General features: G+C 35.7%; 4 protein-coding genes and 3 pseudogenes across 8 annotated transcripts; all 7 read right to left on the reverse strand.

The window, feature by feature from the left end:
• Window positions 1–4558: 4558 nt before the first annotated feature.
• On the reverse strand, window positions 4559–11832 carry LOC146939654 (protein PTST, chloroplastic-like). 5 transcript variants are annotated; one of them, XM_085753222.1, is made up of 9 exons: window positions 11771–11832; window positions 9140–9180; window positions 8723–9032; window positions 7447–7536; window positions 6424–6492; window positions 6190–6295; window positions 5926–6014; window positions 4931–5043; window positions 4559–4840 (listed from the first exon to the last, which is right to left on the reverse strand). In XM_085753222.1, exons 2-9 carry the CDS (start codon window positions 9160–9162, stop codon window positions 4738–4740), a joined length of 903 nt encoding a protein of 300 aa, XP_085609348.1. In that variant the 5' UTR covers window positions 9163–9180; window positions 11771–11832; the 3' UTR covers window positions 4559–4737. The 5 variants fall into 5 exon arrangements, with proteins under 5 accessions (XP_085609348.1, XP_085609345.1, XP_085609346.1 ...); XM_085753219.1 differs by having other exon boundaries at window positions 7447–7539; XM_085753220.1 differs by having other exon boundaries at window positions 7447–7539; window positions 9140–9177; window positions 11770–11832.
• A 10455-nt stretch (window positions 11833–22287) lies between these two features.
• LOC146939655 (albumin-1 pseudogene) lies at window positions 22288–22644 on the reverse strand (annotated as a pseudogene).
• Window positions 22645–25592: 2948 nt separating this feature from the next.
• On the reverse strand, window positions 25593–114797 carry LOC146939656 (albumin-1 pseudogene; annotated as a pseudogene).
• Window positions 25722–26286, reverse strand: LOC146939657 (albumin-1 E-like). Its single transcript, XM_085749801.1, has 2 exons — window positions 26235–26286; window positions 25722–26101 (listed from the first exon to the last, which is right to left on the reverse strand). The coding sequence occupies exons 1-2, from the start codon at window positions 26284–26286 to the stop codon at window positions 25722–25724; spliced, it is 432 nt and encodes a 143-aa protein (XP_085605927.1).
• LOC146939658 (cliotide T4-like) lies at window positions 89709–90906 on the reverse strand. The gene is made up of 2 exons (XM_085753228.1): window positions 90806–90906; window positions 89709–90208 (listed from the first exon to the last, which is right to left on the reverse strand). The coding sequence occupies exons 1-2, from the start codon at window positions 90858–90860 to the stop codon at window positions 89853–89855; spliced, it is 411 nt and encodes a 136-aa protein (XP_085609354.1). The 5' UTR covers window positions 90861–90906; the 3' UTR covers window positions 89709–89852.
• Window positions 95407–96170, reverse strand: LOC146939659 (albumin-1 pseudogene; annotated as a pseudogene).
• Window positions 114798–117718: 2921 nt separating the features above from the next.
• LOC146939660 (albumin-1-like) lies at window positions 117719–118554 on the reverse strand. The gene is made up of 2 exons (XM_085753229.1): window positions 118390–118554; window positions 117719–118255 (listed from the first exon to the last, which is right to left on the reverse strand). The coding sequence occupies exons 1-2, from the start codon at window positions 118439–118441 to the stop codon at window positions 117903–117905; spliced, it is 405 nt and encodes a 134-aa protein (XP_085609355.1). The 5' UTR covers window positions 118442–118554; the 3' UTR covers window positions 117719–117902.
• Window positions 118555–121896: the final 3342 nt, after the last annotated feature.

The following is a 121896-nucleotide window of genomic DNA, read 5'->3' on the forward strand; positions in this document are numbered from 1 at the left end:
AAAGAAAAACAGACACACTAAATCACAGTAGAAAAACACAAAATATGATTAAGCCTCCAAACTTGGTAATCAAAATCGAATGTAACATGTTTCGATTTTAACAACTAAAAGGACTGAAGTTTGACCCTTTCACAGAGTGTCTGAATGTTTTCCTCTTTGTTCTGAAAAATAAGACGATTTCGCTCTTTCCAAATAACCCAAACAACAGTTATCTAGATGATATTAAGATAATACCGAACTTTAGTCGAAAATCCCCATGATCCCTCAAATTGGAAAAGATGATCCATTAAATTGCCATGAATAGCTGTAGAGAAACTGAGCCAACTACCCGTAAGCTGCCAAATTCTACCATAAAAATCACATTTAACAGATAAATGGTCCTTGTCCTAATTCGATCCACAGTTCGCCGAACAACCTTCCTCGCCTACTGCTAGGACCCTCCTTTTAAATAAATTGTCTTTAGTAGGAATACAATTCAATCCCAATCTCCAAGCAAAAATTGATACTTTGAGAGGAACCACCTTAAGCCAAGGAACATGCAAATTGTGAGGAGTTGAATTATGAAGACCCTCTGTTAGTTTGTTGTAAGCGTTACTAACCGTGCAACAATGAGATGAGTGTAAATGCCAAATCCATATATCCTCAGAAGCTATCTGCAAAACAACGGAAGTAAGCCGCTCCACACACTCTCCCACCAACTCTTCTTCCACATCAAATAACCTCCTCCGCCACTTCCAAGCTTCGCCATTCACTCCCCACCCCAAACTAAACATCTCTGCCACCGCCGCCAGCTTATTTTTAGCTAGCTCGAACAACCTATGGAACCTACCCTCCAGTGACCCACCATCAAACTAAGGGTCTTTCCAAAACAACGTAGAAGACCCATCCCCCACCTTTCGACTAATGTTGTCGGTTAAACAACCACCATATAGCATACCAACACCCTCTCTAACACTATTGACGGTCTTCCACCACACCGACCAACGACTTCCACCAGAACACAACCACCCCCTAGCCTCCCCATATCGGGCACACAACACCCTATACCATAAACTTCCTTTTTCCTCCAACATCCTCCAACACCATTTATCAATCAAAGCTAAATTAAACTCCTTTAACCTCCTAACCCCCAAATCGCCTTGTTCTTTTTTTCAAACAAATAATATCTAATTTAATCCAGGATATTTTTCTAAAATCCTCCCTCCCACCCCAAAAAAATGCGTTAAAAATAGAGTCAAGAGAAGAAATGATACCTGAGGGAGCCTTGAAGAAGGAAAGAAAGTAGACCAGCAAGGCAGACATGACAGACTTAAGGAGAATCAAACGACCCCCTTCGATAGATTATTACTCTTCCAACCAGATAACCGTTTTCGAACCCAATCAATCAACGAATACCAAAAATTCAATTTCCGAGGATCTCCCTCAATAGGTAACCCCAAATATAAGAAAGGAAGTCGACCATGCTTGCAGTTTGTAACCGTTGCTGCCTCATGCAACCAAGAATCAGAGGTATTAACCCTAAACAACCTACTCTTATGGAACTTAACTTTGAGGCCAAAAATAACTTCAAACAAAATCAACACTGATTTCACAGCTCGAATGTTTGCCCAACTTTTAGTCCCCACCAAAAGAGTATCATCAGCAAACTGAAGATGAGATATGTTAATGTTATTATGCGGCCTTATCTCGTATCTTTGAAACAACCCCTTATCCACCAACACCTTCATCATAACATTTAACCCTTCTGCCGCTATCAATAAAAGAAAAGGAGATAATGGGTCACCTTGACGAGACCTTTTTCCATCTTGAATTTATCTGTAGGGCTTCCATTCACGAGAACATATATAGATACTGAAGAGATACATTCTAGCATCCACCTCCTCCATTTGCTTGCAAAATTCATTTTATCCATCACATCAATTAAATAACGCCAGTCCACTGAATCATAAGTTTTTTCAAAATCAACTTTGAACAATAATAAGTCTTTACTTCTGCTAAGTGCATCATCAACCATCTCATTCGCGATCAAAATACCATCAAGAATCTGGCGCCCCTTCAAAGAAGCTGACTGTTATTATGAAGTTACAGTTCCTATAACTTGTCTCAAACGGTTAGCTAGAACCTTAGAAAGAATTTTATAAACACTATTAACCAGAGATATGGGCCGAAAATCAGCTAAACATTGAAGACTCTTGACTTCCGGAATCAAAACAATAAAAGTACTATTTATTCCTCCAGTCAATTTACCGTACCAGTGAAACTCATCAAAAAACGCTTCAAATCACCTTTTACCACTTCCCAAAAATCCTTGTAAAATCCAAGATTAATACCATCCGGCCCTGAACCGCCTTCTTGATCTCTTCCTCAGTAAAAGGGGTTGTCAACACCGAACCCCCTCCTCGGAGATTGAATCAAACGACAAATCTTCCACACCAGGCCGGTTATGCACAATAAACTTAAAGTGATTTTGAAAATGGTCAAACACCCCTCCTCTCACACCTGCCACTCCCTCCACTTGCACCCCATCCACCTTAATAGAGATGATAGTATTTGCCCTCTTCCGTGCGGACATAATGCGTGAAAGAATTTAGAGTTAGCATCTCCCGCCCTTAACCAATTTAATCGGCACTTTTGCCACTACAACTAGAATGTAATTTGGAAAACGAAAGGATTTGAGCTGAAAGGGTATGTAACTCCTCCACCTCTTCTTCCTCTAAAGCGTGCTCTTCCACCTTCAAATCTAAACAAGAAATTCAATCTTTCACCAAGGAAATTCTGCCTTCAAGATTCTTATTATTAGTTTGGTGCCACAATTTCAAACACCTTTTTAACAACTTCAACTTTTCCTTCACGACAAAACCACCTCAACCTTCAACCTGGAAAGATTGCCATTTTTCTTTCACAAAATCCTTATACCTAGGTAGCTCCGTCCAACATTTCAACATCCAGATTGGTTTAGGACCCCAATTTACTTCATTAATAGTCAACATAAGCGGGCAATGGTCAGACACTGATCGAGCAAGCGCAACTTGAACACAGTTAGGCCAACAAGCGCCCCAAACCTCCTACAACAAATAACAATCCAAGCGACTCATTGATGCACCATCCCCCTGTACCAAGTTTAACTTCTACTAGAAAGAGAAATCAGAGAGACAATTACCATTATTGAATTGATTAAAACTAGAAAAATCCTCCACCCTGCTAGGATCTACCGTGCTCCGTCTCTCATCAGCTGAGCGAATGGCATTAAAATCACCACTAACACACCACGCCAAACCCCTATCGTTATTAATTAACATGGTTAGCTTGTCCCACAAATTTTGTCTCCGACCACTATCACAAGAAGCGCAAACATTGCAAACTCAACATTATACTTAAGAAACCACCCTTTAATAATCAAAACATTTTTCAAATTCAACGAGCTCCACACATCCACCTCATTAGTGTTCCATAGAGAAAGGATGCCACCCGATGCACCAACAGAAGGCCTATAAGAAAAACCAACCTTATCTGACCCCCACAAGGACCGGCCCACTAAATCGTCCACCAACTCTAACTTTGTTTCTTGAATACACACCACCAACAAACCTGTTTCCCTAACCAACTTCTGAACCTCCCTCCGTTTTTCCCATCCTCCTACCCCCCCCCCCCCCCCCCCAACCACATTATAAGAGATTATCTTCATTTTGACCCCCCTTCTCCCACCTCACTACCGAGCCAAACAAATATCAAGCCACCGCCCCCTCCCATTCGCCCTTCCCCTCACCCCCCTCGTCCACCTTTCCACCTTTGCTCCTTGCTAGCACGCTGAACATATTAGAACATACCCCCTCCATCTTAACCCCAATCATCTTCCCCACCCCCACAAACATCCTCTTGTTGTTTACCATTAAGAACCATCCAACTCTTCCAATCTTCATTAGAACCTGAATTTCTCGAGCCTACTGACAAAGACACACCTTCCTTCCTCTCCAAAGAAGACCTCGACTCTCCCACCGGTCTTTTTTTCTTTTTCAAATGCTTAAAAGATTGAATTAATGCCTTCCTATCTGGGTCCGACAACCTTGCAATACGTTTCAAATCCAACGACGACGGATCATGTCTTACCTCTAGCTTTAGGTCGACGGCCCCCCACCTTTGGCTTGGATGGGTGCGCCCCCTCCTTACTACACTGCGATGTTTCAGCACCAACAACACCAGCAATACCTTTAACTTTAAGCGTCTCGTGACTCCAAGAGACAAATCTTATAACATTGTAGGATACATATATGAGAAACATCTTAAAGTATCAATGTGTATATGTTGAGTATCCAATAAGTATTTGATAATATATATATATATATATATATATATATATATATATATATATATATATATATATATATGTGTGTGTGTGTGTGTGTGTGTGTGTGTGTGTGTGTGTGAGTGTGTGTGTGTGTGTGTGTGTGTGTGTGTATTTTAAAATTCCGATACTTCGTTAGTACGTATCCGCAAGTATCCGTGGAGTATCGATATTCGATACATGTACGTCTCCATGCTTGGAGTATATGGGCTTCATAGTTGTGTATTCTATATTTTGAAAGTTGAAGAAGAGTTATTTTCAATACAATGTTTCTCTATTCTTTCTATTTTTAATTCATTAAGAAGCCATTTTTTAGCACCACCCTTACAAGGAAGATTTGTGATTAAACAACATACATGTAAATGTTGCTAAGATTACTTAAACATACAGAACACTCACTCAACAATTAACAAATTATTTTTCGTTAACCCTTCACCAGTAACAGGTAACTCTGTTGATAGGTGCCATTCACCATCTACTAAGAATTTGATTTCATACCTACATAATAATTTTTAGTGTTTGAGTTAGAAGAAAACTTCAGGTTACAAGATCAATTTGAAAGCTTCAGTGATTTGATAAAAATTGTACCTTCCTGGCCTAAGCATCAATGTTGTTGAGAACCTTTTGTATGAACCTGTATATTCTGGTGAAAGATGCTCTCCTTGACTCCAACCATCAAAGCTGCCCATAACTTGCACACTCTGATGGAAACAAAGGTTCAAACAAGCAATGTAGACATAAGCAGACACATTGATTTTCTAAAACAAATATGTCGAAATATTAACCGTTGACTTTCTCATCAACTGTTAAAACTATTTACTTATCATAACACATAATTATAAAAAAACTTTGCAAGAGAATTTAGGGTAGGTTTAGATTGACTTATTTGAACTTATCAACTAACATAAATACTTGAGACTATTTGAGAGTTTATAGAAGCAACTTACGACATGTCCATAAGTTGTTTTCAGCATATTTCCATAAGTTTCTCAGGATAGCTTAAGAAAACAACTTATAGCTTATATGAAACCAATTTGACTTTACTTTATCTTTTGGTATAGAAATAACATATACATAAACACTTATATGGTAAATGCTTAATTCAACTGTTCATCAGAACAGGGCATTAATCTATATCCTAAACATTTGAAGCAAATGCTTAGTGCTGAAATCAAATTTGTACAGGTCAACATGTACTTATTTCGTATCGGCTAACACAAGCAAGGACGTCATGTTGTTTGATGGGATGAATATTTTTGGAGCAATCATAACTCACGTTTAGATTAGCTTGATAATAAGAGCAAAAGAAACTTGTGTGTTCCCTTAAAAAAAAAAAAAAACATTTTTGAGGGGTGAATGTGGGAGAAGGAACATAGAAAAAGAGAACTTTCAATGAAAAAAGTTAGTTGCATCAGGTATGTTCATAAATCATAACATTATCCTTAGAAAGCTATGAGTATATACTAATGTTTTGAGAGCACGATACAAATAGTCATTAATGCAAGCAAAACATAGTCCCCATGGCACAAAGTTTCAACCCATATTCTCGATATTTGGAAGTATATTCATGCATATATATTTACCTCAGCCATGCCGACCCAAAATACGGCTACCTCCTTTGATTGTGCCGCATCAACACCCTTTATTTGCTCATTCAATTGTTTGTGTACAGCTATGAAGGCGACAACAACGGAGTTGCATCAATAAGGATACAAAAGAGGAAGAAATTGACGTAATGTAAGTATTATTAGTTTTATTTCATAATAAAGTACAGTTGACCATAAGTACACATGCAAACCATATAGAAGTGGTGGATTTATTTGGGTAAATAAATAACATTATAGTACCTTTTAATCTAGTAACAAGGTGAGTATGAATGTACTTTCCGTTGATCTTCCTTGAACCTTCTGGAATACCAGATTTAGCTATTTCTTCTGCTAGTCTGGCCAAAGCCTGCCTCCAAAGAGATAACATTATAGCACAGAATCAATGCATTTAATCTGTCAACTAGTATCAAACGAAGAAATGCGGGCAACATGAAAAATAGCCTCAAAATTGAGAAGGTAGCAAGAGATTTTAACCTGAACTTCGAGCTCTAAGACAGCAAGTTCACTTTTAAACTTTACCAACGCATCTTCCTTTATATACAACTGCAGAGTAAAAGAGGCAAGTTTAAGATATGGTCTCAAATTACTAGAAGAATATTTCCCTTATTAAATGTTTCAGCATATAACCATATATCAGCATGACGTAGAGATACTATAAAATGAAGAATATCAAACCACTAAGGCTGTTCCCAATCCGTCCAGCAGTTTTCTTATCTCCATTATATGGAAGCTACTCTATCTGTCACGGTGATAGTTTTAGGAATAAAAAGTCATATAACATCAGCACCTAACCTGTATATAAACGAACTTCATAAATTTATAATTATGAATATTATATTTGGGCTAGTCCGCTCTCAACACCAAAAGGCAAAAGCTAGCTCAAAGGGCGAGGATTGACTAAACCAACTACTTTAGCTATATATCTAGCCAAAGTGAGAGTTCTAACAGGCACCTCTCTCGTGCTTAAGGCTTGACATCTGCAGGGTGAAGTTTGCAGACCTAGAAATTTGTGGATGGTTAAACATCAGTTGTAGGATCAGCAATCAACAACTATGGCCAATAGAACTTGATCCAACTCACATTTCATTCAAATTGGATGTTTTCATTGAATGCCAAGCTATCCACTCATATGACGTTTTCCTGTTAATCAATTTAAATTTAGCAGCACTATGCCCAAAATAATTATCCCATTTTCCTGTTAATCCATTTAAATTTAGCAGCACTATGCCCAAAATAATTATCCCATTTTATCGGGATCATACTTAGTAAGATGCTACATCCAGATTGCATTGTAAAAAAATCCAACCAAGGGTCTAGTATCTTTAATTTTTCTCGAATAAGATTCACATATTTAACGTTCAAGATTGTGATCCAACTGTGATTATTTAGGATATAGCATAAACTACCAAAACAAAACCCATTGCTATGAAAAATAAAACTGTACCTAGATTTCAAATTAATGCTAATGCAAAAGATCTCAGGAATACACACACACACCTGTCTTTTGAGGAACCGATTTTGCTGGTTGGCTTCACTAAGCTTCTTAGTGAGTTTTGCTCTTTCAGTATCAGCAAGCAGTGCCTTTATCTGCTATATACAATTTGAAAATGAAGATCTAAGTAAGATAAATTGATTGAAGTTGCATACACTCAAAAAAGGTATATACAGCAAGTGTCAGCCAAAAAAAAATCAAAACGCGAGATACTTTTGGCCTAATAAAGTAATCTCAACGTACTGCAATAAGCATCAAAGCTTTAGAACCTCATAACTTACAGGATATTGATCGCATACAAACTATCCTTTGTTATGAACTCTGAGCCACAGATTCAAGAAGCTCTCTTCCCCATTTGCCAAAAAAGGTAAGTTTGTATGCGGTGTATATCTTGTAAGTTATGAGAACTAAGGGAAGTAAAAAGGAGCATAAAAATACACAGAACAATAGCAGTCAGTTCAAAGTAACGGCACAAAAAAGGGTGTTCAGTTTTTGGAACTTGGCTAAACCATCCCTTCTGGTTGATTTTTCTTATTGGAAATTATATATAAATATTCTGAATATAAATAATTGTGTAAAGAGCAATGTAGCCAGGATCAAGGATCTAGTGCTGGCTCGTAGGATCTTACGACTCTACATCCCACGGCACCTCAACCGTGCTTCGACCTCACTCCGGTTCGTTTTTGCTCTGTTTTCCATTGTTTCCACTGTTTTTCGCTGTTTTTCCTCTGTTTCCTCTGTTTTTTTGCTCGTTTGCTCTTTTTTTTTATGTTGTTTTACTTGGTTCCTCTGTTTTTCCTCTATATTCTCTGTTTATATCTCGCAACTCTATCAACAACCTACCGATCCTACTTACAAACCGAGTTACGTTCCTTCACCGGCCAACCAATCCTATGTAGGATCTAGATCCTGACTACATTGGTAAAGAGTACAAGCACTAATCTCAATATCTAGACAAACTCTAACTAATTGGCATGATTAATGGGTTTAATAAAAAAAAAATTAATAACATATTTACAAGAGAAATTAATAACCTCAAAGACAACAAAAATGTGGAGGATAGAAACAATTCCCATCTTACAAAGGAGACTGAATTATTGATAAGAAAATAAAACCTAGACAAAAGTAGAGTAAGAAGAAAAGTGGGGAAGAACGGTGTTTAACACTGTACTATATATTTTTTCAGTTCACATTCTAAAATTTCAAAACAATGGCTCCATCTGTTTACCAAATAGAGAGAAATAGTATGATTAGTAAAATCAAGTAAATGTAAAGGTATACCTGTTCACTGGTATGTGGTTGTGACAAGATCTCGTCTTCTGAGTCTATAGATGGATCAATATCGTTGTTAGGATTATCTCTGGATTGTAATGATGCATATTCTTCTAAACCAGTTTGCATAGATTGCGTTCTACAGAAAAACGGCCTTCTTCGATACACGGCAGTAAGAGTTTGATAGGAAGAGGCTAATCTTTGGAGGTCCCGTCTAGAATTCAGGGACGCGACATTACATGGAAGTTTCTGAGAATTTTCCCTTCCTATTGTTCTCAAAATGGTAGAAAAGAATATCCCCTGAGCTTCTAGATGACACCTATTTAAATTATTGAAGAATCATGACCAAGAATTTACCCAAAAAAAATTCAAACTTTCAAGCCTTCAATGTTTACGTGCACTGTTATACATCTAGTGTAAGCTTACCTTGCAATACTTATTTCCATCATGAAGAGGTTTTACTTCCCCTGTTAAAGAGAATAGAAAAGGAACCTTAGCTCCAAAACAAGCAAATATGTTCAAATATACTGCAAGTTAAACGCTAGACAACCAAAATGTAAGAACTTAGGATAACCGACTCACGGAAAAAATATTACATATATTCTAAACAAGGTGGTTGAAATTTACTGGCCAGATATTGATAGTTACAACAACCTCCGAAAGTTAGAATAAAGAATGACTTAAACATAACAAGTTTTAGCTTCCATATCGTAAGGATAACGTTTATAACACAGTTCACAAATATCTTATAAGATAATGGGATACCATGTTCCTAAAGTTATATCTTGTGTAGTTACGAAGTATGTGAATCAAAATAAACCATTTGTGCCCCCTTAAAGAGTACCAGTGTTGAATATTACCAAGGAAACTGACCTAAAATTTACATTAACTAGGTTGCTATTGTCCTCGTCTGAAAACACGAGTCTAGGTCACTGTCTCTGTTCAGGGTGAGTGACGTTTTTAATTGGAAGATCACCTAGAATTTTGGAAATTGTGTAAAGTCTACTTTTCCCTCTATGCCATTTATCCTTTTATAAGCGTCCCTTCCCTAGGGTTTTGGCCTAACCCTAATTTGGGTGCAAGGTCCCCACCGGGTATTCCCTCATGATTAGAAATGATTAGGTGCAGTAAGAATGGCAGACACATGTCACTCCATGCGTGAAGATAATCTATTACCGATAGCTCCCTATCTCGCATGACCGAGTAGTGACTTGTCTACAAGCAATCCCAGAATTGTGGATGGTCGCTCTTACTTAGACAATCCCCCTTCATGTCCAGTTTAATGGTTATAGGGAGTGGTCAGTTCCCCAAGTATATGCTTACTTGCCCATTCTATGTCAGGGTGTTTTTAGAGACAACTCACCTCCTCCTACAGATTTGAGCTCATTCCCGCAGATCAAATACTTGGTACCGTACAATTGTGACAGGATTTATCCTCATCATCAAGTGGCTCAATTTGACATCTATCAAATATCAGCAGTGTTCCTATCCATTAAATTTCCTTCCAATTCTAGTATACGCCAATTCTCCAGACAAGATCCAGTGATTCACACATAAACTGACATGGCTTACTCTAAATAAATTGGTCATCTTTGTTGGTTTCTATAGCAGTATGAAGCATCTTAAAAACAAAAATGAACAACAATACCACTCGAACTATCAACCGGACATAATGAAAAGAAGAAATTTCTAACTCCAATTAAAAGAGAGATATGAAAATGATTCATGTTTTTCTTTCTTTCTCTGATCACGTAGCCTAATGGCTAGAATTTCAACCCTTAAGGTGAATAAGTAGGGAATCCCAAGTTTGAACCCCGGCCCTGCATATTGCAATGTCCCTACTAACTGAGTTATGCTTTCTTTTATCTCACTCATATTGGTTACAAGTTACAACTTAAAATAAAACCTTCTTTTTTTAAAACCTTTTAAAAGGCAATATTGGGCACACATCTTTTTGTCCATCATAAAGCTATATAGACAAATTTCCACCATTGAAGGAACCTCTGCGTTATAGATAATCTCAACCAGAAATCGACCACTTCACCAGAACCACCACCAACAATAACAACAACTAATTCTTATCTCACTAGGCGAGGATAATATATACATTGATTAAACAACATCATAAATCCGTATCAAGTTTAAAAATATACCATTTACTTCTAAATCTCTCTTTACAATTTGGCTTAAATTTTTTCCTGCTCACATTCTACCTTTAAGTATCGGACTATCATGTATCCTCCAATTTTCCAACCTTCACAGTACTTATATGAATCTTCTCCACAAATTGACAAACCACTTAAGACACGACTCTACCATCTTATCTACGATATAAATAATCCCAATTCCTAATCTTACTCATATCGTAGATAAGTAGGAGACACCATTCACCTTACCTTACAAGCCTGTTTTGTATGGTTGAGTTAGGCCCAACCCAACCTAGGTTTACTTTCTTGTTGGCTCTTTTCCACCCAGCATTCAATCCCTCATGGTTAGGTAATAAAAGTTTCCATTAAGCATTAGTAGTACTTTCATATCGCAAATCACACCAAATACATTCATCCATGTCATCTACACTCCAATTCAGTAAAATTATCCAGCATAGCAATGTTTTTTTTTTGTGTGAAAAGCAGTTTTTTTTTTTGTAAGAATCTAAACTAGCCTATCAAAATTGACACAGAGAGAATCGAATCTGAGACCAGCACACTCCAAGGTCCCAAAGCCAACGCCAGTTACGCCATCGGGCCAATCCAAGTGGGTTAACACACAAAATTGACCCAATGCCATACATATCTCAAACCCCAGGGGTTTGCTTGCTCATATAGGCTTTCAACTCCGGAGTGTGCTCATCTATAGGTCTCGGATTCGAATTTTCAGGTGCTGACAAATCATGTATGTTGGGTCAATTAATATATAGTTTGGTCCCATATTAGTTGATAATTAAAGTTATATGATAACCATACCCATACCATAGAAAAGTTGAATAATGAAACATAAGAAAGAGTGATAAAAAAGAAAATGAAATTAAAGAAAAAAGGTGCGATGCAAAAAACTTACTAGGAACGAAGATTAGCAACAGAGAGCTGAGTTGAAGTCTTTTGAGTCCAACAAATAACATTAGCCTTTTGTGAGTGGTGCATAGGTGATTAGTGAAGGACGTCACATGACTATTTTAGATCACGTGTGTCGAATATGAATTGGCACGTGGATATATTAGTGAAACATTTGTAGGGACATAATCTTTGTTGTTGGGATTTCACACAATTTCAAAGTTTTAGCGAATTTCAACCATTGATTTGAGATTAGACGATACAAATGTGGTTTAAGGATTTGCGTTGATTGAAGGAAATCTAATTCACTTGTGTGGTTTGGACTCTTCTAACATTCGATTCAACTAAAATGTTTAATGGTATAATTTGTTTATTTTTTTTGGGACAAAACAGGCATGAAGTCCATCATAAAAAAGAAACTTATGGAACTCATTAGAAGAAGTCTCCATAACAATACAATTTAAATAATCTAAATAAATGATAAAGTTGACAAGTAAATCAGCACAACGATTGCCTTCCTAGGAAAGCTTGTATTGCCAAAATAGGATTATTAGGCCGTTGAAAAATATAAATATTATAGGCATATATATAAATAATCGTGGTGTGGACCTAACTCAAATGCAATGGCAATATTGTTATATTAGACACATGTGTGTGTTCTGTTTCAATTCTCAACATTGTAGTTACGTGGGTGAGTTTTACGTGGTATTTGTTACTTCGTCTACATACAAAATTAAAAGATTGGCGACGTGACATCAATATCACAAAAAAATTTGACTTGAATTAAGCACTCGACCCTGTTAGGGTTAAGTTCATTGCCCTATGATCGTTGCCATGGATCATCGACACGTGTTTCAAGCGGTTGTTCCACGTTCATGTATCCCTCTGACGAGATTTCAAAAAATTTATGTGATAGTGTTTGATAAAAGTGAGAGAGCACAAATGCATTGATGCTTTTCGCGACACAAAAGGTTGATTCCTGTTACTCTAACAGTGTCGAAACCTTTATCGAACCTTCTCCTTTCAATCAAAGGAGATGCTTTGTGTATCAAGATCACATAAGATTAGCATGAGAAGAGTATCGTTTGTTGTATTTGAACAATTTTTTTAGTTATTCTTAGATTTAAATCTAGGCTATGAAGATTCATAATAAATACTTCAACCCTTTTATTGAACTCTATTTCTTACAAAATTTTCACTCTTTAGTAGTCTGTCATTTTTTTCCTTTGCTTTGTTTGTTCTTGAAACGATAATGCATTTTCTCTTCAATTTATTGATTTTCTTCAATTATAAACTTGAATGAGTTTAAACTATCTAAATAATTTAATTATATTGATTTTACTTGTAATATTTCATTTTTATTAGAAAATACAGATTTTGAATTAAATTTCAATGTGGACTTGCAACATCAGCTTCAAAATGGACACAAACATTTTTTTTATAATTCTTTCCCAATTTTTTTCTCCTTTCAACATTTTTTACGATTTGGCGTGCTGATTGGATAAAATTGCATATTTGGCACGCTGAGTTGGAATTTTATAATTATTTTCCATTTTTTTTACAAAAATTCTTTTTTATTTTTGTTTATTCCATTTAAATTTCTTTTAATAAAAAAAACTCATCCTTCTCTTCTTTCTTCTCTCCACCGTACCCTCATCTTCCTCCTCCTCTTCGTCATCATCTTCTTCTTCTTCTTCTTTAACAACTCCCTCATCTTCTTATTCCTTCTTCAACCCAACTCCCCTCCTCTCTTCTCCAATCCTTCTCATTTATCTTCTTCTGTACCCCTCTCTTCTCCCTTCTCCCTTCTCTATTCTCTTATCCTCTCCCAGCAATCCCCTATCTTTGTTCTTTTCTCTTCTCTTCATCTTTCTCTTCTCATAAATTAAAATCCAACCCTAAAAATTTAATCAATATGGAAAAAAATTAAAATTTTCTAGATCGGTTGTGTTGTTGTTGTTGTTGTTCTGCGCTTAAAGTTCTGTGAAATTGGGTGTGAAATTAAAAATGAGGATGAGAGTTCTTCAAATGTTTTGTGTTGTTGTGTTTCTGGGTTATGTTTTTTCTCAGATCTGAGTTGTTGGACGGAGGTGAGACACGCGTATTTGGTGCTGATGTTGTTGGTGTTGGATTTGATGGTGAACTGAGAGTTTGAAAATTGTGATGGTTGTTGTTGTTGTGCAAAGCGATTAGGGGGTGATGAAGTTTTGGCGGTGAAGGTTTGTGTTTGTTGATGATAGGTTTATTTGTTGATGATTAAAAGGTTGTTGTTGTTGTTGATGATAGTTTGTTGGTTTTGGAAATGAAGTTTAGGTTTGTTTGTTGATGATTATGGGGTTGTTGTTGTGATAGGTTTGTGTTTGTTGATGATGTGTTGAATGAGTTTGTTAAAGAGTTGTGTTGTTGTTGATTAGAAGATAATTTGTTAAAGCAGTGTATTGAATTTTTTCACGAACTTTTGGGATTATGCCTTGAAGGTTTGAATGTTTGGGATGATGAAGATCTAGAATAACCTTGATAAAGAATTAAGTTGTGAAGATGAAGACATTTTTTTAATATTTTGTTCTTCAAAAAAATTAATGACATTTATTCTAATTAATCATTTTAAAAAATAGCCAAAAATGTCACGTGTAAACAAAAAAAATTGAAAAAGAAAATAATTATACAGTCAGCACGTCACATCAACCAAATTACACAGTCAGATCCAAAACCAAAGAATCTTCTAATTGCAAGGGGGAATCTTCAATTTTTTATAGGGGGTAAACCAAATTTCGCCTATATTGCAGGGGGTAAAAGCCCATTAACCCCCCATTTTATTATGATCCATCGTGTTTTGAATGTAGATTTTAACACTAACTTGGTCATTTTGACTAAGAGAGTAATATGGATCAAGAAATCCGTACATACCACTTTTGCCCAATTCAACATAACGACGATGTAGATACCTAATATAGTGAAACAAAATTACATTATAAATAAAATTAAGTAATTGAATGACCATTACATTTACAAACAAAATATACTTACGCCAGCCACACTTGCAAAAATAGTGAAGTATAATTCTTTTTTGGGTCCTGCTAACCGGTGCCCCCCGGGGCACTCGTTAAGCATACCATAAAAGATAATTATTAGCATAAAAGGAAACTGCTTTTGACTTTATTATAAATTAATTACACAATTTCAATACATTAACTACTATATAATTTCCTTTTTCATATACTTAACCAGTGCCCCGGGGGCACCGGTTAGCATTTCCCTTCTTTTTTACCCAAACACAAGTCCATGATAGCGTCCCTTGGTAGCTCAATGTATATCCCACTATGTTCAGTGTTAAACTTCAAAGCTTGTGCCATATACATTGCCTTCACTATCAATTTTTGACAAATGGGTTCCAAATTTTTTGGTGGAACATAAACTTTCATATGTATATCAAGATCCTAAACCATTATGATAAACATTACACAAGTCTAAACAATATCAAATGTAAATAGTGATAGACACAAATATAATAAATACCTTATTAGAAATAACTCGCAAAAGTTTTTTGGGCCATTTAATGAAAGTGTTCACAGCCTCAGCAATTGTTGTCACCTCATCACTGGGCACATGTACTTGAGCCTTTGCATCTATCACCTTGGTAACAATCACTCTAACTATATCATTGGTTAGCACCTGATTGTGTATAGTGGTCCCTAGGTTGTAAACATTAGCATGCGCCACCACATTACTGCTTCCATCAATATACAATTCACACTTTTTTGGGATATCTTCTTCATCATTTGACGTTTGTGGAACAATAGAGCAACTACCCTTTGTGCTAACATGTTGAGTGATATTAGGAGAATAAATTGGGAAATTTTGATTTTGTTGAGAGTTAAAGAGACTGCACTCGTTTTCCCCAGAGATTTACACACACTTCACTCGTGTTTCCCAGAGATTCACCCCTAACAAATCTCCCGTGTTTTCCAGAATCAAAACCAGGCTCTAGATGCCAATTATTAGCGCATCTATTGCTTTCTTGTTGTACAAGCAATCTTAACAATGGATGAATATTGAGAGAAGGAGAAGAATAGAGAATGACAAAGTGTTTATGGAGAGATAAGAAAGTATTGGAAGTTTGTTATGATTTTCAATGATTAATGAAAAGAGATTTACAAGTTATTTATATACATGACTTAGTGAGTAAGTCATCTAGTAACTAACTAACAAACTTATCCATGAGTAAAGCTAATTATAAAACGAACTGTACTAAATGATTATGGTTTAATCACATCTAATCATAAGAAGAACATAGTCACAATCTCAAGAAAACAACTGACATGAGAATCACAAAGCTCGCTTCTTGTTATGATTACTTAGGCCTCTTTAGCACAAAGAAGCGTACCACCTTTATCACCGGAAAGGAGCTTATAAACAGGGATTGACTACCCATTAATGACCTAAAAAACAACATGTTCACCAACACTAACAATAGTAAAATCAAGGCGACCATTCAATTCAACAATTTGAATAAACACTTTAATTACCTCGAGCTCCTTGGTGGAAAATAGAAAGAAATACCTTTTGCACGTGAAAAATATTAGAGGGGGGGATACCACTTGCATTAATATGAAATTGTGCATCAGAACAAGTCTTCATAAAATCCTTATATATAGGATGGTTGGGTAATTTCATCTAATATGTGTTGGGGATCACATAAAAACAAAGAATCAGAATATTTACTAGATTCACGTATGATAGAAACAAAAAATCCATAATCATAGGTCAATTTCGTTACTGTATCAAGAATAAGTTCAATTGTTGATCCATTGAAATTTGAGGCAGCTAATCATCCAACCTTGTTGTTAGCAAACACTGTAGTGGAAATTAGTCGAACCAAATCGAACCTGACTCAGCTTGGCTCGACTCGATAAAATTTCATTCGGCTCGAAACTCGACTAGAGTTTAAGACGAACATTTTTTTTAAGCTCGAACTCGACTATATTTCAGTTCACGAACAACTCGATTCAACTCATTAGCTCGAATCACATAATTATTCTAAAATCAAAAGTTTAACTATTTTTATGGACACCCATAGGCTGGTGTTAAATTAATAATCAAACTAAACATGTAATTAAACACGTAATTTATCCTCAAACCAAGAGTGCTTTCCTACAGTGTAAGTCGCCACTTTTATACATGAAATCATCTACTGTCATTATGTGTTTGTATATCAACATGGATATAGCTTACTTTCATCTAATTATTATTGATTGATTATTGGTAAGTATTGGACTTGGTTTTTTATTTTTTATTTTATAATTATTAATTGTTAAATTGTTAATTAAACCAGTAATTGTAGTTCCTTTAAATCAACATAGATAAATATTAGAGTAAGTCTTGTTCCACTTCCAAACCTCTTAGTTGACTTGGTATTGTGTAACAACTTTTAAATTTAATTGATTAATTTGACCGTCATGTTCACGCTATTTAATATATACTTTTTAAATATTATATATGATCGAATCAAGTCATGAACTAAACAAGCCGAACTATATATAACTCAAGTTCAGCTCAATAGATTAACAATGTTGTAGAAGTGACTCAAAATTGGAGTTTGGAGTGCAAAATCATGTTTGCTGGAAGACCCAAAATCGGCGCCTGATTTCTGGAGTTCGGGGCCCGATTTTGGCTGTCTTTGGGAGGCTTCTTGTTCTGGAAAGATCGGCGCCCGATTTTGCGTAATAGTTTTTTTCATAAACATATTTTTGGGCCAGATTTGTTACAATTTTATGGGAGTTACTTTTGCTATAAATATAGGCATTGTATCAGTGTAAACCTTGAGATAGAGGGGGGCTGAAGCCTGAAACAAGGGTTTAGAAAGGCAACAACAGAACTAGGGTTTGTATAGAGTTTGTCTCTTTGGAACAAACACTAGGGTTTGAGGGTTGATTCACCTTGGGAAACACTATTAGGATTGAGTCTCTTGGTCACGGGAAGAGATTGGGACTTTGGATAGAATTAAGCGGGAGACTTATTCTTGTAACCCATTGATATCTCTTTTGTAAAGTTACTCATCATATAGTGAAACTGAGGGCTGCTCTCTCCCCCAGACTAGGTCAATTTGGACCGAATTGGGTAAACATATTCTTTTGTGTTCTCTCTTCTTTTCTCTCGCTGTTTTCTACTTTTGACTTGTGTTTATAATTGTTCCATACACTTTGTTTGGTTGCTTGATTATTCCTTGCTCCACACATCAAGTTGTTATTGGTGTGTTTTCTCATCGAATTCACAACAAACAAACTAAATTTTCGGCTCAAGTTCAGCTTATTTGGCTTATGAACCAAGTTCAACGAATCAATTGTTGAGTTGTGTTTCGAACTTTGTTCGAGTTGGCTCGGTTCATTACCCGCCCTAATTGGCAAGAAACATTGGCTTAGCGAAAATGAGATCAGAATGAAAACACCAATGATACACTCTAATTTTTTCATAGTGAAGAAAAAGACACTCTTCGAGTGAGTGTCAACTCAACTCCTTGAAAGAAAAAGATGAAGAAAAGGGCACTCTTTGAGTGAATGTAAACTCCAAAAAGAAAACAACGAAATCATAAATTTAGGAAAGGAAATAAACATAACCATAAAATTAAGAAAGGGAAATAACTAAATGCAATCAAATGCAACTCTATTTGCTAACAAAATCTTTCATCTAACAAGGTCGCATCATATACATTCAGAAGTAAGGCACACGAGGTTAATTTAATAATAATTCCAAGTGCAATACATGAGCTGGGATAATTGTTTACAACTTCTAAACGTTGGGAAAGGAGACTTGTTTACTACTTGTAAATGTTTTTAAAGGAGAGATTACCACAATAACTCGAGATTTAATTTCACAAAAAGCTAGCTGAAAATATAAATATTGTAGACATATTTTTTTTTGAAAGGATAAGACATATATATAAAGAATGGTGATGTGAACCTAACTCAACTGCAATGCCAATATTGTTATACTAGACACCATCATTCCAGTTCAATTCTCGACATTGCAATTTATACGTGTGTGACTTTTACGTGGTATTTGCTGCTACGTCTACATACAAAATAAAATAAAAAATTGGTGACAAGACATCAATATCTTAAAATGTAATGCAGTAGTAGCTAGTCCATTGACAACGAGGAGCATTTCACAAAGCTACAATAATTCTGACTTGAATTAAGCACTCGACTCTGCTAGGGTTACATTTGCTGCCCTATGACCGCTGCCACGGATCACCAGCGCCTGTTTCAAGCAGTGCTTCCGCATTCCAGCATCCCCTCCGACGAGATTTCAAACAGTTTGTGTGATAGTGTTTGATAAAAGTGAGAGAGCACAAGTGTTGTCTCATTAGCCAAACAATGGTTTCTATACTAGTGTGCTAATCAAGTAATGGTCTCATTATATAGTTATCCCATTGTGTGTATCTCACAAATAATGTTTGGTGCTATGCAAATGTGTTGTTACTTGCAAATGTGACGGCATATATTACTATATCATTGATAATAAACTATTTACCTATATTTATGTCATCATATATTGCTTTTCTTTTATATTTAAGAGAATTAGATAATAAGGAGAAGAAAGAGTAAACAAATTGATTTTATATTTTTAAAAATTACCATTAAACATATAAAATTAAGGAGATTGTGAGTTTAAGAAAGGATAATTATGGTAATTTGCTGGAATACAATTTTTATACATGATTATACAATTTTTATACATGGTTATGGTTAGTAGATATATATGGCCGGATACAAGCATAGTATATTGTTACATCATATTGAGAAGATCATATTAATAATGTCTCCCTAATATACATTCAGAAGCAAGGCACACGAGGTTAGTTTAATAAATCATTCCCAGTACAACACTTGGGCTGGATAATTGTTTACAATTTCTATATTTTGGGAATGGAGACATAAATATGCTTATACTATAATTGAATTGAATTGAAGGTAAACAAACACCAGCTCTTTTCAAGGATCGACGTACTACTACTATAACTCGAGGTTTAATATCATAAAAAGCTAGCTGAAAAATATAAATATGATAGGCATATATATAAAGAATGGTGTCGTAGACCTAACTCAACTGCAATGGCATTATTTTTATATTGGACATCTTCATTCCGGTTCAATTCCCAACATTGCAATTATGTGTGTGAGTTTTACGTTATATTTGCTACTTCGTCTACATACAAAAAAAATTGACGACATAACTTCAATATCCTAAAATGTAATGTAGTAGTAGCTAGTCCATTCACAACGAAGAGTGTTTCGCAAAGCCACATTAATTTCGACTTGAATTAAGCACTTGACTCTGTTAGGGTTACGTTCGTCGCCCTATGATCGCATCCATGGATCACTAGCAGCTGTTTCAAGCGGTGGTTCCACGTTCCAGCAATATCCCCTCTGACGAGATTTCAAATTGTTTATGCGATGGTGTTTGATAAAAGTAAGAGAGCACAATCACAATATTGCTTTTCACGAACAAAAGGTTGATTCCTGTTACTCTAGACCGTCAAAACCTTCATCAATTCTGTCTTTCTCGTGTTCTGAATTGGACTGGTTCCGTCTCTATTAGGTTTGGCCCCTAGCCTTGAATGGCATCATTCTAATCGCCGGTAAAAGCTCCACCCCCACCACCACGTTCTTTTGCGAAGGTTTTGAATAATTTGAGTGTAGTACATGACAACAAATTACCTTTCCCTTTTGATCAAAGGAGATGCTTTGTGTATCAAGATCACACAATAAGAGCAGTATGAGAAGAGTATCCCTAGTTGTATTTGAACAAAACTTTTTAGTGATTCAAAGATTTAAATGTGAGCTATAAAGATTCATAATAAATACTTCAACCCTTTTATTGAACTATATTTCTTCAAAAAATTTCTCTTTTGTAGTCTGTCATAGTTTTTCTTTTGCTTTGTTTGTCCTTGAAATGATGATGCATGTTTTCTTTAAGAGAAATGCTTGTTATAGCGAAAATATTTTCACGATTGTGTCCCGAATGGTCTGACGCGTCTTCTACTGGCCCCCACTTGCATTTTTTAATTCTTTTAATTCAATTAATTCAATTTATCTCATCTCTCTCATCCACTTTCAGCTTCCACCCACAACAACACTCCTTCTTTCTGTTCTTCCAAGCCTCTCTCTCAAATTATTGGATGGTTATCCCTCTCTCATCCATAATTTCTCTCTGAAACCCATTTACTGAATTGAGAAAGATATTACCTAGTTTTTTTATTAATTTTTAATTACTAGGTGAAATACATCAATGAGCTCATTTAAGTTTTTTATTAATTTCTCTCTCAAACCCATTTACTGAATTGAGAAAGATATTACCTAGTTCTTTGTGGACTTGCCACATGAGCTTCAAAATGGACACAACCATTTTTTTTTTTAATGGCGTTGGTTGGAAAAAAGCTAACGATGCAAACATTTTATCACCAATTTGTTAAGGGTTAATTATGTTTCTAGTCCTTATAAAATAGCGACCTTGTAAGTTTAGTCCTTACTTAATTTTAATAGCATTTTTAGTCCCTATAAAAAAAATTTACTTATAATTTTAGTCCTTGCTAAAACAAAGTTTGATTAATTATCCTTAAACTCTTAAATTTTTGAACGATTTTTTTGAGACAAGATTAGAACACTATGAAAGGTTCGTTTACTAAAATTTAGAATTTTCAGACATGAAATGAATTAAATATGAATTTTTTAAAACGACAAAAGTTAAAGATAAAAAGTAATAAAATCTGGATGTAGAAATCAAATTTTGCGATAATTTTTTGCGGAGGAACTTTTAGTAATGTTCTAAACATGTCTGCAAAAAATTGTTCAAAAATTTAAGAGTTTAAGCATAAATTAAACAAATTTGAATTGAGTAGGGACTAATACTCAGGGCAAAAAAACAAAATTAGGGACTAAAAATGCTATTAAAATTAAGTAAGGAATAAACTTACAAGGTCGCTATTTTATAGGGACTAGAAACATAATTAACCCATTTGTTAATAAAAACATAATTGATCAATTTTTTTAATGACAAATGTTGGTATGTTAAATGACTAACTTATTAGTACAAATTAATAAAAAACTTAAATGAGCTCATTGATGTATTTCAGCTAGTTCTTATCACTAATATTTGTGTTTTCTCCCTTCCAATATATACATCAATATATTAATGATAATTAGGGTAAAAAACTTTTGTTTGTTTGTGTATTAAATTTGACTTTTCATATTTTAAGACAAGTTAGTAGTAATAATTAGGGTATGTTTAAGAAAATAATAATAAATTTACCAAGTAATTTGAATAGGGGTTTATATTTAGAGACAAATTTTTTAGTCAAAAGAGTGTTTAGATATAGGGACGGATGAATATATTGAATACACAATTTTCGAATAAATAGTTTTTTCTTTAGACTTCTAAACAAGTGCCCTAAGAACACATGCATGTTAGCATTTCTCTATTTTATAACGATGTGGACTGCCATTGCATTACAATATTGTTTCTATATTAAGCGATGACATGCATCATCGAGAAGCCTTTTGTGAATTCAGAGTTAGAGGTAGTCTTAAAGAACATGTCTGCTGCTTCAGATATAGAGGCAAAACACCAGCCATATTTTTGACCAGAATAAGGTTTACGAGCACAAAAATTGCCACTACCCTTCTTTATGCAATCAGCATGAGATTCACATATCTTAGAATCTTGATCCTCAACCAATTTCTTAAGATCCACAGAATTCTTAGGAACGCATACATAAATAAAAGCAGTACTAGTAAGGGGTACGCATCTACATTTCGAATAGTCACAACTTTCACCGCAACTACCACCCGTACATTGTGCTTCTACTTTCTTCATCAGGAACATTACTGACAAATTAAAGTTTAAACAATTGCTATATTTCTAGAAAAATAACATCAAGAATTCTTCAAGAATAAAGAGCAGTCAATCACAATGCACTATTTGCCACAATTTAAGGAGGTGTGGCTGAAAATAGGAAGTGAACAAATAAATCATGCATGTTGAGATGGATATATACATTTCGACTAACGTTATAAATCCACATCATATATTAAGTATAAATATATATTATTTTTTTCTAAATTTTTTCTTTACGATTTGGCTTAAATTTTTTCTTGCTCCCATTCCCTCTAACAATTGGACTATCATGTATCCTCCAATTTTTCAACCCTGTTTACCAGTACCAACATGAATCTTCTCCACAAATGAACAAACCACCAAAGACATGATCCAACCATCTTATCTAGGATATGAATTATCCCAATTCTTCCCAAACAAGCATGTTTTGTAGGGCTAAATTAGGCTCATCCCAAAACCTAAGAAAGTTTACTTTCTTGTTGGCTCTTTTACACCCAACATTCAATCCCCCACATCAATGTAGGTAGGTCTCATGGTTGTGTGATAAAAATTTCCACTAAGCTTTAGAAGTGCTAATTTATATCACAAAAACAATAGCAATTAAGTTTTATTCAACTAAATGAGGTCGGCTACATGAATTAAATTATGCCATATTGTTCTATCACAAACCATATTTTAGTCCAACTCATTAATCTCCAAGTCGATCCTAATAGTTTCTCTTATAGTTTTTCTAGGTTTTCCTCTGTCTCTAGGGATCTGACTATCCTCCATCTGATCTATTCTCCTTACAACAAAATCTACAGGTCTTCTCTCAACATGCCCAAACCACCTAAGCCTATTTTCCATCATCTTTTCTAGTATAAGTGCTACCCAACTCTCTCTAATATTTTCTTTTTTAATCATATCTCGTCTAGTCTTACCACACATCCATCGCAACATTATCATCTCCACTACGCTGATTTTATTCTTGTGTTGGTTCTTCACCGTCCAACACCAAACACATTTATATCGCAACCAAAAGTATTCATCCATGTCATCTAAACTACTTACTAAGATATCATGATTAACATTTCCCTATATCTCCTTACCACCAATTGCTACCCTTTTTTTCACAATCAGCAACTAAATCTCCATTTCATTAAAATCATTCAGCATAACAATATTCTGACCGAAAATGACACAAAGTTGACCCATATAGCAACCAAAAATTGCATACACTTCAAGCCTCCAAAGTCCAACCCAATGTCATACATATCTCAAACTGCAGGGGTTGGGGGTTGTTCACATGGTGGTGTAGGTTAAGAACAATGAGAATTATAATATTAATAATGTTTCCCTTATTAAATTCAGAAACAATTAACACGAGGTTAATTTAATAATCGGTTTATTATTAAATTCAGAAAATTGTACAATACATGAGCTGGGGTAATTGTTTACAACTTTTATATGTTGGGAAAGGAGACATAAAAGATGCTTATACATGTCTCAACTTCCATCTATCCAAACTTTTGTAAAAAAAAAAAAAAAAAAACCGAGATGTGCCTTTTGATGATTCTGAACGGTATTCTCCTTTAGTGCAAGAATAGTTATATTCCATCTATATAAAGTGCAAGAATCATAAGAAGTAAATTTGGTTTGAACATGTTATGAGATTGTATAGTCAGGGGCGGATCTTCCTACGAACCCATTGGAGCCATGATATCCCATGTTATATATATATAGAGAGAGAGTGAGAGAGATATGATGTATCTAGTGAGATGAGTAGTTATTATGAGAGATGAGAGGAATAAATTCTGACGATTAGATGAAAGTGTAAGGTGGAGATGATGCTAATCGCCCCTAAAACGTCTAAATCAACAAATCTATTTATTTTTCATTACTAATAAACAAATCTTGCAAACTTCCCCCAATTAACTCTTTTGAATATAAGTTTAGTAGATTTTAAGTCAAAAACAACAATCTCTGTGGAGGCAATACACTTACTACTATATTACTTCAATGATTTGGTGCACCAGCCAAATTTGTAATCAAGTTTTTGGCGCCATTCTCGATGATTGATGATATATTTAACAAAGCAACGACAACTTTGATTAGAGTTTTTTTAGTTTATAAATATATATATTTTTTTGTAAATATCAATTTCAGTTTTGATTTGATTTTATTGTATTTTGTTTACATTTATTTTATTTTATTTTTATAAACGCTTGTTAGTAGGGATGAGAATAGGCCAGACCGGCATACAAGGCCTACAACCTAGCCTACGACAGACCAGGCCAGACTTTTTTCTTAAATAGAGAAGACCTAGGTTTTTTTTAAGCCTATTAAGCTTAAAAGGCCAGACCACATGCCTTTCAAAAAGCCTCTTAAGATTAGGCCGGCCTATTTAAGTAATATGAATAATATTATTTATTATTATTTTATATTTTGTACTTTAAATCAAAATATAAATTTGTAATCTTTTCCAATAATTTAAGTTTTATTAGTATACATTAATTTTTTGCATATATAAATGTATTATTATAAACTAGAATTGAAATATATGATACAATATATAGTCGAATTCCATAAAACCTCATGTTGATTATCAAAAGAGAGTTTAATTTAATTGAACTATTAGTTCGCTAGTCTATTTAAACTTAGATCACATTGCTTATTTAAAGATGTTTATAAGATATAGACTTTTAAACAGGCTAGAAGACCGTATCAGGCTTTCAGAAGGCCAGACTTAGGCTTTAAAAAAATATGACAGGCCAGACTTAGGTTTTGCAATGGCTAGCTCGGCCTAACCTATTCCCATCCCTGCTTGTTAGTACTTTCGCTTATGTCCACCTGATTGTCTATAGTGCTATATAAGATATATATTTTTTGTTTATGCGGAGCAAAGGGGATTCGAAGAATGCTATTTAAAATGAATTAGTTGGAAACAAATACATCATTAATTGAAATTAGGATGGATATCTAAGAAATCCAATTGATTAGTTGGAAACAAAGCCTATTTATTTAAAGTAGTAGATGCTTAATATCTTAGCATGCATCATAGGCTTTTTTTGACATATCAATATTAATTATGCGGTGGTGCCAGGCATCTTCAAGAAGTCTTTCTTAGGTGCCATCTTGAATGCGTCTTCTGCTTCAGAGATAGAGGCAAAACAGAAGCCATATTTGATATCTGAATTAATATGACGAGCACAAAAATTTCCACTACCCTTCTTTTTGCATTCGCTATGAGTTTGACATAACTTAGGATTTTCTTCAACCTTCTTTTTAATATACATATCTGGGACACAAACGCCTTGATAAAAAGGAACGGAATATACGACATCGCAACCACAACCATAACCACAATCTGTAATGGGGTCGCAATATTGTCCTGCATTCAAACAGTTTCCACAAATTGTAATGTCGGTGCAATTCTGTCCTTCTACTTTCTTCATTGGGATCATTACTGTAAATGGCAAAGCAAATTAAAGTTTGAACAACATACGCATACTATTGTTAAATGAAATGAGCTCGAAAATATTTATAAACAGAAATGCATCATATGACAAAGATGGCTAAAATACAAAAAAAATACATACAGAATGCAGCAAGCAAGAAGACAACGAAAGGAGCAAGCTTAACAGAATCCATTGTTTGATCAAAAGAAAGAATCAATAACAACTCTTTATTTCTTACTTATGAGCTTAGTTAGCTTTGTAGTATTGCATTAGTTCTTTCTTGCATGCAGCAATTTATAGACAAAATAAATGGTTTTGCATGATCCATCGATCCGAAAATTGCGTGGTTGAGGACAATGAGAATTATTATATTAATAATGTTTCCCTTATTAAATTCAAAAGCAATGAACACGAGGTTGATTTCATAATCTCTATATTATTATTTATTAAATTCTGAAAATTGTACAATACATGAGCTGGGATATAATTGTTTAAAACTTTTATATGTTGGGAAACGAGACATAAAAGATGCGTATACATGTTGCAAGAATATACAGTGCAAGAATAGTTATATTGCATAGTTATATGAAGTGCAGGAATCATATGAAGTAAATTAGGTTTGAACATTTGCTTTTAAGAAGAGATTTTATAGTTATAACTTAATATTGCATACCGGGTGTTTCTTGAGAAATACTTTGCTTAGACACAACCGTAAATCCCCAAAGTGGTTTTTTCTAGATTACACTCTCTTGTTTAGGGGGTATTTATCCCCTCATGATATCAACCAATCAAAATGTAATATACATTGGCAACATTAAATGTCAAATAAATGAGTCAAATTTTTCTAAAAAAAATCAATTTTAATCATAAGGTAACTTTTAATACTTTTAATTTTTAGGCTTAATTAATGATTTGGTCCCTTAAGTTATTTGTTGGTTACATTTTGGTCCCATAAGTTATTAACGTTACAATTTGGTCCCTTAAGTTATTTGTTGGTTACATTTTGGTCCATAAGTTATTAATGTTACAATTTGGTCCCTTAACTTACTTTTTGGTTTCGTTTTGGTCCCTTAACTTATTTTTTGGTTTCGTTTTGATCCCTTAACTCTAATAACATAAAGGACTAGAGTGGTTGACGAAGGAAGAGTTAAGGTACCAAAACGAAACCAAAAAATAAGTTAAGGGACCAAATTGTAACGTTAATAACTTATGGGACCAAAATGTAACCAACAAATAACTTAAAGGACCAAATTGTAACGTTAATAACTTATGGGACCAAAATGTAACCAACAAATAACTTAAGGGACCAAATCATTAATTAAGCCTAATTTTATTTAATTATAGACAAGATTACATTATAAGTCCTTTATCTTTATTTTTTTTTTCCGTTTAGGTCTTTTATCTCTCTCTAAAAGCACATTTACATCCTTTTTCTCATTTTTTTATTAAAAAATACATAATTTTATTTTTTAAAATATATTTTTATTAAAAATGAAAAAAATCCAGAAATATGATGAAGATGTTCATCATCTTCATCTTCTTGCTTTGAATCTTTATCATCTTCATTGAATCAAAAAAATTTCTACACAAATATATCTCCAAATATCATGAATTAATGTTATGTTCACATCAAATCTTCTTTTAAACACAAAAATCAAAACCCTATAGAGAAAGAGATTTAGTTTCATCACAAAAAAAAAAAAAAATTAGTTATATAAATTTGTATATTATTACTATTATTATTATTATTATTATTATTATTATTATTATTATTATTATTATTATTATTATTATTATTATTATTATTATTATTATTATTATTATTATTATTATTATAAACGTCAAATGCTCGACGAGGGGAGAATATCGTTCACTTGGGTGGAATTAAAGAACGATGAAAACATGACGAGCATGTTTTGGGAGCACAGCATGTTCCAGTGGATCGATATGCGGGTAACGTTGCTGAGATCAACTGAAGATATCATCAAGAGTCTGATTCCGCCAGAAGACCGTGATTAGGTAGGGAATGCACCTTCCAACTACAACAATTGTCTTCCTTTAAATGGGGTAATTCGAACTTGCCAAACGGCGGGACTCCAACATTCGATCGACATTCCCATTGTTCCTTTCAAAAGATTAAATTCTTGTTAGGCTGGTTTAAATGAAGGTATTGAAGTGTCAAGGAATGGACCTCATTCTTTTGACACTTCAATACCATCATTTAAACCAAGCCTAACAATAATTTAATCTTTTGAATGGAACAATGGGTATGTCGGACGAACATTGGAGTCCTGCTGTTTGGCAAGTTTGAATTTTGCCCCATTTAAAGGTAAGACAATTGTTGTAGTTGGAATGCACAACCCGAATGTAATGTAATGTACCTTTTTATTCGAATTTATTCAATGCGCAATTTGAATTCGAATTCACGCTGTCACAATTTTTATTCGAATTCATGCTGTCGCAATTTTAATCATTCGAATTCACGCTGTCACAATTTTTATTCGAAAACACAATTATTCAAAATTCAAAACGGGACTTTATTCAGAACGTGATTTTTATTCAAAAGAACCATAATGTCAACGAAAATGTAGCAAAATGTGCGCGACATATTAAAAAAAAAACATAAAAAAGATCCAAAACAATTAGGCATTACAAGACATTACATTCATTCATCTTCATCATCACACAACTCAATCGGGTTGCCCGCTACAGTCCCTGCGGCACCTGCTTTTGGTTGAGGACCAAAGTAGCATGTCCTCTGTAACGCCCGTCTTAATTATTTGATTATTTAGAAATATATTTATATATATGATTTAAGTGATTTTCATGATTGATATGTGTGAATTTTATGATTCATGAAGTTGAGTGGTTTATATGATTTATAAATAAATTATGTGGGGTATATGATGTTGTGAAGTTGTTATGTTGTTATGACTTATTTTATTATTAAATAAAATAAGATATGAAAATAAAATAAAAATATTAGAATTTGGGCTGTGATGTGAAAAGAGCATTTTTAGAGGTGTAAAGAGGAATTAGAGTGAGGTTATAAATAGAAGGAGTTAGGTTGAGAAAAGTTTTTAGGCAGAACGTACGTTTTTGGAGAAAAGGGAGAAAAAGTCAGAAAGAGAGAAGAACAAGAGGAGGCTGTCGATTTTCTTCAATTACCAGGTAAGGGTGAGACTAACTTTCAAATTTATTAAGGGTGTAATTCTTTAGAATGAATTTAGCATGATTAGGTTGAGTTTTGGTGAGAATTGGGAATTAGGTTTAAAGACCGATTTGATGATTAAACCATGAAAAGATGTTAGATTGATGCAAAATTAGTGTACAGACCTTAGATATACATTAAGGTGTTAATTAGATGCTGTTTTGGTGTTAGAATCATGAAGAGAGATGAAAAGTTGAAGTTTTTAGGTTTCTGCCCGAGCCTGAACTGTCATCGATCGCAGCTGCAAGCTAGAGCACTCGCAACTGCGAGCTAACCCAGTGAACTCGCCATTGCGAGTAAATCAACTCGCCACTGCGAGCTACCCCTTAACTCGCCATTGCGAGCAGGACCCTTCACCACTGCGAGCAAGTCAGCTGCTCGCCATTGCGAGCTATGTACTCGCCGTTGCGAGTAACCCTGTTAGTTGCCCAAAATTGTTGTTCCATGCGATTCTTTCGCACGTGTAGTTATGAGTTGACTTAGAAGTAAGAATGAGAGTTGTTAGGACACTTCCAGAATGTACAGAAGCCTGTTTAGATGACTGGGATTATTAGTAGGGTTGCATGAGTGATATTATGATGTTTTATGATAATTATGTTGATGTAATCCATTCATTAAATGATGTTGATGCATTCAAGCGTTATTATATGCGGTATCTTGCTACTGTTTTCTGTTGTTGACTGTTAATGTCTTGAAGTTGCATGAGTCGGTCTAAGTTGTCGTGATTTAAGAAGTCGTCCATGATTATGGAGTTGTATAAGATGTTTACGTTGTTGTCTAAGTTGTAGGAGAGATTGAGTCCATTGCATACTCATTAAAGTTGGGGGCTTTAGGCCCGGTGTTTTATCTTGGTTTTCGGGTGTCAAACATTGATTACGTTTGAACCTTTTAACCAGTGATATCTTATTTTTTCTTGGGAAGAGAAAAAGTAAGCAAAACCCTTGAGAATCGAGGTCCGGGAGTTGTTTTCGCTACGGGAAGGTGTTAGGCACCCATAACGACTATAGTAACCTATAGGAACCGTCTTTACTTTCTACGCGCGCGCTTTATTTTTAAATGCTATTTGAAAGTGTTTATTTAAACCTAAGAGTTTCTAAGTGAAGAATTGGAGGGAGAAGAATGTGTTTGAATTTTATTTTATTTGAATTGAAGGAATTTTGTTCCTTGCCTACGTACCCGTTTAAGGGATCAAATCCACCGTAGTTCTCTTCCAAAAATGTTTTTGTTTTTGTTGGTTGATTTTAAGTTTGAAAATTGGAGTTTGAAGAATGAGATTGAGAGGCCTTAAAGGCATGAGATTGTGAAATTGTGAGGTTGAATTAGTTATTTTGCAAAAAGGTCTAAGTATGATTAAAATTCATTAAGGTTTTTATTTAAGAAAATAAAGGGAAAATTCAATGGGATTTTGATCCCAAGGTTTCTTTGGAAAATTATTTGAGTGATGTTATTCAAGTTTTTTGGAAAGTTGATTTTTCTAAGTGTAAAGCCTAAGCATTCATCTAAACATACAATCCTAGACATTCATCTAAACATGCATATCCTAGCCATACATCTAAAGTGAGGTGTGTGCATGTGTCGGTGCTTGTGTCGGTGTACATCATTAGAGTCCATAGTCCTTATTACATCATTGGCCTAGATACATTCTATGGTCTTGCAAGAATTTAAAATTGCATAAGAAAGATACTTCAAAGCTTCTAAGTCTTTACATTCTAAGCCTTGGTAAAAATTAAATTGCAAGAAAAATAGTGATGAATATGAGATGAGAGGAGCTTATGGTATGCATGAAATATGAAAGGGAATGGTTAGTAGCATAGAGTAGTATCAAAGAAAACAAAGCAAGTAAAATATCAAGACAAAAGCATAGAGAACTTCACAAAATAAAGCCAAAAAGGTGCAAAAATATAACTAAAATTTACTCACAAAATGCAAGAATCCTATTGCCCAAAATTCTCACACTCTAATACATCTTCCAAAGGCTTAGAATCAGGTCTTAAAATGAGAATTAAGGCAACATGAGGAACTTGACATTTTTAAAGTGAATTTAGACATATTTGCATTATTTATTCACAAATGTAACTTGTAAACCAAGCAACTAACCAAGATTCCCACACATGCATCAAAGTTATATACAAACAGTAGCAATAAACTCACAAAATTCAAGCAACATGTATCACAAACAATTATCAAGAACTTGAGATAGAATTAAACAAATTTCATGAATTTTCACATAAAAAAAAACAAGTAATGAAGCAAGAACATACACTAGTATTTTTCATCAGGATTTTCAGTAAACAAATGCATAGAAACATCACAAAAATAACAAGAAATATACATCAAAAAATTTAGAATTTTTAGGGGCTTTTAAATGCACAACTTCACAAATTTTAATAAAAAATAGTAGACAACTAGCAAGAAATTCCACATATATTTTTCTCAGGTTTTAACACACAAAAATATCACAAAAATGTCAAAAAAAATATCAAGAACATATGGAAAATTTTATGGAATTTTTTCAAGGCTTTTTGAACATATAGGGGTGCAAACAACAGGAACCAGTGTCAAAATAGCAAGAAAATAAAGAAAAACGAAGTCCAGTACAACAAAAGGCCCAAACCTACACAAACATGGATCTTGGGTCCCCAGGAAGTTCAGGGGCCGTTGGATTGATCCAAACGGTGTAACCCTAGATCGAACGGCCAGCTACATGGTTCAAGGGCGAACCAGACTGGTTCAGGTGAACCGGTCTGGTTCACTCCCTCTATAAAACCTAAGAGGCCGGTCTAAGCCTCATTTGTTCCATTCACTTCTCTCTCTAACTCTCAGATTCTCTCGTCTTCTCTCATCTCTCACTTGATGATCTTCATCTTCTTCCTTTCTCCGACGTGGTGGCCAGTGGTGGCGCCGCCGCGTCGGAGTTTCAATCTGCTCCGATCTAAAAGCCATATACATATTCTTAAAGCTTTTTTTCTTCTCTTTATGATTTCGAAACTCTTTTCTTGAAAAGAGGCTTAGATCAGAGCAGATCTACACTTGAAACATTCGGTTCTAGGGTTTCAAAATTTTCCTAATCTTCTTGAAACTAAACCCTAATCTACTCGATCTTCTTCACTGATGACGAATTTAAGCTTTGATTCAAAAAAATAAACGGTGAATCTTCATGATTTTGTGTTTTAGGGTTTCGGTTTTCAACTTGTTCGAATCTTTTCAAGCTTTTCATTTGGATTCACCGTTCATTTTTCAACACGAGCCTTCGATGATGAATATAACCAAAAACGAGAAGGTCTTACGTGTTTACCTGACTTTGCTTGGAGGTTCGAACAAATAGATCCTTGCGAGCTTTTGATTCTTCTGGTAAGCTTCGAAACCGAAAATAAATCGGTGCTTGATCTTCTTCTTCTTCTTCGAACTGGTTTGATTTTGCTTCGATTTCTCTTCTTCTCACCTCTTCGAACTGTGATCGCACAATTTCCTCGATTTGTGCTTGAATTGCAGTTCTATCAATTCGATGATGAAGATTCGAACACGAATCTCTGAGAATTGTAGCGAATTAGTCTCAATTTGATTCAATTCTTTGTTCTGGAAACTTAGGGTTTTTCATTGTGTTCTTCGTGTTCTTGGAGAATTTGGGAAAACGGTTACGATTTTGATCTGTTTTTGAGAAGAGAGAGAAATGGAAAATTGTTTGTGGTGATTTGGCACGTTGTGATTGATTTTTTTACTGTGATGGATGATGTGGCCTATTTATAGGCTGACATGTGGACTCTGAGCCAATAGTTTGTTGACACCTGTTCTGCAATGTAACTAACTCGTCCTTGGCTGAAAATTGGCTTGAGGGCCTTTCTGCAAAAATTGAAAATTACAAGGACCTATCTGCAAAAATGATAAAAAGGACTGAAAAATAAACTTGGACAAAAAAGGACTACTTTGCAATTTGTAAAAAAAACAAGGACTAAAATGCAATTGACCAAAAAGAACTAGAAAGTAAAAGTTTGACTTGAAGGACCAAAATGCAAAATAAAAAGAAAAAGGACCAAAGTGCAATTTTAGGAATTTTAGGACAAAAAAAGAAAATTAAAAATACAATTGAACTAAAATTGGTAAATGGAAAATAACGTAAAGTGAAACGATTAAAAAATGACAAAACGGACTAAAACGAACCAATTACCTAAATGAGGTACTTTAAAGTAACCTCTCTCTGTCGAAATTTTGTGTGAAATGACCAAAATGCCCCTGGGGCTAAAACGACTAAAAATGACTCAGATGCAAATTTTAAAATGGATTTTTAACAGGAAATTAAAGCAAGAACCTATACATGCAAAATTAAAAGACTCAGAGACAATTTTAAGAGATTGGACAGGGTTTTAACACATGAAAAGACTAAAATGCCCCCTAGGGGCTGAACTGACTCAGAATGACTTCAAATACAATCTTTGAAATGGATTTTGACATAGAATTGAAATGAAGACTTATTCAAACTATTTGAAAGGACTCAAACAATTTTTAAAAGACTGAAAGAAATTTTAACATAGGAAATGACTAAAATACACTTTCATGTGAATTTTGCAAGTAATATTGAAATAAAATGCAAAGAAAGATGTAATTGGCCAGAGACATATCAAATGACTTGAAATGCAAGAAAAGAAGAATGGAGCTAGTATTTTTAGGTCCAAAATTAGGGTATAACACCCGGAAACCTTTGTGCTCATTAAAGTTGGGGGCTTTAGGCCCGACAGCCTTTGTGCTCAAACTACGTTGGGGGCTTTAAGCCCGGCAGCTTTTTGCTCACACGTTGAAGAGCCTAATTACGCTCATTTATGTTGTTGATTGGTACCACATGCATTTGCATATCAAGAAGTTTCATGATGGTTTAAGTTGTTAAGTTGTTAAGTTGATCAGAGTTGCATTGTCAAGTTGAGTCGTGTTGTCGAGTCAAGTGTTAAGTTGAACATGATATTTAATGATGATGATATATGATGATGGTATTTGGTTATGAAGTGATAATATGCTAAGTGATAAATGTTTGATATGTTAATAACGTTTTATGTTGCTAAATGCATTTTAATGAATTATATGCTTAATTTATTGACTGTGAAATCTCACCCCTTCTCCTTGAAAATGTTGCCCTTCGTATAGGTAACTTGCAGGTAATAAAGACTAGAAGTGTTCGTGAGTGGACTCCTCACTTGTGTCTAGGTGCTCTGATACGTAACAGGATGGGACTTGCTTTCATATCTATTCCTTACGTGTCTTTTATGATTAAGTATTGAACTATTTTATGAGTTTTTTTGATAAGGCATGCGTGCCAAGACTTTAGTATGCTGAACTATTTTCCGCTGCATGATTTTAGATTTTGAAGTTGAATTTGAAAGATAATTATTATTATCCATTTTATGATTTAGAAGAAGCATGTGACATTCCGTTTGTGATTAAAATACTCTAATTTATGATGAAATTTTTAAGTTGGGAAAAACGGGGTGTTACAATTGGTATCAGAGCAGGTTGGTCCGTCCGGCCAAGTAGTGAGTCAAGTTGTGTCATTTAGCAGTTGGAATACCATTATTATGTTATTCTAAATGTTGTATGTTGTGCAGTGAAGAAGAGTAGACCTGGAGGCTGCAAACCTTATCTGTTATAAGAGGACTAGAATGGCTGGAAAAAATGATGCTGCGATTGCTGCTGCGTTGGAAGCTGTGGCCCAAGCTGTGGGACAACATCCGAATGCTGGTGCTGGTGTTAATGCTAAAGTGAGAATGTTGGAGACCTTTCTGAGAAATCATCCTCCCACTTTCAAAGGAAGGTACGACCCTGATGGAGCACAGACATGGCTCAAGGAGATTGAAAGAGTTTTTAGAGTTATGCAATGTACTGATGATCAGAAGGTGCGTTTTGGTATGCACATGCTGGCTGAGGAAGCTGATGACTGGTGGGTGAGCCTCCAACCTACCCTAGAGCAGGATGATGCAGTTATTACTTGGGCAGTGTTTAAGAGAGAGTTCCTAAACAGATATTTTCCTGAAGATGTTTGCGGAAGAAAAGAGATCGAGTTCCTTGAGCTGAAGCAAGGAAACATGTCGGTGACAGAGTATGCAGCAATGTTTGTGGAGCTGGCTTAGTTCTATCCACACTATACTGGGGACAATGCTGAGTTCTCTAAGTGTATCAAGTTTGAGAATGGTTTGCGTGCTGATATTAAGCGAGCCATTGGTTACCTAAGTGTATCAAGTTTGAGAAGGTCAAATAAGAAAGATGCTGGTGCTGAGATTGTTTGTTTTACTTGTGGCGAGAAAGGCCATAAGAGTAATGCTTGCACTAAGAATATTAAACGGTGCTTTCGTTGTGGCAGTAAGGGACATACACTTGTAGAGTGTAAGCATGGAGACGTTGTGTGTTTTAACTACAATGAAGAGGGTGTTAGCCAATATATTTTACTAGCTGTAATAAATGTGGTCAAAGTATAGTTGACCTAGATTTAAAGAAGATTCGAACAGAGTGTTGTGTTGAAAGCAAATATGGGTTCGAAGATGCTAGAAGACTTCGATAAAGCAGTTTTCGAAGGTGGTTATCAACAGTTATTCTTTAAGTCAGTTTTTATTTTAAGTTTGTTTTCAAATAAGTAAAACTGTCGACTTGTGGCAGTTGTAGTTTGAATTTCAAAGAAGTGTAGTTATTTCTAGACTTAGTATAAATAGTAGTTTTTCATAGGAAAAACAGGTCACAATTCCGTCATACAAACTTATACTCAAAGTATCCGTATGGAAGCGAGAAACGAGTCACAAGTTGCAATGTATGAATCTGTGTACCAACCTTTGTTTAATCAATGCAATTTACCCTTTGTTCTTTAAGTGTTCTTGCACTTTACTTTATTAAGTTCGATTGAGTTCAAGTGGATTGAATTTGATTGTTTTTATCATATTTCTTATATTTTTTGACATCAAAAACGCAGAATTTCTAACAACAAGAACAAACACAATATGTCCTAAGATTTACTGGTTGATCTTGCAAGTTACCATTTGTAAACCAGCGGTTGTTTACGAAAATCCAACGTAAACAAATTGGCACGCCCAGTGGGACGGTTTGTGTTTTTGTTTATAGTTTTTGTTAGAGTTTCTTTTAATTCTGGTTTGTTTTGTTGTGTATGCAATTAAGAAACAAGAAATTGCTTCTTAATATGACACGCGCTAACAACCAAAAGAAAACAAATCCAACATCTTCAAATGAAGATGTGGATCAAGTGACGGTTGAAGATGATGTTTCATCCCCAGGGAATGTTAGAACATCCCAGGCTATTCCAACTAGTAATACAGTCATTCAAACATCGTCTCAGGCCATGCCTTCGATGGCCACAGTAATTTCTCAAGCCATGCCTTCGATGGTTACCCAAACTTCACATGATTATCCAAATAATACTTCTATTCAAGGAGTTTGGGATCATAGATCAATGCCATATGGTATGCCATCATCATTAATGCAAGGCTTACAAACTAGTGGTAATATGTTTTCAGAGAATTTAAATGTTTCATTACCACAACTTTTTGGTCCTGGGGTATCTACAACATATAGAAGTCCCCAACAAAATTTAACCAACGCTTCTATGGCTGCTATTAGGCAAACTATGGAAGAAACTAATCATGATATGATTAATATGATGACCCAACAAATTGGTACTGTCATAAATCCTTTAATTCGAGACACCAACACTAGTTATCAACGGTTGTCTGATCAAATGGAAAGAATTGCCAATTTCTTTGGCGCTCCACCAATCCAAAATACCCAATTGCCTCAAAATCGAAATGTGAGGGCAATTGAAATAATTGCTGATGAACCAATGGTTCGAAATCATGAAAATATTGTCCAACCACAAGTAGTACGACCACAAGTTCAGGCAGAACCTGAAAGGCAACCCATTTTGGTTAATAGAAACCAGGATGCCGATCAAGTGGTTTTACAAGCCCGTCAGAACAATTTCGATGGTCAGAATAATATAGCGGGTATTGTCGAGGCCTTGTTAGCCCAAAGTGGTTTTAATATGGGTTTACGTCGACCAAATTTTGTGTCTCCTTTGTCTGAGTATGTTTTAGATGCTGAATTGCCTAGAAATTGGAAAATTCCAAAGTTTACCAAATTTGCTGGAGAAACTGATGAATCTACTGTCGAACACATTGCTAGGTTTCTCATGGAAGCAGGAAATATTGCAGAAAATGAAAATTTGAGAATGAAATATTTCCCAAGTTCTTTGACAAAAAATGCTTTTACTTGGTTTACAACTTTACCTCCTCATTCAATTTATAGTTGGAACCAATTAGAAAAAGCTTTTCATGAACAATTTTACATGGGTCAATCTAAGATTAGTTTGAAAGAATTGGCCAGTGTTCGACGTAAAAGTCATGAGTCAATAGATGATTATCTCAATAGGTTTCGTCTCCTTAAGGCTAGATGTTTTACTTCTGTTCCAGAATATGAATTAGTCGAAATGGCTGCTGGTGGCCTCGATTATTCTGTTCGAAAGAAATTAGATACCCAGTACTTAAGAGACATGGCCCAATTGGCAGACAGAGTTCGACAAGTTGAAAGACTTAAAGCTGAAAAAACTAGAACTCATAACAAATTTTCTAAAAAAGAAAAAATTGCCTATATAGAAACAGGAGATAGTGAAACCGAATTCGATTGGGGTTTAGATATCGTTGAAGACAATGATATAAACCTGGCAGAATTAAAAGACGGACCTCCATATGCTTGTAAAATGTTGAGGCCATCCAATGGAAAAAATCCTGAAGATCCCAAGAGTGACAAATATCCTTCTAAAACTTATACTTTTGATATTACTAAAAGTGAAGAAATTTTTGATCTATTAGTTAATGATGGCATAATATTGGTGCCACCTAATATGAAGTTACCTCCTTTGGAACAAAGGAAGAAAAGAGGATTTTGTAAATTCCATGGTTTTTTAGGTCATAACCTATCTCGATGTACTCGTTTCAGGGATTCTGTACAAAAAGCTCTTGATGAAGGGAGGCTAAAATTCGGAGAAAAACCAAAACAACAAGTGGATGGAGATCCTATGAAAAAGGCAGAGTCCATGTTTGCTGATATTTCTATCAATATGGTGGAAATTTCAGATAATATTGATGTAGAAATGGTTACTGAGGACCATCGAATTGAAGAGCCAGTGGTTACTGATGATCAATTGGCCAAGGAAATGGAGAAAGCATATCCAAAGGCTGAAGAAGATTTGGTTGATTTTTTAAACCGATGTAAAATATCTAACACCCATGCTATGCTTTGTCCTCGATGTAGTGCAGTGTTCGATAAAGAAGCTGCGAAATCAGTTGAAGGATATCAACCTCAAACAAAACGTAAAGGAGGGTGGTTCGAGAACCGTTCTAAGTTTGGCTTTAACAAAAGAGGTGTTCCTTACAAGATGAAAACTTCAGAGAAGTATCAAATGAAGAACCATAAGAAGACGTTCGTTCCTTCATCGAAGTCTCCTATTGATACTTGGGTTTTCTCTGGAGGCAAGAAAACTGGTCATTCTGCGCCTCCAGCACCACCAACAAAATGGGTAAAAAGAGCTGTCAAAGTTCCAGACCAACCAGAGAGTTCTAATCCTAACAAGTATGCTTACAAAAATAACTATAAAGGTAAGAATCCTATGACTAGAACTCAATGGCGCCGTTTTCAACGCCAGAAAAAGGAAGGAGTTTTAAAAGATGTCACTAATGGTGACAAAAGTAAGGGAAAACAACCAATAGTTTTCGAAATGGTTAAAAAACCAGCTACTGAAAGAATTTTCCCTCCATTATCTTCTGCTTTAAACATCCCTAAAGGGGATGATGATATTCTAACTTCTACTTTTTCAGATTCTGAACCAAGTCTTGACATTATATGTGTGGTTTCTGTACTACCAATTGAATATGCACATGATGTATCTTCGAAGGCCAATCATGATGATGAATGTGATTTCACTGAGGAAATGGCTCGTCATAGACCTCTATGTTATTATGTTATGAATAATGGCTGCATCGAAGATCAACATGCAGTGTTCGAGAAACCTGATGATAGCATGAAGCTTCATTTAAAGCCTTTGTTTATTCAAGCTAAATTAAATGGTGTTGGAATTAACAAAGTGTTGGTAGATGGTGGTGCTACTGTTAATCTCTTACCACAATCTTTTCTAAGGAAACTTGGTATTTCTGAATGTGATTTGAAACCACATAATGTAGTGCTCACTAATTATGAGGGATCTACTGGACAATCTCTTGGTGCTATCGAACTAGAATTGGTAGTAGGAAGCATAACCAGAGCAACTGTGTTTTTGGTAGTTCCTTCTAAAGCCAATTTCAATGCATTATTAGGAAGGGAATGGATCCATGCTGTAGGTGCAGTTCCTTCTACAATGCATCAAAGGATTGTGATTTGGAGGAAAGATGGTTTGGTAGAGAATATTGAGGCTGATCAGAGTTATTATTTTAAAGCTGAAGTTGATAATCAAGATATCAACAAAAAGAACTTTGACAAACAGCTTCAATTTATTGCACCATTCATGGAAAATGATGCATCAAGTTCTATGACTAAAGAAGAAAAATTCTTTGTAAAACTTGCACCAGAATGGGGTTTTCGTTGGAAAACTGCATTCGACGATGACTTCGTAGTGGTGAACAACGAAGATTGCCATGAGAAGATACCTGTAAAGGAAAAAGATTTGCTGAAGACAAGAAGTACTTCGTACAAGAGGGTCACTGATGACCAAGGTTGTTCAGCAAATGGAATCTCACCAACTAGGTGGGATATCAATAAGTGATCAATGGTTGAGCCCAGCATATGGGAAAAGATTACGGCTTATGTAGCCGAGAAAAACTTCGATTTGGCTGAAACAGCCAAAGAAGAAGAGGTCTTCGATGCTTCAGTGGAAAATAATTCTGATGACCTCATTGATGATAAAAAATTAGATTGTATTTATGATGATGAACCTTTGGGTTTTGAAGAAGATCCAATGGGATCTACAATAAAAATGAAGGCCCAAGATCCTCTTGAAGAAGTGGATATAGGAGATGGTTCTGTAAAAAGACCAACATACATAAGTTCAAAGATTCCTAAGAGCTTCAAAGATCGAATTGTGGCGCTTTTGAAAAATTACAAGGATTGCTTTGCTTGGGATTATCATGAGATGCCTGGTTTGAGTAGAAAGGTAGTAGAGTTGCAATTGCCAATCAGGACAGACAAGAAACCAGTGAAGCAAATTCCAAGAAGGTTTGCACCAGAGATTCTACCAAAAATAAAAGAAGAAATCGAAAGACTCCTCAAATGTGGCTTCATCAGGCCTGCAAGGTATGTTGATTGGTTAGCTAATGTAGTTCCTGTTAAAAAGAAAAATGGTAGTATAAGAGTTTGTATTGATTTTAGAGATTTAAATCTCGCTACTCCCAAAGATGAATATCCTATGCCAGTAGCAGAAATGTTGGTAGATTCTGCAGCAGGTTTCGAATATTTGAGTATGCTTGATGGTTATTCAGGTTATAATCAAATATTTATTGCTGAAGAAGATGTTTCTAAAACAGCATTTCGATGCCCAGGGGCATTAGGATGTTATGAGTGGATAGTAATGCCATTTGGTCTTAAAAATGCTGGTGCTATATATCAAAGAGCAATGAATTCAATGTTTCATGATTTTATTGAAGATTTTATGCAAATTTACATTGATGATATTGTTGTGAAATCATCTTCTGAAAACAAACACTTAGAACATTTACGGTTATCATTCGAAAGGATGAGACAATATGGATTAAAAATGAATCCATTAAAATGTGCGTTTGGTGTTTGTGCAGGTGATTTTTTAGGATTTGTTGTCCATAAAAAGGGCATCGAAATCAATCAAAATAAGACTAAAGCTATAATGGAGGCTAAAGCACCCTCTACCAAAAAAGAGTTGCAGTCTTTATTAGGCAAAATAAATTTCCTCAGAAGATTTATCTCTAATCTCAGTGGTAGAGCGCAAGCATTCTCGTCATTACTTCGATTAAAGAAAGAGGAAACTTTTAGATGGGAGCCTGAACATCAAAAGGCATTTGAAGACATAAAGTCATATTTATCTAATCCTCCTATTCTTTCACCTTTGTTGAAAAACAAAAAGATGAAGTTATATATAGCATCATCTGAAAGAACTATAGGGAGTATGTTAGCACAGGAGGATGAAAATGGTATAGAAAGAGCCATTTATTATCTTAGTAGAGTTTTAAGTGATGTTGAAACAAGATATCATCCTAGTGAGAAACTATGTCTTTGTTTATATTTCTCATGTATGAAACTTAAACATTATATAAAGCCTTTTGATGTTTATGTTTATTCCCATTTCGATATTATTAAGCACATGTTATCTAAACCTATTCTGCATAGTAGAGTTGGTAAATGGGCTTTGGCACTCACAGAATATTCTTTAACTTATCAATCTTTGAAAACTGTGAAAGGCCAAATAGTGGCTGATTTTATTGCTGATCATTCCATTGAAGAACCTGTGACTGGGGGCATCGAAACATTTCCATGGACATTGTATTTCGATGGGTCTAGTCATAAAAATGGTTCTGGAATAGGTATAGTTATTGTTTCACCAACAAATGAGGTAACCAAATATAAATTTCGAATTAGCCAATATTGTTCGAATAATGAGGCAGAATATGAAGCCTTAATAAATGGTTTAGAGATTTTGCTCGGACTGGGGGCAAAATGTTTAATTATTAGAGGTGATTCTGAATTAGTAATAAAGCAAATAACAAAAGAATATAAATGCCTCAAAGAAACTTTGATAATGTATTACACTATAGTTAATGCATTACTTAAACATTTTGTTCAAATTGAAGTTCAACATGTTCCTAGAGCAGAAAATCAAGAAGCTAATGATTTAGCTCAATTGGCTTCTGGGTACAAACTTTCGAAGGAACAAGAGCAAGAGGTTATTGAAATTAAAACAAAGCGTAATTCGATGGACATTGTGCCTAACAAATTGTTAAGACCAAAACTTGGGGGCATGGAAACATCTCAAGGATACCTTCAGAGTGCAAAATTTTCTGAAATTTTGGTCATTAACAATTTGGATGATGATGATTGGCGAAAACCCATAGTCAATTTTTTGGAAAATCCAGATGGCACAACTTGTAGAAAAGTCAAATATAGAGCCTTGAGTTATGTGATAATAGGCAATGAATTATTTAAAAAGACTCCAGAAGGAGTTTTACTTAAATGCCTTAGTGAAGCAGAAGCATATTTGGCTGTATCGAATACTCATAGTGGTGCTTGTGGTACACATCAAGCAGGCCATAAAATAAAATGGCTTTTGTTTCGAGAAGGTGTTTATTGGCCAACCATATTAAAAGATTGCATAAACTTTGCTAAAGGTTGTAAAGAATGTCAAGAACATGCTGGAATTCAAAAAGTACCAGCTAGTGAATTACATTCAATAGTAAAACCTTGGCCATTCAGAGGATGGGCCTTAGATGTAATTGGGGAAATCAAACCTAAGTCATCCAAAGGCTACAAATATATTTTGGTTGGAATAGATTATTTCACTAAATGGATAGAAGCTGTTCCACTAAAAGATGTTACTCAAGATGAAGTTATAAACTTCATTCAAAAATTTATTGTTTATAGATTTGGCATACCAGAAACTATTACTACAGATCAAGGATCTGTATTCACTGGTCGAAAGATGGTAAAATTTGCTGAAGAAATGGGATATAAATTGTTGACTTCAACACCATATTATGCTCAGGCAAATGGTCAGGTAGAAGCAGCAAATAAGAATTTGATTACTATAATCAAAAGAAAAGCTAGCCAAAAGAAAAAACCCAAAGAATGGCATGAGTTTCTTTATGAAGCTTTATGGGCAGTTCGAACTTCTCCTAAAGAATCTATAAATACTACTCCTTTTCGATTAACATATGGCCATGATGCTGTATTGCCAACAGAAATCTTACTTCAATCTACTCGAATTCAAAGACAAATCGAAATTCCAACAAATCAATATTTGGATATGATGTTGGATGAATTAGTAGATATTGATGAAGAAAGATTGATGGCTTTAGAAGTGCTTACAAAGCAAAAAGAAAGAATAGCAAAAGCCTATAACAAAAGAGTTAAATCGAAATTATTCCTGCAAGGAGACTTAGTTTGGAAAGTTATTTTGCCTATGGATAAAAAGGATCGATGTTTAGGAAAATGGTCTCCTAGTTGGGAAGGACCATGGAAAATTCTAAGAGTCTTTTCGAATAATGCGTATGAGATCGAGGAACTACAAGAAGATCAGAGAATTCTACGCATAAACGGTAAATATTTGAAAAAATATAAACCGATGTTACAAGAAATTAAAATTACACAAGAGTAATTTGATTCGAAATAAAAACTTGGCATTAATTTAAAAATGCCAACTGATGGGCAGGTTACATTGAAATGCTTAAAATGGAAAAACCATTACAAAAGAAAACACAAAGTACTTAAAGTCTAGAAAGCATTTAGAAATGGTTTTCACCATTCAGTTACAATCCCAAAACGATCGAGAAACCAGCGAATTTCTGTATCGAGACGACACCTGAAGCAAGCATTGACCAAGTAGTAGTCATGATCTGGCCCAGGTAGAAGTGAATACCAGCCTCCAATTCTCCCATCTCCTGCACAGTTGTGGTAGTTGTTGCAAAAACGACGCCTAGTAAGCCAAATAGGCATGGGCCTATTCCACCAAGGACAGCGAAATCGATAAGTTGAAGTTCCTCCCAAAATGTCGCTTCGAAATTCTGCCAATCGATGTGTCCATGCAAGATCTTTGAAGTCTTCGAGGATGTTTTCTGGCATAGGCATGGAGAGCGCATTGATGAGAAGAAGGTAGTACCTTGCACTCAGAGAGCCAGTGGCATTGATAGCAGTAGTAAGGAGGCGTTTCATTTCTTCAATGTTTGGATTAGCATCCAACATGTGTTGAGTGCTTCGAAGAATACAGAACATGGCGTTGCCATGATTCCAGAGTCTAAGTTTAAAAGCAAACTTAGAATGAGCCACCATAGCATTGTTGTACCATTCATTGGGGTCGTAGAGGAAGTAGAGGACATCATTTCCAAAAGCCCTAGAAATTTCAGAATCTTCACTGACGCGCCAATGCCTGCTATTGATATGGCGAAAGGCGAAAAGATCTTTCCTGCTTTGAGCAGCAATCTTTGCAGCAATCTTGACTAAAAGATCATCACTCAGATTATCAATGGTGGTCATGATGATTTAAGAAAGAAAAGCTTTGAGTAAGAAAGATTTTTCAGACGAAGACGAAACAAAGAAAAGAGTGATTTTTATAAAAGGGAAAATCATATTTATAATGGAGGGAAGTTGAAAGAAGTGGCTCAATCAAACGGTTCTTCTTGCTTTGAAGATGATGACACGTGGGAACAGTTATTCCGATGGCCAATGGTTACTTAACTTCGTAATCTGAGGGAAGTTTTAAAGGTTTTATTTTAAAAAGGATTAATTTGTGTTAAAAGGTCATTTATTTGTTTTATTTCTTTTCAACTTCCTAGGCAAGTTTAACTTGTTGGGTTAAACAAAAAGTTACTTTTTTGTTTCCTCATCATTAAAATGTCTTGGAAATTGTTCCAATCTTATTTGGATTTAAATAAAATTTAAATTCGATACAAGAAAATAAGAAAGGAATTTCGATGATTGAAAAGAAATTGTCGTTCGAAATAGAAAATGGTCCACAAATTGTTATAAAAACATTATAGACCAAGATATTCGATAAGGCTGAAATAAAATAAAAGTCTTAGAGAATAAAATGGAAACAGAACTAAATCTCAAATGATGAGATGAGTTTCTCAATTTGGCTTTTGTATTCAGCCAATTGGGTATCGAGAGCATGGTTGTCATTTGCAAGTTGAGCAATGGTAGACTCTAGTTCCTTGGAGAGCTTGAATTTGTTAACAGCTTCATTGGCTTCTCGATTTCTGGCTTCATCCTTAGCCAAAATTTCAGCTTTCTGAGCTTCCAGTTCTTTAATCTTGGCATCGATGTCAACCACTTGCTGCTTCGCATTGTTTCTTTCTTGTTGAAGAATTCTAAATTTCTCTTGGAAGGATGACAGTTCGATCACAATTTGATCATGATGCGCTTTCTTCTCTGCCATTTGAGCTTGACCAGTTTTCCTCTTCTGGAAATTTTGATTAGCACTCTCCAACATTGGTTCAAGATAATTAAACAGGTTTCGAAACTTCCAACCAGTTGGGAGAGCACCAAGTTTTTCAAATAAACTCTTGATTTCAGCAAGAGCTCCAGCATCTTTTTCAATCAACTCTAGCAAGTTGGCTTCGATGATATTCTTTTGAAATTCTGCTAGCAGGTTGTTCTTTGAAGTCTCAGAGGGATTTCCCTTGGATGAATCAGAAGTTTGGCCAGTGCTAGTTGAGAAAAGAGTATTACTCTTAGCTATCAAGGCAAAGGCATTGAAAGGATCATCTTTGGCCAATCGATCGATTTCTTCCAGATCGATCATAGGGGCATCTTGTTGAGCAATCATCTCTGCATCACCAGGAGCATCTTGTTGAGTAGTTATGTTTGTATCTTCAGTAGCAAAGTTCGATACATTATCTCCGAGGGTGGGTGCAGAATGAGATTGGTCATTGTTAAGTGATTCATCATTTACCAAGTCATCAGTGGGTGTTTCTGCCTGTTGTTGTTGAGGAGGATCCACTTTAAGACCTTCTGGACTGCTAGCATCATCATGCTCATCCTCTTTGTCTTCAGCAATTGGTGAAGTGGTCTTCGAAGAAGGAAGAACTTGCCCATGTTGTGATGGATTAGTTTGTTCTTGTTCGATACCCTAAAAAGAATAAGATAGATGCTTAAAAAACAAGACATTTAGAGATATTTCGTATAAAATATGGTTTCGATAAAATACCTTCGAACCATTATCACCAACATGTGAATGAGCACTAGAATGAGAAGTCTTTCGACGACGTTTGAATGGTTTAGATGGTGAGATGGGGGGAGAACTTTCAGAAGCTTCCACTTCGACTTCCTTTTCTTGGACAAGTGATATTTGTTCTTGTTTTCTTTTCCTTCTTCCTTCAGTTTGGACTTTGGGAAGTGTTACTTTGGAAGCTTCGATCTGTTCTTTAGTTATCTCCACCTCACTATCATCATCAGAGAGATCGACAGTTGCTTGTTCTTTCTTGCTCTTCGATCTAGAATGTCCTTTTGATGAAGTTGTTTTCACTTTGGGTTCCTTTGATTTAGGAGGTTCCTTCGATGCAGCCTCAGATTTCTTCGATTCAACTTCTTTAGTTTGGGAAGCTTTCTTTTTCTTCTTGTCAGACTTGCTTTTCGAAGTGTTCTGGGTGCTGGCATCATCGAGCTTTGCTTCTCCTGGAGTTAAAGGCAAAGCTGAAATATGTGATTATACAGATAAGTACTATTTCTTTTAACAATAGTATTAATGTGTTTTAGCGAAAGAAAAAATCATACCCATGATACTGGGAGTTTCGATTCGAACTTGGGATAATTCATAGCCAAGTTCACCATTATATTGGTATAAATTGCATTTAGCATAGGTTACTAAATTATTTTGTGGGAATTTGAAATTATAAAGTAACCATTTTGGGTATGGTGGCCTGAAGGCCAAAGCAAGATTACAAGATGGAAGTCTTGCTAGTCTCATTTTCTTTTCTAAAACATAAAGATATTTATTGGGTGTTCCAGGGGGAAAAATTGTTTCTGAAATTTTCTCTCGAACTTTATCTCTCAGAGTTTGAGCAGCATAATATACTGTCCTCTTTGGATGTAAAGGGTCATATGTTGTTTGATAATATCTTTGAAATTGCTGAATTTCTTTAATGTGCGTACCTCTAGTCTTCTTGTCTTTGTTCTGCAAAGTGTGAAAAGTACTGGTCAGTTGAGGCAGCAATTCATCGGGATTCCCTCGATTGGATTGGCGTATGTAATAATTTCGCCACCATCGAAAGAATGCTTCAGAGCATGCAAATGATGTTGAGAAATATGTAGGCTCGAACACAGTTGTTCTCTTGGCTTGAATTATGGATTTCCACACAGGTTCGATCAGAGGAATTTTCCATTCACTTATACTTTTGAACAAGGAGCTGGGTTTTGATTGAACCATACCAAACTGTCTAGCTACATGGTTAGGTTGATAACCATATACTCCATAAGGGCTACCAGGTGTAAGTCTGCTAGATAGATAGGTAGGGGTCAAATAAGCTTCCCATATAGCATTGATTTCTGTTTTATTGGCTTTTTTCGAAGTAGTAGGAAAGTCCTCTTTGAACCAGTTAGGTCCATATTTCCTAGTGGTAAATGGTGCCATCATAGGGGTGAAAATGGAACAATCAAGCAGGGTTGTATAAGCATTTTCAAAAAGTTGTTGTGAAGACTTGTTCCCATCGGGGTGTGATAGACGTTTGGCAAGTGCACCAAATACTATCGAAGTAGTAAAATATCGATCCCACGAGGACTGTGTTAATCTCAATTCAGCAATAAAGTAAATATTTAGGATGTGTAAAAGTTATTTTTGGTTTGCCACTAGGCAGTAGATTTGATTGCATAAAATTAAATAACATAAAATAAAGATTTGGTTAGAAAATAATAGAGAGATGAGATCAGGTCTTTCGAATCATCTATGTTTCCCTAATTGGTATACTGCACTTATTCTTATGAATGATTTTCTAGTTCCACGATAGTTAACAAAATAGTCCTAATCAATCCCTTGAGTTAGGACCCTCTTCTTAAACTACAGCCCCTAATCCCTTAGGTGGTCTAATAATCTTTGAAGGTTTAAAGCACGTTAACCTAATATCACTAATAAACGATTATCCATTCCTAGACTAACCATGTTTATTAGAACAATTCAATAGGTCTAAGTAGAAAGCTATGGTCAGTAGTCATTCGTTCTCACTAAATCATGTTTATATTTGATCAGGATATAAAAAGCATTAAGAACAATTGAATTGAATAAAAACTAGATTGTCATTCACAATAAATAGAGTTTCACAGCAACATGGTTCAATTAGGGTTACAAAGAATCATCTCAGACCTAATCTCTAAGAGATTTAGCTACTCATAATTGAGTTTACAAATAGCATAATCAATGAAAGAATTAAAACATACATAAACTGGTAAAGAATGGAGGAAATCGCCCCGTTCTTCAGTCTCTAGGTCTGCAAATCGCACTTTCTCTCTCCAGAATTCGTAACCCTTGTTTTTGGAATAGACTTCAGCATAAATAGGCACAGAATATCGCCCAAATCGTGTCACGTTTTAAGTGAATCGTGACACGTTTTTACCTTCTGGAGCAAGAAACTGAATTAGGGTTTCACCAAATCGTGTCACGTTTTACCAATCGTGACACGTTTTCCTAATGTCGAAACAAGGCTTCTTGTGCTTCCCAAATCGTGTCACGTTTGTACCAAATCGTGACACGTTTTATTTCTTTGCGTTTCCTTCAGTTTTTCTGCTCTTTTTGCTGCATAAGTCTTCTGTGAACTCCTTTTTGTGATGAAAATACATATAAAATTACGTAATGACAAGGTGTCATCACAACCCTAAACTTAAACCATTCCTTGTCCTCAAGGAATTTACTTGCAAAGCTGACAATCGACAGTGAAATAACAATTACCTATTCAAGCAGTAGTACCCAAAAGTTCAACACCTTACTAGCTAATGATGAGCTAGTTTGACTTGTATGCATCCACCACTTCACAACTCCACGCAAATATTTGAAATAGGGTTCTACCAGTCGACATGCAGATCTACATATTACCATACGCTTGAAAAGTTTCTAAACATCAATCAAAGTCAATATCATTACACACTTTTGAGGTCTTTAGGGTTATAACGGGGCTTAGGTGAAAGGTGGGACATATTTGGATAAGTAGGCTACACAAAATTAGAGTTAGGCATTCCTACGGAAGTTAAAGAACAAATTCAATCCTACGATCATTCACCTTGTGGAATAACAATCAATGCAAAGGTACTAGAGAATATTTATAACTTTTAGGGACAATCGAGTTTGAAGTTACTCACATGTTTCAAAGTTTGGTCCCTTTTTCATCATTCATTTCATCTTTTTTTTTTTCATACATCAATTTTTTGAATGTATTTTTGCCTTTTGCATGACAATTCTTTTTCTTTTTGTTCTCTTATTCTCTAGTACCCCCACCCCAAACTTAATTGGTTGCAAATTCCAATAGCAACCCCAAACTTAATTTTAAGCAACATTCTACAATGCCTAACTCAGAAAAACAATAAGGGACAAGTCCTAAAAGTCTCTAAGTTTGTAATGTAGTTTGTCACCGAACAAAAAGTTCTAATCCTACCGGCTCAAAGGGGCTAAGAAAAGGATAAAGTTTAACAATTATAGTCAGGGTAGGCTTCAAAAGGCTCACAGGACCAAGCACTTTTGCCTCAGTGTGTAATTAACAAAGACCAATCAATAATAGAGAAACAATGCAAGTTCTAGAAATGTAGTTGCATGGAAAACTAAGCTAAATATAAGTAAATTGAAAAATAAAATATGGCAATGAACCTTATGGCTGAGATTTCTGGGAGTATGTGACTACCTAGCAACGCCGTACACTTCGCCTTTGAAAACCAAGTCACTCCTCCTTTTGAACTTTTGGAATACCACTTGAACAACTATTTGTTATCAAACTGTAAAAAGTCAACTAAACAAACAAATTCATCAATAATAAACAAGTGCAGGAATAATTACATAAACGGGGGGAATAAAACCGAGTTAAACTTAATTAAAAGCAATAAAAATTGTTTGAACATAAAATTAAAGTTACATAACCAAAGTGCTGAAACAAAAAACAGAAAAATAAAAATAGGTGGGCCATCAGTAGCCCACTCAATCCTGCATCTGGTCCTCCGGAATCCAAGTGTTGGGGTCCTCCTCTGCATAGGTATCCTCCCCAAAGTGCTGCCTAGACTGAGCTCCACCAGCAGCAAAGTCAGCTCGGATCTCCTGCTCTCTATCCTGAGCTCGACCTCTGGTGACATCAAAGTAGTGGTCCATAGCCTCCTCGGACCCATCAAAGCGCTCGAAAGACCCAGTCATCTTCCTCCTGTTGAGGCAGACCGCCTCAGTGAACTCCTGACCAAACCTCGGACGGTTCCAATACTCCTGATCTGACACCTCATTCATCCAGTTGGCATGGCCGAACATGTAGTCCAGCATCATAGGATGAATAGGTGCATAGGCACCCTGCTGGCTGCTCCCCTCTCCAGCAAAAGTCTGACTCTGAGGTGGTGGCGGTGGCTGTTGTGGTGGTGGCGGCTGTGGCTGTCCTGCTGCTGCTGCCTCGGCACCCATGATAGTCTGCATGCGGTCATGATAATCCTTGACAAAGCCATCCATGTAAGTGTCGGTGATGGGCTTCATCATTGCTGCACTCAAATCATTAGCAAACAAATCGCACTCCTCCTCCTCACAAAGCCAATTGATAAGGCTCAAATGAGGGAGTGCCTTCTTGGTACCTGAAGCAAACATATAGATATTGTCGGCAATTAACTCACCAACATTGATGGGTGTACCATCAAGAATAGCAGACAGCGTCAACAAGCGGGGCAGCGGAATCTCTGAAGTACAAGAGGTGCCCTCAATAGTTTGCACCACAAAAGATGCCCACGCCTTTGCATGGGGCTTGAAGTCAGCCCTCAACAGCATATGTGACCCTCCATGCCACTTAGCACCTTCAACACAAATCTGCATTAGCAACTCCTCCCACCTTTCATCATCCCAATTCTTGCACTCCTCCATCCTCCTCTTCACATCACAAATCTCCGGTGGCACAATCTCCAGCAACTGATTAATCCTTTCCGGGCTATAGTCTATCTCCTTCCCCCTCACATAGGACACATACTTCCTCCCCATATACCTAGCATTAGAATAGAATTCTATCCCAATGGTTTTGTTGGCCTGCTCGAAAATCATACTAACAAGGGACTCCCACCCTCTCTCAGTGATCACTTGATGGAACTCAGGGTTGGAGATGAGTTTGGTGAAATCAAAACCTCTCTCCGGGATCACCCTATAGCCTCGGATGTCCTTGAAACGGTCACGGGCAGCAGTATTATAAAACCGGTGGTTGATGGACGGTGGGGGTGCGGTGTTAGGGCTAGGTTTGACAGGTTGTTTGCGTTTGGGGGCTATTTTGGCCTTTTTGGCTGGTTGGGATGTGGCTTGGGACTTGCCTTTGTTGCGGGTCTCAACCATGGTTAGGGTTAGGATTTAGAGAAGAAACAAAACTGGATATTAGGGTTAGGGTTAAGATGGAGATAATGGGTTTGGTTGTTTGTTGGTGATGATGAAGGTGTATGGTAATGGTTTGGTGATTAGAAGATGAAAAGATGAAGATTTTTGGTAGAAAAGGGTTAGAAAATCGTAGGTTAGGGTTTTGGGAAAATTTTGGCAGAGTTTGGCTACTTTTGGAAGTGAATGGAATGAAAATCGTGTTGGATATATTTATAGGCTGGGAAAATCGTGCCACGTTTTGCCAAAAACGTGTCACGATTTTGTTTTGTAACGGTTAAATTTTTGAAACTGCTACAATCGTGTCACGTTTGGGCTAAACGTGTCACGATTTTTCATTTTTGAAAATTTTCTTGCCCAGAAATCGTGTCACGTTTTGGCCAACGTGTCACGATTTCCAATTGTCGAATTGCACCAATTTGAGACTTAGAAAAATTTTTAGGTGCCAAAATTCGTGTCACGATTTCAGCATCGTGACACGTTTTCTGGAAATGTCGAATGGCACCCTTTTTTTACTTAGAAAAATTTCTGAGAGGAGCTTCAGAGGGGGCAAATCGTGTCACGTTTGGCCCAAAACGTGTCACGATTTGCACAGTATTGGAAAACAACAAATTTTCTTCCTCTGTTCGTTTCAGCAAAAAATCTTTTTGTATTTTTGAATATTTGAAAGCAATAAAAAGGAAATAAGAAATACTACCTGAAATCTAAATGTGGGTTGCCTCCCACCAAGCGCTTCTTTACCGTCACTAGCTTGACTCATGACGACCCCTAAGGATCATTCAAAATAAGTCCTACCCTTGCCTTCGGTAGGTCGCCTCCCAGATATGGCTTAACTCTTTGCCCATTTACCTTGAAACTTCGGTCACCTTCAGGTGTCATCAACTCGACAGCTCCATGAGGTGACACACTTTTCACCAAGAACGGTCCAGACCACTTTGACTTGAGCTTTCCAGGAAACAGTTTCAACCTGGAATTATACAACAAAACTAATTGCCCACAGTTAATATCCCTAGACACTAAGTTTTTGTCATGATACCTTTTAGTCCTGGCTTTATAAATGAGCGCATTTTCATATGCTCTAAGCCTCATCTCCTCCAGTTCATTAAGTTTCAAGAGTCTTTTCTTACCAGCGGCTTCTTGATCAAAGTTTAAGGTCTTAATGGCCCAGTACGCCTTATGTTCTAGCTCAACTGGTAGATGACATGCCTTTCCATAGACTAACTGATAGGGTGAGAGCCTGAGGTGAGTCTTAAAGGCAGTCCTATATGCCCATAGTGCGTCATCTAATTTTTTAGACCAGTCCTTCCTATTTGACGCAACTGTTTTCTCTAAGATCTGTTTCAGCTGACGGTTTGAAACCTCTGCTTGACCACTTGTTTGTGGGTGGTAGGGAGTTGCAACTTTGTGCTTTATGTTATACTTTTTGAGCAAATTTTCAAGAAAATTATTGCAAAAGTGCTTCCCCCCATCACTGATCAAGACTCTAGGTGTTCCAAACCTAGTGAAAATGTTTTTATGCAGGAAGTTAACAACTGTCTTAGCATCATTAGCAACACAAGGTATCGCTTCAACCCATTTAGTGACATAATCAACACAGACAAGAATATGAAGAAAAGAGTAAGAGGAAGGGAAAGGTCCCATAAAGTCGATGCCCCAACAATCAAATGGTTCAACTTCGATGATTCCTGATAGGGGCATCTCATTCCTCTTAGAGATGTTACCTGTCCTTTGGCATTTGTCACAATGTGCAACAAAGTCGTGGCAATCTTTGAAAAGGGTGGGCCACCAGAATCCACTTTGCAAAATTTTTGCCGCGGTTCTTTCTCCACTATGGTGGCCCCCATAAGCTGAGCTATGGCAGTGCCACATGATACTATGAGCTTCCTTACCTGCAACACAACGTCTTATCAAACCGTCAGTTCCTATCTTAAACAGATACGGGTCATCCCACAAGTAGTGGTTTGCATCCTTGAAGAATTTTTTTCTCTGAGGATAGGTCATATCATCAGGAACTATGTTACCGGCCTTAAAGTTCGCAATGTCAGCAAACCAAGGCCTTTCTCCAATAGCAAACAGTTGTTCATCAGGAAATTCGGCCTTGATGGCCTTCTCTTTGTTTGTCACCTCATCATTTTCCAGCCTTGATAGATGATCAGCTACTACGTTCTCTACTCCTTTCTTGTCACGAATCTCAAGATCGAATTCTTGTAGCAAAAGGATCCACCTCAACAGCCGAGGCTTTGAATCCCCTTTTGTCAAGAGATATTTAAGAGCTGCATGATCTGTAAAAACAATGACTTTGGAGCCTATTAGATAAGAACGAAACTTTTCCAATGCAAAAATTACCGCAAGCAACTCTTTTTCTGTTGTGGAATAGTTAATTTGATTCTCATTTAAAACTTTGCTTGCATAGTAAATTGCATGGAAAAACTTGTTCTTGCGTTGGCCTAGAACTGCACCAACAGCATAATCACTTGCATCACACATAAGTTCAAATGGTACATCCCAATCGGGTGCAATGATTATTGGTGCAGTTACCAACTTGTTTTTAATCAAAGAAAAAGCATTCAAACATTCATCATCAAAATTAAATTCAGTTTCTTTGACCAAGAGGTTACAGAGGGGCTTGGAAATTTTTGAAAAATCTTTTATAAAACGCCGATAGAAACCATCATGCCCCAAGAAACTTCTTATTCCCTTAACATTAACAGGTGGAGGGAGCTTCTCTATAACCTCTATTTTAGCTTGGTCCACCTCTATGCCCTTCGCACTTATTTTATGCCCCAAAACTATACCTTCGGTCACCATAAAGTGACATTTTTCCCAGTTTAAAACAAGGTTAGTTTCGGTGCATCGTTTAAGGACAGCATCTAGGTGAAATAAGCATTGATCAAAAGACTTACCAAACACAGAAAAGTCGTCCATAAATACCTCAATATTCTTCTCTATCATGTCAGAGAAGATGGAGAGCATACACCTTTGAAAGGTCGCCGGCGCATTACACAGCCCAAAGGGCATCCTCCTATAAGCAAATATACCAAATGGACAAGTGAAGGCTGTCTTCTCTTGATCTTCTGGAGCTACCGCAATCTGATTGTACCCCGAATACCCATCCAAAAAGCAATAAAAGGCTTGGCCAGCCAACCTCTCAATCATTTGGTCCATGAATGGTAAAGGGAAATGATCCTTCCTTGTTGCGGTGTTCAACCTCCGGTAGTCTATACACATCCTCCAACCAGTAACAGTGCGGGTGGGTATTAATTCATTTTTTTCATTAGCCACCACCGTCATTCCACCTTTCTTTGGTACCACGTGGACCGGACTTACCCATGAGCTATCAGAGATAGGGTAGATCATACCTGCATCTAGTAACTTCAGCACCTCTTTCTTTACCACTTCCTTCATTGTTGGGTTAAGTCTCCTTTGAGGTTGAACCACCGGTTTGTATTCAGCCTCCATGTGTATTTTATGCATGCAATAAGCTGGACTAATACCCTTCAAATCAGAAATGTTCCACCCCAAAGCTCCTTGATTGTCTCTTAACACCCTCATTAATTTTTCTTCTTCCAAAGGTGTCAAGGTATTGCTGATGATTACTGGTTTAGAGGCATCCTTAGTGAGAAAAACATATTTCAAGTGAGAAGGGAGTTCTTTTAATTCTGGATTTTTCTCTCCTTCTCCACTCAAAATAGGAGCATCCATAGAGTGCTTACCCATTAATTCTTCTATTTTTACCGGTCCCAACTCTTGCTTGCTTGCTGCTAGTTGCTTCACACAATCTCTTACTTCAAGATCTTCATCATGCTCACAACTCTCTATAGAATTTACAATTGCTCTTTCAAGAGGTTGTGGTGGTTGAGGTTCACGAGAGTTGTCTTCTACTATTTCTTCAACAACATCAATCCGGTAACACTTGGGATTTTCCTCTCGGTGTTTCATTGCTTCGAAGATATTGAACACCACTTGCTCATTATGGAACCTCAACATTAGCTCTCCCATCTCAACATCAATCAAAGCACGACCAGTTGCAAGGAAAGGTCTTCCTAAAATGAGTGGCATATCTTCATCTTCAGCCATGTCTAAGATCACAAAGTCTGCTGGAAACACAAGATCATTAACTTTGACTAGCACATCTTCAAGTATGCCAACAGGATAAGAGATTGACCGATCAGCTAAAGTAATGGTCATTCTCGTTGGTTTTGGCTCCCCACACTTGAGCTTCTTCATCATTGAAAGAGGCATCAAGTTGATACTTGCTCCTAGATCACATAAAGCTCTTCCAATGTCTACCGGTCCAATGGAACAAGGGATAGTAAAAGCACCAGGATCTTTCAGCTTAGGTGGTAGCTTCTTTTGAAGAATGGCGCTACAATTCTCGGAAAGAGAAATATTTTCATCATCTTTAGGCTTTCTTCTTCCTGTTAGCAAATCTTTCATGAACTTGGCATACAAAGGCATTTGATCAAGAGCCTCACTGAAAGGGATATTTACTTGAAGTTGTGAGACAAGTTGCATGAACTTCTTGAATTGTCCTTCCTCCTTCTTTTTCTTCTTCTCTAGATGAGGGTAAGGAAGCTTCACATATGATGGAATAATTTGTGGCTTGTCTCCATCTTTCAAGATTTGACTCTTTGACTTCCTCAAGATTGAGTCTTCATCTATCAATTTCTCACTTTTATCTCCCTCTATTTTTTTCTTCTTTTCATTTTCAACTACATCCTCATCATTTTTTTCAACTACTCCATGATCATTTTCTTCAACTACATCGTTCTCCTCCACCTCAACTACTTCATCAACCTTCTTTGGAGCTTTTGGAACTAAAGGAGTCAAAACCTTTTTGCTCCTCAATTCAATAGCATTACAAGACTCATTCTTAGGGTTATCTTTAGTGTTACCTGAGAATCCTCCTTTACTTTGTTCAGCCAATTGCTTAGCTAATTGCCCCAGTTGAGTTTCAAGCATCTTCCTAGAAGCTTCATTGTTCTTTCTTTCAGCTTCTTGACTCTTCTTCATCTCTTCAAAGTTGCCTTGAGTCATCTTCATGAAATTCATCATAGTTTCTTCAAGAGCTGATGGCTTCCTTTGTTGTTGTTGAGGAGGAGTAAGCATTTGAGAATTTAAAGCATTGTTATTTGAGTAGCTTAGATTTGGATGCTTATTAATGCCTGAATTGTAGTATTGATTCTGCCTTTGATAACCTCCCATGAAGTTAGCTTCTTCACTTGATCCTTCCGGAACGCATTCACCGTTGGGATGTTCTTCACCACATAAGTCGCACTTGATTGCAGCTACTTGTTGTTGTTTATGAGCCAAAGTGAACCCTTGAAACTCCTTAGTTAGAGCTTCAATTTGTTTGTTCATAGCTGCTTGGTTAGCAAGGATAGCAGTTTGTTCACTCACACCAAACACTCCTCTTTCCTTCTTCTTAGCTTCAGCACGATACTCATTTCCAGCCATGTTTTCTATCAAAGCTTGGACTTCATGATCAGTTTTGCTCTTGAGACTACCTCCCGCGGAAGCATCTAAGAACATTCTAGTGTTTGGTGTTACCCCCTCAGTGAAGATTTGGAGGTATTGCTTCTCGGTGAACTCGTGATTAGGGCATCTCTTAAGAAGTAAGTTGAATCGCTCCCAAGCATCATACAATGATTCACCTTCTCCTTGCTTGAAGTTAGAGATCTCCATCTTCTTTTCCCAATACTTAGACATAGGGAAATACTTCTCCAAGAACTTCAGCTCTAACTCTTCCCATGTTTGGACAGTCCCGTTTGGAATTGTTAGCAACCAATCTTTTGCTCTTCCCGTCAAAGTGAAAGGGAACAGCCTTAGTTTCTTCTGTGCTTCAGTCACGGTGGCTGGTTGCACACAAAACTCGCAGGTTTCAGCAAAGCGGCTCAAGTGTTCATGCGGACTCATAGCTTCAGTCCCATCGAATTGCTTGTCCCTCAAACCGTTGAGGACAGTTGTCTTGATGTCGAAAGCTACGGGGTTAGCTGGTTGAAAAGTGTGGGTCAGTTGACCGCGATGAGTGGCTAAACCGTAGTCTCCAAGCTTAGGTCTTGGTGGTACAACTCCTTCCCCTTCCATAGTTGCAGATTTAGGAGAAGAGATTGTTTCAGATTCACTTGAGAATTGCTCCGGTACTTGTTCTCGAACACCCGGTGGAACGGATTGAGCTAACCTTTGCGATCGGACAGCTTTCCGAAGTGCTCTAGCAGTCCTTTCAATTTCCGGATCGTAGTCTAAGTCGTCAGAGCTCTGTTTACCTCGCATAAACAGCAAAATACCTTAGTAGCACTGCACAACGCAAAGTAATCAAGTGAATATGAAAACAGAAAAATAAAAAATAAAAATTAAAAACAGAAAATTAAATTGCAAATACCCTAAATTATAACGTAATTGCCTTGTTGAAATAATTCAACAGTCCCCGGCAACGGCGCCAAAAACTTGATAGACGTTTGGCAAGTGCACCAAATACTATCGAAGTAGTAAAATATCGATCCCACGAGGACTGTGTTAATCTCAATTCAGCAATAAAGTAAATATTTAGGATGTGTAAAAGTTATTTTTGGTTTGCCACTAGGCAGTAGATTTGATTGCATAAAATTAAATAACATAAAATAAAGATTTGGTTAGAAAATAATAGAGAGATGAGATCAGGTCTTTCGAATCATCTATGTTTCCCTAATTGGTATACTGCACTTATTCTTATGAATGATTTTCTAGTTCCACGATAGTTAACAAAATAGTCCTAATCAATCCCTTGAGTTAGGACCCTCTTCTTAAACTACAGCCCCTAATCCCTTAGGTGGTCTAATAATCTTTGAAGGTTTAAAGCACGTTAACCTAATATCACTAATAAACGATTATCCATTCCTAGACTAACCATGTTTATTAGAACAATTCAATAGGTCTAAGTAGAAAGCTATGGTCAGTAGTCATTCGTTCTCACTAAATCATGTTTATATTTGATCAGGATATAAAAAGCATTAAGAACAATTGAATTGAATAAAAACTAGATTGTCATTCACAATAAATAGAGTTTCACAGCAACATGGTTCAATTAGGGTTACAAAGAATCATCTCAGACCTAATCTCTAAGAGATTTAGCTACTCATAATTGAGTTTACAAATAGCATAATCAATGAAAGAATTAAAACATACATAAACTGGTAAAGAATGGAGGAAATCGCCCCGTTCTTCAGTCTCTAGGTCTGCAAATCGCACTTTCTCTCTCCAGAATTCGTAACCCTTGTTTTTGGAATAGACTTCAGCATAAATAGGCACAGAATATTGCCCAAATCGTGTCACGTTTTAAGTGAATCGTGACACGTTTTTACCTTCTGGAGCAAGAAACTGAATTAGGGTTTCACCAAATCGTGTCACGTTTTACCAATCGTGACACGTTTTCCTAATGTCGAAACAAGGCTTCTTGTGCTTCCCAAATCGTGTCACGTTTGTACCAAATCGTGACACGTTTTATTTCTTTGCGTTTCCTTCAGTTTTTCTGCTCTTTTTGCTGCATAAGTCTTCTGTGAACTCCTTTTTGTGATGAAAATACATATAAAATTACGTAATGACAAGGTGTCATCAGGGTGAAACATAGCTAAGCCTATACCTTCAGTGGTCTTGTCTGAGTATGCTGATGTGTAAGAGGAAGGTAGGATCGAAGCAAGTTTTGATCCAAAAGTGGCTAAAAGCCATAGTTGAAACAACCATATGGGTCCTGATACAACTAAATTTCCACCAGTTTGGGGATAATCTCTAAGATTATTAGTTGTTTGGTTAAGGGTTTCATATAAAGAACCTAGAATCAGTTTGCTTAAACAGATATATGTTCCTTCATGCAACTGACTAGCTAGACACATGAATTTCTTAGGGACTTGTACTGACCTTGAGCAAAAAACATGCATAGATAACCAGTAGGTCAAAAAAGCTACATGTTCATCTGCAGATACTTCAGCACATTCGGTATCATGGTTGTTAGCTATAAATAAACCATAGGCAGGGCTATCGAAATTTACTGAGTATTGAGAAGTGGTAACATCTGGATTAAAGGTGTATCCAGTTGGTTTTAAGCTAGTAAGGCCAACCACATCTAAAAGGGTAGGAGTGAGCATTCCACATTTCAAGTGAAGGCTGTTGTTCGATGGGTTCCAAAAATGTAAAGCAGCAAATATCAATTCATTATGGTATTTTGGACCATATCGAGATATTTGGATGAGATCAAAAATCCCTTTCTCTTTCCAAAATTGGCCCTTTTGTTTTTGAACTTTGTCTAACCAAGCAATGTATTCTGGATAAGTTTTCGGTTCAGTCCTAATTTTGGATTTTACAAAACTTAGGTCAAAAGGACCTTTTGTGAAAATTAAAGGAGGTTGAGTTTCAATGCATGGGAAAAGAGAGTTAATCTCTGGAGTTTCAGGTTCTAGAGAAATGGGGCCTAAAAATGCATATGGAGTATCAGTACAAGGGATGATTACCTGGGTTTTCCAGATAGCTTTTTCAGCTTCATTGATCTCTGGTTCGTTCATAAAAGCAGGAGCAGCATTAGCGATTTCTTTAGTAAAATCAATGGGTTCTTCGCGATACACATGAGAGGTTCCTGCTGCGTTCGTCATTGTTTAAGTGTTTTTGTGAGAATTTGATGAATAGTTCGTGTTTAAAGATAGGAGTTGCAGAAAGTTCAAAGTTTTTTCTTCGAGAGAACTTTTTTGGCGGAGAAGAGGAACAGTGAAAGTGAAAATGAAATGGTGAAAAGTGAAAAGAGTAAAGGTGAGTTTGCTTCTATATGGACCTTTGATCATGACACATGTCAAGATCTTATTTTAACAGTTTTACCATTAAAGTGTTGTCTTTTCCAATGATAGAGAACGTGGCCCACTAACTAAGATTGTGGGGTCAGTATTTAAAGGAAATTTGAATTAGTTTTGAATTAAATACTGACATCATTCATTTCGATGGAGAATGTTAGTTTTTTTTTTTCAAAAACGTCTTTTTCTCCTTCGGTGAAATCGAAAATGGCGTTTCTGGGGGGCAATTTGTTAGCCAATATATTTTACTAGCTGTAATAAATGTGGTCAAAGTATAGTTGACCTAGATTTAAAGAAGATTCGAACAGAGTGTTGTGTTGAAAGCAAATATGGGTTCGAAGATGCTAGAAGACTTCGATAAAGCAGTTTTCGAAGGTGGTTATCAACAGTTATTCTTTAAGTCAGTTTTTATTTTAAGTTTGTTTTCAAATAAGTAAAACTGTCGACTTGTGGCAGTTGTAGTTTGAATTTCAAAGAAGTGTAGTTATTTCTAGACTTAGTATAAATAGTAGTTTTTCATAGGAAAAACAGGTCACAATTCCGTCATACAAACTTATACTCAAAGTATCCGTATGGAAGCGAGAAACGAGTCACAAGTTGCAATGTATGAATCTGTGTACCAACCTTTGTTTAATCAATGCAATTTACCCTTTGTTCTTTAAGTGTTCTTGCACTTTACTTTATTAAGTTCGATTGAGTTCAAGTGGATTGAATTCGATTGTTTTTATCATATTTCTTATATTTTTTGACATCAAAAACGCAGAATTTCTAACAACAAGAACAAACACAATATGTCCTAAGATTTACTGGTTGATCTTGCAAGTTACCATTTGTAAACCAGCGGTTGTTTACGAAAATCCAACGTAAACAGAGGGTCATATTGGGTCTCAATGCAAGAATCCGAAGAAGGCTCAGACCAGAGGGAAAGTGTTTGCTTTGACTGGTACTCAGACTGAAAATGAGGATCGTTTGATCAGAGGTACTTGTTATATTAACAATACTCCTTTAGTTGCTATTATTGATACTGGTGCTACACATTGTTTTGTTGCTTTTGATTGTGCTTCTAAGTTGGGCCTTGCTATGTCTGATATGAATGGAGAAATGGTTGTCGAAACTCCAACTAAGGGTTCGGTGACCACTTCTCTTGTTTGTTTACGGTGTCCTTTGTCTATGTTTGATCGTGATTTTGAGATTGATTTAGTTTGTCTACCTTTGAGTGGAATGGATGTGATTCTTGGTATGAACTGGTTAGAGTACAATCACGTCCTCATTAATTGTTTTAGTAAATCGGTGCGTTTCTCTTCTGCTGAAGAGGAAAGTGGAGCGGAATTTTTGTCTACCAAGCAGCTGAAGCAATTAGAACGCGATGGAATCTTGATGTTTTCCTTGATGGCATCCTTATCTTTGGAGAATCAAGCAGTGATTGATAAGTTGCAAGTGGTGTCCGATTTTCCTGAAGTTTTTCCTGATGAAATTCCTGATGTACCACCGGAGAGAGAAGTTGAATTTTCTATTGATCTTGTTCCGGGAACGAAGCCTGTGTCTATGACACCTTACCGTATGTCAGCTTCTGAGTTGGCTGAGTTGAAGAAACAGTTGGAAGATTTGCTAGATAAGAAGTTCATAAGACCAAGTGTTTCACCTTGGGGAGCGCCGGTATCGTTGGTCAAGAAGAAAGATGGAAGTATGAGGTTGTGCGTGTTATACCCTAATTTTGGACCTAAAAATACTAATCAAACTTTTCCTTTCTTGCATTTCAAGTTATTTGAACTATCTCTGATCAATTGCATCTTTCTCTGCACTTCATTTCAATTTCATTTGCAAAATTCACATGTAAGGGCATTTTAGTCATTTCCTGTGTCAAATTTCTCCCAGTCTTTCAAAATTTTGTTTGAGTCCTTCCAAGTAGTGGGAATAAGTCTTTGTTTCATTCTATGTCAAAATCCATTTCAAAATTTGCATTTGAAGTCATTTTTGAGTCAATTTTGCCCCTAGGGGCATTTTAGTCTTTTCAAGTGTCAAGTCACTGTTTAAATCATAAAAATTGTCTCTGAGTCTTTTAATTTTACTTGTATGAGTCTTTGATTCAATTCCTTGCTAAAAATCCATTTTAAAAAAAATTCGTATCTGAGTCATTTACAGTCGTTTTAGCCCCAGGGGCATTTTGGTCATTTCACACGAAATTTCGGCAGAGAGGTACTTTAAAGTACCTCATTTAGGCCGTTGGTTCGTTTTAGGCCGTTTTGTCAGTTTTAATTGTTTCACTTTACGTTTAGTCAAATTACCATTTTTATTCCAATTTTATTTTTTTATTTGTTCTAAGTCCTAAGGTTTCTAATTTTGCATTTTTAGTCCTTGTGCCTTTTTTTTTATTTTATTTTTGTCCACTATTTTTTTATCATTTTGCAGATTAGTTTTTTTCGCAGTCAAGTCCTTTAAGTCCAAAATATTGCAAAGTGGTCCTTCTCTTGTCCAGATTATCCTTTTAAGTCCTTTCTAATTTGCAAGTTAGTCCCTCAATTTTACAGAATTGCAGGAAGGTCCTCAGGTCCCAAATTGAGCCCAAGTTCGAATCAAACAGGTCCAGTACAGGTGTCAACAACACATTGGTCCAGAATACTACACTTGGCCTATAAATAGAGGCCACATCACCAATCACGCAGGGAATACACCACACAATTATTGCCAACTCATCAATAACAGAATCATCTTTCTCTCTCTCTTCCAACTCTCTCCGCCGTAACAAACTATTACGGCCACCACAGTCACCACCATAACTGAATTAAACCACCGCAACAAATACCAAATCACAACCAGTTTTCTTCACAAAATTCGAACCAATTCATCACAAATCCATAGAATTTCGTCATAGAAAAACCAAAAACCCAGAGTTTGATAGCAAGAACAATGGGAATAGAAGCGTTTGTTTCGAAGAGTTCTCAGTGATTCTTACAAGAATCATCATCACCGAACTTCGAATCTCTGCAATTCAAGCGTGAATCCGCCACCGAAGTAACGAACCACGCGATCACAGAGAGGTCGAGAAGAGAAGAAGAAGGATCAAAGGGAATCTGAACCGGCGAAGAAGAAAGAGGAGGAAGAACTGATTTATTTTCAGTTTCGGAGTGAAGCTTACCACAAAATATCAAAAGAAGACTCAGAATCCAAGTTCCTCCGAAGAATCCAGTTTCGAACCTCCAATTAAGCTCAAGTAAGTCCACAGAACCTCCTCGTTTCTTCATATAATCATCATCGAAGGTTCAAATGCGAAAATAAACGGTGAATCAAAGAGGATTTCGAAGAGATTCCAAAAAATTTTCGAAACGAAACCCTAGAGTCTAAAATCTCAAGGATTCACCGTTTGTTTCACGAAACAAGGTCCAAATCCGTAATCAGCGAAGAAAACAAGTTAGATTAGGGTTCAATTTCATGAAATTTTGAAAAAGTTTGAAAACCCTAAAAACGAAGAATAAAAAGTCCGATCTACTTCGTTTTCTTCATGATTTCGCTAAAATAACCATGGATTCGTAAAGAGGGAAGGAAGACGGACGGTTCTATGTAAAATTTCTTTCAGAATCATCGGAGAAGATGAAGATTCATCTTTCTCCGCCGTTCCTCCGCCGTCCTTCCCAGTTTCCGGCCAGGGTTAGAGTGCAGAGGTTTTAGAGAGAGAACGAGAGAGTATGAGAGTAAGAGAGAGAAAGACAAGGGACAAATGAATTTGGACCGGTCTCCTTGCTTTTATAGAGGAGTGAACCAAGCCGGTTCGTCTAAACCAGTTTGGTTCATCTCCAGACCGGTCTCATCTTCCTTATCCCACCGTTTGATCTAGGGTTGGGTCCCTGGGTCAATCCTGCGGCCCCTGCGTCTTCCTGCGACCCAGGATCCATAGTTCTTTGGGCTTGGGCTTAAATTGCTAGTTCCCTGTTCTTCTTGTAATTTTTTGTGCTATTTTCATACTGTTTGTTTCATATTCACACCCCCTGTCCCGTTAAGAATCCTCTGAAAATTCCTAAAAATCTCCTACGTATTTTTGATCATTTTCTTGATGTTTTCATGATGTTATTTTGTGTTGAACCTTGATTAAAAATATGTGTAGTTTTTTTAGTTTGTTTTCTATTCTTGTTAAAATTTGTGATGTTCTTGTGTATCTTTAAGACCAAAAATCCTTCAAGAGATTCTAAAAAAATTTCATATAGGCTTCTTATTAGTTTTGTGATGTTTTGTGATGGTTTTTGCACTAAAAGAATTGATAAAAAATGAGGTGTTAATTTTCTTGCTAGTTTTGTCATATTTTAGGCTAAAAATAAGTAAAACTTTGCTTGATTTCAATCCAAATTGCTTGTTGAATTTTAGTGACCTATGCCACTTGATTTCATAAGGTTTTAGCTACTGTTTGTGTTTAATTTTGTTGCATAATTGTGAGTTTTGGTAGGTTACTTAGCTTGCAAGTCATTAAGTAAATAAATAGTGTAAATATGCTTCAAACTTGTTTTAAAATGTCAAGCAAACCATGTAGCCTTAATTCCCATTCCAATACTTGTTTCTAAACCTTTAAAATGTAATTGGAATGTGAGAATTATAGGTCACTTGGTTCTTGCATTTTATGAACAAATTTTAGCCATGTTTGCACTTATTTTCTACCTTTTACATTCTAATATTTCTCTTACTTCACTTCTTTGATATTGCCTTATGCTACTAACCATTTTCCTTTCATATTTCATATTCACCATAAGCATCATCATTGCATCCCATTTTCATCTCTATTTTCTTTCTTGCAACTTAATTTGTACCAAAAGTTAGAATGTAAACACTTAGGAAATTTTGTAATATTCTTTCATGCTTTTAATTTTCTTGGCAAAGAGGCCATAGAATGTATCTAGGGTATGATGTAAAGGACAATGGACTCTAATGATGTACACCGACACAAGCACCGACACATGCACACACACCACTATATAGCTAGAATATGCATGTTTAGATGTATGTTTAGGATTGTATGTTTAGATGAATGCCTAGGATTCATACTTAGAAAAAATCAATTTTCCAAACAAATGTGAACAACTTCACTCAAATCTTTTCCAAACAAACCTTGGGATCCAATATCCCATTGTATTTTCTTTTCCATTTTCTTAATCAAATTTCAATGAAAATAATCAAACTTTGACTTTTTTTGCAATTCACTAATTCAACCTCACTTTTTTCCTAATCTCATGCCCTTGAGGCCTCTTTCTATTCTTCAAAATCCCATTTTCAAACTTAAAATCAACCAACAAAAACAAAAAACATTTTTGAGAGAGAACTACGGTGGATTTGATCCCTTAATCGGGTACGTAGGCAAGGAACAAAATTCCTTCAATTCAACTAAAATAAAAATCCAAAAACATTCTTCTCCCTCCAATTCTTCACTTAGAACATCCTTAGGTTTAATAAGCATTTCAAAATAGCATTTAAAAATAAAGCGCGCGCGTAGAAATTAAAGGCGGTTCCTATAGGATACTATAGTCGTTATGGGTGCCTAACACCTTCCCGTAGCGAAAACAACTCCCGGACCTCGATTCTCAAGGGTTTTGCTTACTTTTTCCCTTCCCAAGAAAAAATAAGATATCACCGGTTTAAAAGGTTCAAACGTAATCAATGTTTGACACCCGAAAAACCAAGATAAAACAGCTGGCGACTTCACTGGGGAGATTCGAGAGTTACGCCTAGTCTTTATTTCCACGCTTGCGCTTGTATTTTTACTTGCTTCTTTTACTTGCTTTCCTATGTGAATAAATGTTTAATTTCTTGCAAACGTGTGGGGTGAGAATATCAAAAGTCCTGCACCCGGGCTGAGTGAACTTAGGATTTAGGAGGGATATAATCGACAATTCATTCCGGGGGTTGCCTCGTGTTTTGGATTATGCGATCAATCCCACATAGCTGAGGCATTTTGGAGGTGATGTTGTCGGCGCGGGTTGTCGCGTTTAGGCACTTTGCTTCTAATTGTTCTATGACGCTATGAACCGTAGATAACCAAACCCATCCATGGCCATTTTCTAGGACGTAGTGCGGAGGCTAAACCGAGTGTCGTCTCGAGTTTTAGTCGTCACGCGATACTACACTCAAGTTAGACCTTCCACGTATAATCATGGAGCGAGAGTTGTCTCGTGACACCATGAGATACGTCGGAGAGGTTGCAACTTGGGAACCTTTTTAGAACCCGGTTACTATTATCCTAAAACCCTAGTTTCACCGGACGCCGTGTCCACCCATGACTCCTCGACTTTGAACTTTAACCCACCATGTTTTCTCCGAACTTGAACATAATCATGCATTCATGCATACATGCATACATGCATAAACTTTTGTCATGCATTGTTATCGAAGGGCTTAGACAAGTTGAATTTGTAAACATTGTAGGCATGAAGATGACTAAGTCCTACAAGTTCAAGGAAGTGGATTTGGCTAGTTTGAGGGATTTGGCACTCAAGATTGAGGATCCGACTGGTTTCCGACGCCGTTACGGGGCTTTACTTCCTATTCTCCATACTAATGTGGATGAGAAGCTTGTGCACACTCTAGTGCAATTCTATGATCCGGGGTGTCGGTGCTTCACCTTTCCAGACTTTCAGTTGGTGCCTACTCTAGAGGCTTATTCTTCCTTGACAGGTCTATCTATTGCTAAGGGGATACCTTTCTCGGGACCTGAAAATTCTCTTCCTCCATTGGTTATTGCTAAGGATCTCTATCTCAAGACCACCGATGTCTCCAAGAATCTTGTCACTAAGGCATATATCCGAGGGTTCACTTCAGAGTATCTTCTTGGGAAAGCCAACCTCAATACCACTTGTCAGGACACTCTTGAGGCTATTCTTGCACTTCTCATCTATGGGCTTATTCTCTTTCCGAACCTTGATGGCTTCGTAGACATGAATGCTATTATGATCTTCCACTCCAAGAATCCGGTTCCTACTTTACTAGCTGACACATACCATGCTATTCACGATCGTTCCAGCAAAGGTCGTGGATACATTCTTTGTTGTGTACCTCTCCTCTATAGGTGGTTTATTTCGCACCTTCCGCAGTCTTTCCACGACAATCCGAGGAATTGGTCTATTTCACAGAGGATTATGGCTCTCACTCCTAATGAAGTGGTTTGGCTCACTCCCGCTTCTAGGGTTAAGGAAATTATCTTTGGTGGTGGAAAGTTTCTTAATGTACCTCTTCTTGGTACCCGGGGTGGAATCAACTACAACCCGGAGCTTGCTTTGCGACAATTTGGTTTTCCGATGAAAGATAAACCTATCAATCTTGCTACAGCTCCTTACTTCTTTCACTACTCCAATGCTCCCACGGGAATTAGAGAGGATTTCATGCAAGCTTGGACTAAGCTTCGGAAGAAAGAGGTGAAGCATATGGGCGTAAGGTCCGGTAATGCTCATGAGGCCTATACACAGTGGGTGATAAACCAAGCTGAGGAGATTGGTATGCCTTACCCCTCTATGAGATATGTGTCTGCAACTGTTCCTACCATGCCTTTGCCTCTACTCCCACCTACCCAGGAGATGTATCAGGAGCATCTAGCTATGGAGAGTCGGGAGAAGCATCAGTGGAGATCTAGATACTATGAGGCTGAGAACCTGATCATGACTTTGGATGGAAAGGGTGAGCAGCAGACTCATGAGGTCGTGACACTGAAGAAAGAGTTAGCTAAGGCTAAGAGAGAGATTGAGGAGAAAGATAGACTGCTTATGAGGGACTCCAAGAGAGCTAGGGGGGCCCGTGACTTCTATGCACGATACTGCAGCTATGAGTCCGACTCTGAGGACGATGAATCCACTTCCTATGCTTGAGGATTGCCATTTTCTGTTGTTATTTCCATTTGTTCATGTTGAAATTGTCTTGTAAAACCATATGTTGATTGTGTGTTTCCCGTTTATGTTAATTGTTGTTTAGTAATGTTTACAAGTTTATAATTTGTCTAAAACCCTTCGATAACGTAAAAAGAGTCTTTTTTGCATGCATTTACACATTTCATGCATCATATGCATTCATTGACCACAAAAAACTTCTCTCGTGCTCATTGCCTCCTGGTTTTGTCCGCCGCAGTCTGAAAAGTGGTTCGTGTTCGCAAAGTCTACCAACCAGATAGAATTCATCAGACAAGATTTCACAAGAGAAGGATGATGGCTAATTTTGAAGAAGAAAATGCTCAGCTCCGTACCGAATTGGCTGCTATGAAAGAAGATTTGGCTAAGGCACATGACGCTATGTCCGCTATGATGGCTTCACAAGAACAACCAGCCACTTCTGTTCCAGTTATTGCTGAGGTGATTCCCTCTATCCCACTATCTACTGTGGCTACTGATGCTCGTTTTGTTATGCCCAACGGCCGTCCTTACGGACTCCCACCTTTCTACTCTCCTAATACTGCTGCTGGTGTCTCTGGTTTTGCTGGTCAAGGACAGATTCCTGTGTCTACTGCTATGCCTCAAGTAACCACTGTTGTTACCGACCCTATTGTACACACTGTGCAACAGGTGATTGATGTTGATACTCCGCGTGGACAAGATCCCGCAATGGAAGCTATGAAGAGACAGTTAAGGGAGTTGGCTGGAGAACTCCGTGAGGTCAAGGCTAGCCGAGGAAACAATGGTGCTCCTGCTAAAGCTCGTGATCTGTGCTTGGTATCCCGATTTGAGGTTCCGAAGAAATTCAAAGAGCCAGAATTTGACAAGTACAATGGGACTTCTTGCCCACACAACCATGTTATCCGGTATGTCCGAAAGATGGCTAACTACGCCGACAATGATGCACTGATGATCCACTGCTTTCAAAGTAGCTTGACAGACGATGCAGCAGATTGGTACACTAGTCTGAGCAAAGATAACATCCATACCTTTGAGGAACTCGCTGCTGCTTTTGAAGGTCAATATGAGTTCAACACCCGTCTGAGGCCAAACAGGGATTCTCTCAAAGCCCTATCTCAGAAATCAGGTGAAACCTTCCGAGAATATGCTCAAAGGTGGAGAGGGGCAGCTGCTCGTGTTTCTCCTCGACTTGATGAGGAAGAATTAACACAAACATTCCTGAAAACTCTGAAGAAGGAATACAAGGAGAGAATGATAGTCTCTGCCCCAAACAACTTCTCTGATATGGTTACAATGGGAACTCGCCTAGAAGAGGCTGTACGGGATGGCATTATTGTCCTTGAGAAAGGTGAATCATCAAACAGTGCACCAAAGAAGTACGGTAACGGTCATCACAAGAGAAAAGAATCTGACATAGGGATGGTGTCTGGTAACCCGTCTGCAGCAGCCATGCAACTACCTTTGCCCTATCAATACATGCAATACTCTCAACATCCTTTCTTCCCACCATTCTATCAGCAATATCCTCTACCACCGGGTCAACCACCAATGCCCGTCAATGCTATCCCTCAGCAAGCACAACAACAGCCTCCTGCTCAACAGCAACGACAGCAACAACAGGGTCCCCGACCTAAACCTTCTTTTCCAACAATACCGATGCTTTATGGTGAGCTGCTCCCAACTCTACTTGCTAAGGGACACTGTGTCACCAGACCAGGCAAGCCTCCGCCTAATCCATTGCCTCCCAGGTTCCATCAGGACCTAACATGTGAATTCCATCAGGGTGCTCAAGGCCATGATGTCGAAGGTTGCTTTGCTCTGAAATATATTGTGAAAGATCTGATAGAAAAGGGACGGTTGACTTTTGAGAACAGTGTTCCTCATGTCCTTGACAATCCGCTTCCGAACCATGCTGCTGTCAATATGATTGAGGCTTTTGAAAGGATTCCCGTTCCTCAAGAGGATCCCATGTTGGATGTCCGCAATGTCGTTACTCCCTTGGTGCCATTACATGTCAAGCTTTGCCAGGCTTCTCTGTTCAATCATGATCATGATTCTTGTTCAGAATGTCTGCAGAATTCTATGGGCTGTTGTGTTGTGCAAAATGATATCCAGAGCCTGATGGATGACAAGTACCTGATTGCCAGTGATGTATGTGTGATTGTGCCAGTGTTCCATGACTCTCCTGTTGAAAGTGTATCTCAGGCAAAGAATGTTGAGCCTTTGGTGATCAGGCTACCTGGTCCGGTATCGTATACCTCTACCAAAGCAATTCCCTACAAATACAATGCAACCATGATTGAGAATGGAGTGGAGGTGCCTCTCGTATCCCCAGCTACAGTTGATAATGTTGCTAGTGAAATCACAACTCTGAGAAGCGGAAAGGTCCGTCCACCCTTGTTTCAAAGACAGGTGGTCACACCCATTGCTACGGTAACTCCACCAGTTGCTCCTCCTGTTGACAAGAACACCGGCCCAGCAGGCCAATCTATTGAAGAGTCCAATCTGGACGAAATCCTGAGGCTTATCAAGAAAAGTGACTATAAGATTGTTGACCAGCTACTACAAACCCCATCAAAGATATCCATCTTGTCTCTGCTCATGAGCTCAGAAGCTCACAGGAAGGTGTTAATGAAGATACTGGAGCAAGCTTATGTCGACCACGAAGTCTCTGTGGATCAGTTTGATGGGATAGTGAGCAATATTACTGCCTGCAACAACTTGGGGTTTGGTGATGATGAGCTCCCCGAAGTAGGGAAACGCCACAACTTGGCTCTGCATATCTCAGTACATTGTGGATCTGACCTAATATCCAACGTATTGGTAGACACTGGATCGTCTCTGAATGTAATGCCCGAATCCACGCTGAGGCAATTGAGCCATCATGGAATCTCCCTGAGGGGTAGCAGCTATCTGGTTAAAGCTTTTGATGGGTCCCGCAAAGATGTTCTCGGGGAAGTAGACTTACCAATTACTATTGGTCCTGAGACCTTTCAGATTACCTTCCAAGTCATGGACATCAATGCTTCCTACAGTTGTCTCCTCGGTAGACCATGGATCCACGACGCTGGAGCAGTCACATCCACTTTGCATCAGAAGCTCAAGTTCATGAGAAACGGGTCCGCAGAAGGGACGTCATTCCAAGGCTTGACTGTTGAGGGTGCAGAGCCCCGGAGGGCTGGTGCTAGCATGGCTTCACTGAAAGATGCCCAGAAGGCTGTTCAAGCAGGGCAAGCTGCTGGATGGGGCAAGGTGATTCAGATTTTGGAAAACAAGCGCAAAGAAGGCCTTGGATTCTCCCCGACATCTGCTGTTTCAAAGGGAACTTTCTACAGTGCTGGGTTCATCAATGCTATTACTGAAAATGCCACTGAAGGAAGCCACGTGCCTGCATTTGTTATACCAGGAGGCACCGTGAGAAATTGGGAAGCCATTGATGTTCCTTTAGTCATGCATGCTTCCATGTAATGTGTTTTGTTGCTCATGTCTTTTGTTTTCAAAATAACAATCCTTTCGCTCTGCCCAAGGCGAAAGTGATATCATTGTAAGGGCGTGTTTGTTTCGGCATTGCCGTTATCAATAAAAGTTGTCGTTTTTCTCACGACTCTTTGTTTTTTTACTTTTTAGTGCCTTTTTCTTGGAAATAATGGTAATGCCAGAAAAAACCAAAACATCTGTATTTTCTTATTAATTTCAAAAATCTGCATAGAAAAAACATTTTTCTAAAAATCATCCCAATCATATTATGCAGATTGAACCATAATAAACCCGTTGAACACAGTGACCCTATGGTTCCTCCAAATTTTGAATTCCCTGTATATGAAGCTGAAGATGAGGATGATGATTATGAAGAGGTACCGTATGAGATCACTCGACTGCTTGAGCAAGAAAGAAGAGCCATTCAGCCTCACCAGGAAGAGATTGAGCTTATCAACCTGGGTACTGAAGAGAACAAGCGAGAGATCAAGATTGGTGCTGCACTTGAGCCAGAGGTGAAAAAGAAGATCATTCAGCTTCTCCATGATTATCCAGATGTCTTTGCATGGTCCTATGAAGATATGCCGGGTCTAGATCCCAAGATTGTGGAACATCGAATACCGACAAGACCTGAATGTCCTCCTGTCAAACAGAAATTGAGAAGGTCTCGTCCAGACATGGCTCTTAAGATCAAGGCTGAGGTACAGAAGCAAATTGATGCGGGTTTCCTCATGACAGCTGAATACCCTGAATGGATTGCCAACATCGTACCAGTACCAAAGAAAGATGGGAAAGTTCGAATGTGTGTTGATTACAGAGATCTGAATAAAGCCAGTCCGAAAGATAACTTCCCATTGCCTCATATTGATGTGCTTGTTGACAGTACTGCTCAATCCAAAGTGTTCTCCTTCATGGATGGTTTCTCTGGTTATAATCAGATACGGATGTCTCCTGAAGATAGAGAAAAGACGTCCTTCATCACTCCATGGGGAACGTTCTGTTATAAAGTGATGCCGTTTGGCTTGATAAATGCCGGTGCTACCTATCAAAGGGGTATGACCACTCTGTTTCATGATATGATTCACAAAGAGATTGAAGTATATGTTGATGACATGATTGTGAAGTCAAGTGATGAAGAACAGCATGTTGTGTATTTGAAAAAGATGTTTGAAAGATTGAGAAAGTACAAGCTGCGGTTGAATCCTAACAAGTGCACATTTGGTGTAAGATCTGGAAAGTTACTAGGCTTCATTGTCAGTCAAAGAGGCATTGAAGTTGATCCTGACAAAGTCCGAGCCATCAGAGAGATGCCGGCCCCTCAAACTGAGAAACAGGTCAGAGGTTTCCTCGGACGTCTGAATTACATTTCAAGATTCATATCTCATATGACTACTACTTGTGGTCCAATCTTCAAATTGCTCAGAAAGAACCAGCCTGTTGTATGGAATGATGAATGTCAAGAAGCTTTTGATAGCATCAAAGAATACCTGTTGGAACCACCTATCCTTGTCCCGCCAGTGGAAGGAAGGCCTTTGATTATGTATCTGTCAGTGTTGGATGATTCAGTGGGTTGTGTTCTCGGTCAACAAGATGAGACTGGTAAGAAAGAGCATGCTATCTACTATCTGAGCAAGAAGTTCACCGACTGTGAGACTCGGTATACGATGCTTGAAAAGACTTGTTGTGCTTTAGCGTGGGCTGCCAAACGCCTGCGTCATTATATGGTGAATCATACCACTTGGTTGATATCCCGAATGGATCCAATCAAGTACATCTTTGAAAAGCCTGCTGTTACTGGAAAGATTGCACGTTGGCAAATGTTGTTGTCTGAATATGATATTGTGTACAAAGCTCAGAAAGCAATCAAAGGAAGCGTCCTTGCTGAGCATCTTGCTTGTCAACCTCTTGATGATTACCAGCCAATCAAGTTTGATTTCCCTGATGAAGAGATTATGTATCTGAAAGCAAAAGACTGTGAAGAACCACTGATCAATGAAGGTCCGGACCCCAACAGCAAATGGGGATTGGTGTTTGATGGTGCTGTTAATGCTTATGGTAAAGGAATTGGGGCCATCATTGTAACTCCGCAGGGGCACCACATTCCTTTTACCGCTCGAATAACCTTTGAATGCACAAACAACATAGCTGAATATGAAGCATGCATCTTGGGCATCGAAGAAGCCCTTGACCTGAGAATCAAACACCTTGACATTTATGGAGATTCTGCACTTGTTATTAATCAGATAAAGGGTGAATGGGAGACTCATCATGAGAAGCTGATCCCTTACCGTGACTATGCAAGACGTCTGTTGACATACTTTACCAAGGTTGAGCTGCACCACATCCCTCGGGATGAGAATCAAATGGCTGACGCTCTTGCTACTCTGTCTTCCATGTTTCGTGTCAATCACTGGAATGATGTGCCTGTGATCAAAATACAACGTCTTGATAGACCCGCTCATGTGTTTACTATTGAAAATATGCCAGATCAAGCTGATGAAGATGTGAATGATAAAAAGCCGTGGTATCACAACATCAAACAATTCTTGCAGAATCATGAATATCCACCTGGTGCTTCCAACAGGGATAAAAAGACTTTGAGACGATGGGCTAGCAGATTCCTTCTGGACGGAGAAGTCCTATACAAGAGGAACTATGACATGGTCTTGTTGAGATGTGTTGATAAACAAGAAGCTGAGAAATTGATGCATGATGTACATGACGGTACTTTTGGGACCCACGCTTCGGGCCACACTATGTCAAGGAAACTGTTAAGAGCCGGCTATTACTGGATAACTATGGAGCGTGATTGCCACAAACATGCTAAAAGATGTCACAAATGTCAAATCTATGCTGACAAGATTCATGTGCCTCCACACGTTCTCAATGTTATATCTTCCCCGTGGCCTTTCTCTATGTGGGGCATTGACATGATAGGAAGAATCGAACCAAAAGCTTCCAATGGACATCGTTTCATTCTAGTGGCAATTGACTATTTTACCAAGTGGGTTGAAGCTGCCTCCTATGCCAATGTGACCAAGCAAGTGGTTGTCAAGTTTATCAAGAATAATATCATCTGTCGATATGGTGTTCCCAACAAGATCATCACTGACAATGGTTCCAATCTGAACAATAGCATGATGCAAGCTTTATGTGAAGAATTCAAGATTGAACATCACAACTCTTCTCCTTATAGACCTCAGATGAATGGTGCAGTCGAGGCCGCTAACAAGAACATCAAGAAGATTGTTCAGAAGATGGTCACTACTTACATAGACTGGCATGAAATGCTACCTTTTGCCTTGCATGGTTACCGTACTACAGTGCGCAGCTCAACCGGGGCAACCCCTTTCTCTCTGGTATATGGTATGGAAGCAGTTCTCCCTCTGGAAGTGGAGATTCCATCTCTTCGTGTGATCATGGAAGCAAAGTTAACTGAGGCTGAATGGTGTCAAAGTCGGTATGATCAATTGAATCTGATTGAAGAGAAACGTATGGATGCTATGGCTCATGGACAGTTGTATCAAGTGCGAATGAAGAATGCTTTTGACAAGAAAGTCCGACCTCGAGAATTCAAGGAAGGCGAACTTGTATTGAAACGAAGGATAAGTCAGCAACCCGACCCAAGGGGCAAATGGACACCTAACTATGAAGGTCCTTATGTTGTCAAGAAGGCCTTCTCTGGTGGTGCTTTGATTCTCACACACATGGATGGTGTTGAGCTTCCAAATCCTGTTAATGCCGATATAGTCAAGAAATACTTTGTCTAAAAAGAAAAGAACAGCGTGGTAGGTCGAAAACCCGAAAGGGCGGCCTAGGCAAAAATGCGCTTCCCGGTGGATCGAAAACCCGAAAGGGCGATCCAGGCAAAAGTTAGGGACAAAAAATGAATATGAAAGAGCTCGCTGAGATTGTACGCAACTCAGGCAAGAATGAGCGCCTCGATGAGCCGAAAACCCGGAAGGGCGGTTCATGCAAAAATGAGGTTGACAATAAAAGACAAGTAACTATATCTGGTAAATCACCATCACCCCTTGGGGCATCTGCAACTGTCAACGTTCGTCTTCATCAGAAGCTTCTGTACTTGTGAATTCAAAATTTCTATGAAATGTAGCGGTCATCGTGTTCAATGTATCACCAACCAATAAAATTACCATTTTCCAAGCTTTGTAAATCCGTGAAGTCATGCCCTTGGCTGACTCCCACTCTTCTACGTCAATTTGAGCCTTTCTATTGTTTGAAACTCTATTTTTCTTCCTACTTTCAATGCTATATACAAATATTTTCTGTCTATTTTGATAATGTCAATGTCTGAAACAAACATTTTTGAAAAACTAAAAATCTTTTTCTGTCTATTTTGAAAGCAAACCTGAGCAATAGGGTACATTTCAATGAAACATGCATGAATGAGTGAATATCAATGTCTATTTCAATACTTGTTACAAGCAGGTTACTCCCCAAGATGATCTGTGGTCAATGGCAAGAATGAAAAAACAGAATGAAAATGGAAAAATTGAAAAAGCTCGCTAAGTTGAAAACCCGAAAGGGCGGCTTAGGCAAAAATGAGCACCCCGCTGGATTGACAACCTATGAAGGCAATTCAGACAAAAATGGGGCAATGAAGAGAAGTTATTCCCCGGTGAATCGAAAACCCGAAAGGGCGGTTCAGGCAAAAGTGGGGTTCAAAAATGAAAAATGAAAGAATGAAATATTGAAAAAGCATTGACCACAGATGCGAACATCCAATGTTTACCCAACACTGACACGCCTAACAATGGCGACCTGTATCCAAGGATCTTCCAAAGGTTCCCTCCTCTACAAGTTTATTGCCCTCAGCCATGGTTTTGATACGTCTCTCAAACGACGGTCTCTCCAAAGAGGTTTTCCCCCTGTGAATATGTTGCAGCACGAGCCACTACGTGCCCAATCTTCCAATGTCTTGTCTGCCTTTGTGAAACTTCTCTGTCAAACTGCCAACCAATCATGCATTCCAAGCATTCATACATGCATAATCATGCATTTTATGTGCTCATACATCCAATAATCTTGCTATACCATACATACATGTTGCATATCCAACTGTCAATCCCCAAATTCAAACCAATTTCAATTCCAAATTCCAATGACAACTTCAATTCCAAATCATGTCAACTGTCAAATTCGAAGCAATTTCCAATCGCAATTTCAACTTCAAATGACAAATTCGAAGCAATTTCCAATCTCCAATGTCAATTCCAATCTCAATTTCAATGTCAAACTATCAGATTCAACTCAATGTCAATTGTCAAATTCGATGCAATCTCAACCTTCCAATCTCAATTCCAAACCATGTCAAATGTCGAATTCGAAGCAATCTCAACTCCAATAACAAGTTCAATGTTGACATCCAATGACAATGTCAATGTCAATCTCCAATTCCAATGATGACATCCAATGACAATGTCAATGTCAATCTCCAATCCCAATGTTGACATCCAATGACAATGTCAATGTCAATCTCCAATTCCAATTCCAATGCCAATCTCCAATTCCAATTCCAATGCCAACTTCCAATGTCAATTCCAATGTCAATTTCCAATGTCAAATGTCAATTTCAATGTCAATGTCAAATATCCAATGTCAATGTCAATTTTCAATCCAATTTCAATCCAATTTCAATGTCAATTGCAACTCTCCAATCCAATGTCAATGTCTATGTCTCAATCCAATTCCAATTTCCAATGTCTATGTCTATGTCTCTGTTCAATCTCAACTTTCAATCTCAACTTTCAATGTCAATTTTCAACTCAGATCAATGTCAATTTACTCTCAATTTACTCTTGGGCCAACAAAAATGGTCATGTCTACGTTCAAATCAAGTCAATGACAATTTACCCTCAATTGGTATCTTGTTAAGCCAGACTTTCGATTGGTATCTTGTTACTGGTCAAGTGCCAGGTTCGATCCAAAAAAGAACCACTTGTACCTACTTGTATACCTATGCTTCCGGACAAACGGCAAGTTCGATTTGAAGAACAGTTTGTACCCAGCTCATGCTTTGTTATCAGTCAGACGGCAAGTTCAATCTGAAGAACAGTTTGTACCCAGCTCATGCTTTGTTATCAGTCAGACGGCAAGTTCAATCTGAAGAACAGTTTGTACCCAGCTTATGCTTTGTTATCGGTCAAACGGCGAGTTCGTTCTAAGAGAACAGTCTGCACTCTCCCACATGATGTGGTGATAATCCAACAAGCAAGTTCGATCCAAAGGAACAGCTTGTATCAACCCTTTTGTCTATGTCTCCAGCCAAACAGCCAGTTCAATCCAAAAGAACAGTTTGTGTCTGCCCATCTGTTTGTATCTCCAATCAAGTGTCAAGTTCGATCCAAAAGAACCGCTTGTATCTGCCTATATGTCTATGTTTCCGGTCAAGTGCCAAGTTCAATTCCACGAACAGCTTGCACCTATCTTTTGTTTTGTATTCCTTGGTCAAGTGACTAGTTCGACCCGAAGAACAGCTTGTACCTTATTTTCTATCCCTGGTTTGTCTACCCTGTCAATGTCCACTTGAATCCCCAGTGACATCACAGGTTCCATAGACCCCAGTTGTTTGTCTTGCATTCATAATCAAATATTGCATAGTATTCATAATTTTGAAAATCTGAAAGCGTATTTTTACGTCCAAAAACAGTGCAAATGTTAATATTTAAGTATCTTCGTCCCGTCAACTCTAAGACTTCGCCTCTTGACTCTCCGGACAAAGAAACTTAAATAGGGGCAGCTGTTATACCCTAATTTTGGACCTAAAAATACTAATCAAACTTTTCCTTTCTTGCATTTCAAGTTATTTGAACTATCTCTGATCAATTGCATCTTTCTCTGCACTTCATTTCAATTTCATTTGCAAAATTCACATGTAAGGGCATTTTAGTCATTTCCTGTGTCAAATTTCTCCCAGTCTTTCAAAATTTTGTTTGAGTCCTTCCAAGTAGTGGGAATAAGTCTTTGTTTCATTCTATGTCAAAATCCATTTCAAAATTTGCATTTGAAGTCATTTTTGAGTCAATTTTGCCCCTAGGGGCATTTTAGTCTTTTCAAGTGTCAAGTCACTGTTTAAATCATAAAAATTGTCTCTGAGTCTTTTAATTTTACTTGTATGAGTCTTTGATTCAATTCCTTGCTAAAAATCCATTTTAAAAAAAATTCGTATCTGAGTCATTTACAGTCGTTTTAGCCCCAGGGGCATTTTGGTCATTTCACACGAAATTTCGGCAGAGAGGTACTTTAAAGTACCTCATTTAGGCCGTTGGTTCGTTTTAGGCCGTTTTGTCAGTTTTAATTGTTTCACTTTACGTTTAGTCAAATTACCATTTTTATTCCAATTTTATTTTTTTATTTGTTCTAAGTCCTAAGGTTTCTAATTTTGCATTTTTAGTCCTTGTGCCTTTTTTTTATTTTATTTTTGTCCACTATTTTTTTATCATTTTGCAGATTAGTTTTTTTCGCAGTCAAGTCCTTTAAGTCCAAAATATTGCAAAGTGGTCCTTCTCTTGTCCAGATTATCCTTTTAAGTCCTTTCTAATTTGCAAGTTAGTCCCTCAATTTTACAGAATTGCAGGAAGGTCCTCAGGTCCCAAATTGAGCCCAAGTTCGAATCAAACAGGTCCAGTACAGGTGTCAACAACACATTGGTCCAGAATACTACACTTGGCCTATAAATAGAGGCCACATCACCAATCACGCAGGGAATACACCACACAATTATTGCCAACTCATCAATAACAGAATCATCTTTCTCTCTCTCTTCCAACTCTCTCCGCCGTAACAAACTATTACGGCCACCACAGTCACCACCATAACTGAATTAAACCACCGCAACAAATACCAAATCACAACCAGTTTTCTTCACAAAATTCGAACCAATTCATCACAAATCCATAGAATTTCGTCATAGAAAAACCAAAAACCCAGAGTTTGATAGCAAGAACAATGGGAATAGAAGCGTTTGTTTCGAAGAGTTCTCAGTGATTCTTACAAGAATCATCATCACCGAACTTCGAATCTCTGCAATTCAAGCGTGAATCCGCCACCGAAGTAACGAACCACGCGATCACAGAGAGGTCGAGAAGAGAAGAAGAAGGATCAAAGGGAATCTGAACCGGCGAAGAAGAAAGAGGAGGAAGAACTGATTTATTTTCAGTTTCGGAGTGAAGCTTACCACAAAATATCAAAAGAAGACTCAGAATCCAAGTTCCTCCGAAGAATCCAGTTTCGAACCTCCAATTAAGCTCAAGTAAGTCCACAGAACCTCCTCGTTTCTTCATATAATCATCATCGAAGGTTCAAATGCGAAAATAAACGGTGAATCAAAGAGGATTTCGAAGAGATTCCAAAAAATTTTCGAAACGAAACCCTAGAGTCTAAAATCTCAAGGATTCACCGTTTGTTTCACGAAACAAGGTCCAAATCCGTAATCAGCGAAGAAAACAAGTTAGATTAGGGTTCAATTTCATGAAATTTTGAAAAAGTTTGAAAACCCTAAAAACGAAGAATAAAAAGTCCGATCTACTTCGTTTTCTTCATGATTTCGCTAAAATAACCATGGATTCGTAAAGAGGGAAGGAAGACGGACGGTTCTATGTAAAATTTCTTTCAGAATCATCGGAGAAGATGAAGATTCATCTTTCTCCGCCGTTCCTCCGCCGTCCTTCCCAGTTTCCGGCCAGGGTTAGAGTGCAGAGGTTTTAGAGAGAGAACGAGAGAGTATGAGAGTAAGAGAGAGAAAGACAAGGGACAAATGAATTTGGACCGGTCTCCTTGCTTTTATAGAGGAGTGAACCAAGCCGGTTCGTCTAAACCAGTTTGGTTCATCTCCAGACCGGTCTCATCTTCCTTATCCCACCGTTTGATCTAGGGTTGGGTCCCTGGGTCAATCCTGCGGCCCCTGCGTCTTCCTGCGACCCAGGATCCATAGTTCTTTGGGCTTGGGCTTAAATTGCTAGTTCCCTGTTCTTCTTGTAATTTTTTGTGCTATTTTCATACTGTTTGTTTCATATTCACACCCCCTGTCCCGTTAAGAATCCTCTGAAAATTCCTAAAAATCTCCTACGTATTTTTGATCATTTTCTTGATGTTTTCATGATGTTATTTTGTGTTGAACCTTGATTAAAAATATGTGTAGTTTTTTTAGTTTGTTTTCTATTCTTGTTAAAATTTGTGATGTTCTTGTGTATCTTTAAGACCAAAAATCCTTCAAGAGATTCTAAAAAATTTCATATAGGCTTCTTATTAGTTTTGTGATGTTTTGTGATGGTTTTTGCACTAAAAGAATTGATAAAAAATGAGGTGTTAATTTTCTTGCTAGTTTTGTCATATTTTAGGCTAAAAATAAGTAAAACTTTGCTTGATTTCAATCCAAATTGCTTGTTGAATTTTAGTGACCTATGCCACTTGATTTCATAAGGTTTTAGCTACTGTTTGTGTTTAATTTTGTTGCATAATTGTGAGTTTTGGTAGGTTACTTAGCTTGCAAGTCATTAAGTAAATAAATAGTGTAAATATGCTTCAAACTTGTTTTAAAATGTCAAGCAAACCATGTAGCCTTAATTCCCATTCCAATACTTGTTTCTAAACCTTTAAAATGTAATTGGAATGTGAGAATTATAGGTCACTTGGTTCTTGCATTTTATGAACAAATTTTAGCCATGTTTGCACTTATTTTCTACCTTTTACATTCTAATATTTCTCTTACTTCACTTCTTTGATATTGCCTTATGCTACTAACCATTTTCCTTTCATATTTCATATTCACCATAAGCATCATCATTGCATCCCATTTTCATCTCTATTTTCTTTCTTGCAACTTAATTTGTACCAAAAGTTAGAATGTAAACACTTAGGAAATTTTGTAATATTCTTTCATGCTTTTAATTTTCTTGGCAAAGAGGCCATAGAATGTATCTAGGGTATGATGTAAAGGACAATGGACTCTAATGATGTACACCGACACAAGCACCGACACATGCACACACACCACTATATAGCTAGAATATGCATGTTTAGATGTATGTTTAGGATTGTATGTTTAGATGAATGCCTAGGATTCATACTTAGAAAAAATCAATTTTCCAAACAAATGTGAACAACTTCACTCAAATCTTTTCCAAACAAACCTTGGGATCCAATATCCCATTGTATTTTCTTTTCCATTTTCTTAATCAAATTTCAATGAAAATAATCAAACTTTGACTTTTTTTGCAATTCACTAATTCAACCTCACTTTTTTCCTAATCTCATGCCCTTGAGGCCTCTTTCTATTCTTCAAAATCCCATTTTCAAACTTAAAATCAACCAACAAAAACAAAAAACATTTTTGAGAGAGAACTACGGTGGATTTGATCCCTTAATCGGGTACGTAGGCAAGGAACAAAATTCCTTCAATTCAACTAAAATAAAAATCCAAAAACATTCTTCTCCCTCCAATTCTTCACTTAGAACATCCTTAGGTTTAATAAGCATTTCAAAATAGCATTTAAAAATAAAGCGCGCGCGTAGAAATTAAAGGCGGTTCCTATAGGATACTATAGTCGTTATGGGTGCCTAACACCTTCCCGTAGCGAAAACAACTCCCGGACCTCGATTCTCAAGGGTTTTGCTTACTTTTTCCCTTCCCAAGAAAAAATAAGATATCACCGGTTTAAAAGGTTCAAACGTAATCAATGTTTGACACCCGAAAAACCAAGATAAAACAGTGCGTTGATTATCGACAACTGAATAAAGTAACTATAAAGAATAGATATCCACTTCCTAGAATTGATGACTTGATGGATCAGTTAGTGGGTGCTCGTGTGTTCAGCAAGATTGACTTGAGGTCGGGTTATCACCAGATTAAAGTAAAAAATGAAGATATGCAGAAAACGGCTTTTAGGACGCGATACAGACATTATGAATATAAGGTGATGTCTTTTGGTGTGAGTAATGCGCCTGGCGTGTTTATGGAGTATATGAATCGAATTTTTCATGCATTTTTGGATCGCTTCGTGGTTGTGTTCATCGATGATATTCTGATTTACTCTAAGATAGAAGAAGAACATGCAGAACATTTGAAGATTGTCTTGCAAGTGCTGAAAGAGAAGAAGCTGTATGCTAAATTGTCTAAGTGTGAATTCTGGTTGAATGAGGTAAGTTTTCTCGGCCATGTTATTTCTGGTAGTGGTATTGCAGTCGATCCATCTAAAGTCGAAGCAGTATCACAATGGGAGACTCCTAAGTCAGTTACAGAGATTAGAAGCTTTTTGGGACTAGCAGGTTACTACCGAAGATTCATAGAAGGATTTTCTAAGTTAGCACTTCCGTTAACGCAGTTGACGTGTAAAGGTAAAACCTTTGTGTGGGATGTACATTGTGAGAACAATTTTAATGAATTGAAGAAACGGTTGACGACAGCTCCAGTTTTGATTTTGCCGAAACCTGATGAACCTTTTGTGGTGTATTGTGATGCGTCCAAGTTGGGCTTAGGCGGTGTGCTTATGCAAGATGGTAAAGTGGTTGTTTATGCATCAAGATAGTTGAGAATCCATGAACGAAATTACCCTACTCATGATCTTGAATTAGCTGCAGTTGTATTTGTGCTTAAGATTTGGAGACATTACTTGTATGGTTCGAGATTTGAGGTGTTTAGTGATCACAAGAGCTTGAAGTATCTGTTTGATCAGAAAGAATTGAATACGAGACAACGAAGGTGGCTAGAATTGTTGAAAGAATATCATCCGGGTAAAGCTAATGTTGTTGCAGATGCCTTTAGTACGAAGAGTTTGCATATGTCCGCTATGATGGTTAAAGAGTTTGAATTGCTTGAATAGTTTAGAGATTTGAGCTTAGTTTGTGAAATGTCGTCTCGGAGTGTTAAGCTGGGAATGCTGAAAATTGATAATGATTTCCTGAGGAGTATTAGGGAGGCGCAGAAGGTTGATGTTAAGTTTGTAGACTTGTTGGTTGCTAGTGATCAAACTGAAGATAGTGACTTTAAGGTAGATGATCAAGGTGTGTTGAGGTTTCGCGGTAGGATATGTATTCCAGATAATGATGAGATAAAGAAGATGATTCTTGAAGAGAGTCATAGGAGTAGTTTAAGTATTCATCCGGGAGCTACAAAGATGTATCAGGACTTAAAGAAGTTGTTTTGGTGGTCTGGATTGAAACGTGATGTAACACAATTTGTGTACTCTTGTTTGATTTGTCAGAAGTCAAAGGTAGAACATCAGAAACCTGCTGGATTGATGACACCGTTAGATGTACCAGAATGGAAATGAGATAGTATATCCATGGATTTTGTGACGAGTTTTCCGAATACTCCTAGAGGGAATGACGCCATTTGGGTGATTGTTGATAGATTGACAAAGTCGGTACACTTCATTCCGATCAATATTAGTTTTCCTGTAGCTCAGTTGGCAGAAATTTATATTTGAGATATTGTGAAGCTGCATGGTGTTCCTTCAAGCATTGGGTCAGATAGGGATCCAAGATTTACTTCTAGATTTTGGAAGAGTTTACAAGAGGCTTTAGGCTCTAAGTTGAGATTGAGTTCGGCTTATCATCCCCAAACAGATGGTCAGTCGGAAAGAACGATTCAGTCACTCGAAGATTTGTTGAGAGTATGTGTACTTGAGCAAGGTGGAACTTGGGATAGTCATCTCCCGTTGATAGAGTTCACTTATAATAACATCTATCATTCAAGTATTGGGATGGCACCTTTCGAGGCTTTGTATGGTCGGAGGTGTAGGACTCCGTTGTGTTGGTTTGAGACAGGTGAAAGTGTGGTTTTAGGACCAGAAATTGTTCAACAAACTACTGAGAAGGTGAAAATGATTTAAGAGAAGATGAAAGCGTCGCAGAGTCGACAGAAGAGTTACCATGATGAGCGTAAGAAAGACCTTGAGTTTCAAGAGGGAGACCATGTGTTCTTGAGAGTTACTCCAACGACCGGTGTTGGTCGTGAATTGAAGTCAAAGAAGTTGACCCCAAAGTTTATTGGTCCCTATCAGATATTTGAGAGGATTGGCACGGTGGCTTATAGAGTTGGCTTACCACCGGATTTATCGAATTTACATGATGTGTTTCATGTGTCGCAGTTGAGGAAGTATGTTCCAGACCCGTCCCATGTGATTCAGAGTGATGATGTGCAAGTTAGAGACAACCTTACGGTGGAGACTTTACCTTTGAGGATTGATGATCGCAAGATGAAGACGTTGAGAGGCAAAGAGATACCTCTAGGGAGAGTTGTTTGGAGTGGAACGACTGGTGAAAGCTTGACATGGGAGTTAGAGAGTAAGATGATGGAGTCTTACCCAGAGTTGTTTGCTTGAGGTAAATTTTCGAGGACGAAAATTCTATAAGTTGGGGAGAGTTGTAACGCCCGTCTTAATTATTTGATTATTTAGAAATATATTTATATATATGATTTAAGTGATTTTCATGATTGATATGTGTGAATTTTATGATTCATGAAGTTGAGTGGTTTATATGATTTATAAATAAATTATGTGGGGTATATGATGTTGTGAAGTTGTTATGTTGTTATGACTTATTTTATTATTAAATAAAATAAGATATGAAAATAAAATAAAAATATTAGAATTTGGGCTGTGATGTGAAAAGAGCATTTTCAGAGGTGTAAAGAGGAATTAGAGTGAGGTTATAAATAGAAGGAGTTAGGTTGAGAAAAGTTTTTAGGCAGAACGTACGTTTTTGGAGAAAAGGGAGAAAAAGTCAGAAAGAGAGAAGAACAAGAGAAGGCTGTCGATTTTCTTCAATTACCAGGTAAGGGTGAGACTAACTTTCAAATTTATTAAGGGTGTAATTCTTTAGAATGAATTTAGCATGATTAGGTTGAGTTTTGGTGAGAATTGGGAATTAGGTTTAAAGACCGATTTGATGATTAAACCATGAAAAGATGTTAGATTGATGCAAAATTAGTGTACAGACCTTAGATATACATAAGGGTGTTAATTAGATGCTGTTTTGGTGTTAGAATCATGAAGAGAGATGAAAAGTTGAAGTTTTTAGGTTTCTGCCCGAGCCTGAATTGTCATCGCTCGCAGCTGCGAGCTAGAGCACTCGCAACTGCGAGCTAACCCAGTGAACTCGCCATTGCGAGTAAATCAACTTGCCACTGCGAGCTACCCCTTAACTCGCCATTACGAGCAGGACCCTTCACCACTGCGAGCAAGTCAGCTGCTCGCCATTGCGAGCTATGTACTCGCCGTTGCGAATAACCCTATTAGTTGCCCAAAATTGTTGTTCCATGCGATTCTTTCGCACGTGTAGTTATGAGTTGACTTAGAAGTAAGAATGAGAGTTGTTAGGACACTTCTAGAATGTCCAGAAGCCTGTTTAGATGACTGGGATTATTAGTAGGGTTGCATGAGTGATATTATGATGTTTTATGATAATTATGTTGATGTAATCCATTCCTTAAATGATGTTGATGCATTCAAGCGTTATTATATGTGATATCTTGCTACTGTTTTCTGTTGTTGATTGTTAATGTCTTGAAGTTGCATGAGTCGGTCTAAGTTGTCATGATTTAAGAAGTCATCCATGATTATGGAGTTGTATAAGATGTTTACGTTGTTGTCTAAGTTGTAGGAGAGATTGAGTCCATTGCATACTCATTAAAGTTGTGGGCTTTAGGCCCGGCAGCCTTTGTGCTCAAACTACGTTGGGGGCTTTAAGTCCGGCAGCTTTATGCTCACATGTTGAAGAGCCTAATTACGCTCATTTATGTTGTTGATTGGTACCACATGCATTTGCATATCAAGAAGTTTGATGATGGTTTAAGTTGTTAAGTTGTTAAGTTGATCAGAGTTGCATTGTCAAGTTGAGTCGTGTTGTCGAGTCAAGTGTTAAGTTGAACATGATATTTAATGATGATGATATATGATGATGGTATTTGGTTATGAAGTGATAATATGCTAAGTGATAAATGTTTGATATGTTAATGACGTTTTATGTTGCTAAATGCATTTTAATGAATTATATGCTTAATTTATTGACTGTGAAATCTCATCCCTTCTGCTTGAAAATGTTGCCCTTCGTATGGGTAACTTGCAGGTAATAAAGACTAGAAGTGTTCGTGAGTGGACTCCTCACTTGTGTCTAGGTGCTCTGATACGTAACGGGATGGGACTTGCTTTCATATATATTCCTTACGTGTCTTTTATGAACTTTTTATGATTAAGTATTGAACTATTTTATGAGATTTTTGATAAGGCCTGCGTGCCAAGACTTTAGTATGCTGAACTATTTTCCGCTGCATGATTTTAGATTTTGAAGTTGAATTTGAAAGATAATTATTATTATCCATTTTATGATTTAGAAGAAGCATGTGACATTCCGTTTGTGATTAAAATACTCTGATTTATGATGAAATTTTTAAGTTGGGAAAAACGGGGTGTTACATCCTCCTGCTCCTCCTCAACCTCGACTGATTGGACACTGGTACCTTCGAATCCTTCTTTTTGACGGAACTATCACATGTGATTCCGTGTCATGTCATAGGCGATTTTTCTTTCTTCTTCTCATCACCCTGAACGTTACCCTGGTTCTGATTCTGAGACATGTCTACATAAAAAAAAATTGACGATCAAAACCTAAACTAAACAACAATGAGATAAAATCATAAAATCAAAAAATCAAAACCTAAACCTAAACAATTCTAACAATTCTACAACAATTCCTAAACTATCATCAAAACCAACACCTAAACCTAAACAATTCTAACAATTCTACAACAATTCCTAAACTATCATCAAAACCTACACCTAAACCTAAACAATTCTAACGATTCTACAACAATTCATCAAAACCTAAACCTAACAATTCAATAAAACTTCTATAACAATTCATAACAACCTAAACCTAAACCTAATCAATTCTAACAATTCTAACCTAAACTATCCTTCTTTTTTCTTAAAAACAAGAGTAGTGCAAAGCACACTACCCAATTTCATTCAAACAAAAGAAGAAGCATACAACAAAGAAAAGCAGAAAAACAAACTAGCCTAGAGGCTAGTAAATCTAAATTTGGGTATTCCCAACATGTTTCTAACAACTTCACTTCTAACGACAGTAGGGGGATAGTTCCACCAAACAAACTCATTGCAATCTAAGCCTAGGCTAGCTAAACTATCCGCACAAGAGTTTCCTTCCCTAAAAATATGGGATACCAAGAAATTCATACTTTTCGTGAGCTCTAAGCAATTAGCCCATCTGTTTCTAAGAGAACAAGGAATCATGTGAGGAGCTTTGAAGGCCATAACCAGCAGCATAGAGTCAGTTTCTAACCATATGTTCTTCCAATTGTTATGGTTTGCTATTTCAATTGCAAGCATGGCACCATATATCTCAGCAACAAAGGCAGAATCAGTATCAAGCTTTTGAGCAAAGCACCATATATTTCAATTCCATTAGCTTTTCGTCAGTTGGCATCCTATCATGCATGATTCTCCAGGAAACCAATGATTTAGAGGGAGGAATATCAATACTCCAGATTGTTTTGTCCCATTGCAGATTCTGACCAGGGGTATTTTTATGAAGGAAAGCTTCCTTAAGGGATAAATTTCCTGTATTAGTCCCTTTCCAAACAAGTCTGTCATCAAGAGGGACTTTAGGGATGATGATGTTGTGAATTAATTGATAAAGATTGGGGAAGGCTTGTTGCACAGAGATTGGGATGCTCCAAGTTGAATTCACAATAAAGTCTTTGGCTGGAGCTGAAAGTAATTCTGAAATGTGTGGAGGAATATGCAAACTTTCAGCAATAGTAACACCACACCAATTGTCAGACCAAAATTTGATGTGCTCACCATTACCTAACAACCAAGAGGATTTCTCAAGAATTGTTGGATATTCATTTTTCATACTACTCCACAGAGAAGATGACACATGATAAGCTATAGGTTTTCTTCTTTTGATAACTTTGTCTTTCAGAGAAATGGCCCAAGGCTGATTGGAGTTTAACATATCCCAAACAAGTTTGAGATTGGTTGCTTCATTTAGCTTGATCAGAGATCTCAAACCTAGACCCCCTTCATCATAAGGTTTGCAAAGTTTATGCCAGGCTACAGTGACCAATTTTCTTTTCTCAATATTTCCACTCCATATGAAATTTCTGGTCCATTTCTCAATTTCTTTCAAAAGAGAGACTGACCAAGAGTACACAGCCATACTATGAGTAAGCATAGAATGAATGACTGATTTGATTAGCAAAGTTCTACCAGAAATTGATAATAAAGAAGCATGCCAAGAGTTAAGCCTTGTTCTGATTTTGTCTGCTATAGATTGAAGATGAGATGCTTTAGGTTTCCCTTTAAAGATTGGGACCCCTAAACTATCCTAAAATCATATAAACCTAACAATTCTAACAATTTTAACAATTCTACAACAAATCGTCAAAACAATAAAACTTAAACCTAAATCTAACATATCATAAAATCAATAAAACCTATATAATCGAAATTTAACAAAAAAAAAAACAAACAATTCAACAACAAAACAGAAATGTAATAAGATTCAAACAACGTACTTGTTTTTGTGATTGAAATTGGCTTGGAATGGCTTCAAAAGGCTGAAAATTGCACCTTGCACAACCAAAAACGTAACAATGGAGTTTTGGAAACTCCTATGTCAGTTCTGTTCTTATAACAAAATATCGGCAGTTAACTGCCGATGTTTTCCTCGGCAGTTAACTGCAGCCGGTTCTCGTAAACTTCGGCAGTTAACTGTCGAGGGGCATTTGAGTAATATGTCTATTTTGTATCTTAATATTACCAAATTGTATTTTGTTTGTATGTGTATTAAATTTGACTTTTCATATTTTAAGACAAGTTAGTAATATTAATTAGAGGTATGTTTAGGAAAATAATAATAAATTCATCTAGTAATTTAAATAGGGGTTTATATTTAGAGACAAAGTTTTTAGTCAAAAGAGTGTTTAGATATAGGGACGGATGAATATACTGAATACACAATTTTCGAATAAATAGTTTTTTCTTTAGACTTCTAAACAAGTGCCCTAAGAACACATGCATGTTAGCATTTCTCTATTTTATAACAATATTGCATTACAATATTGTTTCTATATTAAGCGATGACATGCATCATCGAGAAGCCTTTTGTGAATTCAGAGTTAGAGGTAGTCTTAAAGAACATGTCTGCTGCTTCAGATATAGAGGCAAAACACCAGCCATATTTTTGACCAGAATAAGGTTTAGGAGCACAAAAATTCCCAGTACCCTTCTTTATGCAATCAGCATGAGATTCACATATCTTAGAATCTTCCTTAACCAATTTCTTAAGATCCACAGAATTCTTAGGAACGCATACATAAATAAAAGCAGTACTAGTAAGAGGCACGCATCTACATTTCGAATAGTCACAACTTTCACCGCAACTACCACCCGAACATTGTGCTTCTACTTTCTTCATCGGGAACATTACTGCAAATAACATAAACAAATTAAAGTTTGGAAAAAGCGACTTATCTCGAAAAGTGGTGTCCCGATACAGCCCGACATGTATTGTGTGAAGGCAGCTTTTTTTACTCACCTACCCCATGTATTGTGTGAAGGCAGCTTTTTTTACATCCAACGGTGCTAGTGTTTCGGGACAAATTCGGGAAGGTTTGTTTCGGGACATATAGCAAGCCTGTTAAAGTTTAGACAACAATGCACTATTTGCCACAATTTAAGGAGGTGTGACTGAAAAATAACGTCAAGAATTCTTCAAGAATAAAGAGCAGTCAATCACAATGCATTATCTGCCATAATTTAAAGAGGTGTGACTGAAAAATAGGAAGTGAACAAATAAATCATGCAATTAAAACTTGTCAGATGTGTCTTGAAAAATTCTTGATGCTATTTTTCTAGAGAAATAGCATTTCCTTAAACAACATACTAGTCGAAAGTGTAATTTATCACTTTCGTCGCTAAATTTAGTGAAAAAGATTTCATATTTTCCCTCATTTTAGATTAATTTCTCATGAGTTCTAAAATATAAATAGAAATGCATGATATGTATTGGTAGTGGATACATACATGATGCGGCAAGTAAGAAGACAGCAGCGATAGGAGCAAGCTTAACAGAAGCCATTGTTTGATCAAAAGAAAGAAGCAGCTACAATTGTTGGTTTATTTAAACAATGGTTTATTTTCAGAAGCAAGGCACCACAAGATTAATTTATTAAACGTTAATCAAGTAAATTGTCTTGTAAATATTTTGAATTTCGTTTTTAATCCGTGATTTGAAAATTTAATAAGGGTCATGTTTTTACTATTATTGTTTAATAATAATGACTGAACATATATTAATAAAGTTTCCATTATTAATATCATAAGCGGTCCTCGTATTAGCTCAGTTGGTATGAACAATGCATAAAATATGCAAGGTTAGGGGTTCAAATCCCTGCCACCACCAATGCCACCACCAAAAAAAAAATCATAAGCGAGGCACACGAGTTTAATTTAATAATCTCTTAAATAAAAGCTATGCTTAACGTGTTCATTGAGGTCTTAACGTGTTCATTGAGGTATATGTTTAGTTATCTAAAAGTATAAATTTTATACAAAAACAAATTTAAATTCTATTTTAGGATTTGAATTTACAAATTCCAAGAGAATATTTTTTATTTGGTTCATTAACTTGTGTTTTTAGAACACATGTTACTATTTTCAAAAACAGGTTTTGTTATGAAATTAATCTAAAGCATTGCAAGATATTGTAAAATATATAGAATAAAGAGAAAGGGGTAAAGAGAGAACATGAAAGTATATTGTATTATTTTAAAAGTGTGTCTTTACATTGCAATATAATTGCTATTTATATGACACAAGTAGGTAAATAAATAATCACATTATAAAATTCACTTACTAGTGGGAGTTACAAGTATGTGGAAGGTTAATGGATGACCATCCACTAATTAATATATTCATAATACTCCCCTTTGGACGTCCGTCGATGATATGCCTAATTAACACCTTACTAAGAAAAAACTCAATGGGAAAAATCTTCATGAAGGAAACAGAGTACAGTATATGATATATCTGCCTCGATAAAAACCTTATAAGGAAAACCCAATGGAACAAAATTCCAATGTGAAGGAAAAAAAGAGTGCACAAACTTTGTGCACTTCAATAACAATTGTGTGGCGTGTTGTAGCGGTGGGAAGGTTTTTGCCAAGCATAATGTGCTAGATTCAACTCTTGCCTATGTTGTTTTTTCATTTAGTTTTTATTTTGGCTTAAGTGCATTTTTGACACCTTAACTTTTAAAAAGTTGCGATTTTGGCCCTCTAACCAAAAAAAGCAATTTTGACCCATAAACGTTGCAAAGTTGCTGAGAAGACGCCACATGTCCCAAAACAGGGCCCATAATCGTAACTTTTTTAAGATAAGGGGACAAAAGAGCATATTTCCCTTATGTTAGAGGGTCAAAAGAGCATATTTCCCTAAACATGGGGGATCACTTTTGATATTTTTTTTAAAAGGGAGTCAAAATCGATACTTTTACAAACTTAGGGGGTTCTCTTATTGAAGACGTGGGAGACATGTGGTTTTCGATGAGAGAAAGTGCAGCTCGTGGCAGTTCAGCTTTTTACAGTTATTTTTCTATGTATAAATAAGAGTTTTTCATAGGAAAAACGGGTCACAAATCACTTAAGAATTCTAGCACTCGAAGTACCAACGTCTAGAGAAATTAATTATACAGAATGTATGTAATCTGATTTGTCGAACCACCTTTACATTAATGCAATGCAATTTACATTTTCTTTAAGTTTATGCGTTTTAAACTTTCAAGTCTTTTACTTGCATTTCCTTTACTTTTCTCTGTCGAGAGACAATTATTTTCATACGCAAATTCGTCTTGTTCATAAAGCAACCTATGAATATTGATGAATGTTCATACACTTTCTGGAAAAACATTGCACAACATGTCCTAGGATTTCTAGTTTGATCGTGCTTGTAATAACCAAAATATGTCTTCTTGTTTACCAAAAACACCGGTAAACAGTAACAAACATTTTCACTGGTTCATGTCAAATTCGTGATGATCCATGGAAATGGAAATGAAAATTTAAATTTCCGATGCCTTTCTGATCATGATTTCCCTTCACTTCGGATTTCTAAAATGACCACACAACAGTTTTCCATACTAATAAGAATCCTAGCTTCTCTTACCCCCCACACTCACTACCTAAGTCTAACATAATACTAAGAAGACTCTCTAAATGTGAAGGTTAAACGGTCTCCCACCCCAACCACCTAAGCACACGGTACCGCATTCGGCCTAAAAGAGAAAATTGCGTGGTTAATTAGACATGTTTGTAATAATATATTGCCGGATGCACCGATATGTAGTACTATTATTGTTCAATTCAGAAGCAAGGCACACGAGGTTAAGTAAATAAGCATCCCCAGTAGAATACAAGGGTTAGGATAACTGTTTACAACTTCTAGATGTTGGGAGAGGAGACATAAAAGATAAAAGATGCTTAGACTAAAACTAAAGGAAATACAAACTCTGTACAAGTATTTGACTACTACTATAACTCGTGATTTAATGTCACAAAAAATTAGCCAAATAATGTAAATATTGTAGACATATATAAAGGTTGGTGATGTGGTCCGAAAGACCTAACTCAACAACAATATCAATATTATTAGATTTGACACCTTCATTTAGGTTTAAATCGGAGACTCATTGTTGTACGTGAGTTTTAGATGGTGTCTATGCTATTTCGTTTACATAAAAAAAAAAAAAAAATCAAACATTGCCAACGTGACATCAATATCTTAAAATGTAATGCAGTAGTAGCTAATGGTTGGAACTTCACCATCTCCTATTGATTAATTTTAAACACTGTATCGATTTTATATAGTAATGATTATCTATACTATACACGAAGAAAATACATGGTTTTCAGTTGACTTTTTCAATTCCAATTTTACCATTAAATAAATTTGACTATAAGAATGTTATCATGTTGTAAAAAAAATGTTCTTATGTTGGTGTAATCCAAAAAGATAAGAATTTTTATTTGTTTTATTGTTTGTATCATTATAAAGATCAGTATAGTTTGTTTCCTTATGAAGTGAAAAATATATATCATCTAGACCTAATATTTTAATCAAAATTGTATAAAAAGCACTATTCATTATTTATACGCATTAGCGTGATAAAAAGAGCGGACAGACAGTCACAAAGTGCCTGTCTGAATGCTAGTTATTATAAAATAAGTTGAAGTGTTGAACAAACAATTTCTGATATTTATTTCAAACAATTTCATGTTCTTTTATTAGAGAAAAATATTTCAATAAAACATCAAGGTCTAGAGCTTCAAAAAACTTGGCGTAGAAAGCAGCATGAGTCCATAGCTTTGGCCTGGTAGTGCGGAGTTTTGACTTCTCGTACAGAGCTTTGACTTGGTCTAGAGTTTTGACTTGGTGCTGAGGCAGCACCTCAGTTGTACTAGGAATTTCACGCACATTTAAACACACATTTAGAGAATCCTAAATGTTATCAGATATGCTTCGTACATTGCTTTGTTATCATCAACACTTAAAGGGTTTTGTTCTATTAACCAATTTTGGTCTAATAGAAATACCTTGGATAACTCAAGTATTTCTTGGCAATTGAGGTAGCCTACTCAAAGCACGACATTTTTATCTCTCAAAGGAAGTATGTGCTTGATCTTTTGCAGGAAACATGAAATCATGGATGCAAACTTGCAAGTGTTCTCATTGAGCACACTCACAGGATGAGTTTTGAGGAGGAAAGTTCCAAAGTTGACAAGAGTCAGTATCAAAAATTAGTGGGAAGTGTTGATTTATTTGACACACATTAGACCGAATTTGACATATGCAGTGAGTATGGTGAGCCAATTCATGCATAATGTGTGAGTGAGACACATGCAACATGTAGACCATGTTCTACAATATCTCAAAGCCACTATACAGAGACGACTCTTGTTTAAAAGAGGTGGAAGTCTACCTATGGAGGTTTACGCTGATGCTGATTATACAAGTTCACTGAGTGGTCGAAGATCTACTTCAAGCCACTACACAGAGACGACTCTTGTTTAAATCAGACATTAGTATTGCACATAATCATGTTCAACATAACAAGACAAAACACATTATAATTGGCCGACATTTCATCCAAGAGAAGTTCGATTGTGAATTGACAACTACAACCTACATTTCTTATGGGCATTAGCTGTTGCGTAATTAATTTAGAACCTATACGTTCCAATTTTTTTAAAGAACTATTTTGTTATAAATAAATAACTTAAAAACTGAATGATGTATATATTTAACCAAATATATATCACCAATCTTGGTGTTTTCTCAATTTTAGTACGTCTATCATGTTTTATAACGATATGGATTGTTGTTGCGTAACATTGTTTCTATGTTTCAAAATGTAGAAACAAAGGCAACAATATATTTGGAAAATTGGAAAACGAGTATAATGACTGAGTCATAACATTACTTGGAAAACGAGTAACACCATATCTTAAAGGGCCACCCCCATACACATACATCATTGAAATTTGGATGAATATCCAAAAATCCAATTGATTAGTCGGAAACAAAGACTATTTATTTAAAGTAGTACATAGAAGCATGGCATATTGATATTAAGCGGTGGTAACAGGCATCTTGGAGAAGCCTTTTGTCTTGAAGAACATGTCTGCTGCTTCAGATATAGAGGCAAAACAAAGGCCATATTTGATATCAGAATAAGGAAAACGAGCACAATAATTCCCACTACCCTTCATTGTGCATTCACCATGAGACCAACATAACTTAGAATGTTCAGCAACCATCTTCTTAATATCAGTAAAAGAAGTCTTAGGGCCGCATTCAAATAATCCTACACCACTAAAGTAGCAAGTACAATCCAGACTGCCACAAGTGTGCAGGTAGCAATCACCCGTACAATCAGCTTCTACTTTCTTCACCGGGAACATAACTGTAATTAAATTTGAACAACATTACACATATCATTTTTAGAAGAAAAACATTTAGTGATCAATTTTTGAGAGGAAAAAAGTGATATTCATGATCACTTCCATCGCTAAATTTAGTGAAAAAAAGTTTTGTCGGTAATTTGAATATTTTAGTAGTTGAATCGGGATTTTGCTTCAGATCGAAAGGCAATAGCAAAAACAAAAATCGTAAAATCGCAAGCATAGACAGATGCAAGCATAGACATGCCTCATATGCTGTGGCTTCGAAGTTCAAACATATACTTAATAAATTAATTTCTAGAATTTCCTCAAAAAAAAAAAAAAAAAAACTTCTTAATATAACTATTGTTTGATCAAAAGATGGTTAAATACATACAGAATGCAGCAAGTAAGAAGACAGCAGCGAAAGGAGCGAGCTTAACAATAGCCATTGTTTGATCAAGAGAAAGAAGCAGCTACAATTGTTTATTTCTTACTTATGAGTTTAGTTAGCCTTGTATTGCATTGGTTCATTTCTTGCATATGCATCAATTTATAGGCAAAATAAATGCTTTTGCATGATCCATCGATCCGAAAATTGCGCGGTTAAGGACAATGAGAATTATAATATTAATAATGTTACCCTTATTAAATTCAGAAACAATCAACACGAGGTTAATTTCATAATCTTTATATTAAATTCTGAAAATTGTACAATACATGAGCTGGGATAATTGTTTACAACTTTTATATGTTGGGAAAGGAGACATAAAAGATTCTTATACATGTGATCAAAATAAAAAATGTAATGTCTTAGTAAAAATCATATTTTATTTTCATTTATATATTAGGATATCAACAAATCAATCAATAAAAAAACTCAAAACAAAGTTTGTTTAATATTGATTGATTGAATCTACTCTCTCTCTCAATCTCTCTCTCTCTCTCTCTCTCTCTCTCTCTCGTTACCTTCATCCACAAAAAACATAATTTTTAATCGGTTAATCGAAAAATAGTTATACTCATTCATATCTTAAATTGAATCATATACATCTCCATTGAATTTTCACAACGTCTCACTTTTTACCCTACATCTTTTTCCAGGATACATATATGTGAAGTATGTGTATCTTTTGAGTATCCTATAAGTATCCTATAATTTCGATACTCTGTGGTTACGTATCCGCGACTATCTGCGGAGTATCGATATCCGATACGTATAAGATACAGGTATGTCTCCATATTTAGAGTATACAGGCTTCGGTTTTATCATATTGCTAAAAATCCTTTTCTAAAATTAAACAAATCTTAAAATTTAATCTTTTAAGTGATCAACACCAGTCCATATGAGATCGATAAAATTTATTAAGTGATAGAAATCATGCACTTGCGGCCTATACATTCATGTAATAACCTCTTAGTGAGTTCTTATATACTTAAATTGATCATAGAATTTAAAATTTACAACCCTCTCTATGAGAGTTAGAATCCTAGAAATAACTTCGTGTCATGTTATACACAAGCTCCTACATACATAACTTGGCTCAGTAATGGCAAAAACAACTATGCTTAAAGGGAAGTCTCAAGAGACGAGACAAGTAAACATGCAGTTCATCATTAATGCATTTTTTTCCAGATTTGTTGAGAAGACTAGACGTTGTTTAGTGGCAAGTTTGAAGATCATATATTAATAAGAGGAGTTCCATGTTTGAAGATCATATATTAATAAGAGGAGATTTCGAACAGTTTATGTGATAGTGTTTGATAAAAGTGAGAGAGCACAACTACGTTGATGCTTTTCGCAACACAAAAGGTAGACTCTTGTTACTCTAACACCATTGAAACCTTCATCAAATCTGTCCTTCTCGTGTTCTGAATTGGACTGTTTCCGTCTCTATTAGGTTTGGCCTCGTATTGACTTCTAAATGCTCCTGACCCAGCATGGTGTCGTTCTCATCGCCGGTAAAAGCTCCAGCCCCTCCGCCACCACGTTCTTTTGCGCAGGTTTTGAATAAATAATTCAAGTGCAGTGCAAGTCAACAAATTACCTTCCCCTTTCGATCAAAGGAGATGCTTTGTGTATCAAGATCACACAAGAGTAGTACGTATGAGAAGATTATCACAAGTTGTATTTGAACAGAACTTTTTAGTGATTCTTAGATTTAAATTTGGGCTATGAGGATTCCTAATAAATACTTAATATAATATATCATGATTGCCGAAGTCTATCTTTCACATATAGGCTTAAAGACATCGTGGCATAACTGTCGAGGTGACGTCTTGACCTAAAAGCTCAAATGGTATGATACATAGACAAAGAAATCTCTTATGCATTCGAGGATATTCCTTTTTTTTTTTATTAACAATTTTATTTTAGAGGATTCCTCGTTCGAAGGGAGGTAGACTACTCAAGAATTTTACATTTTATTTCTGTCGTAATTTAGAATTGCAACCCTTTTATTGAACTCTTTCTTCCAAAACTTTCTCTCGTTAGTAGATTGACATTTTTTTTTTCTTCATTTGATTTGTTTGTTCTTGAAATGATGATGATGTTCTCTCCAATTTATTGATTTTATTCAACTTATAAACTTGAAAGGCCAGTTTGGTGCACATGATAGGAAGACATGATATGATAAAATTATCATATCCCACTTCAATTTCTTGTTTGGTGCACCAATAGGAAAAGATAAAATAATCCCATTGCTTATCCTATCATATTCATCCTTCATTATTTTAATCCTTTGTTTTAGTTGGGTTAGGAATAGGATAGCAAAAACAATCGCGCGTACACCTTTCGACTCCTAGTGACTCCCACTCTCTTTTTATTTTTAATAATCTCTGTGACCCACTCTCTGTGATCTACTCCTCCTTTTCTCCAGTTTCTCTTTGACTGCTACCTGTCTCTAAACCATTTTTCCCTTTGCCGGAACCAACTCCAATCTCGTTTCTTTTCCCGGCAACCCTTCTCTTTACGGAGCCGGAACCTAAGGAGAATGAAAATAGTTGAAGATTAATGAGATATTTCAATTGATTCAACTTGATATTGTTATTGCGTTTCAATTTCAATTGATTCCTCTCATTTGCAGCTTTGGCGTGGTGTTTTTTTTTCTCGTTTTCCCCTTCTTTAGCTCATCGTAATTGTTGTTTATATTTTAGAGATGAGTAGCGGTGGTGTGTCATCTCTCTTCATAATATTGATATCTTGTACTCTTGTAAAAAAATATAAAAACGAAGGATAACATTGATATGGTGTTGTTGTTTTTGCATTTGCTTCTTAAAGAAAATGGTTCAGGCTTTGTCAAGTTATATTTTGCTTTTGCTATGGATTATGTGCATGTTAATGAAATGATAAAATAATATTATCATGTAAATGATAAAATAATATTATCAAGTTTGTTATCATGTGTGCACCAAACATGTGAAATGATAAATGTTATCAGGTCACTATCATATCATATCGTTATTCCGTCTCTTATCATATCTTATCTCTATCCTATCATGTGCACACAGGCCCGAATGAGATTAAAGTATCTAAATAATTTAACTATATCGATTTTTATTTGTGATATTTCATTTTTATTAAAAAATACAAATTTTGAATTAAAAGTTTTAATTCAAAACTCTAGGTGCACTTGCCACATCAGCTTCAAAATGGACACAATTTTTTAATGGGGGTTGGTTGGAAAAAAGCTAACGGTGCAAACATTTTATCATCAATTTATTAAAAAAAAAAACTTAAATGACTAACTTTTTTTAATGTCAAATATTTGTATGTTAAATGATAGAGTAAATTACACTTCTCTCCCCTCAAAGATGCTTGAATTACACTACCCTTCCCTCTTATGTTGAAATTGTGAAGAAAAAAAATGAAAAAATAAGTATTCAAATTTGGTTATATGAAAATAGACCCGCGAACTATTTGTTTTCGAAATGTGTTAGATTATTAGAAATAAAAAAATAATATTGAGGAACTAAAGCGTAGATTTTAACTTAAGAGGGGAGGAGAATGTAATTCAAGCTTCTCTCAAGGGAGGGGAGTGAAATATTTTCTAATATGTTTTTTGAATAAGAGGGGAGGAGAGTGTATATTTTAACATAAGAGGGGAGAGAAGTGTAATTCAAGCATCTTTGAGGGGAGGGGAGTGTAATTTACTCTAAATGATATATAAATAATTATTGGGGGTAATGATCACTTTAGTCCCTGAATATATAATGATTAGTCATTTTAGTCCTTCATTGTATCAAAATTTCAAAATAGTCCATGATTGTGCATTATGTTAGTCAAAATAGTCCTTGACACTAAAATAACCTCTCAATGTTCACAATAACTTTTTTCATATAGGGACTAAAATGACAATAAATATGTACTTATAAGGACTAATATGACAATAAGTAAGTGTATTGGAGGACTAATCTGACAATATTAATGAAATATTTTAACGTTAAGGACTATTTTGACTAACAAAATGCACAATCAGGGACTACTTTAAAGTTTTGATACATTGAAGGATTATTTTGACTACTCATTACAATTTCAGGGACCAAAGTGACTATTACCCCAATAATTATTAGGTCAAATACCATTCTTGGTTATTTAAGTTTGACAAGAATACCATATTAGTCCTTTAAGTTTTTTAAGTTCAATTAATAGGTCATTTAAGTTGTTAATTTAATGCACCTATTTGAAGTTTTTAAAGTTTCAAATAGTTCCTAAAAAGGTAAAAATGTAATAAATTAACAACTTAAATGACCTATTTAAAACTTAAAAACTTAAAGGACTAATATGATATTTTGTCAAACTTAAGGGACCAAAAGATGTATTTGACCTAATTATTATCACCAATCTTTGTGTTTTCTCCCTTCCAATACATCTATATCATTGTTTTTCCATTTATTTATTAAATTTTAGCCACTAAACTACTTGACAAAAAATATTTATGCATAAACGATGCATGTAACTCATGATTTAAATTCAGCTTGCTCTTTTCAGTTTGTTATGCCGTGCTTCTGAAGCAAATGTCCTAAACATTTTAGGAAATAATTTATTTGGTTCCTAAAATATTGTGGCTGAAAATACGTTTTATTCAACTGGTTTGTTTATCCCCGATTGAAGAAAAAACCTATGCATTCTCTGGCTATTTATGGAGGCTCAAACCCTAATTTCTATTGACGAAATCATGATTACAAAAAGATATTATTAGGGTTTCATTGTTAAACTTTGTGCTTTATTTTGTATACCTCTCTGTCTGCTGCAATTGATTATCAAAGCACAAATATGGTTTGTTTTAGTTGAGTTGTGATCAAAGTCATCATATTGAGAAAGAGTCTTAGAGTTTCATGTCTTGTCTTTACTATTTGTGTACCTCTCTGTATCACTCTGATGCATAGAGTTGATTTGTTTAGTTGAGTTGTACTTTGTTATTTGTAAGCCGCTCCAGTGCATCTTGCAAGAGTTGATTTTGTTTATTGGAGTTGTTCTCCTATTTTGATTGTAATCGTGATATTGAACTAGTCATTGGGATAGTGGTTGAAGAGAAAATAAGATGGGATAGTGGTAGAAATACACCGGTAGTGATTAGGTGTCAAGGCAGTGAACAAAGTTTCTTCACATAAGACTACGAACCAATAATATAAGAGTGGATTTCCTTTCTTAGCATGGATGCCTCGGGATGTATGTGAAGTTGCACCGAAAAGGGTTACCAAATCTCCTGTGTTCTTTCTTTCTTACACTTTACTTGTTTATTGTTTATTGTGCTACATTGTCGTACCTGTTCTCTAGAACATCATACTTCTCGAACCTGTTGTCCAAGACATCAGGTAGGATATCTCTCCAATAAGCGCCAAAATTTCAAATACAAATTTTGAATTAAAATTCTCTGTGGATACAAACATTTTTTAATGAGGTTCGTTGGAAAAAGCTAACGGTGCAAACATTTTATGACCAATTTGTTAAAAAAAAAATGTTAAATGACTACCTATTTTTTGAATCACAAATATTGGTATGTTAAATGACTAACTTGTGGCAAATAAATAATTTAAATAAGCTCATTGATGTAAGACACCTAATTCTTATCAATAATCTTTGTGTTTTCTCCCTTTCAATACATCTATATCATGTTTTATAACGATGTGGATTGCCATTACATTACATTGTTTCTATATCTCACGACATACATATCAAAATGAATTTTAAACAATGGAAGAATTAAAGCAAGAAACGAGTAATGAATGATTCACAACTTGCAAAGACTATTTATTTAAAGTAGTACGTAGATGTATAATATCTAGCATGGTTGGCTTTTTATTTTGACATATATCAATATTAAACGATGTCAAACATCTTCAAGAAGTCTTTTGAGAATTTAGGGTTAGAGGGAGTCTTGAAGAATGCGTCTTCTGCTTCAGAGATAGAGGCAAAACACCAGCCATATTTGATATCAGAAGATATTATAACGACCACAAAAATTTCCACTACCTTTCTTTGTGCATTCAGCAGTAGACCAACATAAGTTAGGATGTTCTTCAACCATCTTCTTTAGATCTACAGAAGATGCTGGACGAGGAGCGCATCCACCTGCGTAAGGACTTTGCAGGGTAGCATTGACAACCGCCAGGACATGTAAAACCCGTTATTAAAAAGCAACCACTCATACAATCTTGTGCTTCTACTTTCTTCATCGGGAACATTACTGTAAATGGCAAATTTAATTAAAATTGTAACATATACTAAATAAATCATTATTTAGGATAGAGTGGATACTACCATATTATAGATTAATTTCTCATGAGTTTTAAAATATCAATAGAAATGCATGGTATAGGTTAAAAAATACATACAGAATGCAGCAAGTAAGAAGACAGCAGCGAAAGGAGCAAGCTTAACAGAAGCCATTGTTTGATCAAAAGAAAGAACCAGCTACAGTATTGTTTGTTTGTTAATAATGAGCTCAGCTTGGTATTGCATTGATTCATTTCTTGCATGCATCAATTTATGGACAAAATTAATGCTCTTGCATGATCCATGGATCCGGAAATTGCGTGGTTAAGGACAATGAAAATTATAGTTTCTTTTATAGTTTTTCCTAATAGTTTCTCTTATAGTTTTTCTAGGTTTTCCTATGTCTCTAGGGATCTTACTATCCTCCATCTGATCTATTCTCCTTACAAAATCTACAGGTCTTCTCTCAACATGCCCAAACCACCCAAGCATATTTTCCACCATCTTTTCTAGTATAAGTGCTACCCAACTCTCTCTAATATTTTCTTTTTTAATCATATCTCGTTTAGTCTTACCACACATCCATCGCAACATCATCATCTCCACTACGCTGATTTTATTCTTGTGTTGGTTATTCACCGTCCAACACCAAAAACATTTATATCGCAACCAAAAATATTCATCCATGTCATCTAAACTACTTACTAAGATATCATGATTAACATTTCCCTATATCTCCTTACCACCAATTGCTACCCTTTTTTCACAATCAGCAACTAAATCTCCTTTTCATTAAAATCATTCAGCATAACAATATTCTGACCGAAAATGACACAAAGTTGACCCATATAGCAACCAAATATTGCATACACTTTAAAGTGTGTTTACATCTAATATTTTCTTTACACTTCAAACCTCCAAAGTCCAACCCAATGTCATACATATCTCAAACTGCAGGGGTTGTTCACCTGGTGGTGTAGGTTAAGAACAATGAGAATTATAATATTAATAATGTTTCCCTTATTAAATTCAGAAACAATTAACACGAGGTTAATTTAATAATCGCTATATTATTAAAGGAAAATGCTATTTATCTAGAAAAATAGCATCAAGAATTTTTCAAGACACATGTGGCAAATTTTAATTGCATGATTTATTTGTCCATTTCCTATTTTTCAGCCACACCTCCTTGAATTGTGGCAAATAGTGCATTGTGATTGGTTGCTTTTTATTCTTGATGTTTTTTTTAGCATTGCTTATTATTAAATTCAGAAAATTGTACAATACACATGAGCTGGGATAATTGTTTACAACTTTTATATGTTGGGAAAGGAGACATAAAAGATGCTTATACATGTCTCAACTTCCATCTATCCAAACTTTTGTAAGAAAAAAAAAAATCCGAGATGTGCCTTTTGATGATTCTGAACGGTATTCTCCTTTAGTGCAAGAATATATAGTGCAAGAATAGTTATATTGCATATCTATATAAAGTGCAAGAATCATAAGAAGTAAATTAGGTTTGAACATTTACTTTTAAGTCATGTTATGAGAGAGAGAGATTGTATAGTCAGGGGCGGGTCTTCCTACGAACCCATTGGAGCCATGATATCCCATGTTTGATATATATATATATATATATATATATATATATATATATATATATATATATATATATATATATATATATATATATATATATATACAGGCCATATCACATGAGAATGGTAATCTTATGTGAGAATGATGAGAATACTTATCAACCATTAGATTAAAATAGATGGTCTAGATTAAAAGCTTTATTTTAAATTACACATGGGCCTTTCCACATCTCATCCAATCTCTTGAAGTGTTCACCTCCTTTCTCGATGAGATTCTAATCTCTGTTTCTTCTCCAATCTACGGGATGCTCCTTCAATTTTCTGACTTACAAAAAACATGATTGAAGGGGTTTCCAATATTAAATTCTCCATCGGACTCCATAGCTATCCACCATGTAGTTTCTCTATATTCTATAATGTCAAGTCACGGTTCTCTTCTCTCAAATTGCAATCAACACATTGTTTTTTATTGAAATCAACAAAATTACTACGTGATTAAGAAAATCAACAAAGATTCCCCTTTTATTTTTATTTCTTCAATGTTGATGGTCTGAAAGAAATTAAGTTTTTAAATTAATTAAACTCATTGAAATCACCTTCAACGTTAAATGGTGTGAAAGAAATTAGCGGTGGCTAGGTGATTGTATTTTTTTTCAAGATTATGGCAAGTGATTTGCAGACTTTGTTCTTGTTTGACGTTAACAAATTTTACAGATGTTTGTAGATTGGAGAAGGGAAGAAGATGAAGGGTTCAAGAGATTGGATGAGATGTGGAAAGGCACATGTGTCATTTAAAATAAAGCTTTTAATCTGGACCATCTATTTTAATCTAATGGTTGATAAGTATTCTCATTATTCTCACATAAGATTACCATTCTCATGTGATATGCCCTATATATATATATATATATATATATATATATATATATATATATATATATATATATATATATATATATATATATATATATATCCGTTTTGAGTCCAGGTACCTCTTCTCCTAAACTCTAATTGTATGACAATTAGAGGCTAAACTGTTGTTATGACTTAGTTTTTAACTTAGTAGTTAAGTATTAAAACATTGTCATGATCATAATAACTTTTATTTCAGACATAAAAGAATTTTGGGACGGATCTGGTGATTCTTGTTTCAGACAAAAATCTCGTTTTTTCCCGGGGAGGGAGTTAGAGATATGTGATGTCTGTTTTAAATGAGAATTTTTGTCAGATTACTGCGTTCGATGTCTCGCTGAGAGTTTTTGCTCTTCTATCCCTGCGGGTTGATAGGTTTAGAGACTTTTATAAAAGTTTTTTAAGTCTAAACTTCTTGTTACTATGATCATGAGAAAGTTAAGATACTTTACTTTACTTTGTTAATCAACTATGTCATAACGCTGTTCGCCCTTTGTTTTCTTCATGGAAGAACCAGATCAGAATGATCTTACCACCAACCAAGAGTTGGTCGAATTCCCAAACAATTTGGAAAATTTAAATAAATGGGTTATACCCGCTGTTCCTAAAAAGGAAATTTATAATTTTGGGATATTCGACTTTAAGTCTAGGATGGCTGTTAAGACCATTGAACAGAATGTTAGAATCTCAAAAGATTCTCAAGACATATTTATGTTATGCAAAAAGGATTTAGAATCCTTCAAAGAGTATAAATATATGCATGTTGGGTTAATTCAAATTGCAATTAAACCTTTAACTTTGCTTGGATTAAATACCAGTATTATGGCCTATGTCAGAGATGGTAGATGTAAAAATTTTAAACAATCCCTAGCTGCTGTTATTGAAACCAGCCTTTGTCATGGCACTGTTTATTTTGACGTAGCGCCAAACTTAAGCCTATCGCTTTCAGATAAAAATCTGTTTAAATCCTTACAAATGAATATTCATACGCATGGTTATGATTTCCAAGCAGGAAGTCAAATTATGGCTGTTTGTTACAGAATTTATTTTAAGGTGTTAAATACTTTAAATCCTAAGGCAAAACAAATAAGTTTTCCTGGAACCACAGCTTTGGTTCAAACTAATTTATTAACTTCCAAAATTGCAACTAATAGGTTGATAAAATGGGAAGAATTAAATTTTCCAGAAAATTGGAATTTACCTCAAGTGGTTGAACCTGAACCTATTATTAATAATCAAATAGAACAAATTGTTCAAACCACTGATGGAGATGTTGAAATAAGATTTACTCCTCAAAGAATTTGTACTATTCCGAGAAGCATATCCTCAAGATATTCTTCAAATAGATTTTATTCGGTTCCTAGTAATTTATCTAGGAAATCTTTTTCTGAAGCTTCTACATCCAGAACTAAAGAAGAAGCTGAAACTGTTGAACATATAATGATGAGTGACAACAAAATTCCTTATGGAGTTTATGAGGCTAATAACAGCCAAAAAGAAGGAAAAACCTCCCCAACTCAATCAGACTTTTAATGGACCTTACACCTAATAGTCTTTGGAGGAAATTCATAAATGATGAATTTATGATGGAAAAATATTCTGATTTTCGAAAATGGTTTTTCAGAGAAATCCCAGATTGGGAAAGAGAAAAAATTAAAAATGATTACTATAAACATCTTAGCATAACTCAAGAGTTCATCAGATTTGTTGAATGGTTTATAACCTATTTTCTCAGTCAAACTGAAAAAGAAATTTGTACTCTAAAATCCAGATCTTGGTATATTATTGGACGTAACGATCCCATTCAATCCCCTTTTCCGCCGGAAGAAAGTTTAACTTTGGGAACTAACGTTGAAGCCGTTGCGTATTCGCACACTAATATAGGATCTAAGGTAGGAAATACCCTTAATAGCCTTAATGAGTTAAACTCTATAATCAAAGCTCAAAATTTTTCTAATGCTTATCTAACCCGGATAGGAGACCAGCTTTTATCTTTAGATAAAGATATCGCTTTTTTAAAATTTTTGGTTGAGAAAAATATAAACAATCAAAAAATTATTATTGACCATTTTGAGAAAAAGGATATTCCTTCAGCTTCAACTTCGGAGTCAAAAGGTTTTTATGACCAAATTAGTGAATCTCCTATTATTCAGCCTCCCACTAAAATTGAGAATTTCAAAATTGATGATAATTCGAATGAATTTTTGAATACTTTGCAAGAGAAACTTAAGAAATTAAATCTTAATGTTATTTCTAAAGACGAAGATTCAGATAGCGAATCAAGCAACAAAGAATTTGAAAATGTTGATGAACTTACTAGTATGTTCAATGACTTCAGTCTTAATGAAAAGGCTGAAATTAATACTGTTTATACTAAAAGAGGAGTTGATAAAATCTATTACGATAGACCCTCGCCGCATGATTTGCTTTTTGAAGAAAATGATGACATTATTCAAACCTCGTACTCGGGTAGATCCATTTATGAATGGAATATTGACGGTCTTAATGATAGACAAATTGTTATTGTCATTCAAAAAATGCTCATGTATTCTACTATTTGTAAGAAACAAGGTAATACCGATAGAAATATTGCTAGTTTTATAACCGTGGGTTTTGTCGGTCAACTTAGAGGTTGGTGGGATGCGTATCTCACAGCTGCCCAAAGAGAAGAAATTCTTTCTCATAAAAAAATTGTTAAAGATGAAGCCACAGGATCTGTGACTAATACTAACGAAGAAGACGCGGTTTATACCTTAAGTCTTTCTATAATAAACAATTTTGTTGGTACTAGAATACCTGTTGGAGAGCGTATTTGCACTCTTTTACAAAATTTACGTTGTCCTTCTTTGACACATTTTAGATGGTATAAAGATACCTTTTTATCCAGAGTTTTTATGATTGAAGACCCTGATAGTAGTCATTGGAAAGCCAAATTTGTTGATGGATTACCTCACCTGTTTGCCGAGAAAGTTAGGCAATCTTTGAGAAATAAAAATGATGGGATAAATATAAATTACCCAAACCTAACTTATGGTCAAATTTCTAATACTTGTATTCAAGAAGGTCTTTCTTTGTGTAATGACATAAAGTTAAAAAATCAGCTTAAAAAGCAAAAATTAACCGAAAAACACCAATTAGGTGAATTTTGTGAACAATTTGCCTTTGATTTAGGAAAACCTACTATGGATAAAAAGAATAAGAAGAAAATTAGTTCTTCTAATGATACTTCTCAAATTAAGAGAAAAAAGTCTCATAAGTCTTCTAATAAGAAAAAACATAGAGAAAATTTCTCTAAAGGAAAGACTAGGGAAAATTTTCCTAGCGCTAAAAATAAAAGGAAAGCTGATAAGTTTTCAAAAAATATTACTTGCCATAAGTGTGGCAAAAGTGGTCATTATGCCACTCAATGCTGGACTAAGAAACAGCTTAATGATATTGAAGATGATAACCTTCGTTCTCAATTAGAGAAAGTCCTATTTAAATATTCTGATAATGAATCAGAAGATAATAATGAAGTTATAAATCAAATTAATGATTCTACCACTGATAACGATTCTGATAACAGTTCGGAGTCAGATTGTCCCTGCAATGAGGAGATAGACTATTGGAAAAATATAGTCGAAATGAATGGTTTGAATGTTCTAACTGCTGAGCATGATGAAGCTTTAAAAGTCATTGATAGTATTTCAGATAATAATCTGAAGAGAAAAATGTTAGAATTTCTTATCAAAGATGGTTCTAATAAGGACAAAGGACCTCAAATTATTGAGGCACCGTATAATATTAGTGAAGTCTTATCTAGATTTCGTGAAACTAATATTAGAGAAACACCCATTTCTACTAATGATTTGAGAAGAGAAATTAATCTCCTAAAAACTGAGATATCTCAAATAAAAAGAGACAATAATACTTTATCTCACAGAATTTCTAAATTAGAAACTTTAAAGATTGAGGAAATTACTCAGGATATTTCTAAAATTGAAAATTCTAAACCTTCTACTTCCGAAGAAAAATCAGAAAATACTTTTTTAAACACTCTTCAAAGAGTTACTTCACAAAAATGGTTTGTGAAAATTACTTTAGTTATTAATAAAGAGTATATTCTTAAAAATGAAATTGCTTTGGTTGATAGTGGTGCAGATTTGAACTGCATTCAAGAAGGAATTATTCCTACAAAATATTTTTCCAAAACCACTCAATCTCTAACCCAAGCTGGAGGAGATAAACTTCAAGTTAATTATAAACTTTCTAATGCTTATATTTGCAACCAAAATATTTGTTTACCAACTAATTTTATTTTGGTAAAAAATTTAACGCATAGAGTTATATTAGGAACTCCTTTTTTGCATAATATTATGCCCATCAAGAATATTGATCAAAAGGGAATTACTACTCTGATTGATAATCAAGAAATTACTTTTGAGTTTATCACTAATCCCCATACTAGGATGCTTAATGAAGTTAAGGATATTCTTAGTAAAAAAGAAAAACAAATATGTTTTCTTAAAGAAGAAATAAATCTTCTTAATATAGAAGAACGGTTAAAAAAAGCTGATATACAAAGACAAATTAAGTCTTTAGAGCTTCAATTCAATAATGAAGTTTGTAATGACCTTCCCAATGCTTTTTGGGATAGAAAGAAACATATGGTTTCTCTTCCTTACATTGATGAATTTAATGAAAGTCAAATTCCTACCAAGGCCAGACCGGCACAAATGAATGATAACTATCAAAATTTGTGTAGAAAAGAGATTCAATCTCTTCTTGACAAAGGTTTAATTAGAAAATCTAAATCTCCTTGGAGTTGTACTGCCTTTTATGTTGATAACGCGGCAGAGAAGGAACGTGGTGTTCCTAGACTAGTGATTAATTATAAACCTCTTAATAAGGTCCTAAAATGGATTAGGTATCCTATTCCAAACAAAAAAGATTTGTTAGATAGATTAGTTAATGCGACTATCTTTTCTAAATTTGATATGAAATCTGGTTATTGGCAGATCCAAATTAAGGAATCTGATAGATATAAAACTGCTTTCACTGTTCCGTTTGGACAGTTTGAATGGCTTGTGATGGCTTTTGGTTTGAAAAATGCGCCATCAGAATTTCAAAAAATTATGAATGACATTTTTGAGAAATACTCAGAATTTATTATTGTTTACATTGATGATGTTTTAGTCTTTTCAAAAACTATAGATCAACATGTTAAACATCTTAAAATCTTCAAAGAAGTAGTTAAAAGAAGTGGGCTTGTTGTCTCTGCGCCCAAAATGAAACTTTTCCAGACTAAAGTTAGATTTCTGGGTCATAACATTGATAAGGGAACTATTATTCCTATTGATAGAAGTATTGATTTCGCTTCCAAATTTCCAGATATTATCCTGGATAAAACTCAATTACAAAGATTTTTAGGAAGTCTTAATTATGTGTCTGACTACTATGAGTATTTATCTAAAGATACAGCTATTCTGTATAACAGGTTAAAATCAAAACCCAAGCCCTGGACAGATGAACATACTCATGCTGTTCGCAAGATTAAGAGTAAAGTCAAAAATTTGCCTTGTCTTTCTCTAGCTAATCCTAATTATTTTAAAATTGTTGAAACTGATGCTTCCAATTTGGGTTATGGGGGAATTCTTAAACAACTTAACCCTACTTCTAATAAAGAAGTGTTAGTCAGATTTACTTCTGGAAAGTGGAATCCTACTCAGACCAAGTATTCGACGGTTAAGAAAGAAATGCTTTCTATTATTAAATGCATCTCTAAATTTCAGAGTGATTTACTTAATCAAAAGTTTTTGCTTAGAATTGATTGTAGTTCGGCAAAACCTATTATTGAAAAGGATGTTAAGAATCTTGTAGCAAAACAAATTTTTGCTAACTGGCAAGCTCAATTATCGGCTTTTGAATTTGATATTCAATACATAAAAGGGGAAAATAACTCTCTTGCTGATTTCTTAACCCGTGAATTTTTGCAGGGATATGACAACCCCTTATAGGGGGAGAGGAGGTCGTGGCCAATATGGTCGTGGTCGAGGTATCCAAGGGAGCAATAATATGTTGCCCCAAGAACCATCAGCAAACAATGTTCCTGTAATCGGGGACTGGTCAGTGGTCCAATACAACAAAGGAAGACCAAATTTTTCTAATGTGAAAAAAGAGAAAGAAGAAGCCTCTTCCTCCTCTGTAAAAGGTAAGATGATATCTTACAAACAAGCAACTCAGGAAGAATCTTCCCAAGAGTACTTTGAAAATCCTATTGTGGAAACCATCATGTATATTGATGATGAAGATCTTTCACTAAATAATAGTGATGGTTGGTCTGTTAAAGACAGGTACTTAGACACCAGAGGATACCCTGGTATGGCTGGAAAATCCAGACTACATCTTGAAATGCTTTTGATCGGATCAGGATCAGTTACCATTACTCATAATCACCATAATGGTAATGTTAAAGACTTTATAAGTTTTTCAAAATGTCATATTAACAAAATTTTGTTACCAAAGGACTGGGGTATTAGCCCAAACCATGAAAAGGCTATTATAGATGGTCAAGGTAATTCCGTAAATTTCAATTATTGGGATTATATCAATGCTTTTACCCAAACCTTTTATTATCAAAACCCCAAGAACAAGCATTCTTGGTTCTTTTCAGTTAATCCAGAAATTGTTGAAAAACATATTCCAAATTGGTTTTTCTCATGGTGGCAAAAATTTGGTCCATCTTTAGAAATTCTACCTTCTGAAACACAAAATTTGTATACTTCTTGGTGTAATACTAGCCCTTTAATTGAAAAGGTTGCATCCAGTAAACTCATCACAGGGCAATGTCCTTGTCTTTTCTTTTGTAAATTTCAAATCCCATGGATCTGGAGATGGAATATTACCATCTCTAAAGATAGGTTTAATGTTCCTATTTTACAAAGAAATTTCTTTTATAAATTTTGGACTAATATGAGTTCAGACGATATAAAAATTATATCTGAAAAAATTAATGCTTCCATTGCATCTGAAAAAGCCAAGGGTGTTAAAACCTCCAACACTCAGAGCTTTTCTATGAATGAAGTTAAAACTTATTTTCAGAGGAAATATCCTCAAGAAACTAATGATCAAATTAAGGTCAGAGTTCTTGATTTCATGAAGGATCAGTTTTTCTGTTCTTTCCCAGAGGATAGTATGTCTGTATCCTCCAAAGAACAAGATGAAGATGAAGAAGTTCTTCCTGGTGAATCACAACCAGACCCAACGGTGGAAGATATTTGGGACTCAATGATCGAAATAATTGCTAACAAAGGAAAGTGATTGGTTATCTTTGCAAGCTGGCAATTAGCAATAATTTTGAAGAATCTTTTGGTGGACAAATGGTCCTTTTCAGCTTTTGCTTTAGTCGTAATCAACTTTAGCTTTAGCTTTTTCTTTTTCCTTTTCTTTTTGACAACTTTGTTAAAGTTGTTTGTATTGTTGTAATTATTGTGAAAGTGACGATGGGGCCCAATGAGCACCCGGCTTCTGCAATAATGTTGTTTTGTCGTTTTTAACCAGCAACCGATTGTTTAGGTCGCCTTTTACCGGTTCAAATAGTGAACCTTTTTTCCTTTATAAGGAATCCTTGTTGTTTGGTTGAGGCACGCTTTGCTTCCGCCTTGTAATCTTTTCTCAGTTTATACATAAAATCTTTTAACTTTGTGTAATATCTTGCACCTTTAATCTATATTTCTGAGCATCAAGAACAACTTTTATATATATATATATATATATATATATATATATATATATATATATATATATATATATATATATATATATAGGGGCGGATCCAGGTGCAGTTGAGGGTGTGCACCTGCACACCCTGGAATTTTGCTATTTGCACCTATATTTCTATTTATATTGCTATTTGCACACCCTGGATTTTCGCTTTGCACCTCACATCCAAGAGTGAGGAAGACTGACGCCTATGAGATATATTGGCGTACTTAGAAATATCATTCTAGTCATTTTTTACTTTTATTGCTGTTAAATGTTGTTAATTATCTCATAAGTGGACTTTTGCTGGTCGTTAATTTGGTAGACTTTTGTTTTTCTATAAAAGCCAAAAGCGCAAAGCATGGGTATAGAACTAATCTCTAAGGCTAATACTACATCAATTACTTATCCATTGCATTTGATTTTTTTTTTTAGAACAAATGCATTTGATATTAAATACAAATAAAATGTAAACTAGTATAAAAACAAAATATTTAAACTCTGTAATTCCTGGTTATATTTTTATTCTTTTCTTTTGATTTTAAACCATATGATTACGACTAATTGTATATAATGTAAATAATACTCTTTTGAATTCATAGTGATAAATACTTTTTTATTCGAGAGGTGCTAGTGATAAATACTTGAATTATATGAATGTGGAAAATCATGTTACATTATCGACTCATGTTAATTAAATCCTAAGAAAAATTACTAGATCAAAATTTGGTAACTCGCATATATATTATATATAATATTAATAATAACTTAAATATTAATTAATGAAGCTAAAAAATTTGCACCCCCTGACTCAGGGTCCTGGATACGCCACTGTATATGTATATATATATATATATATATATATATATATATATATATATAGAGAGAGAGAGAGAGAGAGAGAGAGAGAGAGAGAGAGAGATGATGTATCAAGTGAGAGGAGTAGTTATTCTGAGAGATGAGAGAAATAAATTCTGACGATTATGCAGATGATGCTAATCCCCCAATTTACTCTTTTGAATATAAGTTTAGTAGATATTGAGTCAAAAACAACAATCCTTGTGGAGGCGATACACCTACTACTATATTACTTGAATGATTTAGTGCACTTGCCAAATTTGTAATCAAGTTTTTGGCGCCATTCTCGATGATTGATGATATCTTTAACAAAGCAACGACAACTTTGATTAGAGTTTTTTTAGTTTATAAATATATATATTTTTTGTAAATATCAATTTCAGTTTTGATTTGATTTTATTGTATTTTGTATACATTTATATTATTTTATTTTCACAAACGCTTGTTGGTACTTTCACTTATGTCAACCTGATTGTCTATAGTACTATATAAGATATGTTTTTGTTTATGCTATTTAAAATGAAGGAGGGACTCTGCAAGATCCCAATAAGATCCAATCGATTAATCGGAAACAAAGCCTATTTATTTAAAGTAATACATAGATGCTTAATATCTTAGCATGCATCATCATAGGCTTTTTTTGACATATCAATATTAATTAAGCGGTGGTGCCAAGCATCTTCAAGAAGTCTTTCTTGAATTTAGAGGTAATGGTCATCTTGAATGCGTCTTCTGCTTCAGTGACAGAGGCAAAACAGAAGCCATATTTGATATTTGAATTAGGACGACGAGCACAATAATTTCCACTACCCTTCTTTGTGCAATCAGTATGAGTTTGGCATAAGTTAGGATTTTCTTCAACCATCTTTTTAATAGAATCATATGGGAGACAAATACCTTGACCACCTAAATTATAGGTACCTTGATCATTACTGTAAATCACAAAGCAAATTAAAGTTTGAACAACATACACATACTATTGTTAAATGAAAGGAAAATTAGTGACCAAGCTAATTTCTAATGAGCTCGAAAATATTTATAAACAGAAATGCATCATACGACAAAGATGGTTAAAATACAAAAAGAATGCATGTTGATTAAAAAGAATACATACAGAATGCAGCAAGTAAGAAGACAGCAGCGAAAGGAGCAAGTTTAATAGAAGCCATTGTTTGATCAAAAGAAAGAACCAGCAACAACTGTTTATTTCTTACTTATGAGTTTAGTTAGCCTTGTAGTATTGCATTAGTTCTTTCTTGCATGCAGCAATTTATAGACAAAATGAATGGTTTTGCATGATCCATCGATCCGGAAATTGTGCGGTTAAGGACAATGACAATTATAATATTGATAATGTTTCCCTTATTAAATTCAGAAACAATGAACACGAGGTTAATTTCATGAGCTGGGATAATTGTTTACAACTTTTATAAGTTGCGAAAGGAGACATAAAAGATGCTTATACATGTGGCAACTTCCGTTCATATCCAAAGTTTTGTAAAATCCGAGATGTGCATTTTCATGATTTTAAACTTTTATATGTTGATGATTTTGAACGTTGATTAACGGTTTTCTCCCTTTAGTGCAAGAATATACAGTGGAAGAATAGTTATATAAAGTGCTAGAATCATAAGAAGTAAATTAGGTTTGAACATTTGCTTTTAAGTCATGTTATGAGATTGTATAGTTTTTTTCTTTCTGAACAAGCAAAAATGCAGTATATTAGAAACACAAAAGGATACTCAGGCACAAGATGTGCTCAAGAATCCTCAAACGTACAGAGCATAGTCACATAATTCGCGATTCGCCCTGGTACGCGGTACCGGTACGGGTTCGCGGTACGCTACATGAGAAGAATTCGGTACGTATAGGAGTATAGAGCTTCGGTACGCTTCGGTACGTTCTAATATATTAATTGATACATTATGAAAAATAATAATTAAATAAACAAAAAAATGATTAAAAATATTGATATCATAAATAAAATTCAACTTTGACAAGCATAATTTATTAACAACATAAACAAAAAATAACAATTAGTATTTTAAAATGTAGATAAAATAAAAATGATAAATTTATATTTTAAATTGTCAAAGATCTTATTTTTATTCCAACTTTAGCACCACCATTCAAGAGAAACAACCATTAAGTAAAATATGGTCTGGATTTATCAAAAATAGTCCAATTTTATTAACCCAAGTCAAAGACCAATATTAATATAGTCCAGCAAGCTAACCCAAGCCCAAGAAACCCTAATTTCATCTCATCATCATCTTCTTCCTTCCATGAGAGAAACAGCAGCCTCCCAAAAACGTGAAGTTGTGTCTGCCGCCTCCCAGTTCCTCCACTCACAGACAAAATTCCTCCACTCACAGTGCTCCGCCTCACTCTTACGACGGTCGTTTATGCAGGTTCTCTTGGTTCACCCGTTTCTGCGAATTCCTTCACGTATCTGCGTGAACCTGTACGCGAAAGAACCGTAAATCGGTTCGCGTGAACCAATTCCTGGTTCGCCAGTCAACCCAGCGAATTATGTGACTCTGGTACAGAGTACACAATACAGAGTCCAAAAAATGAGAACACAAATACAGTCTAACCAATGCCCAAACAAACAAAAGGGCTCGAATACCACATTTGAAAATTGGGCTGAATGGAAATATTAGTAGCCTTCATGCACCAGAAGGAATGTAATTTGACTTTCTCTACCAACTGATGGATGGTGCTCTCCTTATTTTTGAAGACCCGACTGTTTCTTTCATTCCAGATAACCCACACCCCACACATCCATGATATATATTTATATCTATACGAAGACTTGACAACTCTTTATCCATGATCCGCGAGACATGATCATCGGTCTACCCACATAATGATCTTTATGCTTTAATGCTATACCACTTCACAATAAACCTTGATTAAGGATACTTTAAGAATAATGTTCTTATAATTAATGGAGTCTCACCATGAAGTCGTACTTATTAGAGTCTCATCCCCTAAAAAAGTTTGAATTACACTCTCATTCCCTCTTAAGTTTGAAAATGATTTGAAATTTATTCTTGAATGTATGAGCTACAATGAGACTTAAATAGAGATCAGTCAAATTGTGGTTATCACGTTGACCGAAAAAGGTTCGACTTCTCCTGAATTGGATGATATATTTTAAAAATTGTAAGGAATATATTTTGTATTTATTGTAATGAAATATTTTATTTTTATTTTATCATATCTTACTTTTGTTTAAATATATTTATTCCATTTTATAAATACACATGTCTTTCCTATCATGATTTTATTTAATTTTCTCTTATACCATACTACTAAATAATTGCTAGTATCTATAAAAAAATTTGCCAATATCTTATTTTCTTTCCTTTATATTTCTTTCATCAATAAAAACAAAGTAAAGAAAGTAGAGATTAAGTTGTATCTATTTATATTTATGGGGAAATACAAGTGAATTACATATTTCTCAGAGACTAAATTAGGTCTTACAATTTTTTTCAGAAACTGAAACGAGTCTTCGTTTTTTTTTTAACTTGTAAAACAAAAATATTTGTTTTGGTTAATAGCATTTAGTCATCTTATAAATAAAATAAAATAAAATAACGTTTAGGCTAATATTGATAGATACAAGCATATGGTAATATATAATAATCTAATTAATAAAAAAAATCTAATTGATGTTCGAAAAAATAACGTGTTGGAATGTTTTTTTCCCGGATCCAAGCTTAAAAAAACAACAAGATATGGAGTAAAAAAATTTGTAGAAAAATTAAAATTTGAAACAAAAAACAGTAAAGAAAAAATAAGAACAAAACTTGTCTAAACAATTGAAATGTGGAAATAAAATATCTCATTAAATTTTTTGACCGGAAAGATAAAAGCACATTAATTGAATATGAGATAAAGATGCGAATAACAAAAACTCTATGTAAAAAACTTTCCATTTTTGATTTAGTTAATAGTGTACACATTACTCAATTTAATTGGTTGATATGATGAGGGGTAAATTACCCGCAAATCATGAGGGTGTAACGTAGGTCTCACCTGTTTTACAACGATGTGGATTGCCAGTGCATAACATTGTTTCTATGTCTCACGACATACCAAAATGAATTTTAAACAATATTGCAAGAATTAAAACCAAAGAAATATAAATGGGAAGATCGAATTAGAAAACGAGTAATATGAATGATTCATAACATAACTTGCAAATACATCATTAATTGAAATTTGGATGGATATCTAAGAAATCCAATTGATTAGTTGGAAACAAAGCCTATTTATTTAAAGTAGTAGATGCTTAATATCTTAGCATGCATCATCATAGGCTTTTTTTGACATATCAATCAATATTAAGCAGTGGTGCCAGGCATCTTCAAGAAGTCTTTCTTGAATTTAGAGGTAATGGCCATCTTGAATGCGTCTTGTGCTTCAGAGACAGAGGCAAAACAGAAGCCATATTTGATATCAGAATTAGGAAAACGAGCACAATAATTTCCACTACCCTTTTTTGTGCATTCTTCATGAGACCAACATAACTTAGGATGTTCCTCAACCTTACTCTGAGGCCGGCATACACCAACACAAATATCATACGGACAATCAGTGATTTCGCAATAACAACCGCTATTACAATCTGCAGAAAAGGAGCCACCGCACGAACTATCACATTGATCTGCTTCTACTTTCTTCATTGGTAATATCACTGTAATTGACAAAGCTAATTAACGTTTGAACAACATACAAATACTAATAATAAAATTAGTTGAGAGTCGATTCTGATTAATTTCTCATGATTTATTAAACATAAATAGAAATGCATGAATGGTATATACATACAGAATGCGGCAAGCAAGAAGACAGCAAAAGGAGCAAGCTTAACATAAGCCATTGATTGATTGATCAAAAGAAAGAACCAGCTACAAATATACTATTGTTTGTTGATTATGAGCTCAACTTTGTATTGCATTTCTTCATTTCTTGCATGCATCAATTTATAGACAAAATTAATGTTTTTGCCTGATCCATGGATATATAATACTATTATTGTTTAACAATAACGAGGAGATCATATTAACAATGTTTCCCTTATTAAATTCAGAAGCGAGGGACACGAGTTCTATATGTTCTTTTGTAGTAGGCTAACATATATTTTAGTTATAAAGGCCAACGTATATCACATTGGATTTTGGTTAAGATCTTTGATTTCAAATCGTGAGCAAAACATGTTTAGAGATATTGTTTTAGAAAAAAAATTGTGTGTTAATATCACCCATTTTTTTTAGGTGTTAACTCTCCGGTTCCTAAGAAAAAAGGGACTTTCGTTATCCGGAGTTCAACCGTAGCTACTAATCCCACAACCACATTAGCTTCATCTTTCTCAGATTCTGATTCAATGTCTAGATCTTTCCAAGTAGCCATCAGAATCTTCTAGATTTGCCTTTTGAAATTGTTGGATTTCAAGTTTGTTTTCTTTCATTTCTCCTTTGATCTCTGAAATTCTAGCGCACTTGTTATAATATGTTCTGTGTAATGTTTTAATATCTTCGTATCACATCACAAACATAATATTCTGAACCTTGAAGAATATACTATATCATCTCAATCCATATTAGTAGAAAATATCATCACAGCTTAAGAACAAAATCCTCACAAAACACAATGTCACAATACAATTCTGAACTAGTCACAACACATATAGTCACCAATAACCATCTTCATAAGAACATCAACAAATAATCACATTGTCGTTTCACACAATTACACTTATTCACCAAATACAAATCATGGTTAAATTTTATGCATATGGACTCAGTCCTAAGACCTATATGAATGTGGTACCACTCCTACTCATCGTTTTGCCAGAGTTATATTACTGGACTTTTCTCAACATAGTTGCCAGAGATATGTTACTAGACTTTTCTCCCACATAATTGTCTGAAGTATGTTACTGGACTTTTCTCCCACATATGCAAGACTTATGCTCTAGACTCTATATGAACGCAAGGAATTAAATTCGACAAGTATTACACGTATACACAGTCACATATTCCACATATGAATGCAAGACTCCCCCTAAATGCACAACTCTAATGCAAACACACAAATCATCACCACTTACATCATCATCATCATCATAGATTAACAGTCAACACTCTCATCGTCATTCTCATCATTATTATAATATAACATCATCATCATAGAAAACATCGGCATCATGAAAATACATCGTCATTCACACCGTAAATTTTAATCAACATCATTATTCTCATCATCAAACAATTTTAAGCCTCGTCATTTGCATAGAAAAATAAACAGATTGATGACTCTTGACAACAGAATAGAAGTGGATTTATTACAAAAAAAAATTATAAAATCTAAGACATTTTTAATACCTCTTAGAATACCACTATAGTCAATTTCATACAGATGTCCAACACAACATTTACAAGAACAATAGACACAATCCATACACTCGCAAATTAGTCCGTAATTAGTTTCTTTAGCACCGAATTGGCCGAAGCAAAACAATTATCTACCAAACATCAAATATCTTGTGCTAGTTATTCAATCAATTAATATACATAATTTATCAATTCAAATAATTCTGGCAGATCAAGCATGAGCACATGCACAAAATTTTATCATTGACATCAAATACCACCTATTCACATAATTTAAATCAAAGCAACACCTTAATAATGTTTCTAAATCATCTTTTAACTTCACACTTCCAAATTTGCACATTAATTTAATTATTCTCTCCAAGGGCTACAACTGTCGCAATGAGCCCCGAATGAACTTTGGGAAAACGATTTTCCCATTCATCTCAATTAATTTACACTCATGATCTCGAATTCTTCTCTCTCACCCCATACCTTGATTGAAGCTTTCACACTAGATAAAAGGACCCGAAGAACTCCATAATGACAACGAACCCAACCTGTTGATCGAATATGTGTCTCATCTTAATTAATAATAGTGTCTAGTAACCCGTCCAAGCAATAACCCAACAACACTAATAAATAAATTATTTACTATTACTTCAAAAGTTTAAACAAGTTAAAAACACTGTATTTTTTTGTTTTTAGAAAAATAGGAATTAAGTGACTATCATTCAAGTCTCGGCTAAAGGAAGAAAAGAACAAGGTCAGCATGATATATATCTTCTAAATCAAATATGTTTCAAAGTAAACAAAACATTACTTTTAGGATCATAGTCATGAATGCACATAACTAATGAGAATAGCATAAACTAGTAACATATCTAGGTCAGCTAGTTTAGAAATATCTAAATCTAAATTGTAGGCATCAAACACAGGAATTCAAATTTAAAAATATAAAAATAAAAAGAATATAAAAGTTTCATTTGCAAATTTAGAAGGACCAGTGCCAATTCTTGAGACTCCAAATTGACAATAAAATTTGAGAGTTATAACAAATAGTCAAATAAACAAGTATTATGCTATATTCTCGAGCTATCTCTATAAGTTGATTTTTATAAAAATTAGCAACCAAAGAAATTAACTATTGTAACTTTAATTGATTTCATTCCAATGTAATCAATTGCATATTCTATATCTATTATCATGGTACAGTTAAGTGTTCTCTTACATGTAAATTAAGTCTCAGCCGTAATAAGCCTAAAATCATAGCTTCGATGATTTTCATGTGTAAATCATCGGTGATAAAGAATAGACCTTTGACAACATAAAAAGAAAAGAAACTAACCGGTGAAAACAAAAGATCTCTCAAAGGGAATGGACAATAGGCAATCACGGTGGAGAAACCACAACTACAGTACCATCACATATAAAAAATAGCGATGAATTCTTCATGGGAGTAGTGCGACGCTATATAATCTTAATAGGTTTAAATGTCACTAGTCATATATATATAACATGTAACATAAGTTAGTGCTAAAAGTGGGGAACAATTTGTCAAAAAAAAAAAAAAAAAAAGTGGGGAACAATTAGTCAACAACAACAACCGTTATCCTTTTTCTCTAATTCTTCCTTATTTTTTTCTTTTTGTTTTATTTTGGCATAATTTTATAATAAAAATTAACAAGTAGCTATTCTTAGATCCTTGTGAACACCCAATTTATCTTAATAAAATAAATATAGTTCTGATAATTTAAATTAAATATTAAGGCACACACATAAATTATCACATCAAAGAAAGTGCACATAAAATGAAAATTAATTAATTAGAATTTTGGGGCGTTACACTGCACGTAAAGATCACAGTGCGATCATCATGTGTAATTAGCCATCGGAGGGATAAATCTAGATCAACCGAGATAGTATAGACCCCGCACGTAAGGATCACTGTGCGATCATCAGG

The sequence above is a fragment of the Medicago sativa genome, chromosome 3, assembly GCF_051527215.1.
Source record: "Medicago sativa cultivar Bolivia chromosome 3, Bolivia_mono, whole genome shotgun sequence".
Classification (NCBI taxonomy): domain Eukaryota; kingdom Viridiplantae; phylum Streptophyta; class Magnoliopsida; order Fabales; family Fabaceae; genus Medicago; species Medicago sativa.

Coding starts and splice junctions, on each gene's coding strand:
- LOC146939660 (XM_085753229.1), bottom strand. CDS start 118,441: ATGGCTTATGTTAAGCTTGCTCCTTTTGCTGTCTTCTTGCTTGCCGCA. Junction 118,256..118,389: donor CTTCTTGCTTGCCGCATTCT/GTATGTATATAC, acceptor TGTCAATTACAG/TGATATTACCAATGAAGAAA.
- LOC146939654 (XM_085753219.1), bottom strand. CDS start 9,162: ATGATGGAAATAAGTATTGCAAG. Junction 7,540..8,722: donor AACCACATACCAGTGAACAG/GTATACCTTTAC, acceptor AATTGTATATAG/CAGATAAAGGCACTGCTTGC. Junction 5,044..5,925: donor TTTGGGTCGGCATGGCTGAG/GTAAATATATAT, acceptor TGTTTCCATCAG/AGTGTGCAAGTTATGGGCAG.
- LOC146939658 (XM_085753228.1), bottom strand. CDS start 90,860: ATGGCTTCTGTTAAGCTTGCTCCTATCGCTGCTGTCTTCTTACTTGCC. Junction 90,209..90,805: donor CTTCTTACTTGCCGCATCAT/GTATGTATCCAC, acceptor TGTTATTTGCAG/TAATGTTCCCGATGAAGAAA.
- LOC146939657 (XM_085749801.1), bottom strand. CDS start 26,286: ATGGATTCTGTTAAGCTTGCTCCTTTCGTTGTCTTCTTGCTTGCTGCA. Junction 26,102..26,234: donor CTTCTTGCTTGCTGCATTCT/GTATGTATTTTT, acceptor TGCCATTTACAG/TAATGATCCCAATGAAGAAA.